Source organism: Oncorhynchus nerka, linkage group LG19, assembly GCF_034236695.1.
Source record: "Oncorhynchus nerka isolate Pitt River linkage group LG19, Oner_Uvic_2.0, whole genome shotgun sequence".
NCBI lineage: Eukaryota > Metazoa > Chordata > Actinopteri > Salmoniformes > Salmonidae > Oncorhynchus > Oncorhynchus nerka.
This window is the reverse complement of record NC_088414.1, coordinates 13,936,204-14,080,382: the sequence shown is the minus strand read 5'-3', so window position 1 is coordinate 14,080,382 and position 144,179 is coordinate 13,936,204. Positions and strand designations below refer to the sequence as shown.

The 144,179-nt window shown below is 43.7% G+C and overlaps 3 protein-coding genes and 1 non-coding gene across 4 annotated transcripts; 1 reads left to right on the top strand and 3 right to left on the bottom strand.

Moving 5' to 3' along the window:
• Positions 1–18,682: 18,682 nt before the first annotated feature.
• On the bottom strand, positions 18,683–18,810 carry LOC115101517 (U6atac minor spliceosomal RNA). The gene has a single exon (XR_003859321.1). It is a non-coding gene; the product is annotated as a U6atac minor spliceosomal RNA (small nuclear RNA).
• A 6,604-nt stretch (positions 18,811–25,414) lies between these two features.
• Positions 25,415–123,998, bottom strand: LOC115101082 (formin-binding protein 1-like). Its single transcript, XM_065004738.1, is given in 19 exon segments — positions 25,415–27,263; positions 29,225–29,383; positions 29,576–29,748; positions 29,865–29,995; positions 30,372–30,504; positions 30,822–30,931; positions 34,812–34,847; positions 35,138–35,152; positions 41,105–41,234; positions 41,236–41,288; positions 43,860–44,063; positions 45,605–45,751; positions 46,241–46,369; positions 51,884–51,988; positions 53,664–53,726; positions 71,223–71,370; positions 71,527–71,583; positions 79,780–79,895; positions 123,711–123,998. Coding segments are annotated over 19 exon segments (1,941 nt in total). The 5' UTR covers positions 123,735–123,998; the 3' UTR covers positions 25,415–27,255.
• A 4,552-nt stretch (positions 123,999–128,550) lies between these two features.
• On the top strand, positions 128,551–133,357 carry rexo4 (REX4 homolog, 3'-5' exonuclease). Its single transcript, XM_029620261.2, has 8 exons — positions 128,551–130,774; positions 130,919–131,280; positions 131,549–131,701; positions 131,989–132,182; positions 132,322–132,410; positions 132,508–132,582; positions 132,689–132,763; positions 132,863–133,357. The coding sequence occupies exons 1-8, from the start codon at positions 130,562–130,564 to the stop codon at positions 133,004–133,006; spliced, it is 1,305 nt and encodes a 434-aa protein (XP_029476121.2). The 5' UTR covers positions 128,551–130,561; the 3' UTR covers positions 133,007–133,357.
• A 69-nt stretch (positions 133,358–133,426) lies between these two features.
• LOC115101081 (calcium channel flower homolog) lies at positions 133,427–142,605 on the bottom strand. Its single transcript, XM_029620262.2, has 5 exons — positions 141,998–142,605; positions 138,589–138,661; positions 138,351–138,476; positions 137,866–137,973; positions 133,427–135,257 (listed from the first exon to the last, which is right to left on the bottom strand). The coding sequence occupies exons 1-5, from the start codon at positions 142,101–142,103 to the stop codon at positions 135,170–135,172; spliced, it is 501 nt and encodes a 166-aa protein (XP_029476122.1). The 5' UTR covers positions 142,104–142,605; the 3' UTR covers positions 133,427–135,169.
• Positions 142,606–144,179: the final 1,574 nt, after the last annotated feature.

The following is a 144,179-nucleotide window of genomic DNA, read 5'->3' as shown; positions in this document are numbered from 1 at the left end:
CTGGAACGACACAGTAACGGTTACAGAAGAATAAGAATAATGTGTGCAAACCACACACCCAAATATTCTAATGAGCCCCCGGCTCTAGTTCGGCTTGGTGTGGTCTGGCCTGTCTTGGTCTGGTGTGGGATTAGTGTGGATTAGCCTGTGTTGGGCTTGTTGTGAGTTTGGTGTAGGCTAGCCTGTGTTATACTTGTTGTGGGCTACGCTGGGTCAGGCTGGTCTGTGCTGGCCCGTGTTGGTCTGATGTGGGCTTGGTGTGGGCTAGCCTGTTCCCACCTTGCCCACGAATACCCACATGGGGCCAATGGGGTCATGTTTACTGGGATACCTTCTTCCACCACACCGACACTTCGATTCCCAGCATTCCTTTAAGAATATACCCCTTAAGAATAGATCTAACATCATGTTTCTCAGCTGGAATGATAAGGCTAACGAAAACTGCTTAGCAGGGTTTTTTGTTTTTTAAGTATGAAAATGTATGCACTCACTACTGTTGCTCTGGACAAGAGCGTCTGCTAAATGACTAAAATGTCAAATGTATTGTTTAAAGATCGAAAGCTCTAAATACATGAGTGTTTTAGCCAAGAATGTGTTTGCCCAGTTTTTTTTCTCTTGCCTAGGCTGCATTCTTCGTTGTCTATGTTTTCAACTAAACACACCAACTCTCTCCCCTCTTGTCTCTCATTTTTCTCTCTTTCCTCTCCCTCTCTCTTTCTCTCCCCCACTCTTTCTAGCTGCCGATGTGTCACAGACCCCCCTTCCTCTCCTCCAGTTCCCACATCTCCCGTCTCCCACACACACACACACACACACACACACACACACACACACACACACACACACACACACACACACACACACACACACACACACACACACACACACACACACACACACACACACTAAGAGTGTAAAGGTTCCAGATGTGTGCTCTGCTGGATGATGTCAGGAAGGCAGACCGGAGGCAGCGCGCTCTGATCCTGTTATTTTTCAACTGAAAACATTTGGTTTCAGACAGAGAGGAAGAAGGGGAAGAGTCAGAGTAGATAAGTTCCAAAAGAGCCAAGCGGCTGCTTGAACAATGATGAATTCAGAGAGAGAGAGAGAGAGAGAGAGAGAGAGAGAGAGAGCTATCTTGCTCTGATTAGTACGCTGGATAGGACTGTCTGAGTCACGGACACTTGCTCATGGAACATACACGCACAAGCGCACGCACGCACACACTGTCGGGTTATCCCCCATCTGACCCTGAAGTACAGGGAGAGAGATGAAAAAACCTGTTAGTGTGTGTGTGTGTGTGTGTGTGTGTGTGTGTGTGTGTGTGTGTGTGTGTGTGTGTGTGTGTGTGTGTGTGTGTGTAAAAAATATATGTGTGAGTGAGTGTGTGTGAGTCAGCCTTGTCTGTTCCATGAGCAAGAGTCTGTGACTCAGACAGTTGGAAGTTCCCCAGACTACCAATGGTACCTGGATATCCCAAAGGCAACAGTCAGGCTGCACCAGATGTTGGTCTGTTTAAATAGGTCAACTGCAAATGGCACATTCAGAGGTGGGGGGAGAGAGAGAGAAAGTGGGAGAGAGAGTGAGATAGAGGGAGAGAAAGAGAAAGACAGCGGGTAGGAGAGAGGGGGGGGGGGGGCAAGGGACCGGTCAGAGAGAAAGGGAGCGAGAGAGACAGAAGGAGATGTATGATGGGAGAGGGAGGTGAGGTGGGGGTCTGGTGTTGTAGAGGTTGCTAGGCGACTTTTTGCATAAATAAATTATGGAGAGAAAAAGAGGTTGTGTCAGAGCGTGTGGCTGACCTGTCTGATGACTCCAGGGGAATGTGAATGTGACTGCCTGACTGGGGAGGAACAGCATGAGGTTCTGTAGCTGCCTGTCCCTCCCTGAGTCTGGTGAATACCCAACACAATCTCCAAAGAAAATGCAGTACCTCGCAATAACTTCAACAAGAGAGATATGGCTGGTCGTTTTAATTGTGGCATGTAGAGGAGTATGTGGTGCCGCCTGTAGTGTGTTGACGTTTTAATTACGGCATATGTTGCCGTATGTTAGCTGCTGGGACTTTAAAATAGCATACAGGATACAGCCCTGAAAGTCAATGTCTAGTAGTTAAGGGCAGGAAGTTAGCCTGTAGTGTAGACTTCTCCACCCTCATGTGAACTAAGATGAGGGAAACAGATCGCAGTTCTAAAACTGAGAAAGAGGCCTAACTAGAAACTAGCATTGATAAGGACAACAGTAAATTGAAACATAAAGCACAGGGATGATTTCTCATTTACACAAAGTTGCACGCACTCACGTTTCTCACTTACCAGTGCATGATTTACACCAAACGCTGAGTTACTTAAAAACACATCCAAAGGACTGGTCCCATAGTGTTTGTCATTGAGTGTATGCATGGAGTGTGACTACAGCCTTCACTCAAAAAAAATCCTGGGTTATTAAAAACACCCAATTTGGGTAAATATTGGACAGAACACACATTGGGTTATTTTGACCCAGCCAGTTGGGTTACAAACAACCCATTGTTTTCTTTAAGTTGGGTTGTTGATGCTGGGTTATTGAGCTATGATCCACCGGGTCAGATCAGAAGACTGAAGGCGTGGCTGTGTAGGGGCATGGCTTGCAGATAGTTATTTTTGGCCACACGTGAGAGTAAATATCATTCCGGTTCATCTGTTCTGTTGTATTGTCAACACATGTTAAGGATCAGCACTCTGGTTTCTCTTCTTTATGCAGAAGCATGTGCGGTGGAGATTTTCTGGGGTTGCGTCCCTTTCTCTACTCTCTTCTATTTTATTTTATTTCGATGGACTAGCAGACAGTGCATGTAAGAGTGACTTGATTGCAGTTGGTGCTGTTCCTCTAGTGCACGGACCACCACAACACCTGAAGGGCTGCGGAATAAGGAACGGTATCAGTGTTTTGACCGCGGTCATACTTGACACCCATATTCACGGACCACTGCGGACCACCCCCAGCATCCAGAACAGGACCGGCTACCTGAGGATGAGACAATGGACAGCAGGCCTTGAGGTGAGTAGAAGCGCTGCTGTGACTAGCCTTTACTCCCTCTGCCCCCTTGTCCTCAGCAGGGCAGTTCTCCAGAGAGTTATGGGCTTTGTGCCGTCTGACCTGAACAGCCTGGTGAAACACCCAAGGCCACAAGAATCATTGAAAGTCAAGACCACCCAGTTAGTAGAACAGTTTTGGTCAGAATTCAGACATTTCCAAGATTTGGCCTTGTTTAGTAGATTTAGAGCATTTCCACTTTCAGACACAGAATCAAAGGTAGTTACAGTACAGCTTCATAATGAATGCATCCAGGACTATGACACAAGTTTGGTTCAGTAGGTTCACCACCCTCAAGTCAGCTGCTAGGTCCTGGACGAAGACAACGTCTGAATTGGGGCACGAAAATGGCTGCTTCAGTTAATACCAGTTTTAACTGGCACCAGCACCAGTACCAACACCATAAGAAGAGGCGCAGAGGAGGGACCAAAGATTTAACCTTCACCCGGAGAAAGCAGTCCATAGGGGTGTGCCACCACTTACCTCCGGGTCTAGGGCTTCCTTCTGTGTCTGTCCGCTCCTCAGGTTGTCCTTCCTCCCCTCTGCAGATCCAGCACGACCTTTACCTGGAGCGAGCAGGCCACAGGCGAGTACTACCTTTGACCTCTGGGTCTAGGGCTCCTTGGTGGGTCTGCATGCTCCTCAGATTGTCCTTCCTCCCCTCTACAGACCCAGCACCTGTACCATCCCCAGTTCCTGGTTCCCGGCTCCCGGTTCCCGGTTCCTGGTTCCCACCCCTCAGTCCAAGCACCAGACTCAGCACCAACCTAAGTCCCAGATCCTGAACCAGCACCTCCAACACCAGACCGAGCACCAACCCATGGCTTCCAGTCCCAGCACAGTTCCCAGTTTTCAGTCCCAGCACCAACCCCTTCGCCAACACTGGATACAGCAGCGGCCACCAAAACTGCCACTCCATCCAATTGCTGCCAGCCTAGACCCCTCCCCCAACAGAAGGACACAGACAGACCATCAAGCACTCCACCAGACCAACCTCGCCCCAAAAAACCCATCTCAACCAAGATCCAGCGTTCAACACCATAGTCCCCTTCAAGTGCATCATGAAGGAAGGACCCTGGGACTGAACACCTCCCTCTGCAACTGGATCTTGGACTTCCTGACAAGTCGCCCCCAGGTGGTGAGGGTAGGCAACAACATATCCGCCACTCTGATCCTTAAAACGGTGGCCCCTCAGGGGTGCACGCTTAGTCCAATCCTGTACTCCCTGTTCACCCACATCTGCATGGCTACACACGACTCCAACAGCCTCATTAAGTTTGCCAACGACACAATGGTGGTAGGCCTGATCACCAATAACAATGAGACAGCATATAGGGAGGAGGTCAGAGACCTGGCAGTGTGGTGCCAGAACAACAACCTCTCCTGCAAGGAGGGCCGAGGGCCGAGCATACCCCCATTCACATCGATGGGGCTGTAGTGGAGCGGGTCAAGAGTTTCGAGTTCCTAGGTGTACACATCACTAAGGGCCTATCATGATCCAGACACACCAACACAGTTATGAAAGACGGCACGACAACGCCTCTTCCCCCTCAGGAGGCTGATAAGATTTGGCATGGGCCCTCAGGTCCTCAAAAAGTTATACAGCTGCACCATGAAAAGCATCTTAACTGGCTGCATCACCGCTTGGTATGGCAACTGCTCAGCATCCAACCGCTAGACACAACATAGGGTAGTGTCAACGGCCCAATACATCACTGGGGCTGAGCTCCCTGTAATCCAGGACCTCTTTACCAGGCTTTGTCAGAGGAAGGCTCTAAAAATCATCAAGGACTCCAGCCACCCAATTCATAGACTGTTGTCTCTGCTACCTCAAGGTAAGCAGTATCGGAGCGCCAAGTCTGGAACCAAAAGGCTACTGAACAGCTTCTACCCCCAAGCCATAAGACTGCTGAACAGTTAATCCACCCCAGGTGGTGAAGGTAGGCAACATTACCTCCTCGACAATGATTCTCAACACGGGGGCCCCACAAGGGTGCGTGCTCAGTCCCCTCCTGTATTCCCTGTATACCCACGACTGCATGGCCTCACATAGTTCTAACTCCATCAACGACACAACAGTATTAGGCCTGATTACCAAAAACGACAAGACAGCCTACAGGGAGGAGGTAGGCACTTTGATGGCATGGTGCCAGGTAAACAACCTCTCCCACAACGATAGCAAAACAAAGGAGCTGAATTTGGACTTCAGGAGGAACCAGGCTGGACACGCACCCATCCTCATCAAAGGGGCCACCGTGGAGACGGTCAATAACTTTGAATTCATGTTAAACACTGTTATTGTACACAGAGTGAATCCATGCAGTTTATGATTTGTTAAGCAAATATTTACTCCTGAGCTTATTTAGGCTTGACATAAGAAAGGAGTTGAATACTTGTAGAAAGAGGAGGAATGGAAGCACTACTAATGTACACAATAGTACATTTTGGTAGATAGAAGGTGCTCTATGGTAAAAGGGGTCAATTGGTCATCAAAAAGAAAGGAGGACCAAGGCACTCTTCATATAATTAATTAAAATGCCTTTATTAGTATGGCATGTTCAATAGAAACAAAGTTTTTAAAAACCAACGCGTTTCGGCTGAAGGCCATGCAGGGGTTGAATACTTATTGATAATCAAATACTTATTGATTATTGACTATTACTCATTATTAATTCATTTGTAAAAATGTAGAAATACATTGTTCCACTTTAGCATTATATGTTATTGTGTGTAGGCCAGTGAATAAAAGAAAAACATTTACTCCACTTTAAATTCAGGCTGTAGCACAACAAAATGTCGAAGATTAAAGTAAAGTAAAGAGTATGAATACTTTCTGAAGGCACTCGTACCTCTAGACATTTTCTCGGTACCGGTACTTCTTGGATATAGACTCGTTATTATTTTATTGTGTTACTATGTCCTTTTTTTATTTGTATTTTAATATTTTCTTACTTTTTAACTCTGCATTGTTGGGAAAGGGCCTGTAAGTAAGCATTTCATGGTAAAATCAACACCTAATGTATTCAGCACATATGACAAATACAATTTGATCGTAATTCCTATCAGAATCCAACAATTGAAATAGTCTATTACCCACAACCTGTGTTCAGAGTGACTACCATGGCAAAATAATTGCAATATTAGACTACCTAAACCATCTAAACTGGAACAACCATTTCAGTTACGGGTGCAATAAATCCATCCCCTTACAGATTGGATTAGTTTAGAAAAATGTAAGTTATTTTTGCATAGTATAAGATCAATGAATCAACCAATGTGAATGCGGAAACATAGATATTAAACAAACTTCTAAAAATTTACCTTTAACGGAGCCTTCTGGGAAGAATGATAATGACGTCCCTCCCACATATTTTTCACTCAGCAGGTTAAGCAAAATTAAGTCCACACAGTCGATTAACAACAACACCATGCAGTGTTGATGCCACTGTAGCACTTAATTTATTCACTGCATGTGGTGTCAATTTCCATCCCACTAGTGTTAACCCCACTAGAATCAACACTCAGATATAACACTCACAACACTTGGTACCTTAAACACCAAGATTTGGTGTGTAGCCTAGCGTTTTTTAGGCCCAGCCCTACATGGACCTTAAGAACATGGGAATGCAGCATCCTCCCCTGGACAGTAAGATCTATATTATACGTTTACAGTTCCAGCATCAGCTCAGGGGAGGAATGTCCGCTGAGGATGCTAGCTGTTTCTCCATCCATGTCTGTGATGCTAATAAAGAAACCGCCCTTAGCAGCTGCCTTTCATAAACAGCCTGCTTGTTTGTAATGCTGACCCATTTGGCTGGGGTCTAAACCATGATTTCCCATAGGACCTCCACTATCCACAACTAGGATCCACTATGCACAACTACACAGCATGCACAGCCTCCCTCCACTCTCCACCCTAGCCTCCGCCCTCCTGGAAAACGGACAGTAACCGAACTATGTCCAACACTACTTTTAGGTCTCTAGGGAGGAAATGTTGATATAATTCAATGTCAGCTGAAGCAATCAATGTGATGGCTTCATAATAAAAACTACATCTGTTACACTGTTAATAATGCAATAGTCAAGTCAAACAGGCTGTCAGCAATCCCAGTTTCCTTTGATGAGTGAAAAGATGATTGATAGAGTTCAGACCTACAGTATATTTGCCTTGCTATAGTATTACATTCAAAAACACAGCCCAAGACAACACATTTGGAGTCCAAAGTTCCATCTGAACTTCCATTTGGGATCTAACCAATGAGGATCAGTGGTTCCTGGCTCCCCCCATCACTGTAGGGTCAGGGCTGGGGGGGATCTGGTTGGAGGACACATCCTGGACACAAAGTGTATTTGGCCAATCAGGGCCTTGTCAGGGGTTAACTAGGATTCATGCCAGTAACAGAACACACAAGGGAAAGACAGAAAGAAAGAAAAGGAGACATCGTGAAAAGAAGAGGTTTTTCTTAAAGCCAATTGTGATCTTTGGCGATATTCTCTTGAGTGAGAGTGAAATAGAGAAAGTGAGAGAACATATAGAACAGAAAATAGTTGATGGTAGAGAGGGGAGAGAGAAAGAGACAGAATGAAGAGTGGGTAAAGACAGTACATACATGGGGAGCGTTAGGGAACAGGAAGCAATATATCATGATTTGTACGAAGTGCTGCGGTGGGGGCACATACAGTATTTGTATCATAGTTTTGCTTTATATAGGTGTGCGTGTGTGTGCGTGTATGCGAGTGTGCATGTGTCTGTGTATGTACGCGCAAATTTGTGTGTGAGTGGGGCTGTGTGCATATGTTGGGGATTTTGGTAGGTTAGGCACTATGTCATCCTAGGTTCAGCATTGGTCATACTGGCTCCACGTGATTGGTTTACCCATCTCTGGTGTTCCCAGTATGAGAGTCCTGTGGGGTGTCCTGGCTGTTGAAGAGTCAGAGATAGTAAAAAGATCCGAAGCGCCCGTCCTTTCGGTCCATCTTGCTGCAGTCACACATGGTAGAAACTCACAGTTTATGAGGAGCAAAAAAAAAACAGGCCCTTCCAAAAATGTCCATTAAGACCACAAAGAGTGGTTAGGCAAACAAGGGTTCCTTTGTGCTGTGGCAAACATATTCCTTTCACTCAACGTTCTGGCATTCATTGTAACCCGACGGAAAACGCAGCAGGCATTCATTTCCCCAATGTCATGTTCCATACTGGCACATGCACTGTACGGCTTACGGAATGGAATAAGAGTGTGTGTGCCCATGTGTTATTGCATTTGAGCGTACGTACCAGTGGCGGTCGGTGCCGTTTAAGATGAGGGAGGATGATTATTATTTTTTGGAGCATGGCCTTATTTCGTATTAAAGCATATTGGATGACTTTCATATTCCATTTACCAAAGCTCAATGTAACATAGATAGGTCAAAATTCCCTATACCCATCATGAGGTTGCTACAGTACAACCTAGCCTATTAACGAAAGTTTACAAGCATAGGTGCACAGGTCGAGAGAAATTGGAGTAATCAAGGTGACGGGCATTGACACATGCAATGCCGCCTTGCACACTCTTACCTGCATCTAGCTGATCTAATGTGTAATCATTAGTCAATTAGTTGCAAACGAGAGTTTCTATTGGACAAATTCAGGTATGTTTATCCCAGTTTCATTCCGTTTGCTTCCAAATAAGAAACATTTTTCAACAGAATCGATGGAATGATTACACCCCTGACACAGTTTACTTTCATAGCAGCCACATACAGTACAAACAGCATGATCCCTTTGATCGTTGTATAATTCCTTCTTGCATCTACTCGCTCTCCTCTCACGTTTTCCCTTCGCTTGTGGACTTTAGTGAATAACACATCAGCTGTCTGTGACCAGGTGAAAAAACCTTTCCAAGCCAAACCTTCATATCGTAACTGCTAACCTCTACAAACAGCCTACATCGTTGTCACCATATTAGCTAACGTCATAGTCAACATTGCTAGCTACTAGAACTAAGGCACTAGTAAACCAGCTACAATCATGCAGTACAGTGTACAGTCAGCAAGCAGTTTAGCAGTTACACCAGCGGACCCCGGTGGCAAAAAAATTAATACAACCAAAAGCTTACCATGACTTGGAAAAGTTCAAGAGTTGGATAACCATAGCCATCTAGCTAACATGGCATCCCTGTTTGAGCCGGGTGTTTGAGTAGGCTAAACCAGCTAGCTGCATTTGCTAGCTAAAGTAAGGGGAAAAAATACAGCAAAATATATCTAGCTCTCTCTCTCTCTCTCTTTCTCTCTCTTGCTTCTACTTCATTTTTGAAGAAATGTATTTGTTCAAAACTGTTCAACTATTGTCTTTCTCTCTGAGTCAACTACTCACCACATTTCATGCTCTGCAGTACTAGCTAGCTGTAGCTTAGATTAATTTTCTGATCCTTTCATTGGGTGGACAACATGTGAGTTCATGCAGCAAGAGCTCTGATAGGTTGGAGGACATTCTCCGGAAGTTGTCATAATTACTCTGTAACTCCATGGAAAGGGTTGACAACCACTAGCCTCCTAGGTTTTGTATTGAAGTCATTGTACCCAGAGGAGGATGGAAACTAGCTGTCCTCCGGCTATGACATGGTGCTACCCTGTGTTTTAAAAATTATTTGGGATAGGTGTCCCTTCCATGGGATGGTTGAGCTAACGTAGGCTAATGGGATTAGCATGAGTTTGTAAATAACAAGACAATTTCCCAGGACATAGACATATCTGATATTGGCAGAAAGCTTAAATTCTTGTTAATCTAACTGCACTGTCCAATTTGCAGTAGCTATTACAGTGAAATAATACCATGCTGTTGTTTGAGGAGAGTGCACAATTTTGAACATGAAAAGTTATTAATGAACATATTAGGCACATTTGGGCAGTCTTGATACAACATTTTGAACAGAAATGCAATGGTTCATTGGATCAGTGTAAAACATTGCACATACACTGCTGCCATCTAGTGGCCAAAATCTAAATTGCACCTGGGCTGGAATAATACATTATGGCATTTATCTTGCATTTCAAAGATGATGATACTAAAAAATACAAAAGAATGGTTGGTTTTTCTTTATATTATCTTTTACCAGATCTATTGTGTTATATTCTCCTACATTCCTTTCAAATTTCCACAAACTTCAGTGTTTCCTTTCAAGTGTCTCTGTACCTCTTTGCCCCCTTCTCCATGTCTTTTGTAACAAGCAGCCATATAGGTTGTCAGTCCGCTAGGGACCTGTTTTTAATGTATTAAGTGTGTATGTCTATCCTGTGTTACCATTTAGTTAGCTAGTAAACAAATAATGAAACCAATTTGTGTAGTACTGAATCATAAGTAAGGCCCAGGTTTTTGCAGATGCAAGGAGGTCACGACTGTTCAGAATGATGATATGATACAAGGTTATGATTAATAAGTTGACTGTTTGTAGATGTGATAGGTAACAACTATTGGAGTTTAATTTGGGAGATGGTAACTCTTTATAGAACCGCTCTCTTGGTGCCGCAGATCCTAATGAGTTCATTGTTACATGATTCATTTAATTGGGTAACAATTAAACATATTTAGTTGATTAGATAAATAACAGTCTTCAGATTAACGTTGTAAGTCAAATCATGACATATGACACTGATTTGATTGAGACAAATTAAATTTCCTTCTATTCAATAAGTATCATTACATTGCACAAAACGAGACAGTACGATGGCTTGAATGCAACCCCAGACTCAAAATGGTTAGCCAGCCCATGTTTGGCCTGATAGAGAAGGTATTAATTGTAATAGGAACATGGGAAATTCATAATTAGAAAACACTACTTACCCAGCTAGCACATAATGTTCTGAGAACCATATGTTTCTTAGAGCTTGGTGAGAGTGTGGTTGTCCTACGGATATTTTGCATACAACCTTCCTGCGCCTTTCTGGGAATGGTGCAGGATAGTTACTTGGCTTTGGTATATTCTCAGTACATTTAAGGAACTTGACAAAAAAAATGTATTTCATTACTTTAACAGAAAGTTTCCTAAAATACTTTATATGAGAATGGCGCCAGGGGAGAAGGCTGCCTTTTAGCGGGCTCCTAACCAATTGTGCTATTTTGTGTGTTTTGTCATGTTGTTTGTAATATTTTTTGTACATAATGTTTCTGCCACCATCTCTTATGACCGAAAATAGCTTCTGGATATCAGAACAGTGATTATTCACCTCGAACTGGACAAAGGTTTTTCTTTAACGAGTCATCATTCGCATGAAGAGAAGATGCCAAAACAGGGGACTTAGGTTGGGGTGCCTTATGAGAATTAGTCGGTGAGTGAGAAACCCGCCTCTACCATCTGTCCTATTGGCCAACGTGCAATCATTGGAGAATAAACTGGGTGAGTTCTGTTCAAGATTATCCTACCAAAGGGACATTAAAAACTGTAATATCTTATGGTTCACCTAGACGTGGCTGAAAGACAACATGGAAAATATACAGTTGGCTGCTTTTTCCATGCATCGGCAAGACAGAACAGCTGCCTCTGGTAAGACAAGCGGTCTGTGTCTATTTGTCAAAAACGTAATCAAATATTAAGGAAGTGTCAAGGTTTTGCACATCTGAGGTAGAGTATCTCATGATAAGCTGTTTAGCGCTATTTACCAAGAGAGTTTTCATCTATATTTTTTTGTAGCTGTCTATTTACCACCACAAACCAATGCTGGCACTAAAATCGCATCCAACGAGCTGTAAAAAGCCATAAGAGAATACTCATCCAGAGCCTAAGTCTTAGCGGCCAGGGACTTTAATGCAGGGAAACTTAAATCCATTTTACCTCATTTCTATGTGCAACAAAGGGAAAAAAATCTGAACATAATTCTATCCTCCTAATTCCTGCTTACAAGTAAAAACTAAAGCAGGGAATACCAGTGTCTCGCTCAATAAGGAAGTGGTCAGATGACGCAGATGCTAAGTTACTGGACAGTATTGCTAGCACAGACTGGAATATGTTCCTGGACTCATCCAATGGCATTGGGGAGTATACCACATCAATCACCGACTTCATCAAGGTGGTACGGGTAAGTAACATCAGATCTGCCACGCTGATCCTCAACATGGGGGCCCCTCGGGGATGCGTGCTTAGTTCACTCCTATACTCCCTGTTCATCCATGACTGTGTGGCCACGCACGACTCCAATGGTGGTAGGCCTGATCACCAACAACGATGAGACAGCCTATAGGGAGGAGGTCAGAGACCTGGAAGTGTGTTGCAGGGACAACAACCTCTCCTTGAACGTGATCAAGATGAAGGGGATGATTGTGGACTACAGGAAAAGGAAGGCAGAGCATGCCCCCATTCTCATCAATGGTGCTGTAGTGGAGCAGGTTGACAGCTTCAAGTCCCTTGGTGTCCACATCACCAACAAACTAACATGGTCCAAACACACCAAAACAGTCGTGAATAGGGCACGACAACGCCTATTCCCCCTCAGGAGACTAAAAAGACTTGACATGGGTCCTCAGATCCTCACAAACCGCAAGGCGCTACAGAGGGTATAGTGCGTATGGCCCAGTACATCACTGGGGCCAAGCTTCCTGCCATCCAGGACCTCTATACCAGGCTGTGACTCCAGCCAACCTAGTCATAGACTGTTCTCTCAAGCAGTACTGGAGCTACAAGTCTAGGTCCAAAAGGCTTCTTAATTAACAGCTTCTATCCCCAAGCCATAAGACTGCTGAACAGCTAATCAAATGGCTACACGGACTATTTGCATTGAACAGCGTAAAAAAAGGGGGGCCCTGCTACTCGTTGTTTATTATCTATTGTCTACACATAATCACTTTACCCCTACCTACATGTACATATGACCTTAATTACCTCAACTAACCTTTACCCCCGCACATTGACTCTGTACCAGTACCCCTTGTATATAGCCTCATTATTGTTATTTTATTGTTGCTCTTTTATTTTTAACTTCAGTTTATTTATTTACATTTTTTCTTCACTATTATTTTTCTTAAAACTGCATTGTTGGTTAAGGGCTTGTAAAGTAAGCATTCAATGGTAAAGCTTCAACAGAGCCTGGACTCGAACTCAGAATCTCTGGTGGCACAGCTAGCACGGCGATTCAGTGCCTTAGACCACTGCGCCACCAGGGAGGGATTCAGTGAAAGTTTTAAAGTTATTTTAAAAATTCAAATAACTTATATTTTCCAGTTCTCAGAGCGTTAATTAAACCTTCCAGGAAAACATTAAAGGAACCAGAGTAAAACTTTCCCAGAACAGACAAAATTTTCACTTCTGTTCTCAGAATGTTTAAAAAACAGTTATTTTCACCACTCAGGAAATATATGGCTCTGTTCCCACAATCATTGTGAAACCAAAAAACATACTTTCCCACAACTTCCAAGGAACCAAATGTGCTAGCTGGGTAATGATTACAAGACTAGGAGAAAGGAGACTAGAAAATGAAAAGTGATCAAGAAAGAAAAGGAGAGGGGATGAGTTGGCATCAGTTCTCTTGGATCAGTCTGTCTGGGCTATAACCCCATGGTCACTTTCAGTCAATAATCTTACCCCTCTCACAAGCCAAATGCCAGCTGCTGATCTTTGGCCCAGCAAGAGGTGATTTTTGAGAAGAATTCAATCAAAATAATACCCTTTTCTATTTTTTCATCAATATATTTTTCTTAGCATTTCCAGATGTTTCTCAGGAAATAAGCACATTTCTTGGCAGGACATAGCTCTCCACTGCTAGCACATAACACCCCGAGAACCATATGTTTCTTAGAGCTTGGTGAGAACGTGGTGGTCCTATGGTTATTTTGCATACAACTTTCCCACAACTTTCTGGGAATGGTGCAGGAAAGTTGGTTGGCTATGAAACATTCTCAGCACATTTAAGAAACAAACAAAACCAGTTATATTCTTGGTATTTCATTACTTTTACAGAATGTTTTTTTTTGTGTTTTATTATTTTACCCCAATTTCAATTACGATCTTACCTCATCGCTGCAACTCCCCAACGGCCTCGAGAGAGGCGAAGGTTGAGTCATGCGTCCTCCGAAACATGACCCGCCAAACCACACTCCCTAACATCCACCCGCTTAACCCGGAAGCCAGCTGCACCAATGTGTCGGAGGAAACACCGTTCAACTGACAACTAGAGTTAGCCTGCAGGCGCCCGGCCTGCCACAAGGAGCCGCTAGAGTGCAATGAGCCAAGTAAATTCCCCCAGGCCAAAATCAAATCAAATCAAATTTATTTATATAGCCCTTCGTACATCAGCTGATATCTCTAAGTGCTGTACAGAAACCCAGCCTAAAACCCCAAACAGCAAGCAATGCAGGTGTAGAAGCACGGTGGCTAGGAAAAACTCCCTAGAAAGGCCAAAACCTAGAGAGGAACCAGGCTATGTGGGGTGGCCAGTCCTCTTCTGGCTGTGCCGGGTGGAGATTATAACAGAACATGGCCAAGATGTTCAAATGTTCATAAATGACCAGCATGGTCGAATAATAATAAGGCAGTACAGTTGAAACTGGAGCAGCAGCATGGCCAGGTGGACTGGGGACAGCAGGGAGTAATCATGTCAGGTAGTCCTGGGGCATGGTCCTAGGGCTCAGGTCCTCCGAGAGAGAGAAAGAAAGAGAGAAGGAGAGCATTAGAGAACGCACACTTAAATTCACACAGGACACCGAATAGGACAGGAGAAGTACTCCAGATATAACAAACTGACCCTAGCCCCACGACACATAAACTACTGCAGCATAAATACTGGAGGCTGAGACAGGAGGGGTCAGGAGACACTGTGGCCCCATCCGAGGACACCCCCGGACAGGGCCAAACAGGAAGGATATAACCCCACCCACTTTGCCAAAGCACAGCCCCCACACCACTAGAGGGATATCTTCAACCACCAACTTACCATCCTGAGACAAGGCCAAACCCTCCCCTAACCCAGACAACACTGGTCCAATTGTGTGAGGCCCTATGGAACAGAATGTTTTCTAAAGGTTCTAACATAGTTACGTTTCAAATCAAATTTGGTAATGTTCTAAAAACGTTCCCCAACTGGTTTAACATTGGGGAAATTTTCAAATATACTGAACAAAAATATAAATGCTACATGCAACAATTTTTTATATTTTACTGTGAGAAAATCAGTCAATTTAAATGAATTCATTAAGCCCTAATCTATGGATTTCACATGACTGGGAATTGGGCCTCACAATGGGCCTAAGGAGCTCATCACAGTATTTCTCTGCATTCAAATTGCCATCGATAAAATGCAATTGCGTTTGTTGTCCATAGTTTATGCCTACCCATACCATAACACCACAGCCACCATGAGGCACTCTGTTGACAGCGTCGACATCAGTAAACTGCTTTACTACATGACGCCATTCGTCTGCATTAGTGAGGCCGGTTGGACACACTGCCAAATTCCCTAAAATGACGTAGGAGGAGGCTTATGGTAGAGATATGAACATTCAATTCTCTGGCAACAGCTTTGGTGGCCATTCTGGCAGTCAGCAAAACTTGAGACATCTGTGCACAATGTAGAGTGGCCTTTTATTGTCCCTAACACAAGGTGCACCTGTGTAATAATCATACTGTTTAATCAGCTTCTTGATATGCCACACCTGTCAGGTGGATGGATTATTTTAGCGAAAGAGAAATTCTTACTAACAGGCATGTAAACAATACGGAACGTTTCTGGGATCTTTTATTCCAGCTCATGAAACATGGGACCAACACTTTGCATGTTGCATTTATATATTTGTTCAGTATAGTTGGACAAAATTAGATCACCAAATTCTAACACTGCACCTCTGCAAGTCTTTCCCTCTCTCTCTCTTAAGACAGGATTTTTCAAAGGTTTATCAATGAACTTCCAGTGAATCTATACAGAAATGTTTTTGTGAAGTAGAACAACTATGAGGAAACTGTTCAGACAAGGAGCTGGCGTTGCATGGCTAGGCTGCGCAACCAAACATGACCCCATGTATCCTATTCATGTGAAAATACAGGAAACTCTACTCTTTACACCCGCAAAGTTAATTCGATCCCACAAGAATGCATGCATGCATGCAGCAGTTCGAGAGAGAGACAGAGAGATAGAGAGAGAGAATAAATATCTCTCTGGTTTCTTGGGGGTTCAAGGTTTGTGACAAACAGATCTCAGTCTCCTTCTCCCCAGATCAACTCTGCTTCCACCTTTCCTTCCCCTACTAATAAGCACCCAGCAAATGAGAGAGGCAAAATTATAGGCTAGTCAGCGGAGTGACTGCTCACTGCCTGCAGGAAAGTGAAAAGTTGCTCCTAAACTTTAGGTCATAAAACATAGGCAGGCCTGCATTGTAAATGGATAACATCATCAAGAGATGGCTTACGACCACCAGCTAGGCTACTGTAGCTGTGAAAGCGCTAAAAGGGCGTGTTCATGTATTGTCCACACACATACTGTAGGCCTATCTATCTACAAATGGATGCAAGGGGATGCAGATATAATTCATCTAAATAATTAGTCTATTATTCTATACTGCTTCTCTGTAACCTTGTAGGCCTTATCCCCAATAACCTTTTTTAATAGACTGTTGTTGACCATGTAAAGGTCTTAAAGCCAGCTGGCAGTTGACCATGGTCATGATGTTGATGCAGGGGAGTTGGACAGCGTTTGGGGCTTTTTGTTGGGACCAGCACAGCACTGAATAAGCCATGGAGCTCCACTGGGCTGCAGACAGCCCTGGTTCAAGGAGTACCTCAGCGCTCAGTTCAGCCTCAGCTAGCTGCTTGGAGGGGAGCAGAGCGGCGGTGACGACATATTTATTCCAGATGGAGAAGAGGACCGATCGACCAACAGACCCAGCTGCTGCTGACCTACGTTTTACTCTCACATCTTTCCCTTTTCGCCCCCTGCTTTTCAAAATGAATCCCCCTTTTTTCTTTTTACCATGAAGTACAGATGGTTAAATTCACTAATTGAATGAAAACAAAGCAAAAACAAATAGAACAAACACCATGGATTTGAAGTGGGTTTAAAAAATAATAATAATGCGGATACTTGTGTCTATCCACATTTGTAATTGTGTTAAAGGCTAGCCTACCTGACAGCGTGGGGTTTGTTGTCAGTGGTCCAGGGACTCTTGACTCCTGACTCTTCACCGATGCTGTCTGTGTTTTGACTGCGTTTCCTTTCATTCGGTTCTCATGAAGTGCACATACTCATTTCAATGGAAATCATGCAAACAGTCTTGGCTGTGAAAAAGGGCTCCCATGATCGAGAATTACTGAGGAGGGACTGGAACTGATGACACACAACACGGTTGAGCTCTGCGGTGCAGGGTGTTAGAGTTACGGGCCCCTCATGTCTTCCTCTAGAGCTGAAATTGAACATGACAAAAACCTAACATAACAAAGCCTAAAGAACTTGTTCACCTCTATACTGGCACAGACTTTAATATCTCAGTAGCCCGGAACTCTCTCAGTTCAGTCCAGGCTACTTACCCGCCTCCAGGCCTGCTGGCTACAACATCAAAATCGTATCAAAGTCATTGATGACAAAGGTTTGATACTGGTTTCAGCAGGGTGCACATATTAGATAGAGCTAGAGCAGTAGAGAAACCCAGTCAAACACTGCTGCAATACCTATCTCACCAGTCTGCCTGCCTGATGCAGGAGCCACAGACACACACACTCACACACACACACCGAGGTGTCCTGCTGTGGTCTGTGCAGAGGGCCCTGATGTCTTACACAGAGACAGAGACAAATATTTTAGCAATCTTTATTACAGACACTTCACCCGCTGGCCAGGCATACCTTTATGAGGGATATGGTTTGAGGCAGGAATTGATCTTGTTCTGTCTTTGGTAGAACATGACTGCCCTCTTCTGGTCTCTTCTGGTCATTGGCCAGCAGCAAACCACCCTGCATACCACTGCTGGCTTGCTTCTGAAGCTAAGAAGGGTTGGTACTGGTCAGTTCCTGGATGGGAGACCAGATGCTGCTGGAAGTGGTGTTGGAGGGCCAGTAGGAGGCACTCTTTCCTCTGGTCTAAAAAATGTCCCAATTCCCCAGGCCAGTGATTGGGGACACTGCCCTTTGTAGGGTGCCGTCTTTTGGATGGTACGTTAAACGGGTGTCCTGATGGATCCCATGGCACTTATTGTAAGAGTAGGGGTGTTAACCCCGGTGTCCTGGCTAAATTCCCAATCTGGCCATCAAACCATCACGGTCACCTAATAATCCCCAGTTTACAATTGCCTTATTCATCCCCTGTAACTATTCCCCAGGTCGCCGCAAATGAGAATGTGTTCTCAGTCAATTTACCTGGTAAAATAACGGATAAATAAATTGAAGAAACCTACACAAAGATTTCAGTATGTAAATTAAGAAGCATTCTCATCTGCAGTACAGTGTTACGTGCTGTTATCTGTTTTCTTATGTTTTGGGGCATGAGTAGCAACTTCATTTTGTGAATATTAATGCAAATGGTTAATTCTTCAAACCAAAAGCAGCCAATGAAATAACAGTCCTAGTAAGCATAATGGTTCATAATTCTTATCATGTCTTTTTGTGAAGTACATATTTCTGTGAGAATTAAATTAATTTACAAGGAGATGTATCAATTAAAAACTTGGTTGAAGATGCCACGAAGTAAGTGGCAATGCCTTAACCATATGTGTGTTGAAGGCCACTAGGGCCTCTTCCATCCTTGTCAAGGGGAGTGCTAACCTTCTCTCCTTTCATACAACACAACAACGTTTGTGGAAATCATCGCCATATAACCCACTGCTAGAATATCAACTTCTCGTTCACGGTTGGTAAAATTGAATCTGACATTTTGGATAAATATACAATAACAGTAAAACGTATTATGTCCCCATACGTTTAATATTTTCTAACATCCAAATCAGTGGTTATACACGTTTTATTCGTTGTATTAATATAACCTTCCCAGAATGCAGTGTATTTTATTTACATATTTTTAGTGTGGGCCAATGACATTGAGTTATAGATACCACGTTTTTCAATCCCGGAAGTCAACTAAATATTTTCGAATTGGAGCCAGATCGTTTTAAAACAAAACGATACGCTATAAAACAACTAGGTGTCTGATTTTCGTTAGTTGTCTACCTACTTTCGCCCTTGTCTCGAAGACTAACAATGTTGTTTGATAGTAGTTCGCTGCGGTTTTCTCCCCTCCAGCCTCTGTCAGCTGATGGCAATGATGTGTATAGTATGACGCGTTACATATGAGACGTTGGTATATGAGGTATTATACGTGTCTATACCTCGATTGTAAAATGTAATATTCAACTAACTGGTATTTTTTTTTACATTTTGTATTTCATTAGGATCCTCATTAGCTGTAGCAAAAGCAGCAGCTACTCTTCCTGTGGTCCACACAAAACATGAAACATTACATAATACAGAAATAACATTAATAGACAAGGACAGAACTGCATACATTTTTTTTAAGGCACACGTAGCCTACATATAAATACATACAGAAACTATCTAGGTCAAATAGGGGAGAGGTGTTGCTTTATCTGTTGTTTAAACCAGGTTTGCTGTTTATTTCAGAAATATGAGATGGAATGGAGTTCCATGCAATAATGGCTCTATATAAAACTGTACGCTTTCTTGCATTTATTCTCGATTTAGGGACTGTGAAAAGACTGGTGGCATGTCTGGTGGGGTAAGTGTGTAAACAATTTGGGATTTTCAACACATTAATGTTTCTTATAAATAAGAAGTGATGCAGTCAGTCTTTCTTCAACTCTTAGCCAAGGGAGACTGGCATGCATAGTATTTACAGTTGAAGTCGGAAGTTTACATACACTAAGGTTGAAGTCATTATAACTCATTTTTCAACCACTCCACAAATTTCTTGTTAACAAACTATAGTTTTGACAAGTCAGTTAGGACGTCTACTTTGTGCATGACACAAGTAATTTTTCCAACAAATGTTTACAGACAGATTATTTCACTTATCACAATTCCAGTGGGTAAGAAGTTGACTGTGCCTTTAAACCGCTTTGAAAATTCCAGAAAATGATGTCATGGCTTTAGAAGCTTCTGATAGGCTATTTGACATCATTTGAGTCAATTGGAGGTGTCCTTGTGGATGTATTTCAAGGCCTACCTTCAATCTCAGTGCCTCTTTGCTTGACATCATGGGAAAATCAAAATATATCAGACAAGACCTCAGATTTTTTTGTAGACATCCACAAGTCTGGTTCATCTTTGGGAGCAATTTCCAAATGCCTGATGGTACCATGTTCATCTGTACAAACAATAGTAAGCAAGTATAAACACCATGGGACCACGCAGCCGTTATACCGCTCAGGAAGGAGACACGCTCTATCTCCAAGAGATGAACGTGCTTTGGTGCAAAAAGTGCAAATCAATACCAGAACAACAGCAAAGGACCTTGTGAAGATGCTGGAGAAAACCGGTACAAAGGTATACATATCCACAGTAAAACGAGTCCTACATCGACGTAACCTGAAAGGACGCTCAGCAGGGAAGAAGCCGCTGCTCCAAAACCGTCATAAAAAACCAGACTACGGTTTGCAACTGCACATGGGGACAAAGATTGTACTTTTTGGAGAAATATTCTCTGGTCTGATGAAACAAAAATAGAACTGTTTGGCCATAATGACCATCGTTATGTTTGGAGGAAAAGAGGGAGGCTTGCAAGCTGAAGAACACCATCCCAACCGTGAAGCACGGGGGTGGCAGCATCATGTTGTGGGGGGTGCTTTGCTTGCAGGAGGGACTGGTGCACTTCACAAAATAGATGGCATCATGAGGGAGGAAAAGTATGTGGATGTATTGAAGCAACATCTCAAGACATCAGTCAGGAAGTTAAAGCTTGATCGCAAATGGGTCTTCCAAATGGACAATGACCCCAAGCATACTTCCAAAGTTGTAGCAAAATGGCATAATAAGGACAACAAAGTCAAGGTATTGGAGTGGCCATCACAAAGCCCTGACTTCAAACCTATAGAAACGTTTAACCCAAGTTATTGGCAATGCTACCGAATACTAATTGAGTGTATGTAAACTTCTGACCCACTGGGAACGTGATGAAAGAAATAAAAGATGAAATAAATCAGTCTCGCTACTATTATTCTGACATTTTACATTCTTAAAATAAAGTGGTGATCCTAACTGACCTAAGACAGGGAATTCTTACTAGGATTAAATGTCAGTAATTGTGAAAAACTGAGTTGAAATGTATTTGGCTAAGGTGTATGTAAACTTCCGACTTCAACTGTATAAAAGCCCTCTGACTACAATGAAGAGAAAGACGTTCCGCTTTGTTCTGGGCCAGCTGCAGCTTAACTAGGTCTTTCCTTGCAGCTCTCAACCACACAGCTGGACAATAATCAAGAGAAGACAAAACTAGAGCCTGCAGGACTTGCTTTTTGGAGTGTGGTGTCAAAAAAGCAGAGCATCTCTTTATTACAGACAGACCTCTCCTAAATCTTTACAACCATTGAATCTTTATGTTTTGACCATGACAGTTTACAATCTAAGGTAACACCAAGTAATTTAGTCTCCTCAACTTGTTCAACAGCCATTACCAGATTCAGCTGAGGTCTAGAATGCCGCAATAGAGTGATCATTGGAAGACACTACAACTCATCATAACAGACACGTGTATCACCTCAAATATAAGGACTCATACTACATTCGGTTACATTCTACTATTGTTTACATATTGTGCGTCATGTTCAATGGGCCAAGAGAATGAAAATACAAGTGACAGAACCTAGCAACACTTTCCTGTGGATATCTCCAACTCCTACTGCCAAAAGGACCAGCAGCATGTACAACCGGTAAAGTAAGTGTAAATACCATTTTATTCCACATTCTGTCTTGTAGAGACTGTCTTTTTTAGTGCGACTTCAGTCAGACAGAAAATCCATGGAGTAACCATGAAAACAGTCTGATGTTTAGGCAAGCCCCAAGACAGAGCCTCTCCAACCCTAAGTTGTCCAACCATCCCTACTTCACCCTGGAGAGACTGGGGCCTGTGCTTAGACCGCTGGCAGGTGGAGGTACAGTCAGAGGCCTGAACAGCGACTCCTTCAACTCTCTATCGGTTTCTTGCTTGTAGTCTTGTTTTATTCTCGCTCTGAACTGCTGCTACTTCATGTAGTAGGTGTATGGATGCTCCATTTGTGTAACGGCATTGTTGTCATCTCCTCTTTCTCCTCTTTCTCTAATGTTTATCTTCACTGATACGCAAGTATTTTAAAGTGTGCCCGACAACTGATGTAAAAGGGCTTTATAAATACATTTGATTGTATGCAAGTCTTTATACTGCATGTATTGGTTATCTAATCTTTCTCACTGGTAGGGTTCTGTTTTTTTCCAAGATGGTTTCACTACGACAGGTGATGATACCAGGCAAGTAATACGCCAGTCATCTGACGATTTCACTGTCAATAGTTTTACTTTTCTTCTGACCAACACGTTCCTCGCCTTTCCCACCTTCCCGGTTCTCCCCCAGTGGACAGTGTGTGAATTGAGTTTAATCAGTCGTCTGTGGTGGATCGTGGACTTGTGCAACCTGTGGTTATACTGGACCTCGCTGAGGTAAGCGATCACCCTCCCCATTCTCAGGTGATTCACCTGGTATTGTCACAATTGTATTCAGTTCTAGTCAAGTTTATTCCATTTTAACCTCTAACCCAGGTTGTTTGTTCTTGGAAAAAAACTTACTTGAATGACTAAACTACTAAACTGGGCAGAAATGACAAAGTGTCAACATTAGCCTGCTAATAATCGCTGAAACAAAAGGTAGACAGTCAGGGACCATCAGCATTTCCAAACATGATGGAAAGAGGATCATTTGTGGGGCTATTTGACAGCAGAACGAACGCCAGTCTTAGACTTGGAGAGCATCAGAAGTTCCACAAATGATGGATAATGGAATTTCCCCCCTCAAATTGTCCTTGCACAATGTGGCAGTGTTGTTCTCCGGACCACAGCGAAGACCAGTTATTTTCAACATGTATTTAATTGGCACAGTTAACACAATACAAAGTATTCAGTGCTCCGAAATGCAAGCATATACCAGATGGAACACAAACAACAAAAAAAGTGCGAAACACACCATTTGGCAGACTTTACAAAACAAAAACAATAAAACAAAGTCTTAGCAAAGCGAGAGAGAAAAAAAAGTAACGGTAGGTCCTTTTAATCGTTAAAACCTTAAAAATAGACTGTTTATTTCCTTTTTTTTTTGTCTTAGTTGAATCAATATTTATTTATATATTTATATATATATTCTCTCTAATTCCAACAAGCCATTTCTTCTGTACAGGTGCACTGTGGCCAGGCTGAAGGTCTAGGATGATCCGAGTCCAGTATTAGCAGGAGAGGAGATAAGCAGATTCCCCTCTATACTGGCTCGCTTCTGAGTGGCTCTATCTGTCTGTCGGCGCACTACAGATATGCACCTTCTGACGGTCTGCATGGGAATCAGTATTGCCTTTTCACTTCTCACAAACAAAACAACTGCCAAATCAACATCCACAATAATCAAAATAAGAGATGGACGGATGGGAATAGCAAAAGGAGACTTTGACCTGACCTGATTCTCGGCCAAATAACTTATAGATTTGCGCTGCTTTTATATTATGACAAGTAACGGGGACTCCAAATGATGATGGATCACTGTTCGTTTGTTGTTCTAATGATAATATACACGGTTTGCATTGATACAATTTCAGTTGCTGCCCTTTGAAATGTTGCTTGAGTAGTAATATTGTAATAAAAAAAAGTTTCAAGACACTCTTGAGCCTGGTCAAAGTAGTGCACGAAATAGGGAATAGGGTGCCATCACTAACGGCTTCATTAGACAAAACAAATATTTGTTATTCATTACTTCGTCTGCAGTGACTTCAGGTAGATCAAACAACTGGTTTCATCATTATAGGTGGTTTGTAGTTCAGGTGCAACAGTTTTCCAGCTAAAGAAACAACTAGCTACAAAATAAAAAGCTACAATCTCATCGACCCAAAATTGGTAAAAAATAATGATAAATAAAATGAACAAAATAAAAAATGTATGTGCCTTTGAGAGAGGGAAACAGTGGACATCATCATCTCTGTAGATGTTATGGGTAATCTACCTTGACTGCCACGTACAAAATACCCCCCCCCCCCCAAACCTTTATAAAAAAGAAAACAAGAGACGTCTTGACCTATTCAACATACCACAGATAATAGAATGACATCTGTCTTTACACTAAGTGGTAGGATAATTCCATAGAGAGAGATAGAGGACTTTAGTGCCTAAAAGCCCATTTTATCATGGGCAGTGCCATTGAGGACTTTTACCATTTGGAAGTAGTCAACTGGGTGGGACTTCCTATGGGTTAAGGAAGGATCACATAATTCCATCCAGGTCACCAGGAGGGATCAGCCAATGAAGTATACGCATGAGCAAACATTCCAGAACTGCAGGTAGCAGTAAATTGCCAACCTTGGCTTTAAACCTGTTTAAACCTGTTCATACACACTCCAGCTGGCAAAATGCACCCTTTCAGTTTGTTTGCCAACTCATGGTAGAAGAAAATTGACTACTTCAAAATGGAGATGGCCTCAATGGGCTGCCCATGCCCTCACAGATGCCATAATGGGACAGATACAATGATGCGATGTCTATCTAAGTCTATGGATTAAACTAGTTAAGGCCCAAAATGAAGTCTGTCTCGTCTCATATTCAGTCGCACACAACCTTGTGGGAAAGAAAGTGTGTGTGTGGATCACAGTATTACAATACTTCCATATACAGTAGTAAGTGGACCATGCAAATTACATGAGACATTTAACTAATCCTCAAGTTTTCTTCCGGGGACATTCTGTCTGTTGGGTAGGATGTACAGTGGAGACGTTACACAGCACAGTATGTATCCACAGGATGAGGCTAGTGGAAGCTAACGACCACTTGCCTTCGACACACTTCTCAAACATGTACAATGTCAGCAAACAACATTACATACAGTATAACAAATTGACAAATGACATTTTATAACCATGTACTGTATGCATAAAATCATTCAGAAACAGAAGTTTCAGGAATCCAAAACTTTCTTAGCTGAGATTTTGAGCAGGAGGGGGTTACTGTGAGGGAGAGCACACACTCACTGTTAAAAAAAACACAGGTAGGTGAACATGCTTTCAGAGACGAGGAACAGTCAAACAACAACAAAACAAAATACGGAAGCGCTAGTAGAGGATCCCCAGGCACAGAACCCAAAAGGTGACAAACAGGTTAAGAAGTGTAACAGGCAATGTGAGTTAACTGAAATAAAAAGCGGCATGGGCAAATCCCCGGAGCCGAGCTGTAGGGTGGCGAGTCAAAGAGGAGACAGGGCATGCATGCATACTGCACGCACTGCCCGAGAGGAGCCCCATCCTAAGCTATGACATGGCCATCAACGCAGCCAATGACCAGCATCTGCCACCTGTGGTGGAGGGGTTTGAGGAGGGGAGGGGTGTGGCCAGAGAGAGGAGCAGACGAGATCAGTGGTGTATAGTACTTCAAAGTAAAAATATTTAAATTAAGTACTACTTAAGTCATTTTTTGGGATATCTGTAATTGAATTTACTATTCATTTTTTTGACAAATTTTACTTCACTACACTCCTAAAGAAAATAGTGTACTTTTTACTCCATACATTTTACCTGACACCCAAAAGTACTGAATACTTAGCAGGACAGTAAAATGTTGCAATTCACTCACTTATCAAGAGACCATCCCTGGTCATCCTTACTGCTTCTGATCTGGCGGACTCATTAAACAATAATTTTTCTTTTAGATATTTGTTTTGTGATATTTGAGTGTTACCTGAGTGTTGGAGTGTGCCCCTGGCTATATGTTAATTTAAAAAACAAGAAAATAGTGCCTCCTAGTTTGCTTAATATAAGGAATGTGAAATCCTTTGTACTTTTACTTTTGATACGTAAGTATATTTTAGCAATGACATTTACTTTAGATACTTAAGTATATTTAAAACCAAATGCTTATATACTTTTACTCAAGTAATATTTTACTGGGTGACTAACTTTTAATTTAGTAATTTTCTATTAAGGTATCTTTACTTTTACTCAAGTATGACAATTGGATACTTTTTCCACCACTTTGAGTGGATGCCAGTAACAACACATGATAGTATGGTAGGGAGAGAGTGCAGGTGAGATGAAGTAAAGTGAACCTGTCCCCTTTCCCACCCCAACCCCTCTCGGTCCTGGAGCTCCTAGTCCTGTCCTCTCCCCAAACATGTATGGAGGATGTACATGATACTGACAAACACCACAGAAGACACACACCATAAATGAAGCTTTTTCATACACACATACAGTAAGATGACCAATCGGTCCATGTTTTAGTCCATTTGAAACCTGCAAAATATGGAGCTGTGGTCTGAGAGAGTGGAATGACTGCGTTGTTTCCATGGGTACTCCACGGCTCTCCAAGTGATGCTGAATCTGGACTGTTCCTTCTATGATGATGGCTCTGAGTCAATGAGTGAGAGAGAGAGATACGGCAACTGTATCCACCTGATTGGTTTGAATGCAAGGGTGGACTGGAGGGACACGGTTTGGCTTCCTCTCCAGCCTTCCTGTCTGATGGTCTGGTCAGGTGAGATGGTATGGGTGGGGTGTAAGCAAGCGGGTTTGTGGGGGGAGATTGTGTTGCTTCTTCCCCCCTTCCATGAGGGGGAGCTGGTCTTGTCTCTGACCACACCCTGCCGTGATTTAGGAAGGGGTTTGGGGAGGGGTGGCATGGGAGCGGGTTGGGATTTGAGGCGAGAGAGCTAACAGCCGCCATGGTAACGCCGCGTTGCGGAAGCTGAGTTAGTACATCGAGAAGCAAAGCTTTGCAGCGACAACGGAAGCAAAATTATAAATGTGTAATGGACTATTAAAAGATTTACGGGTGCAAAATTGTGATGCTTATTATTGTTGCTTCTGGTCAGAAACTGTTGCAAAAGAAGAGAACTCTACGTATGTATCGGGTTGGAAATTGAGATGCATCATTATCGATCTCCCGTTTTTGTCTCGGTCATGTCTCTCTCTCTTTCTGACTCTATGACAATAAAAGGAACGTGAATGTGGTTGCTCTGTCTCCGAGGCTGCTTGCCCTGCCATTTCTGAGCCAGCCTCTCACACTTTTAGGAATCTGCAATTTGAAAGAAAAAAAACAACAAACAAACAAAAAATGAAGAAAAAAAAAGAACACGTTAGAGAGAGAGATCTCAGAGAAAGAAAATATAGTTCACATACTAAATGAGGTGGAAGAAGAACTATTCTTTGCAATTGCCTTTGAAAGGAAATAATACTGTTCTCTGGCGTCAGTTGCTGTACCTTAAAAGTCATATTTTTTATGATACTGTTTCTAAATGTTAAGTCTGGTGTGAATCTATCATTCCCAAAAACGAAAAGAGACACTTAAGCTTGTAACATGCACCAAAACATGTTACGTTAAAAAAAGGGGGGAGAAAATGACTACCACCATAACATGCCTCACATTTCATTTGGACCCCCATTTAGCAGGGTGATGAAATGGTTGTGTTAATAGCACTGTCAGAGACGGGATTACTTTCACCGGTATAGGAGAAAGAGTTGCGGAAGCATATTTGTTGAGCTTTTTGAGATTTGACAACAAAGTTGGAGTCTCTTCCAGCATGCCTTTTGGCCCTACGTTTGCACACTTCAGTAATCTTTAAAAGAGGAATGGCTGGATGTTTTAGTGGCATAAAACAGTTTCAACACCATACTGTAGCACAGACCATCTGCACCGAGGTGCTAATCAAAACACATGCATGATCTGGCAACCAAGCGCCGATGTTACAATCAGCCACACAACAAAAAAATTCCGTTCTCACAATGTTCTCACCGAGAATGAGGGAGAGAATAATGGTACAGCTCATTCTCAATCCTGAATTCCTCTACAACCGTTCTGGAAAATAAAGGCCCAGAAGAAGAAGAAAAATAGCCCCTTCCTTGGACCTTTTAGTCTGTGACATTCGTGCATCTTTAACAGTAGAGGAGTGAGACAATCCAGGATAGAGGAGTTGATATTCACTGAGCGCTATAATAGCCTCCTGAGCTACAGAATGCAGTCCTATGTATGGGGGTGAAGCGTTGTGATTCGGTACATTCATTTGTCACAGTACAAAAAAAATATGATTGCATATGTTTTTTTTTTGTGTTTTTTTTACAGCAGAATCAAATAATAATTTGCATATTTCTATATTGTACAATCTAGCATGCTTTACTACTGGGGACAGCAAGCAGTTTTTTCCCCACACACACGATCCCGTGGTTTAACCTAAAAAAAAAGTGTATTATAATATTTTGTTCTCTCCAAATATCACCTCGATTACTGGCCTCTGTGGGAATATGATTCAGTCGTTAAGACCATCAACATTTGTAGTCAAACACACACACACTTACATTTTGCCTTTTGGTTTTCATCCTGACCACAACTCTAGTCTACCTTTGAGGCCAGTTTCTATATGATAAAATACACCTTTGTCAGGTGATAAGAACATTTTGGGGGAAAAATGACTGCAAGCATGTCAAGAACAAAAAAGACAGCAGCACTCATTGATATCGTCCGTACAACCGGCCCTGATTCCCATCGAGTTGACTGGAAGTAACGACAGAAAGTTCTCCTGGCAAACAAGAGGTAACGAGGAGGGAATTCTCTCAGAACCAGTGGGAAAAGAACGCTCCGGGGTCAAGTTTCCCCCTTGGTACAGATCTAGGATCAGCTTCCCCACCCCCAATCATAACCTTAACCATTATTGTGGGAAATGTAAAAAAAAGACCCAAGATCAGTGTCTAGGGATAACTTCGCCCTACACCAAAAACAGCCAATACCTCTTTTAAAACTATTCTGTCTCCCAAATGCATTGAGATTCCCATCACATACAACACCACAGTGCATGGGACCTGTCTCAGCTACATGGTAATCATGACAGAAGCACATGGAGACTTCTGGTTGGTCCATCATTCAGAGTGGAAGAGAGTGGGAGGAGTGTACTCGACTCCCCGAGCCCCCCCCCATGAAAACGAAAAAAAAAATGCCCTCGGCCCCAAAAGAAAATCCCTTCAGTTAAATGTACGTCATAGCACCTTTGGCGTTTGTTTCCAAAAGGACCTCGACATAAGACGTGGGCACGTAGCCTTCCTCCTCTTCGTTTCTGCGGACGCGTGTCCAGCCATCACCTTTATCCTCCTCTATCACATACAACAGCTCTCCCTCTGTCACTGATATAGTCCCCTCATTATGACCTAGTGGAGGGGAGGAGGAGGAAAATAGGTGGAATAAGAAAGAGAGAAAATGAGAAGGAGAGGGGGGGGGAGAGAAAGGCAGTAAAGTGTCAAAACAAGGTGGAAGAGTGTTATTGTTGCATATCTCTCAAATAGTCAAATAGATGTTCAAGCCCACATTACCCGTGTTGTTGTCTCTGATTGGTGTATTACCTGTTAAAGGTGTATTACCTTCAAATTGGTAGATGGCTTTACAGGTGCCGATAGTGGGCAGCGTCTCCTCATCCCCATCGTCAAACTCATCATCAAACTCTGGAGTGTTGGCTATGGCCACCTTGACCTGAGTCTCTGAACTCTGCTCCTCTGTGTAACTGCCATCCGGGCTGCTCAAGGACCAACACACACACACACAGTAACTATAGCAACCTCACAACACAACATTACAGTAACAAACTACAAAGTGTTGAGTAATGGAGTATGTGTGTGTGTGTGTTTACTGTACCTCTCTCTGTCCTGTGCACAGTTGTTGGCAACCGTGCTGCTGTTGCTGTTCTGTGTCTCGTACAGACCACTCTGTCTCCTGGGAGGATCGCTCTTCGATGGTAACCTCCCCTCCACCTCAGCTAGCCATCCCTGGTACACACACGCGCGCGCACACACACACACACACACACACACACACACACACACACACGCTTACGTTAGGATTGTGAGATGAGATTTGCTAGTGCAGTGCAGTCCAGAGTCAGATATAGCCTTCTTACTAAGGCTCCTTTCTCTATTACACCAAGCCAGAACAAATAGAGGCCGCCAAGGCAGTGCATAATTTCCAAATAAGGAAGAGGAGAAGTCAGGACTCTGGAGCACTTTACTGTTTGATCTAATGAGGTACTGCCTTAGCAAAGCCAACAAAGATAACTATGCTACTAACAACACTGAGTACCTCCAGCATCTAGAAATACAGTACATTCCTATCTGGGATAGTTCGAGAGGGTTACTCATGACTCACCTCGAATTTCTGCACCTCGGACTGCAGTTTCTCGATGTTCATTGCCACCTCTACTAGGCGGGGGTCCACACTGGCAGGGTCACCCATCTGAGGGTTCTTCTCATACACCCCCTTCATCTTAGTTAGGGCATCTCTGATGGACAGAGGAAGAGAGAGTGACACATGAATACTCCGACAAATAGATAGCCTAGTCTAAAGCTGATCAAGACAACCACATTTCCCCTAAATCTACCCCTGAGTATTAATATCCGTCCCAAAGTTTTACTGGCCAAAGTTTGGTCCATAAAAAGTCTGTCTGACAGTAAAGACTTGGGGGAGCTTTTATGAAGGAGTTAGGACATAATCTCCATACAAATATGGCTGAGGCTTATGTTGCAGATACACACACACACACACACACACACACACACACACACACACACACACACACACACACACACACACACACACTTCTGGTCCATCTCTTTCTGGATGTCCTTGTTTAAGTCATCTATCTTGGCCTGAAGCTTCTTTCTTCTCTGCTCTGGGGGCAGGTGGCTGAAGTCCTCTGGTCCAGAGCCCTTATGGAGAGAGATAAATACAAACATTAAAAAGAGAGAGAGATAGTGGAAGAGAGGAAGAAAAGTTGTGGACAAAGTGAGTTTCAGGAGCATTCTACATCGTGTCTCTAAACGGATGAATATACAGTATAACATATTCTAACACCCCTCTCAGATGTTCAGTATCTCTATGTAACACCAGAATCCTTCAGGTGCTTAGAATCCTTCAGAATCCTTAGGGGGTTTCTCTGTGTACTTGTGAGCCATTCAACCACCTTTAACCTATCCAGTCCCAAGCCTGAAAAGATATTAGGATGCATCACATTACTTCATATCCAGTCAAATCACATATTTCAGTATCACCATAACTGCCAAGAGAGAAGCGTAAAAGGAGGTAGTGTATCTGAAATGGAAACTGTGGGGCCATTTAAGGGCAGAGGATCGCATTTCCTAATGAAGGAGCTTCCTGGATAGAATAAATATCGATCATCTCTGATGACTCATCTCTGATGATGAGTCATTCTCTCTGTTTTCTGTGTTCAATTGGGCCTGCTCCACTATATACTGCAGTTCATAGATACACCACTTGGTGGTATTATTTGGTTATATTTCTTACATACACAGGCAATTATTGTGTCACAAATCACTGTACAGCAATACAATACAATGGATAATTATACATTAATTGTCATTGTATTGTTAGCAATTCAAATGGGATTCATTGTTGCTTTCCTCACATTTATATATTGCTTTCAGATTGGCTTCTTTGACTAGCCATAGTATTCATGGTATTTATCTGATCGTGTGCTTGGACTGGATATGTTAAGGCTCAGACAACAATACTTGTATCATAAAAAGGGACAAAGGTTAACTTCCTACTTCGCCCAGGGGTCAAGGGTCAGAGGTCACTGGGGTTTACTGGTGAGAAAGCCAATATAAACACAGCAGCAGGCCAGGCTACCATGGCGATGACTTTCCTTACCTCATCTAGCTGCACTGCGTGCAACACTTACCAACCAGAAAACATGCAACATTATCTGGTTCATACTCAAATTCATACTTACATGATTTATACAAATGGTTGATCACTAGAATAAAGAACAGCCTGCTTGCTGTTGATTGATGTAAAAACAAAATACTCCACACAGGCGATAATGAGACAAGGTGCTATACAGGTGAGACACAATATATACAAAATTATGTGGACACCCCTTCAAATTAGTGGATTCGGTTATTGCAGCCACACCCGTTGCTGACAGGTGTATAAAACCGAGCACACAGCCATGCAATCGCCATAGAGAAACATTGGCAGTAGAATGGCTTTACTGAAGACTTCAGTGACTGTCAGCGTGGCACCGTCATCGGATGCCACCTTTCCAACAAGTCAGTTCATCAAATGTCTGCCCTGCTAGAGCTGCCCCAGTCATCTGTAAGTTCTGTTATTGTGAGGTGGAAACGTCAAGGAGCAACGCCGGCTCAGCTGCGAAGTGGTAGGCCACACAAGCCCACAGAACGGGACCGCCGAGTGCTGAAGCGCGTAGCCCATAAAATCGCCTGTCCTCGGTTGCAACACTCATTCCTGAGTTCCAAACTTCCTCTGGAGGCAATGTCAGCACAAGAACTGTTGCAGCCGCACACAAACCTAATGCCAAGCGTCAGCTATAGTGGTAAAACTAGCCGCCATTGGACTCTGGAGCAGTGGAAACACGTTCTCTGGAGTGATGAATCACGCTTCCCCATCTGGGTTTGGCGTATGCCAAGAGAATGCTACCTGCCCCAATGCATAGTGCAAAGTGTAAAGGTTGGTGAGGAGGAATAATGCTCTGGGGCTGTTTTTCATGGTTCGGGCTAGCCCCTTGGTTCCAGTGAAGGCAAATCTTAATGCTACAGCATACAATGACATTCTAGATGATTCTGTGCTTCCAACTTTGTGGCAAAAGTTTGGGGAATGCCCCCGTGCACAAAGCAAGCTCCATATAGAAATGGTTTGTCAAGATCGGTGTGGAAGAACTTGACTGGCCTGCACAGAGCCTTGACCTCAACCCCATCGAACACCTTTGGGATGAATTGGAACACCGACTGCGAGCCAGGCCTAATCGCCAAACATAAGTGCCCGACCTCACTAATGCTCTTGTGGCTGAATGGAAGCAAGTCCCCCGCGGCAACGTTCCAACATCTAGTGGAAAGCCTTCCCAGAGGAGTGGAGGCTGTTATAGCAGCAAGGGGGGGGGGGGGGGGGGGGGGGGACCAACTCCATATTAACGCCATTGACTTTGGAATGAGGTGTTCGACAAGTAGGTGTCCACATACTTTTGGTCATGTTGTGTATCTTTACCCAGAAACTTACCTGTTCAACATACATTTCACACTCAGATATACATTTGCATATCTACTTGATTACATTTAACCACTGGTCAACTGATCTCGATCCTTTCTAATCTCTTGCCAAAGGATTTGTTTGACATGCATTTGTCAATGTTGACCACTCAATAATTACTACTACACACAAAGTAATGAACTAATGATCATCACGTGGCTTATGTTATTGGGGTTGACTAAGGAGATTTACCGCAATTATTTCGAGACAGTGGATTCTGTAGTTTATGATTTATCAAATCAAAATTCCCACAGGGCTCCAATGTAGAAGTCTGATGCAGAGGACTTGAAGACTGCCATAGATGGAATTTGAAATAAGATTCTACCTAATCTCCTCCACCACCAACTCTCTCTCTCTCTCTGCAGCAATTGAGCCTGGGGAAGAGGTTCGTTTCTACATAGAATTAGGAATTATAATATTAGAATGGACATGACCCTTCTAATAATGGGACAAAAAATCTGCCATTTTGGTCAGGGAGTTGGTCAACCATGGTTTGCCAGTGCTGTGATAGGATATTGTGTAAAATAATGCATTTACAGAATTGATCTTTGAGAGGAATGATGCCATAAATGTTTCCAAATTAAACAGCCAATATGCCAACATTCCATTCAAACAATGTGGTCAACCCACAGCCAATACAGTACACTGGCTGAAATCAGTTGACGATAAGAATGCAACAAGTATTGATATTGAAAACCAAAATTCAGATATTTATGGCCTGTTTACATATATTTTATACATACAATTGGTATAAAACCTGTATAAACTGTATTTATAATTATATGACAATATTTTAGGTTGACAATAATTCTAGTACACAATTACTGATATATGCCTTACTTTTATTTTCCAGGATTATGCCTCTACTGCCATTCATTCCAATAAGACTGGTTTTGATTATTTCTCTCTGACCAATATGGATGCCATTTTCACCCCATTCCGGAACGTTGAGGGTTTATGACATAGCCCCTCTAGTAATGTAATAGGATCTCTGAGTTTCTACCTGACTGAGACAAAAAAAAAGCTCAATTTCATTTGTTCCCATCTGTTCTGCATTTCAGTGGAAAATACTTGGTATTCCTGGAAGGCTCGGCATCGTCTGGACATTTTAGTTTAGCTCTTTTTGGGCCATTAATTTCTACATCAGAACCACTCTGAGCTTGGCAGCGAAGGCTGAAAAACATCATCTTTAGAGGCTTGCAAAGTGCATACTAAGAACACTGCTAATGACTATTTATCAAAATCAGCATGTATCACATCTTTGATTTTACAGTATCTACCCTATATCTTTGATATCAGCCATGATTATGATGCATCTATTGGAATCATCCATCTTTGCATCTAACGAGTATGAGGACAAATCAAAGGGGATGGAACTAGCAGACAGACAGACGGACGGACCTAAGTTCAAATACTATTTGAAATCCTTTCAAATACTTGACTGAACGACTTCAACGATTTCAAATAGTATTCGAAAACCCAGGTCTGACGGACAAACAAAACATTAACTGTAATTCTGATCACCTCAATAAGATTCCGGACGTGGGAATTGAGTGTGATCTGCACAGAGCACACAGGCACAGTGGGGAGAGACATAACAAACAATAATAATACACACAAAAACAAAAATTAGGAGACAACAACACGGGTCTGCATCGGCAAAATCCATCCTCATGTCACAACAAAATGACTAAAATAAATGAAAGACAACGGACGACAGGAACCAAACGCTAACAAACAGTGGCCACACAAGAATTCTCAACCACGTCGTGGTGCTAGGTGGACGTGCACACGACGCTCAGCATGCGGTTCACGCCACTACGGTCATGCAGTGTTACGGTCATGCTTACCAGCTTGAGAGAAAGCTTCATGGGTAGAAGAGAGGCGAGAGAAACGGCAGGAGGAGCAGGAGAGAAAGAGAACAGATAAAAGTCAGACAACAGCAGAATAACACATAGCAATTGTCCATTGCGGTTCCTCCTGGTACTGCATGCACATGCACAGCATGTCATTAGTTGTTGACATGGATATTGAGAAGAAAAAGCAGTTCCTTAGCCAAACTTCACCATATGAGGAAAATAATTGGGTGTTTCAAAACCTGGAAAGGGGAAGGTAGAAGTCTTGGATGCTTTGTATATGATAGATTGCTGCGGTCATTGGATTCGAAGATGTTCATCTTGACCAAGGTGATAACCAGAGCTTTCACAAACTGAACAGCAAATGCATAGACCCATCATCATTTGTGAAAAACGGCAGATCAGATACGTGAGGTGCAACAGGTCTGAGGCTCTTTGCAGATGCTGGTTCGTTTGGACGCTCCCACAGTTTGATCTGATTACAATGGAAAAAACTAAGTCTGCAATACCTCAGCGAGACGCTATTCCAAGACAATAACCAGTCATTCTCAGGACTATCTCCCGATATAACGTATGGCTCTAGTTAACTCTTCTCTCATCTGGTGAAGTTCAACGTCAGGTTTCAGGGATGAATGACAAAATAAGAGTTGGGTTTTAAAATGACTTGAGGTGATGACAAGGAAGCCAACTCACAAGTCTAGACTGCACAGGACGGCGAATGAGAGCGAGCAAAGTGAGAGAAGGAGAGACAGAGAGAGAGAGGTGAGTCGAGACACCCACTGCAGGAAAACAGGAGGACAGAGGATGGATGAGAACACCCCCCCCCTCTGTTCTCCCTGTACCCCCCCCCCCCCCCCACACACACACACACACACAATGACAGCATTTAACAACAGGGGGCGGTGTGTCACAGTAAAGCATGATGACAGTTCGCATGTTCACATAGAGACGATATGTTTCAAACAGTGACATTCACTCATGGGAGAGGTGAGCCTAAGTGCCAGGCTGTTTGGGCCAGTCTGAGTTGTCAAGAAAGCACAAACAGACTGGCACTCAGACTAGGGAGAAGTTGCTCATAGATTCAAAGCTATACCAGGCAGGATACATGCCCATGAGCACAAGTAATCAGGAGCTAGTAGCAGCCTTCTTTATCAATGAGTTCAGTAAGGTCGAACTACAACCATAACCACTTGGTTCATCAAAGATTCATTATTAATTATATTTGTTTGATTTAAAGGACAATTAAGGCAAATGATAGAAGAAGAAAAAGAGAACTGGAAAATTCATAATGTAAGAGGTTGCTTCGGTTTAATTGCACATACAGTGATTGCACTATTAAAGATCGTTAAGAGCCTATTGTGAGAGCTCCATGGCTTATAGAGAGGAGAGATACTTTTAACACCCACTGAGTCGCTCCAGCTTTAATCCTTGTAATGACTTACTATGAGGGCGTAGTTTGTAGGAAGCAAAGGAAAGAGATACTTTTAACACACACTGGGTCGCTCCAGCTACAGCGAACGACCTGTAAATCCAGTTAACAGCTCAAAGGCCGCACTCGGGGGGGCCATGATGAGGCCGGGCCATACTCCCTTTGGTCCTGTAATCAAGTCATTCACCTGGAATGGGCCTTCGATCAGCCTCCCCATCGTGCCTAATTATCCCTCTCGACATTGACAATTGTTCTCACTGTGGTATTTCCGTTAAGAACTTGCTGGTGTAATAGACAGGGGAGGTCTGTTGTTCCCCAGTATCTGTTGTAGCTGAGTGTATAGGGTCAAAACGTGACGTGTCAGACGTCTCAGACAGATGGGTAGATACAGGTACATGGTATACAGATAGGCTATGGTGCCATGGTGCCAGCACATAGAAGGATGCGCTGGAGGGGTGAATTCTGGGTAGATTAAACCCCACCAAAAAAAAGTGTTATGAGCACCACAACCCAATGTTGTGAACCCCAGAAAACAAGATGAAGGAGCAAATGGTGGAGAGACCCATCATTCACCACGCTCCAATCCCACTTCCTTAGTTTAAGGGTCGTGCTTGTGACACTTTGAGAATTGACCCCTACCAAAAATGTGCACTGCAGCAGGAGTCCAATGCAATTCTGGGGTTGGTGGTGTTGCAACAGAAAGTGCCACAAGCTGAGATGTGGGACAGGAAATGAGGTCATCCCTGGTTCTGATCATTTGGATAGTGTGGTCTTACGACAGGGCAGAAGGGCCATGTGAAATACAGTGAGGCAGTCACAGACACTAGCCTCATTTAGAAGGAAACAAAAATATGCAACTGTGTCTGACTGGAAATAAATTATTATTTCTATGTATTGTCCTTGTTTTTGAAAGAAAATCACATTTTTTTGTCCATTAAATGAGCATCAAATTGATCAGAAATACAGTGTAGTCATTGTTAATGTTGTAAAATGACTATTGTAGCTGGAAACTGACAATTTTTTTATGGAATATCTACATAGGCGTACAGAGGACCATTATCAGCAACCATCACTACTGTGTTCCAATGGCACGTTGTGCTAGCTAATCCAAGTTGATCATTTTAAATGGCTAATTGATCATTAGAAAACCCTTTTGCAATTATGTTAGCCCAGCTGAAAACGGTTGTGCTGATTAAAGAAGCAATAAAACTTATTTCGACTAGTTGAGTATCTGGAGCATCAGCATTTGTGGGTTCGATTATAGACTCAAAATGGCCAGAAACAAAGACCTTTCTTTTGAAACTCATCAGTCTATTCTTGTTCTGAGAAATGAAGGCTATTCCATGCGAAATCTGCCGTTTCCAGCAATAGTCATTTACAACATTAACAATGTCCACACTATATTTCTGATCAATTTGATGTTATTTTATGTCCTTTCAAAAACAAGGACATTTCAAAGTGACCCCAAACTTTTGAACGGTAGTGTATATACTGTCAGTGCATCATCATGATATGAGACTACTGTCTGTGCTGCACATGGCTGAGACACACACACATATTTCCTAATTAAGGCACGCACGCACGCATCGGCCAACATACACACTTACGACATATTGTCTGGCCTCGAAAGCGTACGTGGGTATACCCCGAGTCCTCCAGTCTTTGTGATAACAGAGCGAGAGAGGGCGAGTAGGAGGCTGCTGCCATGGTTATGAGAGAGAACAACACAGCTTCATCAATTAGCACAGGGCTACTAATGAGGCTAATGGGTTTTCACTCTCCCCCGCACGCACGCACACTGACTTACATCATCCATCTCTCTTTCTTTCTGTGTTTTCTCACAGAAACACTCTCTGACTCACTCTGATGATGCTGTCATCATTTATTCTCTCTCTCTCTCTCTCTCTCTCTCTCTCTCTCTCTCTCTCTCTCTCTCTCTCTCTCTCTCTCTCTCTCTCTCTCTCTCTCTCTCTCTCTCTCTCTCTCTCTCTCTCTCTCTCTCTCTCTCTCTCTCTCTCTCTCTTCTCTCTCTCTCTCTTCTCTCTCTCTCTCGTTGGACCAGAGGGCTGAGGAATGACAAGCCCTCCCACTGGGGGATGCTGGGTAAAGCATACCTCTGCTGTGCAGCTGTTGGCCAAAGACTGAACCCAGAACCCAACCTACAGACACAACTAGCATCACATTAAAATACACACTCATATCACATGTTATATAACCTGTCGTAAGGAAAGAAAACAGAAATTGGCTATCTCAAAGCCATTGGCCCTGTCAAAGATATCACATTTCATAACTAATATTTTGCTCAGTCAATAATGAGGTTTAATGAAATGATAATATTCATATTTTCACTCACTAATAGCACCTGTGCAGTGTAGTGCTGTACTAGGATTGACAAATAACTTGGTTCGTGTGACCATAGAATTAGGAATTAGAATACTACAACGGACATGAAGGTCAGCCATTTTGGTAAGAGGGTTGGTAAGCAAATGCTGTGATGAGATATTGTGTAAAACAATGAATTTGAAGATTATCTGCCCAGTATGTTTGTTAGCTAGCCAGCCAGCCAGTTTAAGTGGAATGATTTCAATAAAGTTTCAAATGACCTGTCAATATAACATTCCATACAAAAAATGCAGTCAACCTACAGCCATACCCAGGCTGAAATAATTTGATAAGAGGACATAGGCAAGTTGTAATTGCAACAAGTACTGTATCATAATATGACAAAGCTTTCCAAGAAAACAAACATTGGGACATTTATGGTCTATTTACATATATTTTTTAGAGGCTATTCATACAGGCAATTTTTAGAAACCTGTGTAAATTGTATTTCTAATTTGATGACAATATTTTAGGTTGACAATAATTCTATTACACAATTACTGATTTATCACACAACGTTAATATACACATACAAAAACAACAGAAATACTTCATCCATATGGATAATGAAAAGGAGTGAAGAGAATGTTGAGAGATTCATATTTAGCACTATTAATCTTAAAACATAGGCAATCTCGTGCTCAATACATCGCCCTGCCCGACCAAAACAAAAACCTGACATTTTTCCTTTCTTTCCCTTCACTTCATTCAAATGTTACAGAAAGGTTATACAGGAATGAACTCATTTGAATCTGCAACATTAACAGAAAACAATGCTTCAGATATAGAACTACCCTGGCCTGCCAGTTTAGAAGATGGCCATTACTCCACTTCCTGTTTGGGAAATGTTCACTTCCTGCTAGATTTGCCCTACTTCCTCCTTCTCCTGACCTTCAATAATTTATCACAGAGAGAACTTTGTTTTTATTACACTACTACTACTACTACTGTTCCTTTGCTTTCACAGACATCATAGGTTGTGGGCCGGGCTATGAGAAATATATGGCTCTAGTGCATTCTATCTGTTGCCCTTCAAAAGATACGAACATAAACAAACTGTATTAGTTGAGGCCGGAAGGAACACGTGAGCAGCTAAAGCACGTTCTTGACCTCAAGAGGGAGCTCTGTCGGCCCCGTGGGCGTGACCTGGACAGGGATCACGGTTCTGGCTGATTTAGGAATAGAAACTCGCCATGACACCACATAGCTGCAGCGTGTGTGTGTGCCTGCAGATAAAGAGGGTGTGTCGAACCCCAGGGCCGTCTAAAAAGCCCTGCTGCAAGCCAGGCCAGGCCCGGCCCGACAGACTCAGTGACTCAATCAGCCAATAGCGGCCAGCGCAACGTCCCAATCAATATACTGTGACTTTTGACTTTATACATAATCTTAACACGTTATACTGTTACTGATTTTCAGTTTGACCCAGATAGGCGGAAGGAAGGAAGTAGTTCTTGACTAAAAAACAAAACTTCTTCCAGTTGCTTATACTCTCCCTATTACTACACCTAGCAAATGTACTACTTGTGCTTTCTTTCATTGCATCATCATGGCGACTCTCCAAGGAGAGCTACAATGTGGTAGGATACCTACACATGTCTGTCATTGGGAGGGAGCTCTGGTGACACTGTCATTGTGTGTGAAGCAGTTTTAGAGTTCAAAGTGGAGACTGAGGAAACAGGTTGGAGAGTTCATGAGTTTATGTCTGGAAAGACAGACAGACAGACAGACAGACAGACAGACAGACAGAATATGTGATTCCGCTAGCGCAGAACTATGGAAGCATGCTAGAGAAGCGTAACACAGATACAGACACAGGCAGAACGCCGTATGGAGGAGGCTGGAGGATAGACAGAGTTGTCCAAAATAGATTTGGACCAGCAAATTTCATTGTAAGGTTGAGATGTTATCTCTGGCACACTGGGAAATCATGAAGATATAATCGATAGCCAATTACAGATTATTAAGAGATACCTGAAGAATTTAGGCCTGATGCCAACTGGAGTATAACCTCCCCCATACAGCGACGCCACAGAGCTCAGAGACAGGCGAGCACACACACATGCACGCACGCACACGCACACACACACACTCACCACACTCTCACAGACACACAACCACAAACACTCACAGCACGACACACACACACTTACCCCTCGCCTCAGGCTCCGGAGGCAAGTCATTTTGGGTTTGGAGGCCATGAACTCATTGAAGCGATTGGAGAGGGGCTCCTTGTTCTGCTTGGGAGACTGGGGGTCGTTGGGAACAGCAGAGGGTGAGGGGGGCTGGAGGCTGGGGGGCAGGGGGCTGGTGCGGGGACGTTAACAGGGACATAAGCTACCAGTATGAGAGGGAGCCGTGACGGAGGACAAGAAGAAGAGGAGGAGGAGGAAAAGGGGCAGAATCAAAACAAGAGGACAAAAAAGGAAGGAGGGAGGAACACAAAACGAGATAAATAAGGGCCCAAATAATGTTAAAAACAGGTAACAGAAAAACCCAACGGGAACAAAGACAACCAAAAGAGATATCAAACACAAACAAACCCAGTGTCATAAGTAACCAGCTGTTATGTGGTATAATCTTGTCAGACAAACAAACGTGAAGTAAAAACAACTTGTCAAGCGACGGCCGTAACATTTCTAAACAGAGTGAGTCAGAAGTGTTAATAGAGTGTTATTGCAAGGTGCTGCAGCTGCCACACATTTAAACAGACAGCTTTACAGGAAGCACATGCAAGCTTCCATTTTGTAGCAAGTGGTTTTTTGGGGGGGGGAAATGTCATCACATGCGAGCTCTCGGACTAGAAATTCACCATATCCTCCGAGATGTGACAGCGGCTGAATTTCAATCACAGAAACCGAACTCCTGCAATCCCAAACCACTTAACGCTCAATTAATGAGCGATCAGCCCTTTGGGAGCTAGAGAGAGATCTGCCATTTGTACTGACAGATTGCTTTGATACTCAGTGAGAGAACATGCATGAAAGCGCTTTGGATACCCATCTTTTAAAACCAAAGTTAATGAAATGTAAATAAATCAAGTAAATGGTTTGCTGCTCTTTTAATCCAGAGAGGAGTTCTAGTTGGACATAGATATTCTATAGATAGCAAAGGGCTAGGATCTAACACGTGTCTTCCGTATCGGCTCTGCTCTGATACAAGTCTCACATGTTTTCACTGTGCAGGTAGCCTACTTGTTAGAGCGTTGGGCCAGTAACTGGAAAGTCCCTAGATCGAATCCACGAGCTGACAAGGTAAAAAATATGTTGTTCTGCCCCCTGAGGAAGGCAGTTAACCCACACTTCCCCGGGCGCCAAAGGCGTAGAGGTCGATTATGACAGCCACCCGCACCTCTCTGATTCCCTGTATGTGTGTGTCTTTGTCCTTCCAGGACATTCTGTTCCCCTAAAGGCGTCAGGATGCTTTGGTTTGAACGAATGTGCTCGTATACTCCCTTTTTAAGACCTTGGCTTGAAAAACAATAGGACTGTTTGTCCCTCTTGGGATGCCGTAGCCAGTATACACTTTCTCAAAATAGTCAGAATGAATCGAATAGATAACTGAAAGAAATCTGTCATTCATTTTGACGTTTTTGCAGAGGAGCTCCTGGTCGCTTACATCTCAGCTGTTTGGTGCAGTATTTCTCCAGTGAAAAAATGTGCACGAAAGCAAGGTGTCTCTCCTTGAATGACTTAATTGAAGAATCCCTACTGTTGACCAATCACCGGCGAAGGGGCGTAGACTTCGGCTTCTGAACTTGGGCTTGCCTCAAGAAAAAATATTGTGTGCATGAACAGCAGAAAAACATACCTTGGCGAAGACCAAAAACAAACACAAAAACGTCACAAAATGTTATCGTAATAATATACGCTCAAACTGTTTTGGATGGGAAGCATCCGGACGCCTTAACACTCTCGGGGTACAGTACGTGCATGGCCTCACAAAAAAAGCTATGGACAAACACCCTGTCATTAGTTGTCCCTTACGCTTTAGAGTCTCATAAATATAACACACTTACAATATAACAGGACGAACACCAAACAAACAACACACATCATGCTCAAACCGCAGGGAGTCGGCGCTAGTGAGTGACATGCACACCCACACGCCACAGACGCTCACACACACCCTAGCTCTATCACGAAGTGACACCATTAGGTACGAATGGTGCCACTTCCAACCTTAGACCCTCATCCCAAATGGCCCCGTGTTAGACAGCCTAGCCATACAGAACCCCCTTGGCTGTGGGAGAAGAGGCCATTCCAGACAGACCCCCCCCCCCCCGGTGTAAGAGGAGGGTCAATGAAGGAGACTGTTATTAGGCTACAGGACAGACGGTCCGTGTGCAGGGGAGTGAGTTAATCTGTCCGGCCCAGAGAGAGGGAGTGGAAGGGAGGAGGGGGAGGAGGGGTGGGACTCAGTTATGGAGGATGCATTAGTTGGTTGTTGTTGTTGTTGTTATGTTAACACATTAAAGTTAAGAGTTGGTTGGTGGCTCAACGACAGTGAGGATGATGTTGATGACCAGTGAGTAACCAGCAGGGGGATGGGGGGGTAAAGGGTGGCAAATAATAACACTGACAACACTACTAACGTACTGTAATCACAAAATGACCAGAACAATAAATAACAACCCAACAGAACTATAATGACAACCCAAATGAAACATTAAAGTCACATTTTACTGTTATTTACTACACAGTAACACCAAGACCTACAACAATGTCCCCTGAAGTCTCTGACAATTATCGAAGCCCTGTTAAAGACAGTATGGCCAAAAACAATGCACATTCTTGTCCTTTATTCTTGTACAGGGAGAATGAAGTGAGGTCAAAAAAAACTCCCCCCCTCCCCAAATTTAGGCTTGACCTTCGAGTAGGTGTGTGAGAGAGTGTGTGTGTGTGTTACCTTGTTCTTGTTCTTAATGAAAGGCCACAGTTTGCCCTTGCTCTTGCCCCCGCTGGGTCGTTCCTTGGCCTCTCCTCGTGAGTTGGACAGGCTGGTTTCGGAGACCGTCCTCTTCATGGACTGGCCTGGCCCATAGTCCTCAAATTCTACGTCCCCCGGGGGCTCGAACCCAGACTTATACGACTCCACCACCTGCTTCGAGTCCTGGTGGGGTGGGATCAAGTGGGGAGAGAGATAGTAGGGGGAATTCAGATCTTATGGCTAAGCAAACATTTGGATATGACTGGATGGAGAAAAGATATAGACAGGATTGAAACACTGATCTAAAAGAAACAATTCTGTCCACTCTATTTCTATTCCTAAAGCCAGATTGTGTTTTCCTCAACCAAGTCCAGAAATAGCATAGGACAGAAATGTCCTAGACCAGGAAGACTTGATTTGTTATTGTACTATTTCCAGTTGTTGTTATCAGTTCATTACTTCGGCTCAATCAAGATGGATGCAGGGGGTGACCGGAGGTCGGGGAGGCTCCACAGCCTGAACTGAGGAAGAGGGGAACGACCTGGAACTGTCACACAGGAGCTATGGTGAAAACACCAGACGTCAGGGACTGACAGTCAGGAAGCAGCTCGTTAATCAGCAGGCTGTGAGGTCTTGATCTCTATCCTATCTATACTGATAAGGTCAAAGGTTAGAGGTCATCAGCCTCTGTTATCCCTATTTTGTTTCCTGGAACAGGCAAAAGCACAGGCCTTAGCTTAGTCATCTCCCCTTCCTTCTCTAACCCACACACAAACACATCAAAAGCTGATGATTTTCTATTGCTTGCACTAAGATATGGTCCGCCATCTTAGCATACTGGATTGAATGCTTGAAAAATCTAATTGTGTTGGCCAATATCAATGACTCATTCATCAATGACTTGAGATAAAATAACAACATGGGTGTTTGTTATCTGGTTAAGTGCATCAGTTCATCTTCTCCCAGTTTTGTAGGGAACTGCTAGTTAACTTTGAGTGTGCAGACAATAAACTGGCCAGATCCAGAAAAGCTGCTCCCTCCTGCCATGATGTAGTGTGATACTTAACTTAGCAACATTCTCCATCAGGCAGAGGAGAGAGAGAGCCCCTTGGCGAAGACAGGAGGTTGGCAAAGACAGTTGTTTAATTATGAGTGTAATTGTGAATTTTCGCTCTCAAAGCGAACCTTATCGCTCTCTCTCTCTCATCTCTCTCTCCTTCACATCTCTCTCTCTCTCCTTCACATCTCTCTCTCTCACTCACTCACTCACTCACTCACTCACTCTCTCACTCTCACTCTCTCACTCTCACTCTCTCACTCTCTCACTCTCGCTTCCCACTTTCTCTCATTATTGCTCCTGCTTCCCTGCTGTTTTCCCAGCTCGCTCTCTGAAACCATTAACTAAGAGTGTCAGGAGACGGGGTCTAAATTAGCTCAGTGGTGATTGGTTGAGTCAGGTGGCTGAGTGAGTGAGTGACAGGGCTCCAGGGAAAAGAGTCACATCAGTTGTAATCCCAGGCTCTACTACGACCGAGCAGATGAGCATTTGAGGCAGATGGGCAAGGCACATACCTCCAGTGTTTTTGAATTTAGTCATACAAAGAGCCTGGACTCTGGTGAGGAGCGAATACCATCAACAACACATAGCACCCACATGGTTGTGACATGGTACAGTACTAAACTCACAATCGTGTGTGTGTGTGTGTGTGTGTGTGTGTACTCACAGTCTTAGGCTCAATGGACTCGGCAGCCTTAGTCATTCCGTCTAGACATTTCCCTACGATAGGCAGCACCTCTCGGTCCACCTCCGCGTACGTCTTCATGGACACACCCACCCTCTCGATCCGCCTCTCCTCCATCTCCTGGAGTTTCTACACACCCACACAAACACGTCATGTTCAGCACGCATGACAATGCTATTACAAACACCTGCTCACAGTGGCCCTGAAGTTGTCCCACACTACGCTGCTGAGGGGGTAGGACTAAACAGACTGATATATAAAGACATATAGGTCAGAAGACGTCGGGTCAATGTCCCACCAAAAGTTCTGAGCGCAGTGGTTTCAAGAACCTTCCATAGGTCTGAAAATGTACTCTCTGTCTCTCTATTGTTCTCTATCCAGTGAAAAGGACTGTGGTTTTAGAGGTGCTCCACATTTTTCCATTGGCTCTCAGGGAGACATACGAGAATTGAAATACTTTCTTCTTCCACTCTGGAGCTACTCTGGACCTGTGTGTGTGTGTGTGTGTGTGTGTGTGTGTGTGTGTGTGTGTGTGTGTGTGTGTGTGTGTGTGTGTGTGTGTGTGTGTGTGTGTGTGTGTGTGTGTGTGATATATTGGGGAGTGTAGTAATGAATTACCTGGAATATATTGGGGATGAGAGTGTAGTAATGCTCGTTCTGTTCCTGGTTGAACTTGGTCAGGAAGTTGGAGTATTCACTCTTACTGTCAGCTGCCATCTGGTGTCTCATCTGAGCCTGCTGCCGCGCCTGAGGAGGACAACAAACACATCACACACACACACACACACACACACACACGCGCACACGCACACACACACACTTAATGAACTTGGTGGCCTCATGACACACACACACACACACACACACACACATACAGAGAGATTACTCACACATACGCACAAGCATAAACGCACACACACTATCACAGGTGCAGGTCTGTGGAGGGAGTAGCAGTAGCGGCAGCAGCCATTGGGGATGAGTGAGAAACACACACGTGAACAGGAAAGAACCATAGGAGCGACAAATACTCCCAACTTAACCCTTGAATGGGAGGAATGGAATTCACCACAGACTAACAAGCTCTATGTCATCTCATCTGTCATGTTGATTATCATGCCATCTGTCATTGATAAACCACCAACATCGACAAAACAAACATGTCAAAGGACATGGCCAAAGTCTCCTATATCTCAGAGTCCTAGCAGGAGCATTAGAAGGACAGCGTCCAGTTTCATAACCCTAACCCCCCCCCCCCCCCCACACACACACACACACACACACAGACAGAGGGACAGACAGGTGGGAGAGGTTTCATCTCCCCATTCCTCCTCCTACACATCTTGGAGGACAGAGACACAGTCTAGCCCAGACTTCTCCACCCACACATTAACCAGAGTTACACACACAGCCAGCTAATGGGGAAGGACACAACCTCTTCGCTACCACACCTATACAGAAGGCCCGTGAATGTGTGTAAGAGAGAGGCAGGTGTGCGGAAGGACAGGTACACACCACCATGGCAACACGACTGATGACAAAATCTCTCAGCCCCTTTCACATCCTGTCGACGCTCTAGGAAGTAAACAGCAGCTAACCTACGTACCTCTGTGATACACACACACGCCACTCCCACCTCTTCTGTAGAAGACGCTTCAATCTCGAAAACAAAACCGAAAGCTTCAAAGCTATTCCGAGACTGAAATGTCTTACACACATCAATGTACCTTACAGGCGAAAATGTGGTAATGGTAGTGTGAGTGTTTTGGGAAAGGAAGAAAATGGACAGAGATAACTTATAGATGCTTTTGCTTGCATAGTTCCATAAGCCGAGCAAGATGTGGATTCATGTGAACGGTATGAGGATAAAGCAAAGCAGAAGTTTACACATATCGAGTGACTGAGATATCAATTCTCTGTTCTTCCACAGAAAAAAAAGAAAACGATACAAAGACACCAAAGATAAGTTATTAAAGGTAAAAAATAAAAAAAAACTACAATACAGAGCTATACAGATATACCTGAGAGGACATATGGACATTGTCCAGTACTGGACAGAGTACAGATATAGGACAGTGCTCAATGAGAGTCGGTGTGGTCACTAGCAAGGCTTGAACAGGTGATTGTGTTTTTGGGGGTGACCTGTGTGTATGTTGAGAAACAAGGTCGAGACTCGAGACGGTGTGTGTGTGTGTGTGTGCGTTCCCACAGATATAAACACATGCTCTGCCCAGTGTGGACCTACCTTGTGGGAACTTCGCTTCAAGGTATGGCAGGAAAATAAATAACAACAACAAAAATACACACACAAAAGTGTTAGCCACTTCCTGCTGAACAGGACCCAGTTTAGTCCTAGCAGAGGGGTAAAAAAAACGGAAGTAAAAATACTTTAAAGTACTACTTAAGTAGTTTTTTTGGGGTGTCTGTACTTTACTTTACTATTTATATTTTTTGACAACTTGAATTTTTACTTCATTACATCCCTAAAGACAATGATGTACTTTTTACTCCATACATTTTCCCTGACACCCAAAAGTATTCATTACATGTTGAATGCTTAGCAAGACATTAAAATAGTCAAATTCATGCACTTATCAAGAGAACATCCTTGGTCATCCCTACTCACCAAACGCAAATGCTTCACTTGTGTTGCGCGAGCGTTTGAGTGTGCCCCTGGCTATCCGTAAATTTAAAAAACAAGAAAATGGTGCCGTCTGGTTTGCTTAATTCTTGAAAGGAAAGGAATTTGAAATGATTTATAGTATATAAAGTATATTTTAGCAGTTACATTTACTTTTGAAACTTAAGTATATTTTAAAACCAAATACTTAAAAACTTTTACTCAAGTAGTATTTTACTGGGTGACTTTCACTTTTGCTTGAGTCATTTCCTATTAAGATATCTTTACTTTTGCTCAAGTATGACAATTGGCAACTTTTTCCACCACTGAGTCATTGCTACATGTCCTCGACCAATGAGGACGAGTTCATCCAGAGAAGGGGGAAGTACGTGGATGATGGGTAAATCAACACAAAGCTGTGCCAGAACAAGGTAACAACATCACGTTAGGGCTACTTTAACACTGGTATTGTTAACCACAGTAGCTAAACAAATACAGAATCACTCTTTTGTTGCTGAGAATTTTTCCTGCAAAGCAGTGTATTGGAGTTTTAAAAAGGCTTCTAAATGTTTGTAATTCCCACTGAAATGTCCATCATTTACAAGTGGTAGGCCTCTATCGTGCCTTTTTAGAGTACTTTACAACTGAGGCGTGAGGGGCACCGAGCAGTAGAGCTTCTTTTCTACCATCGTCAGTGCTTTCCAACTAAGACAACACTCCATAGGAGACTCAGTGAAAGTACGGGGTCCACACAGAGCCATACGGGGACCTGTCTAAATCTAAGCGGTGAAGCAGCCAAACCGTAATTGTGGTATTTTTTCCCCATCCATGGAAGACAGGAAGCTGTGAGGTTTGCGCCAGCTGCTTACTAAAACCACAAGAACCCCAGCTCAACAAACTCCAGTCTCTCTGATTATTACCGACCGCTCTGAGATATGGTCCTAACTTAGACTACACAGCCTTGGATTTCCCTAGTCCAAATATATCCCATGTGGAATACTGCTATTATCTTAAACATAGTTAGGAGTGTATTAAGGTTAAGATTTACAACAGTTTCCGCATTACCGAATTCTCTCGGCAGTGCTTGTGATAACATACCACAAGATAAACACATAAAAACACAATCCAACACTGAGTGATACAACCACCAGCATAACTCAAATCAACCTATTCATGGTTGGGGTGGTGACATGTCATGCCTTCGTAACACTCCCAAGGTCTTCGAAAATGACAGAGGGAGGGAATCGGTCTCTTCAGACAGAGTAGGAGCAAGAACACATGGAGGCGTTTTGGTTTCACACGGCTGAACTGTCTGCCAGGATCATCGAGCAGACCTCTTACGTGGCCTGGGGTAGCCCTTTCCTAAGTCAGTGACCGAAAGCGCCCTCTTTGGCCTCGCGGGTGCAACGTTATTCATATGTTTCGTAATGAAAACCTGATGAGAATCCAGTGTTTCTATGTCAAACAGTTTCGTTCTATTTCAGTCGTCAGGGATGTGTATGAAGTGTAATGTTGGGATGCAACTTTAAAACGGAACACATTTCAATCTGACGTGGTACAGGCGCCCTCTCCTTTTTCTAAACCCGTAAGCACGTGTGTGAGATGTGCACCTTTTGTTTCAGAGTAGATTTGTTCAAGGATAACAAGAATCGCTCTGTGTGTGATAGAAAGTGATGGATTTGGTACACGACTTTGTACTAGTGATCTCAGCGTGTTTGCAATGCTGTGTCCATGATGATATTATGTGCCAGTGTGAGAGAGAGAGTTGAGGAACACAGGTCACGTTAAAATAGTAAGGCACCATTCCACCCCAGCTCTCCGATTCCCAGACCGAAACAGAAAGACACACATTTTCCCCATCTGACACTATGATCAGAACGATAGCGGGCCGCTTATGGTCTGCCATTAAAACAGCAACGAGACAAAGGCTGAGTAACTGTTGGAAAGAAGACGGCACAGAGTAAAAGAGCAGATGCCGGGAAATTATGTCACAAAAATAATAAAAAGGAAGGGAAAAATTGAAAATGAACGTCCCAAAGTCAGCTGGGTGTATTATAAAAGCGTTATCGATTTCTGCGTTTTATTTTTCTCCATGTCTTCAGAAGAGAAAGCGAATCGGAGTATGTTAAAGGAGGAGAGTGAGGTCAGAGTCAAGACAAAAACACCCACGCAACAGATACTATGTACGAATAATGTAGGAACTGTTAACACTGCTGCAGTGTTCCGTTAGATAGAAAAACACACAACTGGAGAACACAGCAATGTGTGTACTGTGTGTGGGGGTAGAGTGTGAGTACTTACAGACTCGTGCTTATCTATGACTGGGCCTGTTTACCACAAGTGGAATGTTAATGTATCAGACAATCCACTGGCAATGATAAGCTCTACATACAAGACTCCCAAGAGCTATGTTGCCTTCCCTTACCATAACATTATATATAGAGTGTCACCAATTTTACGTTGACTAACATCAATCTTCACATGCAGTAAAAACATCCCTGTTATTACTAAAGACTTGTTGGTTTCTCATAACCAAGCAGGGAATTACTTGAGAGATCATTTCCAAAAACATAGGGGACTCAGTGCCACTCTTGTTTCCCAGACTTGGTTATGTGGTCTGTTTTTGTTGTTGAGGGAGAATCAGGGCTGATATTGTATCTCAGTTCAGTTCCTGTCAGTCCAGTTCTGTACAGTGCTGCTCTGGTCCGAGCCAATGGTCTGAGCCCACCCATTGTGGCTGTTTGGCTGTGTGTCAGTCTCAGTGGGGACATAGAGGCTTCTTGTTCAGGCCTGTATTAGCATCATAATCGGATCTGAGCCATGTCAGCTCTGAGCTCTAAGCCTGGGTCGCTGCTGGGCGGACTGCTGATGAAGCAACACGCCGGGATGCTGGCGGTGGTGACCCATGATGCCTTGCAGCATGGCGTGGCGTGGGCGGCACTGTGTGGGTTAAAGGCAAGGACGTTAGAGGCTATCCCAATTCCCGACCGATGATTCGGGACACATGAGGTGGCATCGACACAAGGCCCCAAAAGCTTTTTTATAAAAAGGCCACAATTGAGGCGACTGGTGAAATTGGCCAGGGAGAGCAGAAACACAGATAAACAGACAACACATTCACACGACTCAAATACTACTTTTCCCAGCACGCATGGATGGAGGCTTGGATAGAGACAACAATGTACACACACACAAACACACACACAACCCCCCCCTCCCTCAACCCACACACGGACACAAAGCTGGTTGTGCTGCCAAGCGACACGGTAGACAGGCAGGCCACAGTGACTGGCTACTCTGCTTCTGGCCTGGCCAGCAGTGATAATGAGGACTCAGTCAGTTCTGCTATCAGCCGTGGTGAGAAGTGGGAGATCACTGTCATTGTGCTGCTGCTGACTGAGAGAGACAGTGCCAGCCTGTACAGAAAGCCCTGCAGCGAAACAAACTGTTACTGGTGCCTCACCCTCTTGGGGTGGGTGAGAGAGGGAGAGAGGGAGAGAGGGGGGGGGGGGTACAGTACAAAGAGAGGGATTGGTTGGGTGTAGAGCAAGAGAGCAGTGAGCATCTGCATTTGTTTGGTTAGTGTTAAGCAGGAGAGTCTGTGATTGGTTTGTGGTAAGCGGGAGAGCAGTGACAGAACATACCTTCTCCACGTCTGCCTTCGTCACATTGATGTCGGCGTCCATTCTCTCAAAGTACTGCTGCGCCCTGTCCGCCTCTTTACAGTCCCTCTCGAACCGCCGTTTACTCTAAGGGGAGAAGTCACACAGTTCATTTAGATGTCACTCATACATATTATGGTCTAGATCAGCTCACTAATATAACATTACCTCAGTCGGTGCAATATATCTACTGTAGTATATTATGCTACAGACTTCACTCATATACAGTATGGCCTAGACATGCTCACTAATAATATAGGCTAATATACATTTGCCCTTTGGAAACTTGGGAGAATGGAGAGGGATTTGACGTCACACAGAGTGGACGTCATATAGTTGCAAATGAGACATTGTGTGCCATAGACGTCAGTTATCCTACATTGGACATGTGGCTTCTGACACAGCCAGAGGCTCTCTCTCTCAAAGTCAAGTCTGTCTGAAGATTAAATAAATGTTCATGGTGGCCGTTTGTGCGCAAAACCATCCCTTCTTCCATCCCTTGCTCTGAACAATTAGTGTTTGTTCTGTGAGGGTGCACTCTGATCCCTGCCTAGCTGCTCCAAGCACAATGGGGACATTGAGGACAGAGGGAGGAGAGCTGCCATGTTCTCTCTCTCTATGCACAGTATATTTTTTCCTCTCTCTATGTTTTCTCTCCCTCACTCCTTCTCTCTTCATCTGTTTTTTTCTCTCTCTCTCTCTCTCTCTCCCTCCCTCTCTCTCTCTCCTCTCTCTCTCTCTCTCTCTCTCTCTCTCTCTCTCTCTCTCTCTCTCTCTCTCTCTCTCTCTCTCTCTCTCTCTCTCCCTCCCTCTCCCTCCCTCCCTCCCTCCCTCCCTCCTCTCCCTCTCCCTCTCCCTCTCCCTCTCCCTCAAAGGACAACCACACCGTGATAGGGAATGCCCCGCACAGGCTCCCCAAAAAAAATCACAGGGATAGGCTCTCCTTTACAGAGAAAACAAACACATAGACACTCCTTCCACGCCTTCATTTTGTTGGCCTCTCCTGCTTCACGACTTGAGATCAGCTTGGAGAGAACTCTTTATTCTAGGCTTGTCCAGGAAAAATGCTTCAGGAATGCACAATAATTTGCTGCAGTGTCCTTGAAACTCTACTCAACACAGCTGTTCTGAGATCAGAGGTTCTCGATAACAAAGCGTCCGTGTTTCTGAGAACCTCGGTCGGAGCTGTTGACCTGTTAACCTGTTAATGAGGGAATATCTTAATCTGCTTCAATGCATTCTGACCAGTCCCTGGCAGTGCATTTAACAAGGCTAATGGTCAAATGTTATCATAAATGAAACCTTTGATACAAATCCCACTTGTCCAGGAAGCATAGGGCACCACACAATTTCCCCACCTGCACTTCACTTCTCAATCTGATCTAATCTCAATCTCAATCTGAGATGCAGTTATGACCGTTGATAACGTTTGAGCTCTGCTGTTCTAGTCTCGACACTCTTTCTCATTCCCAATAAAAGGGCAATTGTTTCGGTTTAGTTTCTCATTGGGATGGAATGGCTTCGGGAGGAAGGCTGTATTACGGCTGTATTTTATGAGTATACTCCTGTGTAAACAGTTCAATACCCACTAAACTTGACTAGCTGCCATTCTCACTGCCAGGTAATGGGCTTCAGTTTTTCCACCTACCATACTGCAATGTAGCAACTGCATGCACACTATGACTACTGCGTTGTCATAACTGTAGTAGTACTCTGACTATAATACTCTAGTCGGTAATACTACACTGCACACAGTACTCACCGACTCCAGCTGTTTCCACGAGCATTCAATGTGTTGCTGTGCTTTACGTCCATCATGGAAATGCTGAGAGAAAGAGAGAGCGAGAGAGAGAGAGAGAGAGAGAGAGAGAGAGCGCGAGAGAGAGAGAGAGAGAGAGAGAGAGAGAGAGAGAGAGCGAGAGAGAGAGAGCGAGAGAGAGAGAGAGAGAGAGAGAGAGAGAGAGAGAGAAAGAGAGAGAGAGAGAGAGAGAGAGAGAGAGAAAGATAGATTGTTATTATTATTATTACAATGTCTGCTTATAAATCATATCTACAAGGGCAGTAGATCAAGAAATCAAGGGAGGGGGGTAAAGAAATAGAGGGACAGAAACGCCGAGTTTGCCCTTGATGAAAGAGAAGGAAGGCAGATGAAATGAGGGGTGGTTGACGTTTCTGTCAGGACGCATGCCGTGAAACACCAGGAGATTCTCATTACAACATCCAACATAATGTTACTTTAAAAATGCAGAACAAAACAGAAGCTGGTTGATAAATTAGAGCAGTGTTTCCCAACCCCTGGTCCTCCAGTACACCCAACAGTACACATTTTGTATTGTAACCATGGACAACAAGCACACCTGATTCAACTTGTCAACCAATCATCAAGCCCTCAATGAGTTGAACGAGGTGTGTTTGTCTGGGAGTATAGAGTATAGAGTGTTGCACTGCAGAGCCACATGCTCTGACACTAGTGACATATTACAGGTAGGTGAGAGCAAGCTACTGATGATTACCATGCCTGGGGATAGGACACCCATCTTCACCCCCCCTCCCCCCAATGTAACACGGGTGGCCAGAGCCCAGAAAACAATTAGGCTGTACTGAGGCATGACCATGGACGGTGTGTGTGTCTCTATGTTTGTGTGTGTGTGTCTGTGTGTGAGAGAGAGAGAGAGGGGGGGGGGAGAGAGAGAGAGAGGGATTTAGAGAGGGGGGGGAGAAAGAGAGCGAGGGAGAAAAGAAAAAGAAATGGAGGGGGAAAAGGAAAGATAGTGAGACAGAAAATGTTGGCATTGACAGGAAAGACAGGGAGATATAAAAGGGCAGCAGGATAGGACATAGACATACCCAGACAAACACAGATAGAGATTGATACAGAGAGAGATATTCTAAGATGGCTGCCAGTGCCAGCCTTGCCAAGCATGGCATATTGCGCACGGAGGACATGGCAGCTGTTGGTCTGGGCACGCTCAGTAAACACGCTGGGTGTTTTTCTAACAGGCCCCACTTGGCCTCCCCCCTCCAGGGAAAGAAGGAGAGAAGGAGATGACTGAGACCACACGTGGCCAAAAGACAGAGCACGTTTCTCTGCAGCCCTCTTAGTGGAAAAAAATGTATACTGGTATATAAAAAAGCGAGTACTTCTTCTCTGGATTGTCATTGAACATGTTAAAAAGAACGACTAATAAACGGACAATCTGCGTTCTCAGTTATAAAAGTCTAATAATATATCGCTCCTGAAGCAGTTGAAATCAACAACGAATGAAAGAGAGCTATCCCCAGCAGGCACCAGTCTGTGCTGGTCTCAGCCTCAGTAGCTGTGTTGAATATCTACCCCAGGCGTTCAATAAAGGACACAGGCTATTACACAGAATGAAAATCCCAGCGATTGTATTTCAGTGACGTGTCAGTGCTTCTAATCTAAATGGCCTCTGCCAGTAACTCTTGTACTCAGCACACACACACACACACACACACACACACACACACACACACGTCAACAGGTACAAATGCATGCATGTCGCAAACAACAAACACGCGCACACACACACATACAGACACACGTACTTACACACGCACACACAAACACACATACAAACACACATGACAAGAAATTAACAAAGAATTAACGTCTCCCCAATTAAATAGTTACAGTACATGTCTATCAATGTCTAGGCTTTATGAATGAACTGGGTTGACCTTGGGAATCTCAATTCTCACTTCCCTATCTCACTGGTAAAACCATGACTATCTTTGGGGAAGCTGTCAAAGGAAGAAGTCCTCAAACTGTTTCAGAGGAAGTCCTTTAGTTCTTAAAGGGAATGGATCACCCACACAATGGTGTGAGCCACTTTAAAGGGTATGTAGCATAAATGTAACCACATGTAACATATGGATTTGTATTAGGATACACATCAAAAGTCCCAATGCAGTTTCTTTGACCTGTATCTATGGATGCGACCCAGTCGTTTGTTCTAGATGTTCCATTGCCATACTGGCTGGGAGCGTTCTTATCTCTTTCTTGCTAGATAGCCAACTACGGCTAATTTACAGTCACGTCAAACAGCGCAGCCAGAATAACAACAGTAGTTGCATTTGCGATTGTTTTAAGCTGTTTTCAGGTGACATTTATTTGGATACATCCATAACAATGAGCTAATGAGGCGCGATTTCGCCTGGGATAGAAAATGTGCTCTCTCGTCAGGACACTGTTGTTCAGAGGAGCTAGCCAACAACACAGCTAACACAATCACTTCAAACTGAAGCTGGAAAGACTGCAAACTAGCTGCACTTAGTTTAGTTTGACCTTTTTTCAATTGACATATCTTTGTATATATCCATAAAAATGTGGCCAACTGATTCATGATTTCAACTGGTTGAGAGATGCTGCCTGCCTGCCTGCCTGTCTGTCAGTCTGTCTGTCTCGTCCCGACTCCCAACTCCCGACACGTTCATAACTATGGGACAGGTGGAGATTTTGAATATTGAAACAATGTTGCAAATGTCAGAGAGACAGACAGCAAGGTTTATACAAATCTCCGCTGTTGAAAACTAAATCTTAGTCTAAAAGAATTGTGAGAAAATGTCTAGATGTGTAAAGTGTACGCTAAGAATGGGGAAGCAAGAACAGGGAGTGAATTTAGTAAATACCGGAACAAAACAAGAAACCCGAGTAGCGTACAGACATGAAACAAAGAAACAGAATCAATAACACCTGGGGAAAGAACCAAGGTGATGGAGTCCAGGTGAGTCTCATGAGGTGCAGGTGCGCGTAACGACGGTGGCAGGTGTGCGTAATAATGAGTAAACTGGCAACATCGAGGGCTGGAGAGGGGGAGCGGGAGTAGACGTGACAAGATGCTTTTTATAGTGGAGATCAAGTTTATAAATTGCCTGGCTGGGCTGATCGGACAGTGGATTGCGCAGTCAGATGGAACAGAGTAAATAGGCATTTTAACCTCAAAGATTTAGCCGGTGGTAACTTGTGGAATAGACACGGGCTGGAATGCGGTTTTAACCAATCAGCATTCAGGATTACAGCCACCCGTTGTATAAATTTGTAACAACCCAAAAAGGTAACTATGTTTGTACGTACAGGTAACCAGATCGTGACTACAACTAAGTTAATACATCTTTGACCACACTGTGGTGTTACATGCTTCCTACCCTTTAAAATGCATTGGGGAGTCCAGTGGTGTAGTCAAGTGTCTCAGCTCTTTAACTGAAAATATACTAAAGGGTCGCTCCCCAAACTCCGCTTTAAAAGGTAACATGTTTGTAAATGTATCATAACTGACAGAATAATATTTACTTCCTCAGGTCGCCACACAGGCGGCAAGTCATTTCACAAGACACAGGACACTGAAAGGACTGGATCAAGTGACATTGTTAATGTCCAACTCTCTCCGTGAAGCAAATATTTGTTTCTCCATGACAACATTTCTGAGGGAAGTTTACGAAAGCAAAGGCAACGGAGACTGTGTTTTAGGGGGAAGACGGCCAACTCTCCATGTCGTTTCAAATCAACCCTTCTTCCATCCCATCAAAGATAAACAAACCACACTGAGGCTGTGTTCCAAATTACGCCCTATTCCATTTATATAGTACACTTCTTTTGACCAGGGCTCATAGGGTGCCATATGGGACACAAACTGAGACACTAACACTCCTCCCCAAACAAGCTACTCTTGAGAACAACCAATGCTTCAGTACTGTAGTACGGAGGGCTGTGATGGAATATATAGTCCTACAGTATGTGGCAGAGATATATGGCGATACGATGCATGGACGCCATATGAAAACATTAGCGAGTCTAAAGTAAAACGAGTTTTCTAAGTGTATGATTCTGACCTGGACATCTTTACGAGGCATGGGCACCATCTAAAACAAAAAGAGTCTGCCTCGTGTTTCTGATTCAGACCCATCTGCAATAAAGATGCTGCAGGTCTAGTCTGATGAGAACATATACTACACTTTTAAAACAAAACAAAAAAAGGTTCCAAGGGTTCCTCTATGGGAAGAGTTCTACATGGAACCAAAAGGGTTCTACCTGGAACCAAAAGGAGGTCTTCAAAGGGTTATCCTATGGGGACAGCCAAATAACCCTTTTAGGTTCTAGATAGCACCTTTTTTCCCCTAAGATTGTACATGTGCATCTGTATGGGCAACATAGTCTACAGACAGTGCTTCTCAGTGTCTGCCAGTCTATCTGGCCATTTAAAATGACTGGACTGCCTTGCAGTGATCCACTTGGCCCCGGTCCATCCAGAACGTATGGTCCACACCAGGGGAAGGGAACACACCTCTTATCTCCCCTCTCACATAGCCTCCCCTTCTCCTTCCCCTCTCCTCCACTCTTCAGAACAGCAACATGTTAACTGCCGGGGCTTGGGGCTGCCAAGGAGCCCGCTGGCATTTCAACAGGTCAATGACCTGAAGCGCTGAAGGCTCTCACATTCAGAGGACGGGAGACTGGCAGAGAAACATGCATTATTGATAGGCTGATTAATGTTCCAAACATGCACTTTGGCTTGTATTCCCCTCAGTCTAAATGACCATGTTCTTGACTTTCTCCAAAATCTTTGCTGGTTGTCTAGATTTTGGGATAATGATTAAGAATGCGGGTTGAGTCCAAGTCAGGTAGAAGAGATTTTGAAAAGATCGGTAAGATGAAGTGTCTCATGTGATGCCAGGTTCAGTTGGTAGCCTTTTACTTGGACACGTGTTCTTCTCCCAGACAAAGGAATTGTGCACTATGCTCCTGGTACAGAAAAGAAAAGACTCTCTCTCTCACACACCAACATTTAGGACTCACGTTACAAAAAATTAGTGAACCCCCTGAACCACACAATCTCTTTAGTTCTTCAGAGGCCAAATAAACCATTTTATATACAATATCGTTCGAAGGTTTGAGGTAACTTAGAAATGTTTTTTTTTTTATGCCAGTTCGAGAGAAAGAGAGAGAGAGATTTGAAAAAGTTTATTTTTATTTTTATGGTAGACCTTGTAGCATTGTTGTGTGTAGAATATAAGATCATATCTTATATCTAAACCGGTCATCATCCCGCCTGCTAAAGCAGATTAGAAAGGTGGTCTGTGAGTCCTTTCCAGCAATCTGTCAAGGTTTTGCGTCCCACAGCACACATTCTGACCAGTGGCCTGAGGGCCAAGTGTGAGTCCTCCCCGCCCTGAATGTCACTGCTGATGTTGCGTGGGCAGTGCAGGAGGGCGAGGGTTTGCTGCTGTCATTCATGACCCCAGAACTGGAGAGCTCAAGGCAGTTGGAAAGAATGTGATGTACACAACAGGTGTGAATGCACATTCTCTGGAAGGGGTGAAGTCAATGAGGTGGGCTGAGTTGTTTGGTTCAGGCACTTCCCCAAAAGGCTGTTGGTGATCGCTATACAAGCGGCCAATCGACAAATGGACAGCTGACCTCCAATGGAGGATTATACATTGGGCAATGAGTGGGATCTGGAGTTGTTCTCTTAAACCCTCTCAAACTGCTGTTTTTTTCACAGGCTGGTACACATGAGCGCAGTGGTGCATGATTTCAGATTGAATATTCAAGCACTGTACGGTCTTGACCCAATAAAGGGGATTTAAAAATGATTTTAAAAAGTCTCTCTCACACACACACACACACACACACTCTTTCTATCTCTCTCTCTCTCTCTCCCTGGTTCTCTCTCACGTGTACACATACACACACACACCATGCCAGGCACATGAGTCCAATCATCATTCTCTCTGAGTGATATGTATTATGGTGGGAGCTGTGGGACTGGAGTGGAATAGATGGACCGGGCAAGAGGATCAGATGTGTATTATTGGGTTCTCTGTGTCTCTCTGGCACCAGCTATTATGATCAGTGCGCGGGTGCACATTTTTCACTGTCAGGTCTGGAGAATTAGTGACCCGAGTGCAGCTAACCGTATCGAAGACACACATACACACTAACTCTGACTGGCGGATATAAAGACCCACAATTTATCCACCAGTGTGTCTGCACAGACGCTGAAACACACTAACCCTCGTGTTTAGCTCATTGAAGGACACTTCAGACAGTATAGAGTCACAGTGAGGAGCGGTCATTTATGACTGGGGTCTGGGTCTGTCTGGGGGGAGAGAACAGGAGACCTCGGCCCCCCACCTCTTCCTCCTCCCCTCCCCTCATCCTCCTTCTGCTCCCCTCCTCTTCCACCTCCTCTCTTTGGTTTTCATTTATCTTTCCACAAAACGGGAGAGGAATGTAACAGGCAGAGCAAAGCAGACCGTCCCAGCCTCCAGACCAGCTCCAGATACGAAACATTCTCAACGACTCAGCTGCACCGTTCTTCCCATGATGAATGAGAGCTGTATCCCTCGCCAAGCTCGCCAAGGACATTTATGACCCTTTTGTTTTTCCCTTTTAGTTTTTCAACCGATTCTTTCAATCGTTTTTTCACATCTCTAACAGTTGGTTTTGTTTATATTTTATGGCCAATGTGGACAGTTGTCACATTGTGGTCTGGTTAGAACTTCTGGGCAACCTCCTAATCCTCAAACACACTACTAGAGCAATGTTGTTGTTTTTTTCAAAATAGGCCTAAACAGATCAGGCAATTAATTTGATAAAATCATCAGAGACCCATTATCAAGACCTCTACAAGCGTACTTACTAATCATCTAATCCCAGCGCTACTGCCAGCATGTTTGCTTCATATAACAACACAGAAATACATGAAAATACCATTCAGACGTCCATCATGACATCTACAAGTAGTCCAACTAATCAGCAATCCCAGATGCTCTCGACAGCGTTTAACAGTGTTTAACAGCGTTTAACGTTACAAGGTCTTTCCAGGCCCTTATTAGGCTACAGCATGCAGCTAAAGCCTTCTGAGCGGGGCAGCGCATGGAGGTCCATAGAGGACAGTCAGCAGACCTGTGTTCAAATACATGTGTATTTGAGTATTTGTTATTTAAATACTTTGTTCTGTGTATTGAGTATTTTCAAATACACAGCCCAAAATAAGTACTTTTATTTGAGTCTTTGAATGTTTTTTTATATTTTTTTTATAAAAAAATTGTACTTGAATGTATTTTTCAAAAACGGTTTAAAATACTATTTTCAAATACCTGGGTTAAAAGTATGGGAGTATATTTGAGTCAGAGCATTTTACTATTTTAAAATACTTTCCAAGTGTTTTTCCAAATGCATTCTAATACTCAACTACTTGTTTTTCTCAAATAAAGGCTATCTGAATAAACCTGTTTTGAAATGTATTGAAGACTAATTGAAATACCTGAAAGAGTATTTGAACCCAGGTCTGCTACTCAGGGCAGGCTGTGTGTTGTTGCTGAGTGACCATCTTAATGATTCCTCAGCATAAACTCAGCAACTGTACTAAGGCCTCAGAGACTTAGCCGTCTCATCCCATATTAACCCTGCCTGCTCTATACACACCATGTGTTGTCATCTGGCTAGCCTCATCCACCCTTGGATATGGACTGTGCTGTGTTTTTATGGCAGCATTAATGTTCTAGACCAGCATGCTTCACTCAAATGTGTCACTCAAATCTCCCACTCTACATGACTCAATGAACACATATTTCAATGTATGTATTTAGCCTAATTGTATGTAAAAGTGTGTATATGTGCAGCACCTACTTTCAGGCGGCAGTGACTCTTCTTACCTCTGGGGGCCTACTACAGCACTAAGACCAAAAAGAGGGATACAGCCACTTACATAAACCAGACCCACCTGGCCTGACTCCCAGCGGAGAGACTGCCATATACCATAAGCTCAGAAGCATCTGGGAAGGAGGAGGACTGACCGCCCTCTCACATCGTCTGCCCCCTTCCCCACCTCCCCCTGTCCCCCAGAGCTGGGCATTCTGAGGGTTCAAACATGGAGAAATGGGAGGATGAAGAGGAGGGGGAGGGAGGCAGGGAGGGAGAGGGGAGAGGAGGTGGGGGGTTCCAGTCCAAAACCCAGCTCCATAACTGTGGAATTAATGGAGGTTAAGGTATTCATTTAATGCTCCTATCATTCTGTGCTGTAGATCGATTACACCTGCGCTGTGCTGACCCACTGAAAGGCCAGTAGGTCACTGTAAGCCCCCAGAAGGGACATCCGTAGACAAGACTGACTCAGCCATCCTATAATCCCTCTGTCAGTCTATGTCTGCAGATATCGGTCTGTTTCTACAGCAAAACAAATGGCTACAGTAGATACTGATGACTGTGTTAATGCTTGCATGTGTCCAAAAGATTAAAAGAGAGGCAGAACTTACTCCCGTTCTCTCACTGCTAAATAACAGTCCAGTATCTATACATATTAGGCTACTTACTCTGGGCCACACGCTTAGCGTAGAGGGTCTCTCTGATGAAGGCCACCTATTTCTATTCTAGACTGCTTCTTCTGATGTTTCATATAGCCAATGCTATGTTACTACAAGCAAACTAGTAAACAGATACGCTCATAAATTATGAATAAGCATGTGTAGCTCTCGGGCTTCGCGTGTTATCGACATGCACAGACGTAACGTTCTATTTTCAACAACACCGTCACAACACAGGTGCTCTGTACAACAACCTGTTCCAGTCGGTTTCTGCTGCGTGTTTGGCATGACAACGACGACGAGGAAGTTGGCTGCTAGACAGAGCTAAAAACAGACTGACCACCAGGTTACAGCACTCCACAAAAAAAGCTAACAACCTGGTAGCACAACAAACAACCACTTCCAAATGCTGTGGTATTCTTACCAATAAGGAAATAAGGACAACATTGAGCAAAGGGCCAGAATCGAGCCCCAGACAGTGTCTCTATGGGCCAATAAACCAGGGTTTGACTGACTTAGGGTTAGTTACAGAGGGAATAATAAGAAACTGTAGCTGAATACTGGAGAACAGAGTCAGTCGGAATGAATACGATGGGAGACAGAGTGCTGGCTTCAAGCGCAGGGTGCAGCAGGTGTTTATTTGCAAAGGACCACAGGAGGAGGCAGGTAGTTGGGTCCGGGGAGAGGCAGAAGGTCATACACAGGGGCTCCATAAAGGTGTCAGTACAGGCAGGGAAAAGGGCTAATAACGTAGTCTGTGAGATCAGGCAAGAGGTTGACGACAGGCAGGGGGACAGGCAAAAAGGCGTTGTTAAAAACTATGATACACGTGAGGACTAATTTGGATATAAACAGAGCTCTGAATAGAACGTTTAACAACACTCAAAAAACAATACCTCATAATGATGGGGTGCAAAGGAACTGAACTGAATAGTGTGTGTAAATGATATACAGGTGTGTGAACAGGTGATCAGAATTCAGGTGATTGGGATCTGGAGAGTGAGCTGCGTTCAGGGGATCTGCAGTTGAAGTAGTCATTTTAAGTAGTCATTTTAAACTCAGTTTTTCACAATTCCTGACAGTTAATCGTAGTAGAAATTCCCTGTCTTAGGTCAGTTAGGTTCACCACTTTATTTTAAGAATGTGAAATGTCAGAATAATAGTTGATTTATTTCAGCTTTTATTTCTTTCATCACATTTCCAGTGGGTCAGAAGTTTACATTCCCCCAGTATTTGGTAGCATTGCCTTTAAATGGTTTAACTTTGGTCAAACATTTCAGGTAGCCTCCCACACACTTCCCACAATAAGTTGGGTGAATTTTGGCCCATTCCTCCTGACAGAGCTGGTGTAACGGAGTCAGGTTTGTAGGATCCTTGCTCGCACACACATTTTCAGTTCTGCCTACAAATTTTCTATCGGATTGAGGTCAGGGCTTTGTGATGGCCACTCTAATACCTTGACTTTGTTGTCCTTAAGCCATTTTGCCATAATTCTGGAAGTATGCTTGGGGTCATTGTCCATTTGGAAGAACCATTTGCGACCAAGCTTTAACTTCCTGACTGATGTCTTGAGATTTTGCTTCAATATATCCACATAATTTTGTTCCCTCATAATGCCATCTATTTTGTGAAGTGCACCAGTCCCTCCTGCAGCAAAGCACCCCCACAACATGTTGCTGCCACCCCCGTGCGTCACAGTTGGGATGGTGTTCTTCGGCTTGCAAGCCTCACCCTTTTTCCTCCAAACATAGCGATGGTCATTATGGCCAAACAGTTCTATTTTTGTTTCATCAGACCAGAGGACATTTCTCCCAAAAGTACAATCTTTGTCCCCATGTGCGGTTGTAAACCGTAGTCTGGCTTTTTTATGGCGTTTTTGGAGCAGTGGCTTCTTCCCTGCTGAGCGGCCTTTCAGGTTACGTCGATGTAGGACTCGTTTTACTGTGGATATAGATACTTTTGTGTCTGTTTCCTCCACTATATTCACAAGGTCCTTTGCTGTTGTTCTGGGATTGATTTGCACTTTTCGCACCGAAGTACGTTCATCTCTAGGAGACAGAACGCGTCTCCTTCCTTAGCGGTCTGACAGCTGTGTGGTCCCATGGTGTTTATACTTGCTTACTATTGTTTGTACAGATGAACGTGGTGCCTTTAGGCGTTTGGAAATTGCTCCCAAGGATGAACTAGACTTGTGGATGTCTACCATTTCTTTCTGAGATCTTGGATGATTTCTTTTGATTTTCCCATGATGTCAAGCGAAGAGGCACTGAATTTGAAGGTAGGCCTTGAAATACATCCACAGGTACACCTCCAATTGACTCAAATGATGTCAATTAGCCTATCAGAAGCTTCTAAAGCCATGATATAATTTTCTGGAATTTTCCAAGCTGTTTAAAGGCACAGTCAACTTAGCATATGTAAACTTCTGACCCACTGGAATTGTGATACTGTGAATTATAATATAAATAATCTGTCTGTAAACAATTGTTGGAAAAATGACTTGTGTCATGCTCAAAGTAGATGTCCTAACCGACTTGCCAAAACTATAGTTTGTCAACAAGAAATTTGTGGAGTGGTTGAAAAACAGGTTAACGACTCTAACCTAAGTGTATGTAAACTTCCGACTTCATCTGTATGTGTTTGAGAGTGTGAGCTGGAAAGTGGGCTGGAAAGTGAGCCGAGTTCAGGGGATCTTTGTGTTTGAGAGTGTGACTTGGAAGCAGACGTTACATCAGTCATCTCTATCATGCAGATAAAAACAATTTACTGTCCTTAAAACCAATTTTTTTTAAAAGCCCCTTCAATGTTGGCTTACAGAGAGGCTACTATCGCTGGATGTGGGCATTTGTTGGTTTAGAGTTAGATACGAGGCTAGCTGGCAGTCCTCAAGGCAACATTGTGATTGTAGCCAAACGTTATTAAATTGATCAGGAAGATGGATGACGGACTACCAGGTGACGAGTGTGTATGTGTAAGAAATTAAAGACTGTAAAAAAGAGAGGTGAATAAGAAAAGAGAGCAAACTGCCCTGGGAAAAGCAGAGAGACGGAGGAGGCGGAAAAGGAGGGTGTGCGCGAGTGTGCCGGTCGGTTGCAATAGCATCCTGCATGCAGTCTGAGGGGAACATTTCTAGTGCATGAGGGCCAATCCTTTGGGAGCGGGGCCAAACACAAGACAATAGACAGACAGAGACCCAGACCTGAGGCCAGACCCAGGCCGAGCCGAGCCCGGCTAGACCAAACCAGACCCAAAGCCTACAGACCGGGGCAAACCCTGAGGGCCTGAGGATTCTTCTTCAAACAAACTCAAGAGATGTTTAGAAGAGCTCCCTGGAAATCCCCAACTCTGTGTTCGCAATCTCTATGTTGTTCTAACTGAGCTTTAGGAAAAAAATGTCTGAATCAATAGTCCTTCAGGGTTCCTTGTTTTCCTGCTGTGGTCTTTTAAGGGAAGCTCAAGAGGGAGGGCATACAGTGTCTTGTCCTTGACTGTGTGGTGTGTAGACACATGCTTAAAGAGGTCAGTGGGAAAGGTCATGTCAGCCACTGACGCCCTGCAGCTCTTTACAGTTTTCAACTCTGATGTATTCCCTGGCAGAGCTTCTGTGACATGATGGGCCGTGACAGTTTTTCTGACAAACTGCTCTTTTTCTAGTTGAGTAGTTTCTCCTTGCCTCTGACCAAAACTAATGTCTAAAAGGTGGCCTCTATTTTGTTTTCCTTGAATCCTAACTAATATATTACTACTGTGTTAATGCATGTTTACAATGGGAAGGACAAATGTGTTAAAAGGGAGTTTATAAGAGAAAAATATCATCTAAATGATATATGAGTCTAAGATTTGTTCCATATAAGTCATAGGCTGCAACCCTAATGGTACCTATTCTCTTTGGTCAAAAGTAGTGCCCTATATAGGGAATAGGGTGCCATTTGGGACACAGCCATAGGAGTCATGTGTTGGCCCAATGGCCAGTCTTTGGGCGGCTGGCTGTGTATCTACAGTATCTTGACACAATTTTGACCTCAGTCTACAGGATAGGGCAAGCGGACGGGATAGGCCTCGCTCTCTCTCTTTCCTGTGGGCAAGTGTGTCTGGGTTTCTGGATAAAGCTTGAAAGTTTTACTGTCTATAAAATAAACTGTATGGTTATGGGTAAGTAGTGTAGAAGAGCAAGATTGACCACAAACATAGACCAATAGACAACCCGATAAGATGGCGCCAACAGACACGGCAGCCCTGCTTCTAGCTCCAAAGCAACTTTGCAGTATTTTGTTTTTTGTGTGTGTTATATCTTACATTATTAGCCCAGAATGTTTTTTTGTGTTATTACATACAGCTGGAAATAACTTTTCGATATCAGAGCGGCGGTAACTCACCAGCATTACGACCAGGAATACAACTTTCCCGAATTGGATCCTTTGTCTATACCCCCCAGGGCAATTGAACTTATCCCAGAGGCTGAGGTATTAGGAGTGGATTTCTAGTCCGACTCAGGAGGCGTGCACACCATCCACCACTTCCGAGTATATATTTCCGTAATGTCCAGTCTCTGGACAATAAAGTAGTCGAGCTCAGGGTGAGGTAATCCTTCCAGAGACGTCTGTAACATACTCTATTTCACGGAATCATGGCTCTCTCCGGAAAAACTGTCAGCTGGGTTCTCAGTACATCGCGCAGACAGGCATAAAGAACTCTCCAAGAAGAAGAAAGGCTTTGGTGTATGTTTCATGATTAACTAGTCATGGTGTGATTGTGATAACATACAGAAACTAAAGTACTTTTGTTCACCTGACCTAGAATACCTCACGATCAAATGCTGACCGTATTACCTCCCAAGAGAATTCTCTTCGGTTATAGTCACAGCAGTGTATATTCCCCCTCAAGCCAATACCAGGACGGCCCTCAAGGAAATACACTGAAACAGGCCTGAATTTATTGTAGCTGGGGATTTTAACAATGCAAATTTGAGGAAAATGCTACCGAAGTTCTATAACACATTGGCTGTAGTACCTACGCTGCTAAAACACTTGACCAATGTAACTCCCCCTTACGGGATGCTTACAAAGCCCTCCGCCGCCCTCCCTTCGGCCAATCAGATCACGACTCCATTTTGCTCCTACCTTCCTATAGGCAGAAACTCCAGCAGTAAGTACCTGTGCTAAGATCTACTCAACACTGATCTGACCAATCGGAATCCATGCTTCAAGTTTATTTTGATCATGCTGACTGGGATATGTTCTGGGTAGCCTCTGAGATTAACATTGACATATACATGGACACGGTGACTGAGTTCAACAGGAAGTGTATAGGGCATGTTGTTCCCGCGTTGAATATTAAAACCTACCCAAACCAGAAACTATGCATAGATGGTGAACCGTTGCCCTCAGGTGGTGAAGGTAGGAAACAACACCTCCACTTCACTGATCCTTAACACAGGGGCTCCACAAGGGTGTGTGCTCAGCCCTCTCCTGTACTCTCTGTTCACCCATGACAACATGGCCACGCACTCCTCCAACTCAATCTTCAAGTTTGCAGACGACACAACGGTAGTAGGCCTGATTACCAACAATGACGAGACAGCCTACAGGGAGGAGGTGAGGGCCTTGGCGGAGTGGTGCCAGGCAAATAACCTCTCGCTCAACGTCAACAAAACGAAGGAGTTGATCGTGGGCTTCAGGAAACAGCAGAGGTAGCACGCCTCTGTCCACATCAATGGGACCGCAGTGGAGAAGGTAAAAAGCTTCAAGGTCCTCGGCCTATATACAGTGGGGCAAAAAAGTATTTAGTCAGCCACCAATTGTGCAAGTTCTCCCACTTAAAAAGACGAGAGAGGCCTGTCATTTTCATCATAGGTAGACTTCAACTATGACAGACAAAATGAGAAAAAAAATCCAGAAAATCACATTGTAGGATTTTTATGAATTTATTTCCAAATATGGTGGAAAATAAGTATTTGGTCACCTACAAACAAGCAAGATTTCTGGCTCTCACAGACCTGTAACTTCTTCTTTAAGAGGCTCCTCTGTCCTGCACTCGTTACCTGTATTAATGGCACCTGTTTGAACTTGTTATCAGTAAAAAAGACACCTGTCCACAACCTCAAACAGTCACACTCCAAACTCCACTATGGCCAAGACCAAAGAGCTGTCAAAGGACACCAGAAACAAAATTGTAGACCTGCACCAGGCTGGGAAGACTGAATCTGCAATAGGTAAGCAGCTTGGTTTGAAGAAATCAACTGTGGGAGCAATTATTAGGAAATGGAAGACATACAAGACCACTGATAATCTCCCTCGATCTGGGGCTCCACGCAAGATCTCACCCCGTGGGGTCAAAATGATCACAAGAACGGTGAGCAAAAATCCCAGAACCACACGGGGGGACCTAGTGAATGACCTGCAGAGAGCTGGGACCAAAATAACAAAGCCTACCATCAGTAACACACTACGCCGCCAGGGACTCAAATCCTGCAGTGCCAGACGTGTCCCCCTGCTTAAGCCAGTACATGTCCAGGCCCGACTGAAGTTTGCTAGAGAGCATTTGGATGATCCAGAAGAAGATTGGGAGAATGTCATATGGTGAGATGAAACCAAAATAGAACTTTTTGGTAAAATCTCAACTCGTCGTGTTTGGAGGACAAAGAATGCTGAGTTGCATCCAAAGAACACCATACCTACTGTGAAGCATGGGGGTGGAAACATCATGCTTTGGGGCTGTTTTTCTGCAAAGGGACCAGGACGACTGATCCGTGTAAAGGAAAGAATGAATGGGGCCATGTATCGTGAGATTTTGAGTGAAAACCTCCTTCCATCAGCAAGGGCATTGAAGATTAAATGTGCCTGGGTCTTTCAGCATGATAATGATCCCAAACACACCGCCCGGGCAATGAAGGAGTGGCTTCGTAAGAAGCATTTCAAGGTCCTGGAGTGGCCTAGCCAGTCTCCAGATCTCAACCCCATAGAAAGGCTTTGGAGGGAGTTGAAAGTCCGTGTTGCTCAGCAACAGCCCCAAAATGTCACTGCTCTAGAGGAGATCTGCATGGAGGAATGGGCCAAAATACCAGCAACAGTGTGTAAAAATCTTGTGAAGACTTACAGAAAACGTTTGACCTCTGTCATTGCCAACAAAGGGTATATAACAAAGCATTGAGATAAACTTTTGTTATTGACCAAATACTTATTTTCCACCATAATTTGCAAATTCATAAAAAATCTGACAATGTGATTTTCTGGAGAAAAAAAATCTCATTTTGTCTGTCATAGTTGAAGTGTACCTATGATGACAATTACAGGCCTCTCTCATCTTTTTAAGTGGGAGAACTTGCACAATTGGTGGCTGACTAAATACTTTTTTGCCCCACTGTATCACTGACAATCTGAAATGGTTCACCCACACAGTGTGGTGAAGGAGGCGCAACAGCGCCTCATCAACCTCAGGAGGCTGAAGAAATTTGTCTTGGCCCCTAAGACCCTCACAAACTTCTATAAATGCACAATTGAGAGCATCCTGTCGGGATGCTGACCGTATTACCTCCCAAGAGAATTCTCTTCGGTTATAGTCACAGCAGTGTATATTCCCCCTTGGCCCCTAAGACCCTCACAAACGTCTATAAATGCACAATTGAGAGCATCCTGTCGGGATGTATCACCGCATGGTACGGCAACTGCACAACCCGCAACTGCAGGGCTCTCCAGAGGGTGGTGCGGTCTGCCCAACCCATCACCGGGGGCACACTGACTGCCCTCCAGGACACCTACAGCACCCAATGTCACAGGAGGGCGAAAAAGATAATCAAGGACATCTGAAAAACAGCTTCTATCTCAAGGCCATCAGACTGTTAAATAGCCATCACTAGCCGGGTACCACCCGGTTACTCAACCAGGCACCTTAGAGGCTGCTGCCTTATATACATAGACATAGAATCACTGGTCACTTTAATAATGGAACACAAGTCACTTTAATAATGTTTACATGCTGTTTTACACATTTCATATGTACACTACCGTTCAAAAGTTTGGGGTCTCTTAGAAATGTCCTTGTTTTTGAAAGAAATACAGTGTAGACATTGTTAATGTTGTAAATGACTATTGGAACTGGAAACGGCAGATTTTTTATGGAATATCTACATAGGCGTACAGAGGCCCATTATCAGCAACCGTCACTCCTGTGTTCCAATGGCACATTGTGTTAGCTAATCCAAGTTTATCATTTTAAATGGCTAATTGACAATTAGAAAACCCTTTTGCTATTATGTTAGCACAGCTGAAAACTGTTGTCCTGATTAAAGAAGCAATAAAACTGGCCTTTTTTAGACTGAAATTCGTCAGTCTATTCTTGTTCTAAAAAATTAAGGCTATTCCATGCGACAAATTGCTAAGAAACTGAAGATCTTGTACGACGCTGTGTACTACTCCCTTCACAGAACAGCACAAACTGGCTCTAACCAGAATAGAAAGAGGAGTGGGAGGCCCCGGTGCACAACTGAGCAAGAGGACAAGTACAGTAGAGTGTCTAGTTTGAGAAACAGTCGCCTCACAAGTCCTCAACTGGCAGCTTCATTAAATAGTACCCGCAAAACACCAGTCTCAACGTCAACAGTGAAGAGGCGACTCCGGGATGCTGGCCTTCTAGGCAGAGCTGCAAAGATAAAGGCATATATCTGTCCAGTGTATGTGTTCTTTTGCCCATCTTAATCTTTTATTTTTATTGACCAGTCTGAGATATGGATTTTTCTTTTCAACACTGCCTAGAAGGTCAGCATCCCGGAGTCGCCTCTTCACTGACCAACAGTCTACTGAGACAGACCAGTCTACTGAGAGACAGACCAGTCTACTGAGAGACAGACCAGAGAGATGGATGGACGGATCAATGGATGGGTACAAATAAATAGAAGATAGATATCACATACCGTATAAAATAATAGAGTCGAACAGAATAGAAAATAATATACAGTACACGGAGGGCATCAGAATATAAAAAGGAAGTGTGGTCTCACCGATTTCCTCTCAGCCTTGAGTTCCGTGAGGTACCGCAAGAGTTCTGTGATGATCTGAGAGGTCAGGTTCTCAGCGATGACTTCGTGCTGACCTGCGTAGTCGTTCAGCTCATTCAGTGTCGACAGGAAGGCCCGGCATGACGTGTACCTGACAGGTCAGAGGTCAAAGAAAGTGATGTCAGAGGAGGAGGGGCTGACACAGCAATTGATGGGTCATGACAACATGCTCAAGTCGTGTCATTCATTGAAGAAAAAACAACTATCAATGATTTGCAATGGTCGCATTGCAAAGTCTCAAACTCACTTGTTCTCCTCCTCCTCTTTTGAGTTCTTCTTGGGTTGATACTTCTTTGATAGATTCCTGTGAGGAGAGAAGAACCGTAGTCTGTTATTTCAGTACTGGGTAACAATATGTTGGATTCTTTCCACTATTTTAAGCATGTGTATACTATCCCATTGGGTTGATACAATAGGACAGCAGGCGGGCTGAAATACCCTAATGCCTCCTCCATTACTGATGTCCATGTCACTGTGCCAATGGATCATCCACTACTGTTCAATCTGCCAGAGTGCTTTACGCCATCGCCCTCCCCACATCCATCCCCCTGTTCCAGTAATAATGCTTATGGCAACAGGAGTGCAAATACACAATCAGTCACCAAGAAGATGCATGAGACGAGTGAGTAGAATAGAACAGGCCAGCACTAGTAGAATGCTGAAAAAGGGGGGGTTATGGTTAGGGCCGGAAGATTTCCAGACCACGTGACCTGGCCAGGACAAAATCTCTGTCTCTCTCGCTTCCTTCCTTTCTCTCTTTAACCCTCACTCTGTCTCCTTCATTTCCCCTGTCTCTTTCTCTCTGTCAGCCTCTCTCTCTCTCTCTGTTTGCTAGCGATAGTCGGCTCAACTCCGCCGCCTATTTCTGGTTATCGCTCTGTACCTGCTATATGTCACACAGTTTAATAACAGTCACATGCACGCACTCCGCACATGCACGCACACACAGTAGGTTACTCAATCTACACTGAGTGTACAAAACATTAGGAACACCTTCCTAATATTGAGTTGCAGCCCTTTTTGCCCTCAGAACAGCCTCAATTGATCGTGGCATGGACTCTACAAGGTTTTCACAGGGATGCTGGCCCATGTTGACTCCAATACTTCCCACAGTTGTTTCAAGTTTTCTGGAGGTCCTTTGGGTGGTGGACTATTCTTGATACACACGGGAAACTGTTGAGCAAGAAAAAAACAGCAGTTTTGCAATTCTTGACACACTCAAACCGGTGCGCCTAGCACCTACTACCATACCCCGTTCAAAAGGCACTTAAATATTTTGTCTTGCCCATTCCCCCTCTGAATGGCACACATACACAATCCATGTCTCAATTGTCTCAAGGCCTAAAAAAAATATTATTTAACCTGTCTCCTCCCCTTCATCTACAATGATTGAAGTGGATGTAACAATCGATAAGATATCATAGATTTCACCAGGATTCACCTGGTCAGTCATTGTCATGGAAAGAGCAGGTGTTTTGTACACTCAGTGTATGTACAGTAGACTCTACCAGACAGCCAATAAAAACAGGTAAACCAATTAGAAGAATCCACCTAGAAACGGCAACACACCACACAAGCCAATAAGACTTCAGCAGACAGATGCAGAGTGAATCAGGAAGCAATGAGGCGTGCTGCACAGCAGCCAGGCAGCGAATGGTGAGTCACATCAGGGCTCCACTCGGCCACCATTTTACTCGCATACGCACCTAAATATTTGGCTGTGCGACCTGGAACCTTTTTATTTTTTTAGGAGCACCAGTACACCTCGAAAAATGAAGGATTCTAGCTTTATTACTTCAAATATTTTTTCATTGTGCTCCTAAATGAATTTGTGTGCATCTACATCTTTCAACTTCGGAGCACATGTGCTCCTTGTAAAGAGCATAGATCAAATCAAATGCTATTTGTCACATGCGCCAAGTACAACAGGTGTAGAATATACCGTGAAATGCTTACTTTACAAGCCCTTAACCAACAATGCAGTTACTTTATAAGCCCTTAACCAACAATACAGTTACTTTACAAGCCCTTAACCAACAATACAGTTACTTTACAAGCCCTTATCCAACAATGCAGTTACTTTACAAGCCCTTAACTAAGAATTTGGTTACTTTACAAGCCCTTAACCAACAATGCAGTTACTTTACAAGCCCTTAACCAACAATGCAGTTACTTTACAAGCCCTTAACCAACAATGCAGTTACTTTACAAGCCCTTAACCAACAATGCAGTTACTTTACAAGCCCTTAACCAACAATGCAGTTACTTTACAAGCCCTTAACCAACAATGCAGTTACTTTACAAGCCCTTAACCAACAATGCAGTTACTTTACAAGCCCTTATCCAACAATGCAGTTACTTTACAAGCCCTTATCCAACAATGCAGTTACTTTACAAGCCCTTAACCAACAATGCAGTTGAAGAAACAGAGTTAAGAAAATATTTACTAAATAAACTAAAGTAAAAACATTTATAAAAACTAACACAATAAAATAACGAGGCTATATACAGGGGTCCAGGTTAGTTGAGGTCATTTGTACATGTAGGTAGGTGTAAAGTGACTATGCATAGATAATAAACAGCGAGTAGCAGCAGTGTAAAAACAAAGAGGCGGTGTGTCAATGTAAATAGTCCGGGTGGCCATTTGATGAATTGTTCAGCAGCCTTATGGCTTGGGGGTTAGAAGCTGTTAAAGGGCCTTTTGGACCTAGACTTGGCGCTCTGATAGCGCTTGCCGTGCGGTAGCAGAGAGAACAGTCTATGACTTGCGTCTTTGACAATTCTTTTTGGGGCCTTCCTCTGACACCGCCTAGTACATAGGTCCTGCGATGGCAGGACGCATGGCCGCAGTGATGTACTGGGCCATACGCACTACCCACTGCAGCCGCCTTACAGCAGAATGCCGAGCAGTTGCCATACCAGGCGGTGATGCAACCGGTCAGGATGCTCTCTTGGCGTGCCCCTCTTCACGACTTTCCTGGTGTGTTTGGACCCTGCTATATTGTAGCTAGGCCTTCTCACTCATGCCTGGTGTGCTGTTTACTATGCTGATGTTTGGACCATTAACCCTCTCATTTGGGGAATGGAGGTCAGGTCGCACATGGTGAGCACAATGAAGGTCAATAGAAACACTAGAATATCAACAGAACCCCTGCGACGTCGTGGTCATTAATATTAATGGTCAATGGCGGGGGGGGGGGATACGAAACGACCGCTGCCTCTTCAACGACTAAGCTACTGCGGCAATATAATAGAGGCAATATTAATAATGCTGGTACAACAACTGTTATGGCCATTGACAGTAGCAAAGGTCATTATTAGGCTACCATGTGGGCCTAACTCTGCCAGTGAGACATCCACGTGTTCCTCCTCGGCAGTACTAGCATTGAAATGCCACGCATGGGATGTGTTTGAAAAAAAAAAAGGAATGAACGAATCATGGATGTGGTAAAAACACTACAGCATGTCTGCTCGTTCACTGTCGCTCTCTCTCTCTCTCTTCACCACAACCCCCTACTACTCTCCCCTGGTGTCTGCTCTGTTGCCAGGCAGATCTATCTCTTCCCCCGCTCTCCTTCATTTTCTCTCTTGCTTTTACCCTGCCTGTCTCTCATGGCCAGATGTCATTTCAAAATGCATTTGGCTTTCCTCCTCCTCCTCCTCCATAGAGTATTTAACCAACACACAGACAGACAGGGGGTGCTCATAGGACTTAACAAGGATTAGACCAGTGTGTGTGTGTGTGTGCGTGCGTGTGCGCGTGTGTGTGTGTGCCCCATATTGGGTGATACTGTGTCATTTTCTCTAGACAGTGTGTTTGTAACACCCACACCCCCATTCTTCTTAGTAGTATGCACAATGCCTACTGTACTCTACTGTACTGTGGATTATGCCAATGTGTGTTACTGTGCTTGGGGGAGGAAACGTAATGCACTGTAGCCTTCTGTACTATAATGAAACATTGTGCGTGTTTATCCATTCGGTACAGTGGAGGAGGATTTAACCTAGATTATACCAGCGCATGCTGTTTGGTTTGGTGAAATGGTAGGTCTAATGGTACTGTGCACTGTGTATTGTGCAGCCAGCCATGCCGCCTGTCTACACACTATATCATGCACGGTTTTAAATACAGTGACCTCCAAAAGTATTGGGACAGTGACCATTTTGTTGTTGTTTTGGCTCTGTACTCCAGCACTTTGGATTTGAAATGATACAGTGACTATGAGGTTAACGCACAGACTGTCCGCACAAACATCATACCCCCCCAAAAATGCTAACCTCCCCTGTTAATGTAATGGTGAGAAGCTAGCATGTCTTATTCACGATCCATTCATAGTCATTGTATTATTTCAAATCCAAAAGTGCTGGAATAGAGAGTCAAAAAAACAAAAATGAGTCACTGTCCCAATACTTTGAGCTCACTGTATGCCTAATTTCCGACCATTTCTCTTCGACCATTGTGGTGCCGTGGTATCTGCGGAGCAGAGTGAGGTGTTTGTCTTGTCGAGGAGTCCGTTCTAATAGCGGATGCAGAGATGCTAACCCATCTGTGAGGTGTTTCATACACGGCAGAGAGCTGTCGCCATGTTCAGGCCCAGAGACCATAGAACAGATCTATCAAAAGATCCAACAGACATCGCAGCTCTATCAGAACTCACACGGACAAGGTCAAGCTACAGCAGAATAGCAGCAGCGAGGGGGAAAAACCTCAAAAAAGGTTCAAGAGAGGGAGGAGAGGAAAAAGAGACACACACGGGGGAGAAGAGAGGCAGGAAAGAGAGTGAGGAGAAGAAAAAAAAACTATAAATCTAACTCCCTCCAGCATAGAGGTGTGACGAGGGGCGGGTGATCCAAGGGCCAATTTCATTAGCGTTTATTGGATCTAGGAGTGATCCAGGTAGATTCGATCTGCTTTAACGAGCTAAATTGATTGGTTGGAGACTAATTAGTCCAAAGATACACATACAATGATGCACATTGTGTCAAAGAAAAAGAAAAAGAAAAAGAAGAACCTTGTTGAAAGCTTTAGAAACAGGGCTATCTATTCTGTCACTTGCAAATCATATTTTTCTGTGATAGCAGTAGGTTGTCTGGGTGAGAAACCAGGTCTCCTGCATGTCACAGGACTGTATTAGCCCACTTAGACGAAGCCCATAGGGATTAGTCCAGGAAGCTAACACAAGTCTTCAAGTCTCGGGTTACATTTCACCCCTCTGTGACCTCATACTCAGAGAACACGACACCAATATAACTGACTGGGTTCGAAATCAGGCCTACTGCACAGCCACAACACTTTCTGTGGCAAACAGAAGCAGAAGGATCTGTTGCACCTCATTTAATGAGAGTGCAACAGAGGCGGTTTGGTGATCCATCCATGTGATGAGTAACCTCGTAAATACCAGACTGATTAACGATTGTAGCGAACCGTTCATGTAAGCTTGTGGGATCAGACTGCCCGCGAGGACATGTAATGAACAACCTTGGCTGAGACATGAAGACATGTGTTAGTTTGACTGACTGGGTTATAACACAGGTCTCCTGTGCACTAGAAAATGCAACTTTCTTATCACACGAGCGTGGTCACAGAACCACCTGTGTTACACTTCACCCTCCTTTGACCGACTTGAAGAGATCCATCCAAGTCACAGGACCAATGGCTAGGCTTTAGCCTAGGCTTTAGCTCAACAGGCTTACACAGTCTCAACCGAGTCAAATGTTCATCTTATAATGACTACCCTTGCTGTAGACTTGAAACCAGGGGCAGACTGGGACCAAAACCTGGCCCTGGCATTTTGAACACACCGGCCCATTCCTCTCCATGCGGCCCCCATTATTAGCCAAATAACTTGTTAACATGTTAGACAGGCCCAATGGGCGAAAAAATGTACCAGTCCATCTGGCATTTGCACGAAATACCAGGTGGCCAGTCTGCCCTGCTTGAAACTAGACTATGTCTAACACAAATAAACACATGTCAAACTAACACGTCTTCAGGTCTCAGGCAAGGTTCTCATCACATAAGCATGGATCTCCAAACCACGCCAAGTCACCTTGCTGGATTTCGAAGACTTGTATTAGTGTAGAAGATCATTTCAAAGTATCGGCCCTTGCGCAATTTGAAGTAGGCCTTTTTTTTTTTAATAGCACGATGGGTTGAAATGCTTCAGGAGGGCGGTCACATGTGTTTTCGAGGCAGAAGTCCTAAGTTCGAGTCTCCATATGAGCTGAATCAGGGGGAAGCGGTATTCGCTAAGCAGGCAGCGTGACGTCCATTGCAATGGTGCCACGGGACTCAGATCTACAGTTGTGCTGGTTCAACCGCTGGGGGTGCTGTGGAGTGAGTTAAGGAGGTGAATGTAGCAGATAGGGATCTGTGAAACTCACTTATCAGCCTGAAGTGTCGCTCCTTGCACAATTTTCAATAGCGCGGTGGGTTGGAGTGCTTCAGGTGAGCGGTCACGTGTTTGCGAGGCAGAGGTCCTGAGTTTGCGTCTCGGTATGAGCTAAATCAGGGGGAAGGGGTACTCGTTAAGCAAGCATCGTGTCGTCCTTTACATGAACTTATCTTTATAGGCTTTAACTAAGTGGGCTAACTCAGTCTTGTGACACGCAGGAGAACGGCTTCTAAACCCAGTCAGTCACAAAAGCCATATTAAATAGGGAGTGGAGAGGCTATCCCTAGAAGGGCTATGACAGGGCATTTCAACTATACTGAACAAAACTATACTTACGCAAAATGCAATAATTTCTAAGATTTTTTACAGTTCATATAAAGTCAATCAGTCAATTGAAATAAATTCATTAGGCCCCAATCTATTGATTTCACATGACTGGGAATACAGATTTGCATCTGTTGGAACAGATACTTTTTTTTTTAAGGTACGGGCGTGGATCAGAAAACCTGTGGCCTGTGGAATGTTGTCCCACTCGTCTTCAATGGCTGTGCACAGTTGCTGGATATTGGCGGGAACTGGAACACTCTGTCGTAGACGTCAATCCAGAGCATCCCAAACATGCTCAATGGATGACATGTCTGGTGAGTATGAAGGCCATGGAAGAACTGGAACATGTTCAGCTTCCAGGAATTGTGTACAGATCCTTGCGACATAGGGCCGTGCGTTATCATGCTGAGACATGAGGTGATGGCGGCGGATTAATGCACAACAATAGGCCTCAGGATCTCGCCACGGTATCTCTGTGCATTCAAATTGCCTTCGATAAAATGCAATTGTGTTCATTGTTCATAGCTTATGCCTGCCCATATCATAACCCCACCACCACCATGGGGCACTCTGTTCACAACGATGACATCCATACACATGGTCTGTGGTTGTGAGGCTGGTTGGCACTGAAATCGCTCCATAAAATACTATCTCTGTGTTACAGATACCAAAGTCCGACACGGATGGAAACTAATTAGGGCATGTGGTGTGTGTGTGTGTATGTGTGTGTACGAACATGCGTGTGTGTGCGCTATGCATGCAAACAGAGAGTGAGGAACTACTAGTTCTATTATCTCCTTGGTAAAGGAAGATTTATCTAGAAAGAGAAGAAGGTGGGGTTAGGGGTTAGGGGTGCAGAGGAGGGTTGCTGGATGGGGGTTGGTCAGTAGTCAGTACTTAGAGTGTTTAGCCCTCTTATGGGCCCTCTCTAGGGAACGAGATAAGGGATTTGGGGGGAAGATCCCTGCTGCTTGTTGTTGGGGTGTAAGAGGACTTAGGAAGAATATCCCCTCACCCCTACCCTCCTTCCTGGGGAACCAAATCCCAAAATGTGGTTTGATGGAATTTGAGGGGAGGAAGAGCGCAGGTTTAAAAGGGGGCGGAACTAAATGACTGACACTCCCCCGTGTTTGGAAAAAAATAAATGTGGGTCAGCGCTGGCTGGGGTTGATAATGATGATACCTCGTTACTATGGCAACACATGCCCCCAACCCGCCCCCCACCTTACTTCCTCTCGCCTCCAGCGGAAAACAGCGAGAGAAAAACACTATCGTGCCAGAGGGAGAGAGAGAGAGAGAAACGAGAGAGTGAGACGCAGAGAGAAACAAAGAAAGAGAGACCGAGAGAGAAACAGACAGCTAGAGAGAAAGAGAGAGAGAGATGGAAAGAAAGAAAGCGAGAGACTACCGCTCCAGGCATCCTTTTTCTGTTTATTTAGCCCTCCACCTGACTAAAGCTAACATCGCTGAGTCTGCCAGGCTCTCTGATACGACCTCACTAAAACCAACACAGTAGTGATGTGCTCACTGCAGGCTGAATGAGATGAACACCGTCAAACTGTCATTGACTTTGCCTGTGCGGAAGCATGACATGCTTGTTTTTAATGGAAGTGAAATATCTTATATGTTATAATCATTATATAACCTGTACGCTGAAGAAGGCTGAGACTGAAATGATTACATTATTAAAGAGTACTATCCATTTCATTCACCCGTGGAACATCTAGACAGAGGCCTAGACTAAGGTCATAACTGGGCAATAAAGAAGCAGAACTCACTTAATCTGCTTTGCATAGTTGATTTCAATCTCCGATCGCTCTTTGACGAATTTGGTGTACCTCTCCACAAACTCGATGCCCGACTGTGTATGCTTCTCCAAGTTATCAAACTGATCCTGTAAACAGAGGAGAGAGAGAGAGAGAGAGAGAGAGAGAGAGAGAGAGAGAGAGAGAGAGAGAGAGAGAGAACGATGCAAGAATGAATATAACATCCCAATACAGTTCTAACGTTTTTGACGCAGCATTCTGAGATTTGGTTAAGGGCAGCCATCTTGCAGTGACACAAACCTCACTACAGTAGTTGCCAAGGACCAAAAGTTGACTACATGACCTTTTCCATGCGTGTTGATAATATGGCAGCAGCTTTGAAATGTCAAGAGGTTTAACAGTTCCAGGTATCCATTATAATGGCTGTACCTTGCCTACACAAAATTACTCACGGCAACACTGTTTGTGCTAATATTTTCCCCTTCTCAAAAGGCCAAGGGTTTTACAATCGACAATTAGACCTACTCTCTCGCGTTGCTGCTACCACTTAACTTGTTATCAAAGTCTATTTGGCACACCTGCCTTCTAATAAGGCAACAGGGTAAAACAGAAAAAGTTGAGGTCACTTAATTGAACAGTGGGTCTAGCTAGCCTTTCTAACTTAGCGTTGTTTGTCTGTTAGTAAAAGTCTTTTGGGTCTGGTACTTCTTGGAGCTAGCGGTACCGATTCCAAAGAGACTGTTTTTACCAGCCAAAGCCACCAATCAGACACAGCGCTTGACTTACTTTATAGACTGTCTGATATGTGTAATTAATGTATTGGGTGCCGTTGTGGGGTTCTTTCTTCTTCTAAACAGCTAATAGTGTGGGTACGACATCCATGGTCCTCCTAGTCTCTTAAATGAGATACTGGCGCCCCGTAGTATTGCTGTACACTAGTGGTCACAAGCAGAAACACCTCCACTGATGAACTCCTTGACCCCACCATTTACAAAAAAACACATTCAGCCTCCTCTTCACTTCCAAGTAAAAGGACTTTCACTGTAGGATACTTTTAGCCTACAGTGAAATGCATGACTATGGCCAGTGACGGTGTCTTGTGAAAGGCTAACCCACAATGGCCTTGTAAATTATTCATAGATTCATTCAGTTATTCAACCTAACTGTACTCATCTGTACCTTGGAGTTGAACAGGAAGCATGAGGTACGTGATAGTCACACAAATCCTTTTCACGCAACGTCTCTCCTCTGTCATATAGCCTAAGTATGTGTAGAATAGAGAAAAACTTAATGATGTTATTAAAGCTAAACTCAGCAAAATCACCACGTGGCAGGAAAAAATCTAAATACCATACAAACAGGGTAGCTGTATATATATATATATACACAATAATAACACCTATGGAATACATGTATATATATATATATATATATATTCCATAGGTGTTATTATTGTGTTAATTGACAAGTCAAACTCAGTGAGCTACCTCTGGAAGAGCTGGGGGGCCCATGATGAAAAAATTGAGAACCACTGACTGATTTAGTCAGCCGTTCTCAATTGACACAAGGCCATACATGAGTTTTTCACAAGACACCATCACTGGCCATAGTCATATATAATATGTGTTGGCATAACACAACATATATATATATATATATATATATATATATATATATATATATATATATATATATATATATTATATATATATATAATATATATATATATATATATATATAGTATTTTACCCCCAATTTCTGTCTTGTCTCATTGCTGCAACTCCCCAACGGGCTCAAGAGGCAAAGGTTGAGTCATGCGTCCTCTGAAACATGACCCGCCAAACCTCACTTCTTAACACTGCCCGCTTAACCTGGAAGCCAGCTGCACCAATGTGTCGGAGGAAACACTGTTCAACTGACGGCCGAAGTCAGCCTGCAGACACCCGGCCTGCCACAAGGAGTCGCAAGAGCGCAATGAGCCAAGTAAAGCCCACCCAGCCAAAACTTCCCTTAACCACGCTGGGCCAATTGTGCGCCGCCCTATGGGACTCCCGATCACGGTTGGTTGTGATAGCCTGGGATCAAACCCGGGTCTGTAGTAGTGACGCCTCAATCACTGCGATGCAGTGCCTTAGACCTCTGTGCCACCCAAAACCTATGGAATTTTAACAATAAAATATGGTGTGGATCCAGGATTCTTTTTAAACTGCATGGTTCTTCAAAATGATTTCGAAAGAAGCTTTCAGATTCTCCATAATGGTTCTATAAAGAACACAAAAAAATGGTTCTATATAGCCCCAAAAAGGTTTGTACCCATAGCGGAACCCTTTTTTGGTGCTATATAGAACCTTTAGTACGGACTCAGGAGAAGCAAAGGTCAAGAGCCATGTGTCCTCTGAAACACAACCCAGCTTAACCCGGAAGCCAGCCGCACCAATGTGTCAGAGGAAACACCGTACACCCCGGCCCACCACAGGAGTCACTAGAGCGCAATAGGACAAGGACTAACCGGCCAGCCAAACCCTCCCCTAACCCGGACGACATTGCTGAGACATCGCCTTACCCGGACGACACTGGGCCAATTGTGTGCCACCCCATAGGTTTCCCGGTCATGGCCATCTGCAACAGAGCCTGGACTCGAACCAGCATCTCTAGTGGCACAGCTAGCACTGCCTTAGACCACTGCGCCACTCGGGAGGCCACTATACATAACCTTTTTTAATGGCACTTTATAGAACCTTAGGAAAGGGTTCCTTATAGCACCATTTAGAACCTTATGAGGATGGTTCTTTACTGAACCTTCAAAAAAGGGTTCTACTGTATCACCAAAAAGGGTTCAACAACAGTTATAAGCCAAATAACCCCCATCTGGTAGTATTTAGATGTTTGACATTTTTTGCGTGTAGCTTACAAAAAACATCCCTACTGTAGTAGAGGATAACACACTCCAGTGCACCACAAAACATCGCGCAATCATGCTTCTCTACAGCTACTGTCCACTTACAGTATTGACAGTAACAAATTCACCTTGGTATAGCTCCAACAGTTCCCCATCATCTGTAGTCCACCTCAACCAAAGCAGAATCCCTCCGTGCAGGATATTCCCCAACTGTCGACCGAGCTACCGTCCCAGTCAGCATGACAGCGTTCTTAGTGGGGGTGTCTTTTGTGCTGCTTTAATCCATCGTTTTACACAGCCAGCCTGCTACAGCTAGCTAGCTCAATGGCACAGGAAGTGGATGTGGGTTCTGCAGTTTAGTATATGGGCTTGATGCCAAAAATTTACTTTTTTGGGGGACAGTCCTTTTTTTCTGTAGGCTATCATTAGTGCTGAGCGAATAGTGCTTCTTTAGGTTGGTTCAGTTTCGGGTTAAATTATTAACAAATAATCAACTTTCGATTTCAGTCTTCACTATTTTTGTAAACGCTATGCATTATGCGGGTTGCAAAATGCTGTAAAAAAAGAAAAAGAAAAAAACAATTAATAAAAGTCCCATGATGCTCGTGACTTCCCATTACTGCTTATTTATTCACATTACTTTACTTTTTAAAAATACATCAGTTGAAGTGTATATTAAAATGTGTTTAATTTGACGACTTTATTATTTCATTTCAAGTTATCATCTCATCTCCATAGAGCTGCCGCCTATGCTGTCTGACACAATCACTATTTTAGTAGTTCTTCAAAGTAAACAAGGCATACTTTTATGACTGCAGAATAGCAGCTATCAATCACTTAGATCATGCATTTTCAGGTAGAGATAGCTTGCGAAACAACTGCTCTCTATCCCTCTCCATCGTGCTATCTTCTCTCCCTGCCCCGCACTAACCTGATGTAGCAGGCATATACGTACTCGGTTGAAGGTTTACACACGAACATCCCTCAGTGGACCCACTCATGTGAAGAGAATTGTAAAACATTTGGCTATTCTATTGAAATAAAAAGACATGCCCGTGTAGCTTCCTCTCATATCATATTCTTTCTTTCTTTGTCTTTATCCCTCACTCCCCCCTCTCTCACGCACTCTCTGCAGCATGCTCTCCTCTTTCTTTCTCTCTCTCTCTCTCTCTGCTACCTTCTTCATCTCTTCGTCCCTGAAGCGGTGCTCGCCACTCATTGCCAGCCTCTGTGCCAAATAGATTCAGCAGATCTCCTCACAGGGTTTGGTTAATTAAAACACTGGATAGCAGCCACTCGACAGGATCTCACCATACAACCACATAATGAGCGTCCTCCAAATGAAAATGTGCTATAATACGGAACTTCTCCACACCCCCACTGCATCCAAACACGCCGCGCACTAACACGCACAAACATCCCCCTCACTCACACACGCATCCCTCCACAGAAGTAGGAGGACCACTTTGGAAGTTCATGTTTCAAGTTCTACCCTCTGGGATCCAATGCATATCTTGCCCGTGTATTATTTGACCCAAAATACATAGGCTAAGTCACATTACCCTTCTTAGTTGAGGCAGTTGAGGCAGCATGGTATCCTATAGTCGCAGGGGGGTCCACCCTTGTCCAACGTCAAAATCCAACCAAGGTCCAACTCTCCTCTGCCCAGAGTGGAACAGCCAGTCAAGCCTCACTGTGGTTCGGTTGGAAAGGGTATCATTCTCCAGAAAATACTGACGGTATCCAGTCCCATTGAAAGTACACAGAAAGGGTTACCAAGGAAGTCCAGTGACCATTCGAAGGGTCAAGCGCACTATTCCTTGACCCTATTTTCACCAAGGAGACCAAAATCTACCCTGGTGTGTCTGAGAGAACGAAGGGAAGGGGTCCCGGAGCAAGAGAGAGGGATACAGTACTGAGACACACATACACACACTCCTCCTACACACACTCTGCATCTGCGGCCAGCCGTAGCCTGGGAGCATGCAAGCTAAATGCTCCGTCAGGCGTGAGATGAATTCAGTGGGATGTCAGAGGAGGAATGATTCAGAGAGGGGGAGTAGAGGGACGTAAAAGAGGTGGAGAAGAAAGAAAAGGATGGGTTTAGAGGGACTGGACTGGAGAAAGAGGGAGGGGTCACTTTGATGAAAGATAATGCAGATGACCGACATCCCCTCATTCATTAGCTGGACAACCCAAGGCAGGACAGTGGGGGACACTTCTGGGAAAAGATGTGTCACAATGGTGACACGTGGTCTGAATACACGACTAAGAAGACACGTTCTACCGCATAAAGAGAGAGAGATCTCAGAAAGAGGAGAGAGGAGAAAGGGAGTGAATGGCTTTCCACTAGAAAGGGAGAAAAAAAAACACCTTGGCCAGGCGATTCCCACAGGCGGAAAAAGTGCTAATAAATTATGAATAACACTGCATATCAGAACAAAATATCAAGGAAAACGACAGAGAGTATAGGAATCTGTGTCAAAGGTGCACTCTGATATCACAGAAAACCATCACCGCAATTCTCTACTGCCTTGACACGTCAAAACAATGTGTTTAGACAATCCGGAAGAGGCAGGGGGCCAGACAGTCACAGCATTTGTAGTCTCGCTCATCAGAAACTTGGGCGCTCGGCTTCATGAGACACTCCATCTTCATTGTTTCAATCTATTTCTGAATCTGAAATCTATAGAAATTCCCTGTCGGCATCTGCCTTCGTGTTCAAAACCCCTCACGCTGTCCCATTGTTTCATTCCTGAGGAAAACATCCTGACTATGGGGCGCAGTCCCTCTCTCTCCTCTCACCCCCTCCTCTCATCCCCTCCTCTCATTCTTTCCTCTCACCCCCTCCTATCCCATGGCCCCCTGCTCGTGCCCCACTTCTGTATCAGCTGTAACCTCTGACTTCATTTCCACAGAGATCTGGGACAGGCACAGCCGTTCCTACACTTGTTGTTTCAGGCCTTATCCGATCCACTATTGTACTGCACATCGGATCGGCCCATTGAATTATATTTAGTCAAATCAATATACCGTACCGTAGGCTATATCACCCCACTCCTCCATGAGATGTGCGAAGGCTTGAAATGAACAACAAAGGAGGCACTAAGGAGGCTAATGCTATACAGTATGTTACAAAAATGCACAAAGATGTGCTTGTTTGTGGTAAAGTAGCTTAGCAAAGGATTTTATTTAAGGCCTATGCCTAGCTATATGCTTACCTATATATCTCTATACTACTATATGGCTCTGTGTAGGTAGGCCAGTTGACAAGCATTAGCATGCAGGGGAATGCAATCTGATTTTATATTTAATCCCATAGTTTGGTTTGGTCATCTCTCCAGGGCTGCTAATACATGATGAAGCTTCAGAGTGCACCTCGGCCCGACCTCTGTGCTACCCTTCTGTGTCACGCCTGGTATTATCCAGGCTTCTCTCTCTGCTACCCTTCTGTGTCACGTCTGATATTATCCAGGCTTCTCTCTCTGCTACCCTTCTGTGTCACGCCTGGTATTATCCAGGCTTCTCTCTCTGCTACCCTTCTGTGTCACGCCTGATATTATCCAGGCTTCTCTCTGCTACCCTTCTGTATCACTCTCTCTCTCTCTTCCTTCTTCTCATCCTCTTCCTTCTCCTCTCTCCTTAGCCCCTTACTGTAATCTAACACAGAATGAAAGGGAAAATATAACTTCTGTTGGCACTGAAAAATAATGCAAAGACTTTGCATAAAGCCCCCTAGGCAATAACCTGGCTAGTTTCTACACTTTTTTTTCAACTACAGAGGGTAACAATGCCCCCATTATGCTGGCCCCCGAAGGTGGTCAACAACACTTAGATAGGGTCTGCAAATCATTGACTACTGCCAAATATTTTGGAAAGCTCTCTCTCTCTCCCCCTCGAACCTCCCTCCCTCCCTCCCTCCCTCCCTCGACATCTCAACTCTCCAGAGAGACTGCTGCTGTTGCTTCTGTTTAATCTCTGTTCAGAACAGAACACCAAAGAGCCGCAATCTCCCAGAGACAAGACGTGTATAATAACGGCCCTGTAAGCTCCAACATAGGAAGATTCACCACGACAGGCCTTGGAAGAAGACAACGACTTCTGATGAAACGTTTGACACGGCGCCCGCTCTTCTTGACGGGAGAGAGGACACAAGGAAGCCAGATCTAGAGAAACCTCCTCTATAAGCTTTTTAGATTGCGATTCCCATTCTTTTATTGGCACCTAACTCCAGGTTGGTGGTTTGCTGTTTTCCATTCATACCAATGAAAGACTAGTTGACCGGACAGACTCAAAAACCCTGCTGATCATTACAGGCTAGGACTAGTCTGTCTCACACCTTACCATAAGTTACAATCCAAATGTTGTAGCCTGCCCATCCACAACCAACTACCTCCAACCCTTCTTTACAGGTCAGTGTTCTCAATAAATGGAAAGCTGTGCCCAGTAGGAAGAGGCATTCAATAGGCCATTAGAAAGAGAGAGAGGGGGGGGGGGTCCATGTTTAAGGTTGAACAGGTCAGCTGAAATAAGAGAACACTATCTAATAGCCTGTTAGGTAGTTGTCCAAGTGAGCAAGAGTCATGGACCTACATGTTTCTGTGGGTCACAAAATCTTAAGGACACACGCACACACGCAAGCACGCACACACATGCACACACACACACGCACACACGCACCAACCAGGTGCTAAAGATAGGCCTACACATAGGTAGCTTATTATCGCATAGTCACAGAAATGTCATAAATGGGAGTGAGTCTACAAAACACCATGCTTTCAAACACATCATGTCATCAAGGCAAAGGGTGGCTACTTTGAAGAATAACAAATGTTTTGTTTACTACATGATTCTATATGTTAATTCATAGTTTTGATGTGTTGAAAATAGTAGAAATAATATATATATACACAGTACCGGATACACCTGCTCATTCAAGGGTTTTTATTTATTTCTACTATATATATATATATATAGAGGCTGTCATTGTAAATAAGAATAAGAACCCGGATGACGCTGGGCCAATTATGCACCACCCTATGGGACTCCCAATCACAGCAAGTTGTGATACAGCCTGGATTCAAACCAAGGTGTCTGTAGTGACGCCTCTAGCACTGAGATGCAGTGCCTTAGACCGCTGCGCCACTCTGGAGCCAGAAGTAGCATCGTCTCCCACTGTTCCTCCAGAAATAATAGTCATACCACAGGACACACGTGGAGAGAGAGAGGGGGACACCAGATGTCCCAACAGAGGTGACACAGAGAGACAGAGGGGACACCAGATGTCCCAACAGAGGTGACACAGAGAGACAGAGGGGACAGATGTTCTGCTGGGCGGATAGACAGGATAGACAATGGGACTATAACTAACGAGGGCACAAAAGTCATTGTCTCGGTCAGAGATCCTTCACATCACAGTAGAATAGAATAGAAGTGTGTCGTAGGACAGAAGTGTGGACCAGATGTTATGAGTAGGGCTCAGAGGAGACTTTCCTGATCATATGACCTGACAAGGAAAAATGGATTGGCTATAGGCCTTACTACGGCCCAGAGGTTTTCCTGGTCAGTTCAAATGGTCAGAGACAAACTCCCGGCCCTTGTCACGAGGAATAAGTAATTCCACTGAAAAGTATCACATAGTATTAACAGTAGCGCAATTAGGGTGATTTGGTCTCTTCTAAATAACAGACCAGGATAATAATCAGGAATCCGATCCTGATCTTAGCATCTTGAGGAAAGCTGCCCCAGGTGTTTTTGTTGCTGAGATACCGAACTACTGGACCTACGCACCGAGTCATATGATGTAGCCTAAAGTCCTTAGGACTTGTGGTCCTTACAACTCCTTATTTAAACTAAACATACAGAGCAAACGGTCATCAGCATCATCGTTGTTTAGCTAACAGGGACAAAGTACTTTCCTAATACGGCATGATCTTTGATCTCTGTATGTCATATCTACTTCACAAGAGTGGGAGGTGAAAGGGGGGTTTCAATTAGGTCTTCCTAAGAATATCTCTCAACGAGAAACTCTGATGAACAATAAATCCCTGATCGGTTGGTTGGTTGTGTAAAAGCCCCCCCCCCCCCCCCGCCCCGCCCAATCGGTCATTAGCTCTTTGTGATGAATATCCAATTGGTGCTAACAAGTCCACATGCACCGACAGAAGTTCTAGTCCTTGCCTGTCTAATAAACTACAGCAGCATGGAGGAAAATGTATGATTGCTCAGTAGTTTTCCTATTCTAAACAACCAACAAATGTCATGACATATAACAATCTCCCCTCTCTCTCGCTCTCTCTCTCTCTCTGTCTGACCTCAACACAAAGGCACAGTAGAGCAGAGAGGAGAGTTGTACTCTGCAAAATAGTTGTTTTGTTTCCTCCCGGCCCCATCAATGCATTAGGCTACTCCAGCGTGTCTCACGAGTATTGGGCGTCCGACCACCAGGGCAAATATTTAGTGGGAGATGCCGACCTGGGTCCCGAGCACACAGAGGCTTTGTCCATTGGACTGGGTAGGAATAATAATCTCCACTGGAGTACTCAGTAACCCCTAGGCGGAGGGGACAGACACACACACACACACAAAGGGACACACACACCACACAAAAATACACATACACACACACACAGGTCTCCACTGGACAGTGAGTATCACCACAAACATTTGCCTTGCTGAACTAAAAAGGCACAAAAGCACCTTAAGTGCCCCCTTCAACCCCACCGCCCCCCTGCCCTACTCCCCCTAAACAATGACTTTACACAAGACTGTAATCATTAACCTAGACCTCTCCCTTCCTTCCCTTCTCTTGATGTGGCCGTTTCAGCCTGTTCTGAACCACAAGCAATGACTCCACATCACCCTGACTAAAACCAGTTCTGATCTTCCCCATGCAATATAAAAAGCCCATATGGCGTTTAGAATGTAAGTTCTCCCTTAATATTTAGCCTCCTATAAGCATACTTTTGTTTCAGCTGTCGGAGAGTTTTACTCCACCCAGTTGAGCTGTTGATAAAGTATTCAAAGCGGCCCTCTAAAAATATGTATACACACACATCCTTTTTTTGCATAAACGCAGCTGTCTGAGTGTGTGCTGACATCAGCATGTGTGTTAGTGCTGTTGTTTGCATGCCACGCACATATTTATAGCAACACGACCGTGGCTAGTCGTGGTGTGTCTGTCCACACGTGTGTGCGTTCTGCTGTTAGCAGGGCTCTAAAGTGAGGCCATTGTGGTCGCATATGCTCCTAAATATTTAGCTGTGCTACTTGGAATTTTCTTTTGAGAGCATCAATATGTCCACCAATATGCTGCAGTAGTTTATGTGTCGGGGGGCTAGGGTCAGTTTGTTATATCTGGAGTACTTCTCCTGTCCTATTCGGTGTCCTGTGTGAATTTAAGTGTGCTCTCTCTAATTCTCTCTCTCGGAGGACCTGAGCCCTAGGACCATGCCTCAGGACTACCTGACATGATGACTCCTTGCTGTCCCCAGTCCACCTGGCCGTGCTGCTGCTCCAGTTTCAACTGTTCTGCCTTATTATTATTCGACCATGCTGGTAATTTATGAACATTTAAACATCTTGGCCATGTTCTGTTATAATCTCCACCCGGCACAGCCAGAAGAGGACTGGCCACCCCACATAGCCTGGTTCCTCTCTAGGTTTCTTCCTAGGTTTAGGCCTTTCTAGGGAGTTTTTCCAAGCCACCGTGCTTCTACACCTGCATTGCTTGCTGTTTGGGGTTTTAGGCTGGGTTTCTGTACAGCACTTTGAGGTATCAGCTAATGTACGAAGGGCTATATAAATACATTTGATTTGATCAATATGACTAGGGGAGAAGAAGAAAAAAAATCACCAGGAATAATCGTTGTTATGGCTAGGCTTTGCTGTAGTGCTGCCTCCGAGTGCCATACCCCGCGGGCACCTATAGTGCACCTATAGGCCTAAGGCTCGTCAATCAGATGGCTTACGATTAGTGTCTGCAGCTTCCTCCAGAGGACAGCAAAATGGACACTGTGAGAGTTCCAAACGTTTAAAAGAGAGACATCTTGACGAATACAGCAAAGAGCTGCTGTTTTTATGAGTGAGTTCATGTTTACGTTTTCATTCAGCTCTGTCAACACTTTTATACGCCGTAAAACGAGCTTCTCCCTTCTTCCACTTCAACCAGCACTGCAGCTGCAATGAACGAGTGTATCAAAAGGCTTGCATTGTTATTATTAGTAGAAATACTTCACTTTCTCTGGTCATAGGAGTAACATGAATTTGTGGATGAGGCCAAAATAATGCGGAGTGACTCAAGTTTCGCCATCAGCTGGAAGACGGTGTCCCCTTTTTGGTCATGGTCAGTCTCAGCGGATGGTGAGAGAGCAGAGGGCTGCTCCCTCCCTCCCTCCGCTGAGACTGATCATCAGATGCAGGCATCGTCAGTAAATTGAAAAAAAAAAAGTTTATGCCCACTCAGCTGTGCCTCACAAGCAATACAACAACTGATCTATTACCGGTGTGATCATAAACCTTAAGTTTTGAAATATCGTTTGGAAATGGTCTGAGAAGAACAACATCAGCAAGGCAATTCAAGCTTAGCCAATATGCACAAACCTCATTGCTACAGACTGTTTTGAATAGGTTATTGTTGCATAGGCTTAAGATTTTTAAATAATTTTTAAAATAAATCTGAGCAGTAGATCTCAGCTTGCAGGTATTTGTATCAACATTTTAGCTTTTTATAATAAACAAAAAACTAGATTTCACCTCCTTCCTATAGGCTATAGTAATCAACTAAAATTCCAGAATTTAAACAAGCTACAGTCATGACATTTTGTACATACAGTATTTGCATCTCCTCTTAAGCAACATGTTTCTCATAAGGACTAGGGCTGAACGTCCTTTAGGTGCCTTTTGGCAAACTCCAAGTGGACCTTTCACTGAGGAGTGGCTTCCGTCTGGCTTGGTTTTTGCTCTGACATGCACTGTCAACTGTGGGACCTATATAGACAGGTGTGTGCCTTTCCAAATCATGTCCAATCAACTGAATTTAGCACAGGTGGACTCCAATCAAGTTGTAGAAACATCTTAAGGATGATCAATGAAAACAGGATGCACCTGAGCTCAATTTCGACTCTCATAGCAAAGGGTACTTTGTAAGTGAGGTATTTCTGTTTTACATTTTTTTATACATTTGCAAACATTTCTAAAAACCTGTTTACACTTTGTTATTATGGGGTATTGTGTGTAGATTGATGAAGAAAACAAACTATTGCATCAATTTTAGAATAAGGCTGTACCTTAACAAAATGTGGAAAGAGTTAAGGGGTCTGAATACTTTCCGAATGTACTGTATATGCTTTATAATGCTTTTGAATGACTTCCGGTTTTGGTGGGAAATACCAGGTTTCCCGAGAGAACAGTAATTTATTCTTGGGATGGAACATTTGTAAAATACTGGAAAAACATTCAACCCTCATGAGGACCTATAAGCTCGGCCCATTATATTTCCTGCATTTTTTATGTTCCCCACCAAACTTTGAACAAGCATATATCCTGTCCCTTATGAGCTACAGTCATGACATTTTGTACAGTGCCTTGCAAAAGTATTCACCCCCCTTCGTGTTTTTCCTATTTTTGTTGCATTACAACCTGTAATTTAATGGATTTATATTTGGATTTCATGTAATGGACATACACAAAATAGTCCAAATTAGTGAAGTGAAATGAAAAAAATTACTTGTTTAAAAATATTAAAAATATTTATTGGTCTGTGCATATGTATTCACCCCCTTTGCTATGAAGCCCCTAAATAAGATCTGGTGCAACCAATTACCTTCAGAAGTCACATAATTAGTTAAATAAAGTCCACCTGTGTGCAATCTAAATGTAACATGATCTCAGTATATATACAGCTGTTCTGTAAGGCCCCAGAGTCTGCAACATCACTAAGCAAGGGGCACCACCAAGCTAGCGGCACCATGAAGACCAATGAGCTCTCTAAACAGGTCAGGGACAAAGTTGTGGAGAAGTTCAGATCAGGGTTGGTTTATAAAAAATATCTGAAACTTTTAACCTCCCACGGAGCACCATTAAATCCATCCTAACATTTTTTTAAGAATATGGCACCACAACAAACCTGCCAAGAGAGGGCCGCCCACCAGAGAGGCATTAACCAGAGAGGCAACAAAGAGACCAATGATAACCCTGAAGGAGCTGCAAAGCTCCACAGCAGAGATTGGAGCATCTGTCCATAGGACCACTTTAAGCTGTACACTCCACAGAGCTGGGCTTTATGAAAGAGTGTCCAGAAAAAAAAAGAAACAAACACATTTGGTGTTTGCCAAAAGGCATGTGGGAGACTCCCAAAACATATGGAAGAAGGACATCTGGTCAGATGAGACTAAACTTGATCTTTTTTGCCATCAAGGAAAACGCTATGTCTGTTGCAAACCCAACACCTCTAATCACCCCGAGAACACCATCCCCACAGTGAAGCATGGTGGTAGCAGCATCATGCTATGAGGATGTTCTTCGTCGGCAGAGACTGGGAAACTGGTCAGAACTGATGGAATGATGGATGGTGCTAAATACAGGGAAATTCTTGAGGGAAACCTGTTTCAGCCTTCCAGAGATTTGAGACTGAGATGGAGGTTCACCTTCCAGAAGGACAATGACCCTAAGCATACTGCTAAAGCAACACATGAGTGGTTTAATGGGAAAGACTTAAATGTCTTGGAGTGGCCTAGTCAAAGCCCAGACCTCAATCCAATTGAGAATCTGTGGTATGACTTCAAGATTGCTGTTCTTCCTTGTAGAATGGGCAAAAATCCCGGTGGCTAGATTTGCCAAGCTTAAAGAGACGTACCCCAAGAGACTTGCAGCTGTAATTGTTGCAAAAGATGGCTCTACAAGTATTGACTTTTGGGGGGGGGTGAATAGTTATGCACGCTCATGTTTTCAGTTTTTGTTGTCTTATTTCTTGTTTGTTTCACAATAAAAAAAATATTTAGCATGTTGTGTAAATCAAATGATACAAACACCCCGCAAAACATCTATTTTAATTCCAGGTTGTAAGGGAACAAAACAGGAAAAATGCCAGGGGGGGGGGTGAATACTTTCGCCAGCCACTGTACATATATGCATCTCCTCATGAGAAATAAGTTCCTCATAGGGATCTAGAAGCTCCGCCCATTCACAAATGGTGAACATTTTGAAAGAGTGTGTCGACTATCTACAGGCACTGTAATTCTATACAGATGCAGCTAACAATGTATTAACGTTGGCAATGGGTGGGACTATGAATCTATCGCCGTGCGTTAGTCACACACGATACCTCAGACACCACTGGCCCTATTTTGACGAAACTTGGGTGAATGATGTGTCTCGCCACGGAGATCCGACATTCACAAAATTACACTGATTGGCGAAAGGGAGGCGCTATAGTAATAACTGAAAACTTCAATGCATCTCTCTATCAAGCAGTCGAGTCCGTTCTCTGACGTCCCATCCATTGTGAGCTATCAGTGCGGATTTCCGGCGAGGGAAAAAAATACTTAATTGTTTGAATAATTGTCACAAATTCCAGGCGGGGGGGGGGTTGCTGCCTAAATCGTGGGAGACAACATGTTTATTGTTGCCTTGTTTAAGTTTAGAGCACCAGTGCTACCAATTAAAACATGTTAATTTAGATCCCTGGCTGTGAGTCACTGTAACTGGAAGGGTGGTAATGACTCATTCATTGAGGCCTTTACAGCAGAAATCATTTGGGCTTTGCTCATCAGGGAAAGTCCTTGTCAGTTGTCCAACTGATTGTATTCAACTGAAATGTGTCTTCCACATTTAACCCAGCCCCCGCTGAATCAGAGAGGTGCGGGGGGGCTGCCTTAATCAACATCCACGGCACCCAGGGAAAAGTGGGTTAATTGCCTTGCTCAGAACAACAAATTTATTCCTTGTCAGCTCAAGGATTCGATCCAGCAACCTTCCGGTTACTGGCCCAACAGTCAAACCACTAGGCTAACCGCCGCCATGTGACAAATAAACGCCCTGTCCCTGAGCTCCGAAGTTCAACTGACACCAAGTGACAGTAGATTTGTGCTAGTGTTACATAGCCTACATTTAATTTAAACCAAGTAAGGTTCCTTCAGATACTGTATCATGTATTTTTTTTTTTTATAATGCGGTATTGTACAGACTGTGGAGCTCAGGTGCGTAACTGACTCCTAACTGTGACAGAGATGTTCAAGATGAGGAGAGAATCACCAGTTACTGATGTACACTCACAGAGCTGGTAATCTTCATCTGCAGTAGGGTCTGCAGATACTCCTCAGACGGGGTCAGCTGCTGGGTCTCATGGCTCAACCCCGTCCCTGCACCCATCCCCGGGTTCGGCGCCGAGGACCTTCTCAGCACATCCGTTTTCATCGTGTCTGTTTTGGGCGAGCACACAGTGTCCAGGAGTCCAAAGAACTCACTCCGCCTGCGCAACATGCTCATGGTCATTGCACACCAATTTAGGAGAATGGTATAGGGCAGCCAAGGACTTTAATCCATTTCAGAAGGTGAAAAACACAATGGAGGAAAATAATACACGTTCTGACCAAGATGTCCTTTGTAGATCACAACAATAAGTCCAACAGACCAAAGATTCTAAGCAAAAAAGGATGAAAGAACCAAAAGGGACAAAGATAGAAACCAAGGATGAAGAGAGACTTCCAGAACCAATCTAACCAGTCTAGAACATTACCAGCCTTTACCCAGAATGCCCACGACTCATGACATGACTCAGTAGAAACCTGGTTTTGACGTGGTTATTAATCTGATTACAAATCCTTTCGCCTCACCCCGACCCCCCCCCCCCCCGCTGCCCCACCGCCCAATCAAATGTCACCGTTCTCTCTGAGATTACTACATCGGGCCAATGAACACACGTCAGCCATTGTTCTTAGAGCTGTTTTTCAGAGTTTGTTATTTTTGAAAGAGATCAAAGTCTTATTTCTTACATAATCGCATTTTGTCTAGAATAAAAGGCAAACGGTGAAAATAAAGAGAGATTTCTAGGATTTAACCAACCATGTGATAGCGCTATGCAGATGAAGAGTGGGTGGAAAAACATATAGCCTAAAGCATACTGAACTATAGGCTTATAGGCTCTTGCTGGTATAATATATTAGGGAATTGGAACACATCCATACTGTATATGGAAATTGGAACCCATACAGCTTTCCAATACTCTAGAGCCCTCAAACTCAACTATGGACCTCTGATTTAGATCTGGGACACCCAGTGGGTGCAATTCATTATCAGGTCGAAGAGAAAATCAGCAGGCTCTGGACCTTGTAGGGTATGAGTTGAACACCTCTGCTCTAGAGGGTCTCTGTTCAGGATCTGATCTGGTCTGGGACCAGGGATGGGCAACTCCAGTCTTCAGGGGCCTGATTGGTGTCACACTTTTGCCCCAGCCCCAGCATACACACCCGACTCCAATAATCGAATCAGGATCTTCAGTTTAGAACGCAATTAGTTTAACAGCTGTGTTTGCTAGGGATGGGGGGGGGGAAGTGTGACACCACTCCGGCCCACAAGGATAGAAGTTGCCCAACCCTGTGCTAGACCTTGATAACATTGGGTGGCTGGGTGACATGGAAGGGTGATTCCGATTAGTCCACATCTTCCCTGCTGCACGGTGCAGGCCCTGTGTTGTTGTTACTGTAGGCCTTCCCATGCTAGCTAGTGGTCCTACTACTTTACATCAACGAATCAACCTTAAGCCCCAAACATACAGCCAACTGGCAGGCTCCATGCCCTGCCGCAGACTAGCACTCACGCTGAGCATCGGCGTGTTTAATGGGCAAGGGCGAGCAGTTAACAGTGAATGTAATGTCACGACAATGGCACCCCTGCCCAGAGGACCAGCTGTCCAGAGATAGCACTGTGGTTGAATCCAAATTGCCACCATATTCCCTATGTAGTGCACTACTTCAGACCATAGTAGTGGTCAAAAGTAGTGCACTAAGTACAGTAGATACTAGGCTGCCATTTCAGACGCAAGACTCAATCCCTCTCCAAGGCCACCAACACTAGGCTTATGCAGGCCCAGACCACAGCAAGCAAGGGAAACTCTTCAGAGCATTTCAGCTATCGAGCATTTCAGAGCACATAAGCTATCGTAACGTGCAGGGGTGTCATGCACCCCCAAAATCTGAGGGGGCATAAAGGATGTGAAGATGGCTATTTCCAGAAATCATGAGCCATAGTCATTATGCTTAGTTCTATGTCAAAAATATATTTATTTTTCTGCATATCTAAGCATACACTGTTAGAAAAAAGGGTTCCAAAAGGGTCATTCAGCTGTTCCCATAAGGGAACCCTTTTGGGTTACATGTAGAACCCTCTACCTGGAACCAAAAAGGGTTATTCAATGAGTACTCCTATGGGGACAGCTGAAAAACCCTTTTAGGTTCGAGATAGCACCTTGATCTGTCTGTATCCTCCTGAATGGTGGTTATTCTGTTAAAAAGGATCGGACCCTTTTTTTATATTTCCACCTAAAATGACATACCCAAATCTAACTGCCTGTAGCTCAGGACCTGAAGCAAGGATATGCATATCTTGATACCATTTGAAAGGAAACACTTTTGTGTTAATGTGAAACTAATGTAGGAGAATATAACACATTAGATCTGGTAAAAGATAATAAAAACAAAAAAACATGCAGTTTCATTTTTTTTTTGGTATCATCTTTGAAATGCAATAGAAAGGCCATACATTCAAATAGGAGTATAGCTGTAATTTAGATTTTGGCCAACAGATGGCAGCAGTGTGTGTGCAGAGTTTCAGACAAATCCAGTGAAGAATTACATCATTACATAATAGGTCTGCCAGGAGTTTTCCCAAACAATATGAGCCTCTACTTTTAAAAATCCACCTTTCCAGAAACAAGTCTCTCACCGTTGCCGCTTGCTATAGACCACCTTCTGCCCCCAGCTGTGCCCTGAACACCATATGTGAATTGATTGCCCCCATCTATCTTCAGAGCTCGTGCTGTTATGTGACCTAAACTGGGACATGCTTAACACCCCGGCCATCCTACAATCTAAGCTTGATGCCCTCAATCTCACACAAATTATCAATGAACCTACCAGGTACAACCCCAAATCCGTAAACACAGGCACCCTCATCGATATCATCCTAACCAACCTACCCTCCAAATACACCTCTGCTGTCTTCAACCAGGATCTCAGCGATCACTGCCTCATTGATTGCGTCCATAATGGGTCTGCGGTCAAACGACCACCCCTCATCACTGTCAAACGCTCCCGAAAACACTTCAGCGAGCAGGCCTTTCTAATCGACCTAACCCGGGTAGCCTGGAAAGATATTGACCTCATTCCGTCAGTAGAAGATGCCTGGTTATTCTTTAAAAGTGCTTTCCTCACCATCTTAAATAAGCATCCCCCACTAAAAAAAAGTACAACCAGGAACAGATAAAGCCTGTGGTTCACTCCAGACCTGACTGCCCTTGACCAGCACAAAAACATCATGTGGCGTACTGCATTAGCATATCGAATAGCCCCCGTGATATGCACATTTTCAGGGAAGTTAGGAACCAATATACACAGGCAGTTAGGAAAGCAAAGGCTAGCTTTTTCAAACAGACATTTGCATCCTGCAGCACAAATCCAAAAAGATCTGGGACACTAAAGTCCATGGAGAATAAGAGCAGCTCCTCCCAGTTGACCACTGCACTGAGACTAGAAAACAAGAGCACCACCAATAAATCCACTATAATTATGAATTTCAATAAGCATTTTTCTACGTCTGGCCATGCTTTCCACTTGGCCACCTTTACCCTGGTCAACAGGCCTGCACCCCCACAGCAACTTGTCCAAGCCTCCCCATTTCTCCTTCAACCAAATCCAGATAGCTGATGTTCTGAAAGAGCTGCAAAATCTGGACCCCTACAAATCAGCAGGACTAGACAATCTGGACCCTCTCTTTCTAAAATTATCAGCCGAAATTGTTGCAACCCCTATTACTAGCCTGTTCAACCTCTCTTTCGTATCGTCTGAGATCCCAAAGGATTGGAAAGCTGCTGTGGTCATCTCCCTCTTCAAAGGGGGAGACACTCTAGACCCAAACTGCTACAGACCTATCTATTCTACCCTGCCTTTCTAAGGTCTTCGAAAGCCAAGTTAACAAACAGATCACCAACCATTTCGAATCCCACCGTACCTTCTCCGATATGCAATCTGGTCATGGTTGCACCTCAGCCAAGCTCAAGGTCCTAAACGATATCATAACCTCTATCGATAAGAGACAATACTGTGCAGCTGTATTCATAGACCTGGCCAAGGCTTTCGATTCTGTCAATCATCACATTCTATTCGGCTGACTCAACAGCCTTGGTTTCTCAAATGACTGCCTCGCCTGCTTCACCAACTACTTTGCAGACAGAGTTCAGTGTGTCAAATCGGAGGGCCTGTTGTCCGGGTGCCACAGGGTTCAATTCTCGGGCCGACTCTTTTCTCTGTATACTTTTCTCTGTATACAATATTTCTCTGTATAATTACAAAATAGCCCCCAACACTCTACTCAGCAAATTGGATGCAGTCTATCACAGTGCCATCCATTTTGTCACCAAAGCCCCATATACAGGGGCAAAAAAGTATTTAGTCAGCCACCAATTGTGCAAGTTCTCCCACTTAAAAAGGTGAGAGAGGCCTGTAATTTTCATCATAGGTAAACTTCAACTATGACAGACAAAATTAGAAGAAAAAAAATCCAGACAATCACATTTTAGGATTTTTAATGAATTTATTTGCAAATTACGGTGGAAAATAAGTACACTGCTCAAAAAAATAAAGGGAACACTTAAACAACACAATGTGACTCCAAGTCAATCACACTTCTGTGAAATCAAACTGTCCACTTAGGAAGCAACACTGATTGACAATACATTTCACGTGCTGTTGTGCAAATGGAATAGACAACAGGTGGACATTATAGGCAATTAGCAAGACACCCCCAATAAAGGAGTGGTTCTGCAGGTGGTGACCACAGACCACTTCTCAGTTCCTATGCTTCCTGGCTGATGTTTTGGTCACTTTTGAATGCTGGCGGTGCTTTCACTCTAGTGGTAGCATGAGACGGAGTCTACAACCCACAAAAGTGGCTCAGGTAGTGCAGCTCATCCAGGATGGTACATCAATGTGAGCTGTGGCAAGAAGGTTTGCTGTGTCTGTCAGCGTAGTATCCAGAGCATGGAGGCTCTGCAGCAGGACCGCTACCTCCGCCTTTGTGCAAGGAGGAGCAGAAGGAGCACTGCCAGAGCCCTGCAAAATGACCTCCAACAGGCCACAAATGTGCATGTGTCTGCTCAAACGGTCAGAAACAGACTCCATGAGGGTGGTATGAGGGCCCGACGTCCACAGGTGGGGGTTGTGCTTACAGCCCAACACCGTGCAGGACGTTTGGCATTTCCCAGAGAACACCAAGATTGGCAAATTCGCCACTGGTGCCCTGTGCTCTTCACAGATGAAAGCAGGTTCACACTGCGCACATGTGACAGACGTGACAGAGTCTGGAGACGCCGTGGAGAACGTTCTGCTGCCTGCAACATCCTCCAGCATGACCGGTTTGGCGGTGGGTCAGTCATGGTGTGGGGTGGCATTTCTTTGGGGGGCCGCACAGCCCTCCATGTGCTCGCCAGAGGTAGCCTGACTGCCATTAGGTACCGAGATGAGATCCTCAGACCCCTTGTGAGACCATATGCTGGAGCGGTTGGCCCTGGGTTCCTCCTAATGCAAGACAATACTAGACCTCATGTGGCTGGAGTCTGTCAGCAGTTCCTGCAAGAGGAAGGCATTGGTGCTATGGACTGGCCCGCCCGTTCCCCAGACCTGAATCCAATTGAGCACATCTGGGACATCATGTCTCGCTCCATCCACCAACGCCACGTTGCACCACAGACTGTCCAGGATTTGGCGGATGCTTTAGTCCAGGTCTGGGAGGAGATCCCTCAGGAGACCATCCGCCATCTCATCAGGAGCATACCCAGGCATTGTAGGGAGGTCATACAGGCACGTGGAAGCAACACACACTACTGAGCCTCATTTTGACTTGTTTTAAGGACATTACATCAAAGTTGGATCAGCCTGTAGTGTGGTTTTCCACTTTAATTTTGAGTGTGACTCCAAATCCAGACCTCCATGGGTTGAAAAATTTGATTTCCAGTGATAATTTTTGTGTGATTTTGTTGTCAGCACATTCAACTATGTAAAGAAAAAAGTATTTAATAAGAATATTTCATTAATTCAGATCTAGGATGTGTTATTTTAGTGTTCCCTTTATTTTTTTGAGCAGTGTATTTGGTCACCTACAAACAAGCAAGATTTCTGGCTCTCACAGACCTATAACTTCTTCTTTAAGAGGCTCCTCTGTCCTGCACTCGTTACCTGTATTAATGGCACCTGTTTGAACTTGTTATCAGTAAAAAAGACACCTGTCCACAACCTCAAACAGTCACACTCCAAACTCCACTATGGCCAAGACCAAAGAGCTGTCAAAGGACACCAGAAACAAAATTGTAGACCTGCACCAGGCTGGGAAGACTGAATCTGCAATAGGTAAGCAGCTTGGTTTGAAGAAATCAACTGTGGGAGCAATTATTAGGAAATGGAAGACATACAAGACCACTGATAATCTCCCTCGATCTGGGGCTCCACGCAAGATCTCACCCTATGGGGTGAGCAAAAATCCCAGAACCACACGGGGGGACCTAGTGAATGACCTGCAGAGAGCTGGGACCAAAGTAACAAAGCCTACCATCAGTAACACACTACGCCGCCAGGGACTCAAATCCTGCAGTGCCAGACTTGTCCCCCTGCTTAAGCCAGTACATGTCCAGGCCCGTCTGAAGTTTGCTAGAGAGCATTTGGATGATCCCCTAAGACGATTGGGAGAATGGTCATATGGTCAGATGAAACCAAAATATAACTTTTTGGTAAAAACTCAACTCGTCGTGTTTGGAGGACAAAGAACAGTTGCATCCAAAGAACACCATACCTACTGTGAAGCATGGGGGTGGAAACATCATGCTTTGGGGCTGTTTTTCTGCAAAGGGTCCAGGACGACTGATCCGTGTAAAGGAAAGAATGAATGGGGCCATGTATCATGAGATTTTGAGTGAAAACCTCCTTCCATCAGCAAGGGCATTGAAGATGAAACATGGCTGGGTCTTTCAGCATGACAGTGATCCCAAACACACCACCCGGGCAACAAAGGAGTGGTTTCGTAAGAAGCATTTCAAGGTCCTGGAGTGGCCTAGCCAGTCTCCAGATCTCAACCCCGTATAAAATCTTTGGAGGGAGTTGAAAGTCCGTGTTGCACAGCAACAGCCCCAAAACATCACTGCTCTAGAGGAGATCTGCATGGAGGAATGGGCCAAAATACCAGCAACAGTGTGTGGAAACCTTGTGAAGACTTACAGAAAACGTTTGACCTCTGTCATTGCCAACAAAGGGTAAATAACAAAGTATTGAGATAAACTTTTGTTATTGACCAAATACTTATTTTCCACCATAATTTGCAAATAAATTCATTAAACATCCTACAGTGTGATTTTCTGGATTTTTTTCTTCTCATTTTCTCTGTCATAGTTGAAGTGTACCTACAGGCCTCTCTCATCTTTTTAAGTGGGAGATCTTGCATAATTGGTGGCTGACTAAATACTTTTTTGCCCCACTGTACTACCCACCACTGTGATCTGTATGCGCTCGTTGGCTGGCCCTCGCTTCATATTTGTCGCCAAACCCACTGGCTTCAGGTCATCTATAAGTCTTTGCCTCATCTAAAGCCCCGCCTCATCTAAAGCCCCGCCTCATCTCATCTCACTGGTCACCATAGCAGCACCCACCCGTAGCACGTGCTCCAGCAGGTATATTTCACTGGTCACCCCCAAAGCCAATTCCTACTTTGGCCGCCTTTTCTTCCAGTTCTCTGCTGCCAATGACTGGAACAAATTGCAAAAATCACTGAAGCTGGAGACTCCTATCTCCCTCATTAACTTTAAGCAGCAGCTGTCAGAGCAGCTCACAGATCACTGCACCTGTACATAGCCCATCTGTAAATAGCCCATCCAACTATCTCATCCCCATACTCTTATTTTTTGTTGTTGTTGCTCCTTTGCAACCCAGTATCACAACTTGCACATTCATCTTCTGCACGTCTGTCACTCCAACGTGTAATTGCTCAATTGTAATTATTTCGCCACTATGGACTATTTATTGCTTTTACCTCCCTTATCTTACCTCATTTGCACACACTGTATATAGACTTTTTCTATTGTGAATTGACTGTATGTTTTGTTTATTCCATGTGTAACTCTGTGCTGTTGTTTGTGTCGCACTGCATTGCTTTATCTTGGCCAGGTCGCAGTTGTAAGTGAGAACTTGTTCTCAACTACCCTGCCTGGTTAAATAAAGGTGAAATAAAAGTAAATACATTTTTAAAAGATAATTCAATTGGTCAATTGATACATTTTCAAGTACATAACTATATGGAACATACAAAAATGCTATGATAATAAAAAATGTAATTTTACACACCCCAGGAATGTCATACATGATGAATAATTAGCTTCCCTACAGAAAAAAACACTAACCATCACACATCTAGATGGCCGGAGACAGCAGGGGTTCAAACTGTAGAACCCAGTTTCTACATTTGAATATAAACAATTATTTTATCAAACAAAACTATGCCTACATCTGGGACCCTCAGGATGACAAATCAGAGCAAGATTACTGAATGTAAGTACTTCATTTACCTTCATAGGTGAATGTATCAAACCAGTTGCCGTGCTAAAATATGTTTTGTTGTTGTGCACTCTCCTCAAACAATAGCATGGTATTTTTTCACTGTAATAGCTACTGTTAATTGGACACTGCAGTTAGATTAACAATTATTTATTCCAGGAGGGGAGTGTCTCTGCTGCTGTTACTAAGAAGCTTGATCTTGCAAGCTATTGTTAGCCACTTAGTTTGCAAAACCCAGCTGGAGAGAATGTGCAGTTATAATTCAATAGTTCTAAGATATATAGCTGGCAAACAGTAGTGAATTTCATACAAGTGTAACTTGATCACTGCACTTAAATTGAGCTGCAGGAGTGACTCACCTCACAAAGCTTCCATTTTGCCTGTTGTGCTTCTTTGTAAACAAACACAAGTGACTGGCTCAAACCTCTGTTTTGGGAACCTAGTACCGGAAAAGCTTCATGATGAGAAAGCTTCATAATAAAAAATGATCTAAGGGGCGAAATTATGAATGTGATCTGCTTTATCTATTACCTAGTGCACATGTTGACTGCAGGTATTTATTTAAAAAATAAACTAATATTCAAAGCCCAAAAAAAAGAACTTAGCAGAATGCTAACAAAATGCTAACAAGTACACTACATGACCAAAAGTATGTGTACAACTGCTTGTCGAACATCTCATTCCAAAATCATGGACATTAATATGGAGTTGGTCCCCCCTTTGCTGCTATAACAGCCTCCACTCTTCTGGGAAAGCTTTAGATTTTGTAACATTGCTGTGGGTACTTGCTTCCCTTCAGCCAAAAGAACATTAATGAGGTTGGGCACTGATGTTGGGCAATTAGGCCTGGCTAGTAGTCGATTAGGCCTGACTAGTAGTCCCAATTCATACCAAAGGTGTTCAATGGGGTTGAGGTCAGGGCTCTGTGCAGGCCAGTCAAGTTCTTCCACACCGATCTCGACAAACCATTTCTGTATGGACCTCGCTTTGTGCACGAGGGCATTGCCATGCTGAAACAGGACAGGGCCTTCCCCAAACTGTCACAAAGTTGAAAGCACAGAATCTTCTAGAATGTCATTGAATGCTGTAGCGTTAATATTTCCCTTCACAGGAACTAAGGGGCATAGCGCAAACCATGAAAAACAGCCCCTGACCATTATTCCTCCTCCAACAAACTTTTATAGTTGGCACTATGCATTCAAGAAGGTAGCGTTCTCTTGGCATCCACCAATCCCAGATTCGTCCGTCGGACTGCCAGATGGTGTAGCGTGATTCATCACTCCAGAGAACGCGTTTCCACTGCTCCAGAGTTCAATGGCAGAGAGCTTTACACCACTCCAGCTGACGCTTGGCATAGCACTTAGGCTTGTATGTGGCTGCTCGTCCATGGAAACCCATTTCATGAAGCTCCCGACAAAAACAGTTATTGTGTTGACGTTGCTTCCAGAGGCAGTTTGGAACTCGGTAGTGGGCGCTACTCGGTTCAACACCTGGTGATCGCATTCTGTGAGCTTGTGTGGCCTACCATTTCGCAGCTGAGCTGTTGTTGCTCCTAGACGTTTCCAGTTCACATTAACACGACTTACAGTTGACCGGGGCAGCTCTACCGGGGCAGCTCTAGCAGGGCAGAAATTTGACGAACTGACTTGTTGGAAAGGTGGCATCCTGAGGGTGCTACATTGAAAGTCACTGAGCTCTTCAGTAAAGCCATTCAACTGCCAATGTTTTTGCTATGGATATTGCATGGCTGTGTGCTTGATTTTATATACCTATCAGCAATGGGTGTGGCTGAAATAACCAAATCCACTAATTTGAAGGGGTGTTCACATACTCTTGTGTATAACGTAAACTCACTCGCTCTTGTACAACACATTGTTTTAGCGCCCCAAAAACGTAATACTTCCAGATCAACTGTAATGTCAATACCATTGTAAAGCACAATTTCTCCCCTTTCCAACAGAATCAATTACATGACCTAAACGCTGCCCTTTTCTGCATAATTCAAGAAGACAATGAGCCCTGTCGGGTCTTTTTTTTAAATGGAGGGTGGGGAAGCGAAACTAATGCGTGATAGTGAGAAGGAGAGATGTTGTGTGGAAAAATTGCTTTGTTTCACTCATTCTGTCCAACTTATCACCTTATCGCCTCTAAGATGTAAATAAAACACTATAAAGAGTTTATATAATGTGTCATTACATACCTATTTGAAGGTTTGTGTCGAATTTGAACAGCGGCTTTGAGAATGATGATCGCATGCAATGATGACGCAAAAAATGACTAGGTATCCCCCCTTACCCCCGTCACTGTCCATTTCTTGTTTTTAAATGATGAGGGAAGTTCTACACCTGGTGGAGAACGTCACGATGTAACGGAGGGTCCGTTTTTTCAACTTTTATCCAATACTATAGAGCCATTACCATGTTGATCAACGCTTGAATGGAAACCTAGTTCACACCCCCGGTTTTGAAATCAACACAGTCGCTACAGTCCCATTAGTTTTCTTTGTAGCCTCGTTTGAAAGTTGCGGTTGCGCACAATTGTACGGAATGGGGTGAGTTTACGTTATAGTGTACTAAAGGCTCCATAGAGAGAGCAACATAAATGCTAACGAGTGTATTGCGAACATTTTGAAGATGCTCACCACTAGATAGCTAACTAGCTACTAAATTTGAAAACCAAATGCACAATTGCAGAGCATCTAGCACATTTCAGACAGTTATTGACACACCTCCAGAACCACATTAGTCTCAGGGACCAGATAGTTATAAGATATCTAGCTGGCAAACATTTATTTTGGCATTCCATACTGTAATTAGATCACCTGGCACACTCTGCACGACAGTGAGTGACTCAAAAGGCTCCGGTCTCTTTTCGTTGGTCTCTTTTCGTTGTGTGCGTGTAAACAAACACCACGTGACTGGGGACGACCATAAGCTACATAATAATGTGATGGATGAAATGAAGAGCGCAATGTTCTTCATCTCCTAACGTACTGCACAAGGTGACTGCATGTATTTACTTCAAAAGTAGCTACAGATATTCAAATGTATAAATATTTTTTTTTTTTAATCTAATAAATAGTTTATATGGTATTGACGGTATTGAAAAACCATCCTGTGAGTTTTTCCAAATATGAATATTACAGAAAAACATTAAACAAAACATTTGCTTTGGAGGACTGCCTAGAATTGTGAGCATGACCACACCATTTATTGTCATCATGAGCCAAATCTATTGGTTTCTACCCAAAGTTGCAAAGGAAATGTTGCGATCTATTTAATAAACACAAGAGACAAGCAAAAATGGATAAACGAGTGTGCTGGTATAGCATGAACAGCGGCATCTATTGGTCAGAACCTGTTACTTTCACACTACTTTACCGAAAAATAATGCAACCGGCTTCAATAACTAATTGCTCTGAACAGGGAGGGAAAAAAAAAACATCACTAGATTCACAGGGAATACGTTACATAGTATGGGCTATGTAAGCAATACTTCAGGCTGCAGCTTCCTACTACTTGTCAAACATAGAGAACTGATGATACTGTATACTGGTTGTCGGGGTGGGGTTGGCATGGGTGTGGGTTCCGTGGGTGGCTTAAAAAAAGAAAGATTCCTCATGTCTTTCTCATTGGTAGGAAGAAGTTTGGTCCAAATCGGATGTTGGATACCATATTTATTGAAAGAAATTACCAATTTGGGTGCAATCAATTAGTTTAGCTGAGATACAATTACATTTCTACAAAATAATTGTTCAGGAATGCCAATCGTACCTGTTTCTAACTCCAGAAACAATTTCAGAACAATCTGAGATGGTGGGTGTCATGGCTTGCTGAAATGACACGGAACGACTCACCAAAGACCTCTGTTCATAAATAGCCCATAGCCTTTCACTGAAGGCTAAAGGAAGGAGGGTAGTGTAACTCTAGTAGAAGGGCTTCTCGTTTTACCGTGGCCCTCCCAATCTTAGTTAGCACTGCTTCATATCGCAGTCCAGGAAGACCACCAGGGTCAGTTCACACCACAAGGGGGAGGATCAAATCACCCCCTAGTAGGAATCCACCTCAACACAACCTCCTGCCAGCCACTATACACCCAACGCTCTATTTTGGGGGGCTCAGATTGCCTGTACCGCATGTCTTTTAAGCAGGCACGCACCCTCCAGGTAAACACGACAGTGTATGGTGTCTGTTCCCGTGTTTTTGTTTAGTCAACACTCCAACATCGTACATAAATCTTTGACTAATGACATAGTACCTCTCTCTACATCACGTAGAGGCCCGGAAAGGCCGTGACCTCATGGTCTGTACAGACATAAACACAGACAGAAATGGCAAGGGCAACAATTTGGCCGTAAAGGTTAAAGTGTCGAGATGGGGCAGTATAGACATACTCTGTGTGAAGTAGGAAACAACCCTCAAGCCTTTTGTGAAGTGACCCTTTCTGTCTCTCTCCAACCATCAGAGAGGTTTTCATGCAGTCTGGACTGGAGACATTTCTATTTTATTAGTCATTTAGTCAGTTGTGATTAGAGATATTTCCTAAACCACCAAATAAAGGAATGCTGTTTTGGTTGCGTCTACTGCTCTGGCTCCTGGCTGTCACTCTGGCAAGTTCTTTTGGATGATCTGGCAGTACACCGTGTCTATCCATATATGGTTTGAGGCATGGTGGGTATGTGGAGTGAGGGATAAGATTGCATTATGTTTGTGTGGTCCAAATCTACTGTACCTCCATGGGGCTAGTCGGAGGCGAGTTGCATGCATGAGTACGTATCAAAGTAGGCCATTGTGGAAATGAGAACCAGGTTTTACGTAAGAGAGAGAGAGAGAGACACGTCAGCCTACTTATGCACCTTCCTCTCATTTCAAACCCGAAAATAGAAGGTATGACACTTCACAGATCTATCACCCGGACTGAGAATGTGCCTGTGGACGGGGATGAAATGGTATGCCCTTGCAGATGGTCCTTCTGGGGGAATGGATGTTGTCGGGGACATACTGGTTAATTAGTCTGCTATGGATGGAAGAGCAAAGATGTTCTGCAGTGACGATGACATGAAAGCTTAGGGCCACATGGGGTTACAGAGACTGCACTTTGGGGAGATGGGGTGGCTTCTACACTGCTGTACAATCTAACATGGACAGACATCTGGCTATTAGTTTTGATTCAGCAATTGAAAGTTAATGTGATGAATTTACGGATTTGAGGAGACAAGTGTTAGAATGTCCTCACCAACATTCAGACTTTCCTCACAACAAAAAAAATAATAATCCCTGCATTGCTGTTAGTGAACCCCCTGAACCACACGATCTCTTCGGTTCTTCAGAGGATTAGATCCATGACAGTTTGAGTGAGTGAGTGAGTGAGTGAGTGAGTGAGTGAGTGAGTGAGTGAGTGAGTGAGTGAGTGAGTGAGTGAGTGAGTGAGTGAGTGAGTGAGTGAGTGAAGCAATGTAGGTTGGATCAGCCTAAAAGGCTATAGTTAATTCTTACTCCGCTACTTAGGCTAGCAGCCAGTGAGATACATATTCATTTAACTGACACAAGAGATAGGCCTGGGCCAATCAGTTAAATCATCGGAATCACTTGACATCAAACGGCCAAAGCACCTGCCTTCCAAAGCACAGAGTCCTCGCTCTTTCATGTACTGTGTAAGCACATCTGGTCTGCATATTATCTCCCCCCAAAAAATCTAACGTTTTATTGTTTTTGTTGTTACGACTTCTATTTTTCTACTTGAATTTTCTTGTATGCATTTGCGGCTTTAGGTTACGGGTCATATTTTTCAACAACAATCCGTGCAGTTAGAATTGAAAAGACAAAATAAAAGGGGGGGGGGTCTCTACTGTGAAATCAGTGGAACGCTGGACATGCTTGCCAGCCGTAGAGCCCTTTACAAACACGTCTGTTGAGAGTGACTTGTGGCATACCCTCTCGATCTGGTCCCTGAGACTAATTTGTTTCTGGAGGTTTGTGAATAGCTTTCGGACCCCTATCACTGGATAGGGAGGACAACGTGGTGGACGGATTTGTCATATTATACTGTGGCCAGTTTGATTCTCTCTCTGTCATTTTCCTAACATCCTTCACAATACATATATAGACACAGTCTACACTGCAAGGTAGGACTCAATGCAGGACTCTGTGCAAAACGATGGAGAACTATCAGGGTATTGCAACAACTTCCTGTTTCAAAAGGTCTGTTTCCTCTCCAAAGAAACAACAGTTACTTCTACCCAAGGGGACCAATCAATGGACCTGTTTCCTTTTGAAAAGAAAAAAAAATCCACACAACACCTGGCATAATGAACTGCTGTCCTACGGTGATTGAAAAACAGGAACGATTTGAATACCTGATGGCGGAGATATAAGAAAACAGACAGGCCGAGAGGCACACTGTTCATGTCATATGTTTTACACTAGAATGAGCTCATTCGTAGACCTCTTCCAAGATTTCTCTCAAAGGGGTTTCTAATGAGAAGATTGTGATCAGCACTGGCAAGTCTGTTTATATTAGCAGAGCTACAACAGCCACCACTTTTTTCTATACCACCCTCTTTTCAATTTACGGAGGAAAAGACGTTAAATGCACCAGACGTAACGTTGACATTAGCCGGTCAGTACATTCCAAAGCTCCCTACTGGGGTCTCTCGTTGAGGTCACAGGGAGAACAGTAGTTAAACCGGAGTTTAGAGTACAGAGGAAATAATGCAAAGTTCTACGAGGAAGAAACATGGAGCTATGCCTATTGGGCCTGGGAGGCGATCTTCTTCCTCGTGTTAGCCAGGTGAAGCGAAAAAGGAAAGTGGCACGTCATCCTTTCAGTATTTGGACAGGAGAAAATCAAACATTACTGAAACGTATGGTACTTACTAGAGGTCGACCGATTATGATTTTTCAACGCCGATACCGATTATTGGAGGACCAAAAAAGCAGATACCGATTAATCGGCCGATTTATATTTTAAAAAATGTATTTGTAATAATGACAATTACAACAATACTGAATGAACACTTATTTTAACTTAATATAATACATCAATACAATCAATTTATCCTCAAGTAAATAATGAAACATGTTCAATTTGGTTTAAATAATGCAAAAAAAAAAGTGTTGGAGAAGAAAGTAAAAGTGCAATATGTAAGTAAGCTAACGTTTCAGTTCCTTGCTCAGAACATGAGAACATATGAAAGCTGGTGGTTCCTTTTAACATGAGTCTTCAATATTAACAGGTTGTAGTTATTATAGGAATTATAGGACTATTGCCATTTGAATTTCATTAACCTTTGACTATTGGATGTTCTTATAGGCACTTTAGTATTGCCAGTGTAACAGTATAGCTTCCGTCCCTCTCCTCGCTCCTCCCTGGGCTCGAACCAGCAACACAACGACAACAGCCACAATCGAAGAAGCGTTGCCCATGCAGAGCAAGGGAAACAACCACCCCAAGGCTCAGAGCGAGTGACGTTTGAAACGCTATTAGCGCGCGCTAACTAGCTAGCCATTTCACTTCGGTTACACCAGCCTCATCTCGAGAGTTGATAGGCTTGAAGTCATAAACAGCGCAATGCTTGACGCACAACAAAGAGCTGCTGGCAAAACGCACAAAGGTGCTGTTTGAATAAATGTTTACGCACCTGCTTCTGCCTACCACCGCTTAGTCAGATATTTAGATACTTGTATGCTCAGTCAGATTATATGCAACGCAGGACACGCTAAATAATATCTAGTAATATCATCAACCATGTGTAGTTAACTAGTGATTATGATTGATTGTTTTTTATAAGATAAGTTTAATGCTAGCTAGCAACTTACCTTGGCTTACTGCATTCGCTTAATAGGCAGTCAGTCTCCTTGTGGAGTGCAACGAGAGAGAGGCAGGTCGTTATTGCGTTGGACTAGTTAACAGTAAGGTTGCAATATTGAATCCCCCGAGCTGACAAGGTGAAAATCTGTCGTTCTGCCCCTGAACAAGGCAGTTAACCCACCGTTCCTAGGCCGTCATTGAAAATAAGAATGTTTTCTTAACTGACTTGCCTAGTTAAATAAAGGTATAAAAAAAATACAGATTTCCGATTGTTATGAACACTTGAAATCAGCCCTAATTAAATCGGCCATTCCGATTAATCGGTCGACCTCTAGTACTTGCATGACCATTTGACTACATTAGTGAGAGGATGGTGATGCAGTCTCTCTGTCTTCTAAAGAAGAAGTCCTCCATCAGAGCATCTGACAGCATGAGATAGGATAGGTCGACCTTGCGGCGATCGTCCTTGTTGGATGCACGACACACTAGAACTGAATGATGCAATCATCAGCCAGTCATTTGCCTTTGCCCTGAGAGAGAGCCAAATCAATGACGAGTCAGGAGTGATCAACCATGACGGCTGCACTAGATACAGATCAATCCTCTTTATAAACAACCATGCACCATTATTGCCTAGATACAGTGCAGGTTAAGTTCATTTTGGATATGAGATCTCGAGTAAAAAGTCTAGGCCTGTTTTGCCTCTCATCACTCAAGGCAAGAGCAATCGAATGTTTCCAACATGAGCACAGATCTATCATGTCAGATATCTTGATCCAGAGCAGCAGATAGACTCCACCACAGACCACACATTAGGCCTGGGGGAAACATAGATATCCTGGGTCATCATCACTAAATGGATGAGTTTAACCCGGGACCTGGCAAGTGGGGCACACACTGTGACATCATCATTGTCAGACAGGGGAACGGAGAGAACAGAGGGGACCCGTCTGGCACGTGTCACAAACCGTTACCCATGGGGACAGGGCTGGGGCTAGTTCCTCCACATTGCCCCACCCGCCGAGAGAGTGGGAGAGAGAGAGAGAGAGAGAGAGAGAGAGAGAGAGAGAGGACATTCTGTGGTCTGACGCAGAGATGAGTTGGAACATTGGAGGAAATCCTGTTCTCATATGACAAGCAAACATACACAGTTTGCAAGAAGAAATTGCTAGATTTATATTTTATATTGTTCCCAAACATCTGTTCATCTCAACTTTCTATCAACGGTGAAGTCAACAACATCTTGGTTTGTTTGTGTTTTCTTCTTGCCTGCATCTTAAGAGTCAATCTCAAACCAGATAAATATTTATTCAGTTCATGTTTTAGGTTGCTAAGCAACACGTCTGGTGCAAGAGCCAATAATCTGCATGAGGGAGGCCCAGGGTCAACTTCTGCTTCAGAGAAACATTGGTAGCACTCACTTGTTCTGACTTCTCTCTCTGCGCTTGTGATCTAGGCTCATCGTGTGTAGGCCTACATCACTGATTAAACTGTGGAAACCTGTGGTGAATGTTTCAATTTAATTTTAACTATTGAAGCCTGTAGCTTCAAACAGTCACAGACAAAACACTGACTGTAGAGCACACCCACTTGACTTGAGAGATGTGCAAGCTATTAATAAGCACATAGTCCGGCCTACACATATCTTCAACTCACCCCAACTATGAAATGCAAGGGAAAATATCAGGATATAATGCATTAATCAAGACGTGTTTTCTTTTCATCCCCAACTGAAAGTACAGTAAGATAACCATTTAAAGGAGACCATTAGCCAAAAACTTAACTGGACTGGGTCTAAGGTTTTGATTGGGCTACTTATAGTAGCTAATTTACAATCTGAGTTGTTGTTTCATGAGCCTTGAGATGTGTGTGACAAGTTAAGGAAGAGAGCGATCATTGCGTTTTGTATTTTCTGGCACAGCAAGGTATGCAGAGAGCCGACACAAGACATGACAAATGACAGTCATTTGTTCCCCATTATTGTTTACTGGGGATCAAATAGCAGACAGCATTAGGGGCGGAGGGGGGACCAGGTTCAGGTGACACACTGATTCACACAGGTGATTCACACAGGTGGCCAGGGCTACTGTGATTAGGCTGCACTCGTGTTCTCTCACGGTGTTGATGAGAGGGTTACAAAGACAGAGACGTCTCCTGACGATTACAGGTCCTACAGCACAGTGAGAAGGAAGACCTCAGTCCTTCCCATAGGAACACAGGGATGGGAGCCACACAAAAACATGTCCCCAACAGTAGTAGGGGAGAGTGGGGGGAGACCAGACACTCCGTCACCTGTCCTAAACAAGCTTAGTGTGTGTGGTAGACTAAACCAGATTAAACAGAACCCATTTGAATCATAGAGCCAAGGTTCTGCTATTTGTCATTGAAAACGTGGTTGAGTAGTTTCCTTCTCCCCCTTAATGTTTCACTCTTCTCCTTCTCTCCTCCTCCTCCTCCTCCTCCTCCCCTGTGGAGCTCTCGAGTGGCGCGGTCTAAGGCATTGCATCTCAGTGCTAGAAGCATCACTACAGACACTCTGGTTCGAATCCAGGCTGTATCACAACCGGCCGTGATTGGGAGTCCAATAGGGCAGTGCACAATTGGCCCAGCGTCGTCCGGGTTTGCTGGTGTCGACAGTCATGGTAAATAAGAATTTGTTCTTAACTGACTTGCCTAGTCAAATAAAAGTTTACTTTTAGTGTAGCCTGTTGTTGAGTTGGCTACCGGTTTCAGGAGAGCAGTTCCCTTTAGGGAAAGAGACTGAGAAACTGAGGAGGCACATCCTGTGAAACCACACAATGACAGAAAGGCAGAAGTAATATGAAAAGCAACACATCATATCATGCAAAACATTAGGCTACTGCTATCATGCCTGGGGAAAATCTGCATATCCCTACATCTCTCTCCCTGTCTTTCTCACACTTTCCCTTATTTCCCTAAAACACTGCACACCCTTTAATGCCTTCGCTCTTTCCTTCTCCCCTTCACCCTTCACTCTTCTCCTTCTCTTCTCCTCCTCCTCCTCTTCCCCTGTGGAGAAAATTGGTTCTCCTTATCTCTTTCAATGCTCCTGTGCTCTTTCTCCTTTGTCCCTCCTTCCATCCTTGGAGTCATGTGGAAGAATTAGAGGTGAACCTATTCAGGCGGTGAACCTATTCAGGCCTCCTTGAGGGTCAGAGAGGGAGTTAGGGATGAGGGGGAGGGGAGACATTAATAACACTGCCACTCGGCAGGTGGGTGAAGGAGTTGTGAAAAGAGTGAGGAAGAGGAGGAGGAAGAGGAGTATGGAACCCCCTCTGTCCCAACAGGGAAAGGGGACATTGGGCCTATCTCCCCCACTAGGGTCCCAGTCCCCTGACCTCCCACTTCATTAAAGGAAAGGTTCACCCATTAGGAATGTTAATATTGCTCTCGAATGAGCCATTGATCATGTTTTTACGAAATTCCTACCTCGAGAAATGTTTAATTTAACGAAGGCTCTAGCACATTTCTCCTATTTGTCTGCCTCTTTAGCCCAGGGTGCATATCATGGTGCAGTTGCCAGAGATATTATAGAAAGGAGATAGGAATCCAATGAATGAAGGAGCGTATCACACACCCCCTCCCCCCAGCAGACTGTCGACCAATCGCGTGCACACAGCCATGCAATCTCCGTAGAAAATCAGCAGTAGAATGGCCTTACTGAAGAACTCAGTGACTTTCAATGTGGCACCGTCATAGGATGCCACCTTTCCAACAAGTCAGTTTGGCAAATTTCTGCCCTGCTACCGCTGCCCCGGTCAACTGTAACTGTGGAAGAACTTGACTGGCCTCACTAATGCTCTTGTGGCTGAATAGAAGGAAGTCCCTGCAGTAATGTTCCAACATCTAGTGGAAATCCTTCCCAGAACAGTAGAGGTTGTTATAGCAGCAAAGACGGGACCAAGTCCATATTAATGGCCATTATTTTGGAATGAGATTTTCGATGAGCAGGTGTCCACATACTTTTCGTCATGTAGTGTAGCTACGTTTGCTAGATAGCTAGCTATCCAGCCCATAGAGGGAGCATTGCATTGTGGATTTTGTAGTGAACTTGAGCCACAATGATTTTACATGTTGCTACCAACTTTATTATAATGCCAAAATTAAACATTTGTTCACAACGAATATTGTTCTCAAATATTAGTGTTATTTAACACTGTAAATTAAAGGAATGAGGGTGGATTTTTCCATTAAGACTCTCTCACTGAGAGAGCAGGCTTGGGTTTCAGCCCTGGATGTGCCCTGAATGTCAAGTGAACAGCATGGGGTACATGGCAAGGGACAGGGACCCTGGGGGAATCCAGGGCCAGACCAGGGGGAATCCAGGGCCAGACCAGGGGGAATCCAGGGCCAGACCAGGGGTGTGGATCGGAACAGCGGAGGAGAAGGAACTCAGGAAACTAGAGAGGAAAGCCACATCTCAAACTTTAAAACCCTGGGCCATTCACAGCCCAGTACTGTACTCAGTACTTACCCAACAAGAGCTCGGCATTGTCTGTATCTATTACAACTATCGATGCATGAGCGCCAGTCAAACAAACAAAGCCCATGAGGTTTAGATTAATCTCAGTGAGTCTGGGACTCCAGCCCTGCCCTGTGGCTGCAGTCTGGAACCCTCCACTACACTACACTAAAACAGTGTGAGAGAAAAGCAACTTGAGGTACTTTCAAAGGGCCTCCTCGAGTCCCCGACAAAACCACTTTCCCTTTCTCTATTAAATGAACGGGTGTCGGGCCAACAGACAGGCATGTGGCTACAATTAAACCACTAGACCCAGGCTAACATTCCTCCCTCTGCTCCCCCACTGCTGTTGTCCCCATCGAACCTGTCAGCTAAAACATGCAGCTATTAAGGACCAAGACTGGCACAGAAATGTGTTCAATTTCTTGTTGTGGAGTTGTGGTTGAGCCCCAAAAAAAAACTCACTTTCAGTTGCTGCTCTCTGAGCAGTGTCGCCCTCCCTGATTCCATCGGCCGGTCAATGAGAGAGTGAGAGCTGCCTCAATGTGTGTATGGGAATGTGTGAGTATAAGTGAGAGTATCTACAGTGTCAGTGAAACGTTTGGACACACCTACTCAAAGCTGTCATTAAGGCAAAGGGTGGCTACTTTGAAGAATCTCCAACACTTTTTTGGTTACTGCATGATTCCATATGTGTTATTTCGTCGTTTTGAGGTCTTCGCTATTATTCGACAATGTAGAAAATAGTTCAAATAGTTCAAACTTTTGACTGGTACTGTATGTCTGTGTGTGTTTGTCTGTCTCCTCGTGCTAACCCTGGCCAAATGAGAAGTGAAAAACTAAACGGAGTGTTGAACTTGTTAAAGTAATAACCCCGGGAACGTTCTTCCCATTCAGAGGCGGGATTTGAGCAGTGTACTGTGTAGTATGTGTACGGTCTACTTGCTATGATCCCTCTAGCGTAACTGAATTAAGAGCTTTATTAAGATTATAGGAACGTAAATGATTAGGCTTCCCTCTGTCATGGAATGTTGCCATGCTGAGTGGCGATCCGTCGCTCGGGGCAGGTGGAGCAGAGCTCCGACCTGAAGATCACTGACGTCGGGATTCAACCTTGTTCCCAGTTGTCGTGAAAGCAGCATACATTCAGAGAATGCCAGACTTTGATGACACCGTTTTATGACCAAATTTGCCCACAAGAAGGACCGCCGCGCCACCTTCCTGTTCAAGTGAGCACAGCATAACAGTGATTCCAAAAATGTCTTGTATGCTGCTGTATAAATGATGTAATATGCCAGGGAGATATGTACACTGTAGCTAAGAAAGTAATAGTAAGTGTATGTTGTGTAGTAAGCTGTTAGTAGCCCATGTGCCTCACCTTAATAATTTTGTCCCTTTCCCCCTCATAACTTAGCCTACTGTGCTGACTTGGTGGTGCACATGTAGCCTATAGCCTGTTTTAGATCAATGTTATGGGTAGTTTCATCATAGTGCTTGATGGTTTTTGCGACTGCACTGAAATGTTCCAAATTGACTGACCTTTATGTCTTAAAGTAATGATGGACTGTCGTTTCTCTTTGCTTATTTGACCTATTCTTGACATAATATGGACTTGGTCTTTTACCAAATAGGGCTATCATCTGTATACCACCCCTACATTGTCACAACACAACTGATTGGCTCGAACGCATTACGAAGGAAAGAAATTCCACAAATGAACTTTTAACACCTGTTAATTGAAATGCATTCCAGGTGACTACCTTATGAAGTTGGTTGAGAAAATGCCAAGAGTGTGCAAAGCCGTCATCAATGCAAAGGGTGGCTACTTTGAAGAACCTCAAATATAAAATATATTGTGATTTGTTTAACACTTTTTTTGGTTACTACATGATTCCATCTGTGTTATTTCATAGTTTTGAGGTTTTTGCTATTATTCTACAATGTAGAAAATTGTTTTGTTTTTTAAAGGCATATAGTGAATAGATCAGAGTGGCAGCAAGTATCAAACCTTTAATGGTTGAGTGTTTAGCCATGTCCTTTTGATCGGTTTTGTCCAGTTTTGTCCTCCTGCACTCACTGCCAATTTAGAAGCCTTTGTTAAGGTCTCTACAAGTGCAAGTGATATAAAACACCAACTATTAATTGGTATGCTGTAATACATAATTACAATTAAACAAAGGAAACACTCCCAAAGCCGAATTAGTTCGGTGAAGATCTTACACACCTACATTTATAAATGTGGAGAGATGTTTATTTATTTAACTTTTATTTAACTAGGCAAGTCAGTTAAGAACACATTCTTATTTTCAATGACAGCCTAGGAACAGTGGGTTACCTGCCTGTTCAGGGGCAGAACAACAGATTTGTACCTTGTCAGCTCAGAGATTTGAACATGCAACCTTCCGGTTACTAGTCCAACGCTCTAACCACTAGGCTACCCTACCGCCCTGATGTTCATGAGATGTTGTTTGGGTCCTAATATTAATGAGGTAGAACTACTACCACATATCACATCAATTGGTACAGCACTCTCACTAACGGGTGCAACAAGTATAGCCTCTTAGAAGGCACGCCTCCAAATGTGTTGATGAGCCACAACAATACCAAGTGTTCCAAAATTACAGTATGGTACTGTATTCTGTGGGGGTGGTACTGAATTACAGTAAATGACTGGCAGCACAATAGCCAGTAAAATACTGTAGACTTACAGGAAAATGTTTTTAGATTCAAAAATACAAAACAAAACAGTATGGTACTGTAAGGGGGCAACAAATATAGCCTCTAATCAAGGTTTCATTGTAATTCTACAGCAGTGTAACTGAACGCCATTGAGCCCCCATGATGCATTGCTTTTTACAGTACTGTACTGTAATATAGAATTACAGTCGCTAACTGTGACAGACTTGCTGCAATGTGTTACAGTGTAGAGTTCAATGCTTCTGTAGTTACAAAATGTTTTCCTGGCCCGGTCCCCACTGCGAACCAATCACGGTTCACCACCCTTGACTTTCTCCGTCAATAGCAGCATTTGTGCGCAGCAGAGCTTCAGAGAAGGAAGAGAGAGGGGGTGCTCAGTGAGACTAAAGCTGTGCATACACAAAATACTGGTCTCCTTACTCAACTTACGCAAAAAAAAAAAGAACAATTTGCATATCTGAGGCTGATGAAATTAAGCCAGGGAAGATTTTTGCCTACACCACCGGGGTGTCCCAGAGTAGTCTCAGAGATCTGTGGCAGCACACAGAGAGAGAGCGAGAGCGAGGCAGGGAGAGGTCTAGTGTTCATACCTCCTGCTGGGTTACAAGAGGGACACAGCCACCTCAGGAGAGACTACATGCCCTCTGGACCAGAGAATGATCCACAGAGATTAGGCCTACACATGACATATTAAATATGGCACCAGTGGGCCTATATTTAGTACTAGCTCTGAGAAAAGGTATTCATAACAAAAACAAAACAAACCTAGTGAACAGGTAGGAGTAATCTGCCTATTTATTTGAATGTCATTTTGCATCATCAATTATAACAATGAGGAACAACAGCTAGGCCTACTATATAAGAACACTGAATTCGGAGCTGCAAGGCCAAGAGAAAGGATTTGTCCAAAAGAACTAAGAGCCAATAGAATGCGAGTTAGATTTACCGAGTCACTTCTGAGTTCGGTCTACACTGTTCAGAACTTTCTGCTCTCTGTGTCAAGTGGAAAATGCCTGTCTGTAGGTCAATAGAAATCAGATTATTTCTGAAGTCAACCTCATGCAAGAGGAAAGAGAGAACCCGAATGGATTTTCCAATAAACTGTCTAACTGAGACTCCCTTTACCTCAGTGGAAGGCTGTGTGCAGTGTAGGAGTAGCCTATGGACGACATCACAACTAGCTGAAGGAATGCGGCGATGGACCTAGCCATGGACCTATTCCTTTTCATTTAGACATGACAAGATTCATCCCCAGTATCATTACGTGGGGGTAGGCTATAAACTACCACAAGTGATTCTACTCATATGGAATGCAATAACTCTTAAGCCTGTTATGTCAGCCCATCGGTAGCCTATTACTGGTATTATTCACTCGCAATGGCTCGCACACGCAGACACACACAAGTACCTCACCAAAGGTATCTGTTTGATGAGAAACATAAATAAGTTGAATGACCACATAGGCCTACAGCAACTCTTGTTGACCACAGTTGTGTGTCAAATTCACTCTCACAACCACTCCAAAAAAGCATCGGGGAGCTGCTGCTTTGTTACAATGAAGCCAGAGATGAAAACAGATAGTAACTAAGAACGATTTTCAATTAAACAGAAAAGAGCAACTAACCAAAACTTGAACATTACTACCTAAATGGAACATTCTCTCTCTAACGACGGGTAACCTAACCACATGATTTAGCCTGCAAAGAGGCTTATTCTGGTCTTTCCCCGCCTTTTCTTTTCAAGACCAGCAGAAGCATCTGAGAGCGTCACATCACAAGAAGTCTGTCCACTAGGTCTAGAACTCTCTCCAGTGATGTTCTTCTCGAGTGGTTGAGAAACACGGCTTGTTAACTGTGACACTGACTTCACTTCCTGAAATATCACTTCCTCACTCTCTGTGTGTGCTCAGGCCGAAAACACCACGAGCTGAGCTTGATAAGAGCCATGGGGCAACACACCATTCCTTCCCTTTCTGTCACATATCATTTCAAATGGATAAAACTGGCCTTGAAGAAAGCAATAAATAACATAACACTGGAAACATTTATTTGCCACTCAAGGTAGTCCACTCGTGTCATCTTGGTTCTACACAGGCCTACAAACGTAAGTTAAGATGCACTTGAAGAGTTTCATTCCAAAACGCTATATAATCATTTTCAGAAATGCTGGTGAATTAATATTTTATTGTTTTAAAGAAATTATGAAAGAGATTGGTGTATTTTCCCCACTATCTAATCATGGCATGGGGTTGTTAAATGTTTAAAATCTATCACTTGATGGTTTAATTTCGAGAGACACATAATATTTGTTTGCAAAATGCTATATATCCGCCTCACTCTCAGAGATATAAGTAGTACTGCTAGGTTTTATACAATCAAATGTAACAAATGACAAAACATTTTATAACGAAATGTACAAATAATACATTTGTGACATCAATATTTTAGAAAAACAATGTTTTCATTCACTACAGTAATATGAGATATGTATGTAAAACATTTATTTACATTTGACATTTCAGTCATTTAACAGACGCTCTTATCCAGAGCGACGCACAGTAAGTGCATTCATCTTAAAATAGCTAGGTGAGACAACCACATATCACAATCAAATATACAGGATATGAACATTCCATTCTAGCTAAACAATTGACATAGTGTTTTGTATCTAAAATCTATGAATGAAAAATCCTAGAACACTAATATTTTAAACACACATGAGGGTACCCATAAGCAATGATTTCAGAAGAAAAAAAGAGCTGTGAAAAATTGGTGGATATAGCGTTTTGGAAATAAACTCTTCACTTGTTCTATAAATGACAGCACAGAGATGTCACCACAGGACAAAGGGCGGAAGACAGTGCCTACCCCAATCTTAAATTGGGTTTTGCATGACAGCAAGGGACACCGAACACACTAGCAGCTTTACCACTACTAGGCTACAGTACATCCCCAGCTCACACCTGTAGAAGTCTGCTTGGTTGTAAAAAATGTTTTTAAAAGAGTGTCTGGTTCTTATTCAGCCCCATCAAAGCACTGAGCATCTAATTGCAATACATTATTTGCAAACGGTCCGCCTCCACTGTGAACACTACCACTGTATGCTTTTCTGAAAGAAAGCAGACAGGAAAGCGTTTTGGAACACCCTGGGGCAATTATCTATCACCATTATCTGGCCAGCAGAGCACTGCATCTTGGTTCGGCAATAAGCTAGCGGTTAAGAGCGTTGGACCTGTAACGAAAGGTCGCTGGTTCGAATCCCTGAGCCGACTAGGTGAGAAATCTGTTGACGTGCCCTTGAGCAAGTTACTTAACTCTAATTTCTCCTGTAAGATTTTCTGGATAAGAGCGTCTGTCTGCTAAATGACTAAACTGTAGTAAGAAAATTAGGGCTGATGTCATGGCACAAATACGAGGCCTCAGAAGCACTAAGTGTTCTCCATGATCTTGGACCAGGGAAATTATTGGAGAAGAATTCAGGAGAACTGACCCGTTTGTAGCCCTCTCCTTCTCCCCACCTCTCTCTCTACCTCCATCTCTCTCATGAGGAGAAACACGTACCAGATTTAACCATCTCCAGACCCTGCTGTTTCTCCATCTGCTAAAACTGACTTCATCTGTAGGAGGCAGGGAACTTAGCGCAAGCACACACACAAGATTTCCCACTTGTTCCTATCACTGAGATTGAAGCATGTTTCAGATGTGAAGTACGCAACAGGCAATCAAGCAGGTTCTCATGGCATCCCACACTGTAACTTTGGAACCAGTGTCTCATTTTACAGCACCATAACAACTTCTGAAACAAAAGGCAAAGAAGAGGAATTCCACAGGCTGTGACTGCTTATTAGGGCTCCGTAAAAATAGCTGTGGCAGTCCTGTAATCTTCTTCATTCTCATGCCGGAGTTTATGACACATTATGTGGGATTTGGGTTTTGTGTGTGTGGTCTGTTGTAGACCTGTATCTTGGAATCCATCACATCTGAAGCCCCTCTTCGAATATAGAATTAAGTTGCTTTCTTTTGGGCACCAAAAGCAGACAAGCTGAAATAAGTGAAAGCCTTTCTTCAAGGCTATTATACAGGGATTGATGTCTGTTGTAGGTCAACCAACTAGCTTACATTTTTCTTCAAATTCTGGTATCAGGGCACATGAGTGGGTGGATGAAATGTGGGATCATAGCTGTGGAATTTGCAGTGGTATTCAGCTCTTCCCCCTACTTCTATTTGACTTCCTCACCCTCTTCCTCCTACTCTTTATTTCAAATAAAGTTGGACAGACAGCAATCACACGGTTTGGTTTCGCTAAATCAAGTGAGTTTTGACGATCCAGCATTGCACAACCAGTTTTGATTATGGTGCTTGCTTGATTGTTGGTTCTATGTGTGAGACATGAGAGGAGAACTAACTGTCATACAGCACAGTGAGTGAGTGAGTTGTGTCAGTGTCGGTTCTGAGAAACCGCAGCCCTGGTATATCCTGTTCAACTTCCAACTGTCAACTCAGACTCTCCTCTGTTGCCAAGACAAACCATATATAGGAAATGTGTAGGCAGCTTAAATCTAAAACCAAAATCCATAAGCACTGATAAGAATCCATCATATACCTGCTGCTCTTTTTTTGTTAAATATTCACACAATGTAGGCATTTGAGTATATTAGGTATTTTCAGAGTTTACAGGTACCCCACTACCACCAAGCATTCATTTACATAGAATAATGTGTAGTCCGTGTCAATATGTAGGCTATTACAATGTGTTCAGCTTTCTCATAACAAGAGAGACCAATTCATATGGTCAGGAATGGAATAGCGGTGAAATAGCCGAAGCACTGCCTGGAAACCCGAAGAAAGGGGTGTGTTTCAGATACGCATGTTAGTGTTATGTTGAATTGTGTTGAATTGGATGCATTGTGAAATAGATCATCATTATGATGTACAATCTACAACAGCCACATGCACAGCGGTCTGGAAAGCCTAACCGCCCCAGTTAGAACTGGACATATTGACCACATCTATACAATAGCCTAGGCTACATGTCAGTCAAGGCAGGGAACATGATCAATTTGAATTCGCCTTCGTTGGAACGAGCTGATTGACTACTGGGAAAGATGGTGTGGCTTTTATAGCAGTTGTTGCAATGTAGCTAATAAACATTCAGGCTTGGTTTGCAAGCAGTCTTCGGGATATTTCCTACTATTGATAGCCACTGATAGACCGTTATCTGGGCTAATAAATAAAGCGCTGGTACTTACCCATAGCTCTGAACCCCAGCTCATGGTTCCAATGCGATTTCCTCGTAATAATCCACGATTCAGATGGGGTGTACGGATGGTAAACCACTGAGGCGGGTATATATATCTATATCTTTTTTTTAAATCTTGCTTTTAGGCTGACTGTCTCTTCGTGAGCGCCCTCCGAATTTGTCCTTCCCTCCTAGTGCGTTATTTTGTTTCTTCTTCACCTCCTCATTCTGCCTTCTACAAAATGGCCAGAAGCCGCAGCATAATCTTCAAACGGAGTATGTGGTGCTGCTGTTCCGTGCTGAGGGCGGGAACAGCAATGACAGCGGCGGAGGCGCGTGCACTCAGGGAAAACGCACGAGAGTTTACGTAGTTGTGTGTGTGTGTGTGTGTGTGTGTGTGTGTGTGTGTGTGTGTGTGTGTGTGTGTGTGTGTGTGTGTGTGTGTGTGTGTGTGTGTGTGAGGGGGGTGCGTTGGAGACACAGATGGTTGTTTTGTTTATTTAACTTTTGTATATTACCTACCTCACTTGCTTTGGCAATGTTAACACATGTTTCCCATGCCAATAAAGCCCCTTGAATTGAATTGGATTGATTCGTGTGACAATTGATAATCACATTATATATGTATTTTTACACTGCGGTGACTGCCACCGATTTGCTCCTCAACCGTCCGTGTTTTGAATGAATTAACCATGATACTCAAATGGAGTAACGCAAATAACAAATCATCCTATTAATAATGGGCCATGTCATATTATGGCCTTTATCGAAGTTCTAAAGGTTATGTAATACATGTATCACTAGCCACTTTAAACAATTTCACTTTTATATGTTTACATACCCTACATTACATTTACATTTACATTTAAGTCATTTAGCAGACGCTCTTATCCAGAGCGACATTACTCATCTCATATGTATATACTGCACTCTATACCATCTCCTGCATCTTTCCTATGCCGTCCTGTACCATCACTCATTCATATATCTTTATGTACATATTCTTCACCCCTTTACACTTGTGTGTATAAGGTAGTTGTTGTGAAATTGTTAGGTTACTGCATTGTCGCACAAGCATTTCGCTACACTCGCATTAACATCTGCTTACCATGTGTATGTGACCAATACAATTGGATTTGATTTGATTTGATGCATAAAGAATACTTCAAATGTAGACCTACATGTATTGTCTTGGATGTTGAAGTGTGATTTGGGTGCATTGTTCTGAAAAAGGATGAATGTGATGAATCATTAAGACAACACTGCTCCCTGGTGTTAAAGTATTTTTGTGAAAAACCTTTCTATGCCATCTCCTACTGGCAGTGGTTATCGTGGTTATTGCTGGGGATCAGAAGTTATCTGTTCAGAGAGGCAGGTTGAGGGGATTTGGGGCATGGAGGTTGGGTGTGTTACTATATGGATCACACAATGTCGTTTTATTGATCTGTGTGTCAGCGTCAGCAGAGTATGCTACCTTGTAATTTAGTCGTATAAAAAAAAAAGTTATGCTAATGTCGAGGAGGAAAGCAGTCCCATGCTGGACAGAGGAGTGTGGGGCAATGGTGAGGAGTAGGAACAGGGCATTTAGAGTACTGAAAAGGATGCATAGCTTTCAACATCTGATTCAGCGTAAGCAGGCCCTGGTGAGGAGAACTATCTGTCAGGCAAAGAGGCCATGTTGGCGTCGGTTCTGTGACACCATTGGAAGGGCGACACCTGTGGGAGAAGTGTGGGGGATGATTACGGGGATGAGTGGGGTTAGAGGGGAGTGGGATTATCCAGTGTTAACAAGTGGGAAAGATGTGGCAGTAACAGATGAGGAGAAGGCAGAGATGATGGCCAAAGCATTTGTCCAAGGCATAGCTCTGCAAATGTGTCAGAGGTGTAACGGTTTTCTTGTGTCGAAGGAGAGGCGGACCAAAACGCAGCGTGGTTTTTATTCATGGTTCTTTAATAAAGAAACTATACATGAATAGACTAACAAAACCAAGAAATGTGAAAACCCAAAACAGCCCTATCTGGTGCAAACACAGAGACAGGAACAATCACCCACAAGAGACCTAAAGAATATGGCTGCCTAAATATGGTTCCCAATCAGATACAACTATAAACACCTGCCTCTGATTGAGAACCACTCTAGGCAACCATAGACTTACCTAGAGTACTACTCTAACCACAATCCTATAACTACAAACAACCCCAGACAAAACAAACCACATAAATCCCCATGTCACACCCTGGCCTAACCAAAATAATAACGAAAACACAGAATACTAAGGCCAGGGCGTGACAAGAGGAGGGGCAGAGGGGGAGAGAGAGGAACATCCTGGAGTGCTGGATAGGAGGAAGGATGTCAGTGATGTGTTGAATGCACCATTTACCATGGCAGAGGTGAAAAGGGCAATAGGTAAGGCTGGGTTAACTTCACCTGGGAAAGATGAGGTGTGCTATATTATGTTGGCCCATCTTAGTGATGAGGCACTGGATAAGGTTTTGGTGTTGCACAACACAGTGTGGAAGGAGGGGAAACTACAAGGCAGCTGGAAGTAGTGGTACTAATCCGGAAGCCAGGGAAGGACCCAACGAGGCCAACAAGCTATTGGCCAATAGCTTTAACATCACATGTATTTAAGACTATGGAATGTAAGATTAAGGAACATATGATTACAGAGAGGCTAACTTCCTGGAGAGCAGGGGGCTAGTATGGCCACATCAGAGTGGGTTCAGGAAGGGAAGGGGAACTATGGACCCAGCCATCTGCTTAGAAGCAGAGGTCAGGAAGGCTCAGGTGAACAAGGAGACTGTTGTAGCTGCTGTGATGTGGAAGGAGGGGTTGTTAATCAAGTTTGATGTTATGGGGATAGAAGAAAGAATGTACAACTGGATAAAGGATTTCCTGTTTGGAAGGTCTATCCAGGTGATGGTTTGGAAGTCTCTATCAGGCAGCTACCTGGTGGATAATGGTACACCACAGGGGAGCGTGATTAGTCCTCTGTTGTTCTCAATCATGATAAATGATGTTTACTCTCAGGTACAGCCAGATGTTGGGATGTCGTTATTTGCAGATGATGGGGCCTTGTGGAAGAGGTAGAGCGGTGGGAATTAATGTGGGGATTCAGGTTCTCTGTAGAGAAAACTCAGTGTTCTTTACTAGGAGGAAGGTGGGAGATGAGGTATGCTTGATGTTATATGAGAGAAACTTGGAGATTGTGGGGGCCTTCAGGTTCCTTGGGGTATACTTTTACAGTAGACTGACCTGGGCAGAGAGAGGGGTGGGAAAGTGTAAAAAGTTGCTAAATGTGATGCGCTGTCTGACGAGGAAGGAGTGGGGAGCTGGGCATTCCTCATTGAGGACCATGTATGCTGCATTGATTCGATCTGTAATAGACTATGGCAGTATAGCGTATGGTTCGTTAGCCCTGGCCTCATTGGAAAGGCTAAATGTCATACAGGGGCAAGGACTCAGAATATGTAGTGGGGTGTTTCGGATCTCCCCAGTGGCTGCACTACAGGTGGAGATGGGGGATATGCCATTGCAGATTAGGAGACAGCAGCTGGCAATGAATTATTGGGACAACCTACAGGGACATGGGGTGTCTCATTCTGCAAAAGGGATTTTACAGGCATGCTGGGAACATGAGCGAAAACAGAACACAAGCTTTGGGTGGGTGGGTAATACCCAGGTCGAAGGAGATGGGACTGTATTGAAGGGATTTTAGTCCAACAGTAGCTATTCCTGTAAATGCACCGTGGCTACTCCCGCCTCCAGTAGTTAATCTAGAAGCGGTTGGAGAGACTACAGAAAGATAGGGAGGGTGTTGATCCATCTGATTTGTTTAAGAGAAGTCTGGATACTGTGTATCAGGTTTTGTGGCCATTTACACAGATGGTTCAAAAGATCCAATGACAGGACGTACTGGGTCAGCATTTGTCGTGCAGGAATGTGGGGTGGCAGTCAGGAAACGTATTACAGATCATCTGACTGTATATATGGTGGAGCTGATGGCCATGCTGTTGGCCTTGCAGTGGGTGGAGGAAGTCAAGCCACACAGAGTAGTTATTTGCTCTGATTCATGTGCAGTGTTGATGAGTCTCCAGTCCTTTAGCTCACGTAGCAGACAAAACCTGCTTTATGAGGTGCTACAAACCCATTGTAGGATTAGTCAAATTTGTATACAGATAAGATTTTATTGGGTCCCCACCCCGTATGGGGTGGAGGGGAACGAGGCAGTTGATCTACTGGCTAAACAAGCACTTAGTAGTGGGGATGTTGAGGTTTTAGTTTCAATGAGCAAGGAAGATACAAAAATCCTGATATGGACAGTGATGGTGCAGAGATGGCAGGAGCAGTGGAGGGCAGGCATTTTTTTCAAGTACAGAGGAAAGTCGGGGAGGGGAGGATGGCAGGAAGGGACAGAAGAGGAGGATGGTATTTACATAAGATTAAGGCTGGGACACAGCCAGTTGAATAAGACCTTAAATGTGATCGGAAAAGCATCCAAGGGGAAAGTGTGATTATTGCCAGGAAACAGAGACCGTGGAGCATGTATTGCTACAGTGTGGGCAGTATCAGAGTCAAAGAGAGAGGCTGAGATCTAATATGTGGGAGAAGGGGATACGGGAAATTAGTTTAAAGAATATATTGAGTAGAACGTCATTAGATATAGTCTCAAATAGTTTGTTATATCTTTTAAGAGTCACGGGGCTGGCAGGTATGATTTAGTTTCTCCCTGTCTCTGGCCCACACTCCAGTACAGTAGGTGGCGGTAATGCACCATAATGTTGGATGCCAATCGCCGATAAACCCCACTGAAGAAGCGGACTTGCTGTATGCATTGTCTAAGCACGGTGTAGATTTGATCCATAGTTCGGGGAATGGGAAATGGTGGTGAGTAGTGCGGATGAAATGGAGGAAATTGAGAAAAAGTTGGTGAAGCAACAGCTGTGCTGGAACGCAAACAATATTGGTGTCAGGTGTGATGATTTGGACCAGGAGGATTAGGGACAAGGACCGGAATGATAGGTAGTGGAAAGATAGGAAAATGAGAGATGATACAGAAAGCAGTGGAGCATCTAGTAAAGAAAGCATGAAGAGGGCCAAGGTAGGAAGCAAAATTACCTACATGTTGGAGTGGAAAGTGGTGATAGTGTTTGATGAGACCACAGGGCTCCATTTACACCCTATCCAACTAACTAATGCCGTAGAGAAATCGGTAGGTGAAGTGAAATTAGCTCGGTTAATGGAAATGGTAGATTGTTAATATTGTGTGGTAGCCTGGCCCCGCAAGAGAAGCCATGTCCCTGGTGCTTATGCTAGATTGAGGGGAGTCATCACTGGGGTCCCAATATCTATGTCCACAGATGATATTAAAGAAAATGTGAAGGGAGGCAGAGAGATTGAGCCCAAAAAGTTGAACAGTAGGAAAGAGGGTCAAAGAAGTGAAAGCTTCTGTGATGTCAGTGATGCTGAGGTTTGAGAAAGTCTTGCCGGGAAACGTACAGGTAAGGATTCCTTAGTTTCAATGTTAGAGAACTTGTCCCATATGCACTGCAGTGTTTTAAATGACAAAGAATGTGACATGTTGCTGCTCAGTGTAAAGGAAAGAAAATATGTGCCAAGTGTGGAGGGGCAATGTGAAGGTTAAGTGCTGTAATTGTGGGGGAGAACACAGTGCAGCATTTGGTGGATGCCAGGTACAGAGAGGCTAGAGAGGCTCAGAGATATAGGATCAGTCATGATGTATCGTATGCAGAGGCCGTCAAACAGTTTGGTAGAACTACAGTGCGGACTGATGCTGATGGAGCTTACATGGATGTACCTGTAGTAAGTGGACCTAATGTCAGGGCTGGTGCTTCTGATGGTCCTGGCATGGTTTTGAGGCCTGTTCAGAAATCTTCTGCTCATGAATGTGCTGTGTCAAAGGACACTTTGATAATGAATGAAATTGAATTCATAGATTGTATTGGTAAGGTTATCAATACGACTCGGGATGTGGAAAGCAGAAATGCCAGGTTGAAGGTTATTGCGGAGACAGCAAAAGAGATATTGGGGGTAACAGATTGAAATGGTTGTTGACATGCAGAACAATCCTAAGGGTGGAGTGTTTCAGCATGATATAGATCAAGTTTAATGTGTTTGTAGAGGGTGTGGTAGAAGTCAGGGATTTATTTGGTTTAGAATTGTTTTTCATGGTAGTGCTGAATTGAGCAGATCGTGATTGATCGTACATTCCAGCACAGTAGGTGGCGGCACGCAATTGTTTGCGGACCGCCATGATAGCATAGAAGAAACGAAGAAAGAAGATGTTTCTAGGAACCAAGACCAACCCTCGTTTCCTGTCGGACATTCACATTTGTGACACATTGCAGAAGTACACATTTCAGCACGACGTACGGAAAAACATGTGTAGATATCTGTTTGAAAAGCATAACGAGTATGGCGAGTTTGTAAGTATTCATTAAGGTATTTGTAGAGGTGAACTATTGCGGTTCAAACCGTCAAATCATTGCTTTAGCAAATGTAATTAAGCCAGCTAATTTACTAACTAATGCTTGATCTCTTGATCACATGTTAGCAAAACTAGCTAGCAAGCTAACGTCATCCAAGAAGCCAATTTACTGAGCAACAGGACGTTTGAAGTATAGTCGGCTGTCACATATTAAGTCAAAGTCTAGTCGCTTAGCAATGTTCACTTTTTAGAATGAGACGTGAAGACCTAAAGTTATAATGAAAGTTCAGGCTGCCATTACACTGCAACGTGTCTTTAGCAGCTAACGTGTTAGCTTGCCTAACTCAAAAAAAATTTGAAGAGGAGAATTGACAAGACATATTTTCTAAATCAAAGCTCATAGTCCTGAGATATGTCTAAAGTCAAGCCAGAGAAAACGGACTCTGCTGCTTCTTCTAAAACGCCAGAATCCAGCCAGGACCAAAAGAAAAAGAAACCTGTAAAGAAAAAGTTTTTTGAACACACCAAGAAACAACCAGTGGCTAAAGATCAAGGTAAACCCAATGCATTGCTTCCCCCGAAAGATGCCGAACAGTTTTCAGCCAACTGGAAAACGTTACTAGAGGTAAGGACTTGGCTAAGTCAGAAATGTTGTGATAAATATTTTTTGGATAGATGATTACAGACCTGAAGGCATTGGTGCAATGTCATTACTGTCTAAAATGTGATGTTGTGATGCTATTAAAGCTCGCTCACTCTCTACTTGCAGGTGTTCAAATCCAATCCCCTGCCAGTAAAAAATAAACCAGTTCAGCGGAACTCAAAGAAGGAAGTCCCTAAGAAACCCACTAAAGACATTTCAAAGAAGGACGAGGTGGTGGAGGATAAGAAGCCTGCTAAATACTTATCGAAGACAGTGAATGATGCCAAGCCCATGCAGGTGTACAGTAGGAAAGTAGGGAAGGATAGTGCCGTTACCAACAAATCCCAGGTGAATGGGAAAGGTCCAGGAACATCGGGGACAGAACAGCCTAACGCCAAGAAGAAGAAACCGAACAACGCCCAGGTGGAGGGTAACACACAGATGAAGAAGAAGAAAATAGAGGAAGTGGAGGAAAATAAACCCACTGAGTAAGTCCATCCAGTGTTACCAATATCGCTCATAAGCAAAACATCTGACAGGTGTGTGTATATATAACTATTGAGATTTTGACTTCAACAACCTCTCACTGTAGTGAAAGGCATGTGCACGGTTTGTGTCCGAGTGTTCAGTCACTTCAATAGTCAGGTTTGGATGCAAGTTTGACAACTAAGGTCAAATTGTCACATTATTTCCACTGGCACCTCAGGGTTGGTTAATGTGTGTGGGGGTTAATACATGTAATCTGTCCTCTACTAGATCGGACATGTGGTTTGATGACGTGGACCCTGACGACATTGAGGCCACAGTGGGGACAGAGGCAGCGGATATCATGAGGAAGATGCAAGGCATTCGGAAGACAGATGCCCAGACCACAGAGAAGGCGCTGGTCAAGGACAGGGGGTTCGAGGGGTAAGTTAGAGGACACCAGCAGCTCCTAATCGTAAGGTGTATATCTGCATGTGCTCTATGACGGTAGCAGCTGAGTTGGAAAAGTAGCGCTTTATATAACAGACTATATGGCCAGATCCTGGATTAGCAGTCCTACTCTGAGACATTTTGTGGATATGGGCCCTGAGCTTACTTCACCATAAAGTACAGAGCAGAATGTTGTTGGCTGTCTTCAGTCACTTGAATGAAATGATTTTTCTGGTGTGACCAAGCCTTTTTCTCTCCCTGTTCATCATGGCACCTGTCAGCCTTACCAAGGCGGTAGCTATGGACTGTGAGATGGTGGGTGTGGGGCCAGATGGAGAGGACAGCATTGTAGCCCGGGTCTCCCTTGTCAACCAGTTTGGGAAGTGCATCTACGACAAACACGTCAAGCCCACAGAGAAGGTGACAGACTACAGGACAGCTGTTAGCGGCATCCGGCCGGAGAACATCAAAAACGGTGCCCAGCATGAGCCAACCTCAGACCTCTTAACACTATATTAATGTTCTTATGATGGCTTTGGAAACTTTGAACTAGATTTTCTGCGCATTGTTTTCAAATGTGACTTTTGTGTCATCAATGCTGTTATATGCTGCAGGTGAGAATGTAAAGACTGTACAGACAGAGGTGGCTGAGATCCTCCAGGGGAGAACGCTAGTGGGACACGCCATTCACAATGACCTCAAGGTACACTTCTATGATCTAACCTACACTAACTGAAACCTGACTTGACTTGAGATCATTGTCAACATTTACATAAACTTTCCATACTGAAACCTTTCAGATTTTGCTCTTGGATCACCCAAAAAAGAGAATCAGAGACACACAGAAGTATAAACCTTTCAAGAAAATTGTGAAGGTAAAGACTGTTTTTTGGGGGGGGGGGGGGCAGGTATTATGTGTGACAGAATGGGTTATAATAACACTATAAGAGGAAGGTATGAACAGTGTAATTTTCTTTTCAGAGTGGTCGGCCCTCTCTGAAACTCCTGTGTAGAGAAATACTTAACGTCAAAGTACAGCAGGGAGAACATTCATCCGTAAATCAGCTTTTTATCAAAATTTTTAAACATTTTTTAGATCACAATTATACAGTAGTCCTCTGTGAGCCATAGCCAATGTCTGAGAATGTTTTGCAGGTCCAAGATGCCCAGGCGACTATGAGATTGTACACGATGGCGAAGAAGAATTGGGAAGCAGAGATCAAGGCTAGTCATAACAACCCAGACTTAATCAAGAAGACCAAAGAACCAAGGAAGCCCAAATCAGCAAAACTCAAATGAACCTGACTGGTTCTGTAGTCTTAACTGCATCATGTTATAGGACTGTGGACTGACTGAATTAATAACAAGTGTCTTTGGGAAGTGGATCGTTTGGTGACCCATAAGGATTGCACAAAGAAGTTTGTTCAAATGGATATTGACTTTATTCAAATCCCACTCAGCCCAAATATCCTAGTGCTCCTTCAACTATGCATCGATCTTTCATTCATTGTCTGGTACATCCTCTTCAGTGTTCTTTTTGTTCAGATCAGGGTTTTAAAATGTAATCTCTTATCTTCTAACGTCCACAGGTTAGGTTTAGAGAAGCTGTTGCATTTGTGGGCTTTAACATTAAAAGTTTGATATCTTTAATCACATGCAGTATGTAGTGTTTTTACACTTATGTGCATGGATCATGTAATAACTGGGAAAAGACGGGCATTGTTTTAAAAGGCAGAATGTTTTTATTTTTTTGTCAGATGGGGAGAGTACCATATAATAAGCAACTGAGTTTGTGGCCTCCTTTGAAGTTCCAGTTCATTGTGACATAAATAAGCGACAAACCAAATTCAACATCAATACACAGAAGCATATGCACACACTCCTTACAGCAAACTACAGGTCAGTTATCATTTCTACTGCACGGGCAACCTGTTGACGTTTAAGATTAACGCTTCCCTTTTTTGAGCCCATTGTTCCATAATAATATTGTGTAGCTGTGCTGTATAGTGTAGGCATGAAGAACTTCTGTGCCTAGAGATCATGATAAACTAAGGATTAGTGTCCCTCCTGTATATGGGCAATAGAGACCTCTGGTTTAATGCATGAAACATGTAGTCAACCCAATTTCTAGCTCTTCCCCAGTTGCTTTCTGTGTCAGGGAAGGTAACAGTGAAGCTTACATTAGACAGCTGCTAACATGCTTATGTTGCATATTAATGAACTTAAGCCTAAATAGTATTTATATTGTATGCCTTAGTGAGATTATCGCTGGTGTTCCTTCAGTGTTTCATTCGTTTTTTTTTACAAAAGCTGGTTCATGTGGATAGTACCTTTTGCATTGGTTAAAGTGACCTGCAATAGCATGTTAGCTAGTTATCCAGTATCTAGGAAACAAAATAGGCCTACCTGAGAACTGGTTGTGGGTGACCATTTCAATGAGTAACTAAATTATTTCCAATCCAGAGCTAAAGTGGGAAATAATCCCAACGGTAGCATGTTGCTGAACAACACATTAGTACCTGTGATCAGAGGTTAGACAAAGGCAAATCATGGCTCTGTGTGTTACACACGAAATAGTCCCTGAATCAAGACGCATTCCCTCATCAGTCCTTTAAAGCATGCTTCCATGGGGCAGATCCCACTACTGTATGTAGGGTCACAAACATTCTGAGGTGGCATAGATCAATCAGGTTCTAGAAGAGAACACCAATAGCTTTTGAAAGGTTAAGAGGTGCTAAAGCAGCATAGCTATTCAACTCACATTCTTAATCTGGTTTTCTCAAGACACACGCAACATGCAGCTGTTTGATTAGATGCACATTTTTAGAATGCTGAGAAAATAGCTCTTTTTATACATGCACTGAAAGACGTTGTGATTCACGGTTACATCATAGTTCCGTGTCCGAGGTCCTCTGTAGGTACATTAAACCTAAACATCCATTGTATATCGCAAGTAACGGATATTAAACAAAAAGAGGACTTGTTATCTTTGGGTTTACTGGATGGAATGGATATACGTTTGGGATAACTCTCAATGGATGAATTTCCGGCGGCACAATGAGAATAACATGATTTGGGGAAATGACTTCACAAAAACAAAGCTTTCACATTCACTATCGCCCAGGTTTCTTGAAAGGCGGATTGGCTAAGAGGGTACATAACTTTTCCTACTTGCCAAAAAGGGTAACCCCAGTAACCAGGAAAACAAAAACAGCACAGCAGCTAAACCTTTATGTTAAAATGTCATGGAAAACTAAATTCACACTAAGGACCAAACAACATTAAATATATATGGAAAAATTACACCAAGTAAGACATCAAAGATGCAGCCATTTAGGTAAATAAATAAACTCAGTAACTGAGAGGGAGGAGAGTAGCAGGGATGACATCATTGTCCCTTGGTTAAGGATAGTGTTGTTCCTCTGTGGGAACAGATAAAGGGATGATGGGATAGCCATCTCACTATATTGACCCGTCAGTCGTCCCGGTCATCTTCTCCTCATCCCCCTGTTTCTCGTGATTCAGCCTGGCGTAACTCACCGCATCGCCCCTGAAAGAGGGAGGAGAGAGAGAAGCAGGGAAGAAAGCATGACAAGTTAAATCTTATTTGTCACATGCGCCGAATATACCATGAAATGCTTACTTTACAAGCCCTTAACCAACAATGCAGTTAAGAAAATATTTACAAAATAAACTAAAGTAAAAAATGTTAAATAATAATGAGGGGGGTACTGGATTAATGTGCTGGGGTACAGGTTAGTCAAGGTAATTTGTACATGTAGGTAGAAGAAAGTTGACTATGCATAGATGTAACAGCAGTGTAAAAACAAAGAGGGTGGTGTCAGTGTAAATAGTCCGGGTGGCCATTTGATTAATTATTCAGCAGTCTTATGGCTTGGGGATAGAAGATGTTAAGGAGCCTTTTGGATCTAGACTTGGGGCTCCGGTACCGCTGGCCGTGCGGGAGCAGAGAGAACAGTCTATGACTTCGGTGTTTGGAGTCTTTGCAGATTTTTTGCCTCGTATATAGGTCCTGGATGGTAGGAAACTTGGCCTCAGTGATGTACTGGGCTGTACACACTACCCTCTGTAGAGCCTTACGGTCGGATGCCGAGCAGTTGCCATACCAGGCGATGCAACCGGTCAGTGCAGCTGTAAAACTTTTTGAGGATCTGGGGACCCATGCCAAATCTTTCAGCTTCTTGAGGGGGAAACGGCATTGTTGTGTCCTCTTCACGTCTTTCTTGGTGTGTTTGGACCATGATAGTTTGTTGGTGGTGTGGAATTTAACTCTCGACCCGCTCTGTCGATGTGAATTGCGGTGTGGACGGCCCTCCTTTTCCTGTAGTCCATGATAATCTTCTGTGTCTTGCTCACGTTGAGGGAGAGGTTGATGTCCTGGCACCACTGCCAGGTCTCTGACCTCCTCCCTATAGGCTGTCTTTATCGTTGTCGGTAATCAGGCCTACCTCCGTTATGTCATCAGCAAACTTAATGATGGTGTTGGAGTCGTGCTTGGCCACGCAGTTGTGGGTGAACAGGGAGTACAGGAGGGGACTGAGCACCCACCCCTGAGGGGGCCCTGTGTTGAGGATCAGCATGGCAGATGTGTTGTTGCCTATCCTTACCACCTGGCTGCAGCCCGTCAAGAAGTCCAGGATCCAGTTGAAGAGGGAGGTGTTTAGTCCCAAGGTCCTTAGATTAGTGATTGAGCTTTGAGGGCAATATGGTGTTGAACGCTGAGCTGTAGTCAATGAACAGCATTCTCACATAGGTGTTCCTTTTTTCCAGGTGGGAAAGGACAGTGTAGAGTGCGATTGCGTCATCTGTGGATCTGTTGGGTCGGTATGCGAATTGGGGTTTCTGGGATAATGGTGTTGATGTGAGCCATGACCAGCCTTTCAAAGCACTTCATGGCTACCGACTTGAGTGCTACGCAGCGGTAGTCATTTAGGTAGGTTACCTTTGCTTTCTTGGGAACAGGGACTATGACGGTCTACTTGGGAATTTTTCCTAGCCACTGTGCTTCTACACCTGCATTGCTTGCTATTTGGGGTTTTAGGCTGGGTTTCTGTACAGCACTTTGATATAGCAGCTGATGTAAGAAGGGCTATATAAATACATTTGAACATGTAGGTATTACAGACTCGGTCTGGGAGAGGTTGAAAATATCAGTGAAAACACTTGCCAGTTGGTCCGCGTATGCTCGGAGTACACGTCCTGGTAATCCATTTGGCTCTGTGGCCTTGTGAATGTTGACCTGTTTATTAAAGGTCTTGCTCACATTGGCTACGGAGAGCGTGATCACACAGTCGTCCGGAACAGCTGGTGCTCTCATGCATGCTTCATTGTTGCTTGCCTCAAAGTGAGAATAAAAGGCATTTAGCCCATTTGGTAGGCTCGCGTCACTGGGCAGCTTGCAGCTGAATTTCCCTTTGTAGTCCGTAATATTTTGCAAGCCCAGCCACATCCAACAAGCGTCAGAGCCGGTGTAGTAGGACTTAATGTTAATCCTGTATTGAAGCTTTGGCTGATGGTTCATCTAAGGGCATAGCGGAATTTCTTATAAGCGTAGTGATTAGTGTCCCGCTCCTTGAAAGTGGCAGCCTATAGCTCGGTGTGGATGTTGCCTGTAATCTATGGCTTCTGGTTTGGATATGTATGTACGGTCACTATGGGGATGAAGTCGATGAACTTATTGATAAAGCCGGTGAAGTGGTATACTCCTCAGTGCCATTGGATGAATCCAAAAACATATTCCAGTCTGTGCTAGCAAAACAGAGCAGCATCCACGTCACTGGTACTTCCTGCTTTAGTTTTTGCTTGTAAGCAGGAATCGGGATAGAATTATGGTCAGATTTTCCAAGAAAACAGGGTGATGTTGAATGTGAGATTCACAGGGTTACTTTTTGTCACTCAAGTTTATAAGGGGTATGAACAAAGCAGTCTCCTGTTACAAGACAGGACATTTAATGAATTTAATGAATCTTGTTACTGATTAATAACACCTGAAAATCTAAATGTTGATTGAGAAATTTAAACTGAAAGGGGAAAAAGTGTGAGAAAAAAAATTACATCTAAAATACGTACACTATGTACACACACAGTACATTCAAACCAAAATCTTATCACTAAAAGTATAAATAGAAAAGTCATACTTTTTGCCCAGGGAGGCGAGACCATAGAGGACACCTGTAGCAAAGGCAATGGCATTCCCAAACAACGTGGTGATGGAGAAGCTCAGAAATATGGGAAACAGTGCCATCCTGGAAATAAGAGAAACAGGGATTGATTACAGAGAATATGAAGTGTGTTTTTCAACTGTGATATAGGAAAAAGTGCCATCCTAAAAAATAAGTGTTTCCCAAGCTCGGTCCCTCGGACCCCAAGGGGGGGTCTTGCCCTATAACTACACATCTGATTGAAATAATCATCAAGGTTAATTTTAATCAATTGTGTAGTGCTAGGACAAAAAACAAAATGTGCACCCCTTAAGGGTCCCAAGGAAGGAGTATGGGAAACACTGAATCACATTAAACCGGTAGTGGGTTTATCAACTGGTTAAAGGTTCATTTAAATTCTAGGCCAAGACAAATGGACAGGTGAGACCTGTGAAGCCAGCAGGTCTCAGTCCAGTTCTTACCCACAATAGAAGAAGGCTTTCTGCCATGGCTTGAATTTGTCCGCTCTAGCCGCCACTGCATTCGCAAACTCAATGAACTGGCAGCAGAATGGGACTTCACACAGGAACAACACAAAGGCATTCAACCTTGAAACAGGAGGAGGACGTTAACACAGCGCTGGTGAATATTTTTTACACACACGAGCAAACACACAAAGGCACACACGTAAGGATCATATTGTGGAAAACTGAAACTTACACCATCCATACTCCAGCTGCGATGTTTAAGGGGTTGACAGTGACACACATCCACACTCCTGAGATGGCACATGCTTCAGTGGGAGAGAAAATTATATTACATGCAATGTTACATTTCTCATTATGCAACCAGATCAAGTACATACAGGCACAAATAGGGACACCATGAATACCAACAGACTATAATAAAAGGAGTCTTTGTTCCAAGTTAGAAAGATGATTCAATACAAACTTATTATACAAACTCAAATCAAATAAAGCTTAACTAGAAAACACAAGGGCCTGAATTTGTCATTTAAACATGGTTTTGATACCAGGGAAACCAACACAAGAGGCTCAGCTCTTCTCTGGCAGAGAGCTATATTTGAGACAAATAGGAGGCAGATGATGGGTATTAATCAGAGTTTACAGGCCCCCTGCTAAGTTCCTACAAGGCCCCTGCTATGCACTGCCTGGTTGGCTCTGCTGGGTGCTACCAGTCCACTGTGAGCATGATTAGGGACCCAGACAATGAACAGATGGGATACTTACTTGTATTATATCCATTGTACTGTGTACACACACAAGTTGGTACAGACTTAAGTAAATTAATTCACACAGCCCACTACAGTAGCTCATCTTGTCTTTTGTACCCAACTTTGATTTTGGCAAAATTATTAACTTGTGGGGTTTGAAACCATTGAAAGATGCAGTATGCAGAAATTGCTCAAGCCATTTCCTGGTTGCTAAAATTCTAATAGTTTGCCTAATTTCAGTTTGTGACAAAACAAGCAAGTAAAGTGTAGAGAATCATTGTACCATCTAAACAGCTGTGAAATATTTTCCATAACCGACAATATTGTATTTTCAGCTGTTTGAAACTGGTGTACAAAACCGAAAATAAAAGACATGAAGCATAGAAATAGCGCACTTAAAACAGATCTACCACTTCTTAGACATGCTTTCAATGAGAATGACATATCTGTAACTCCTATTTCTATGTGAATTTGGTCAGGTCACCCAAAAAGTTACATACTGCAGTATAGAAAATCTTGAAAACACGGCTCAGGATTTCTATCAGGAGAGAAACCTTACACTACTAGTGACTGATTGATGGAATAAAAAAAATTATTGACTCTTTTTCTCCCCTGTCCCATCACTGCAACTCCCATACGGACTCGGGAGAGACGAAGATCGAGAGCCATGCGTCCTCCGAAACACGACCCTGCTAAGCCACACTGCTTTTTGACACACTGCTCGCTTAACCCGGAAGCCAGACGCACCAATGTGCATGCGACCGCCCCCCCACAAGGAGTCACTAGAGGGCGATGAGACAAGGACATCCCGACTATACCCTCATGACGCTGGGCCAATTGTGCGCCGCCTCATGGGTCTCCCGGTCGTGGCCAGCTGCGACACAGCCCGGGAGCAAACCCGGGTCTGTAGTGAACGCCTTAGACCGCTGAGCCACTCCGGAGGCTCTTATACTAGTGTGATTAAATGAAAAGTTATGGAACTGATTTTTTATTTTTTTATCCCACAGTACCAGACGAGACCATTCAGCTAACTAGCACACTCATGCCATACAACCACAGACACCCACACACAAGAAGACACACATACATGCAGTACTCTGCAGCAGCTAACATCAGAGGAAGCATATAGGACCTATCCTGCACTCTTGATTCTACATCATGCTGAATAATACAGAGCCCATTGACTATGCAACGGTCCTGCATGGGAATGTGATACAGCGGCCAATACTCCGGTATCACAGCCACAGCAAGGCAGGAAAGGGATAGGTGGGAAGGGAGGACAGGGCTGCAATAGGCCTAATGCTGGGGAAGTGCAACGTAAGCACAAACATCAACTCTGTCTGTCTCACAAAATGACTGTATATATGAATGGACAAAGCCATTCCTATTCCTATGTGAAAATTTGGCTTCAATGCGCCATTGAGTTAAGTCGGTTATGATGGCGTCTCATGGAGACGTAACATGTGCAGTTTGAGCTCGTCCAGGACGTGAAGCAATTATTGGTACCTTGATTTAATTTTTTACTTATTTACATGAAAACTGACCACGAAGACTGCTGTTTCTCCATTCACTATTAATGGGGGATCCTGTTTCTGCTAACAATGCGTGCAGTCAGCCTTGAACTTCCGTGGCTTTAATAAGAAGGGCAGTCTTCTCCCCTGGTCTCACACGGAGTCCCTGAGGGAAGATATACTCTAGCAGACATTATAAAATAGAAGCTATCACTGAATAGATGACTTAGAAGATGTGTGCCAGTCAGGCAAGCAGACAGCCTATGATTGTGCCCATTCCCAGCCTCCTGGTGCAGTGAGGGGAAAAGGGGATACCTAGTTAGTTGCACAACTGAATGCATTTAACCCAACCACTCTGAATCAGAACATGTGACCAATGGGTTTAGCGCTGTACAAAGAAATGTGGGGGTAGAGTGGTGTGCCAGTGCTTTGTCTGGGCGGGCAGACAGGGGCTCAGTGAGGAGACTGAAGGCCTTGACTAAACACTGTAATATTTCAAAGAAAGCACATCAACAGAGCTTCCTAAAGAGAATATAGCCTCATTATCCAACAGCACAATACTCACAATTCTGTGTGTGTGTATCAACAATACTCGTATCACTGCCTGGTATGGCAACTGCTTAGCATCCGACCTTAAGCGCTACAGAGGTTGGTGCATAGAGCCCAGTACATCAATGGGGCCAAGCTTCCTGCTGTTCAGGACCTATATATAAATTGTTGTCTCTACAACCGCACGGCAAGTGGTACTGGAGCGCCAAGTCTAGGTCCAAAAGGCTTCTACCCCAAGCCATAAGACTGCTGGACAATTAATCAAATGGCCACCCAGACTATTTACATTGACCTCCCCCCTGTTTTTACACTTCTGCTACTCGTCACTTTACCCCTACCTTACAAATTACTTCGACTAACCTGTACCCCCGCACATGGACTCGTACCAGTACCCCCTGTATATAGCATCCTTATTGTTATTTTATTGTGTTACTTAAAAAAAAATGTTTTACTTTATTTAGTAAATGACTACTTATTGAACTGCATTGTTAGTTAAGGACTTAAGCATTTCACGGTAAGGTCTACACCTATTGTATTGGGCGCATGTGATACATTTATTTTATTTTATTCGATTTTTGGTCAAGGGCCATGTTAAATACATAAACAATAGGCTAGTATGCCAGGAATAGGTCATGAGAAAAACGTTTAAAATGCTTGCCGGTAACATGCTTCATGATCTGTCACTGTCATGAAAGGCATAGACCCATTAAAACATTTAGAGACTGTAGACGTGGAAGCAGGGTGCGCCAGGACCGATTAGAATCGGACGTACGTGTATACAGTAAGCAGGTGCAACCACAGGAGATAAGAAAATGGATGGTTAGCGTTTACTTACATACACCGCCCAGGACCCCAGCGATTTTGCAGAGCCATCGATACCACCATGACATGCCATCATCATCGGTGACAGGTTTTGGAGCTGCTGCCTCGTCGGAGTTCATTTTGCCCCAATAAATTATTCAGTGACTTGCCTTGTCAATATAACAATGGCCATTGGCTGGGGCTCACTAGGACAACGAAAGCTAACGTTACCTGGCCAACGTCAATGAACAGTTGACAAAAACATATATTTCGTGTTAAGGATAGCTTTGATCGTGTCTCTACTCTGGCTAGCTAGATAACAATCTATGGCGGTTATCAACTGAGCATGGTTTTGTCTTCAAGATAGCTCATAGCTAGCAGACTGGTTAACTTAGACGCTAAAGGTTGCCTCTGTCGCCAAAGTCTGTTAGCTTGTGTCACTGCCAGTCGCCAAATCCTGTTAGCTTGTGTCACTACCTATGTCAACCAACTTTCCTATCCAACAAACTTGCCAGTTATCCGTTTTTCTTTCAAATTAGACAGCTACCATTATTAATTTACACCATTCAAAAATGACGATTATTACAACCTGCTCTCTCCGCTGTTTCTTGTCCTGTCTTCTTCGGTGGGGTTTATCGGCGGTTGGCATCCAACGTTATGGCGCAGTACCGCCACGTACTGTACTGGAGTGTGGGCCAGAAAAGGGGAGAAACAAAATCCTACCTGCCAGCCCAAAATATTTGAGACTATATCTAATGACGTTCTACTTAATATACTCTTTAAACGAATTTCCTGTATCCCCTTCTCCCTCATACTAGATTCCAGCCTCTTTCACATATAAGAATTTATTGAATTTGCTGTGTTCCACCCTTAATCTTGTAAAAATAGCCTTGTCTCTTCTGTCCCTAAAAATAGCCTTGCCTGCCCTTAGTATCTCTATTCCACAGCTCCTGCCATCTCTGCACCATCACTGTCCATATCAGGATTTTTGTCTCTTCCTTGCTCATTGAAACTACAACATCAACATCCCCACTTCTAAGTGCTTGTTTAGCCAGTACATCAACTGCCTTGTCCCCCTCCACCCCCAAATGGGCTGGGACCCAAGTAAATCTTATCGGTTTAACCCTGCCATGGGTTTGCAGCACCTCATAAAGCAGGTCTTGTCGGCTACGTGAGCTAAAGGACTGGAGACTCATCAACACTGCACATGAATCAGAGCAAATAACTACTCTGTGTGGCTTGACTTCCTCCACCCACTGCAAGGCCAACAGCATGGCCATCAGCTCCGCCATATATACAGTCAGATGATCTGTAATACGTTTCCTGACTGCCACCCCACATTCTTGCACTACAAATGCTGACCCAGTACGTCCTGTCATTGGATCTTTTGAACCATCTGTGTAAATGGCCACAAAATCCTGATACACAGTATCCAGACTCCTCTTAAACGAATCAGATGGATCATCACCCTCCCTATCTTTCTGTAGTCTCTCCAACACTTCTAGATTAACTACTGGAGGCGGGAGTAGCCACGGTGCATTTACAGGAATAGCTACTGTTGGACTAAAATCCCTTCAATACAGTCCCATCTCCTTCGAAGCTTGTGTTCTGTTTTCGCTCATGTTCCCAGCATTCCTGTAAAATCCTTTTCGCAGGATGAGACACCCCATGTCCCTGTAGGTTGTCCCAATAATTCATTGCCAGCTACTGTCTTCTAATCCGCAATGGCATATCCCCCATCTCCACCTGTAGTGCAGCCACTGGGGAGATCCGAAACGCCCCACTACATATTCTGAGTCCTTGCCCCTGTATGAAATTTAGCCTTTCCAATGAGGTCTGGGCTGCCGAACCATACGCTATACTGCCATAGTCTATTACAGATTGAATCAATGCAGCATACATGGTCCTCAATGAGGAAGCCCAGCTCCCCACTCCTTCCTCGTCAGACAGCATATCACATTTAGCACCACTGAATTTTCTCTACAGAGAACCTGAATCCCCACATTAATGCCCACCGCTCTTCCTCATCAATTGCTTCCTGTACCTTCCTGACTATGTATGGCACATTTCTTCCCCTCTTCCATGAGGCCCCATCATCTGCAAATAACGACCTCCCAATATCTGGCTGTACCTGAGTAAACATCATTGTGAACATGATTGTGAACAACAGAGGACTAATCACGCTCCCCTGTGGTGTACCATTATCCACCAGGTAG

What these genes read in the sequence shown, in the direction of transcription:
- rexo4 (XM_029620261.2), top strand. Translation starts at nt 130,562, where the DNA reads ATGTCTAAAGTCAAGCCAGAGAAAACGGACTCTGCTGCTTCTTCTAAA. An exon ending in ACTGGAAAACGTTACTAGAG is followed by an intron (nt 130,775 to 130,918) that starts GTAAGGACTTGG and finishes CTCTACTTGCAG; the next exon opens with GTGTTCAAATCCAATCCCCT. An exon ending in GCCGGAGAACATCAAAAACG is followed by an intron (nt 132,183 to 132,321) that starts GTGCCCAGCATG and finishes TATATGCTGCAG; the next exon opens with GTGAGAATGTAAAGACTGTA.
- LOC115101081 (XM_029620262.2), bottom strand. Translation starts at nt 142,103, where the DNA reads ATGAACTCCGACGAGGCAGCAGCTCCAAAACCTGTCACCGATGATGAT. An exon ending in AAAGCCTTCTTCTATTGTGG is followed by an intron (nt 137,974 to 138,350) that starts GTAAGAACTGGA and finishes TCTTATTTCCAG; the next exon opens with GATGGCACTGTTTCCCATAT. An exon ending in CTCGCCTCCCTGGGCAAAAA is followed by an intron (nt 135,258 to 137,865) that starts GTATGACTTTTC and finishes TCCCTCTTTCAG; the next exon opens with GGGCGATGCGGTGAGTTACG.